The sequence below is a fragment of the Pseudophryne corroboree genome, chromosome 5, assembly GCF_028390025.1.
Source record: "Pseudophryne corroboree isolate aPseCor3 chromosome 5, aPseCor3.hap2, whole genome shotgun sequence".
Lineage (NCBI taxonomy): Eukaryota > Metazoa > Chordata > Amphibia > Anura > Myobatrachidae > Pseudophryne > Pseudophryne corroboree.
In genome coordinates, this window is record NC_086448.1 from 709,200,324 (window position 1) to 709,344,502 (window position 144,179).

Consider the following 144,179-nt stretch of genomic DNA (forward strand, 5'->3'; position numbering starts at 1 on the left):
TTTTCTTCGCTCCGGCGATCGTAATGTGATTGACAGGAAATGGGTGTTACTGGGCGGAAACACGGCGTTTCAGGGGCGTGTGGCTGAAAACGCTACCGTTTCCGGAAAAAACGCAGGAGTGGCCGGAGAAACGGTGGGAGTGCCTGGGCGAACGCTGGGTGTGTTTGTGACGTCAACCAGGAACGACAAGCACTGAACTGATCGCACAGGCAGAGTAAGTCTGAAGCTACTCTGAAACTGCTAAGTAGTTAGTAATCGCAATATTGCGAATACATCGGTCGCAATTTTAAGAAGCTAAGATTCACTCCCAGTAGGCGGCGGCTTAGCGTGTGTAACTCTGCTAAATTCGCCTTGCGACCGATCAACTCGGAATGAGGGCCTATGCAAATAACACCACATTACATATGTAGCCACTGCATTACATAAATAGGCCCATCATCATGGACAGACATTGGGAAGCTATAGGGCTGAAGGACTTTGCATTAGAGATTGTCCCTGGGCTGACTGTGAGTGCTGCCTGATCAGCTGGCATCCTGAGAACAAGGTACATTCTGCTCCTGTCCAGTCCCCAAACCATACACTGTGACTGGGGACACCCTAACCCTTACACCATCATGATAATGCAAATAATGTCATTAAAAATAACCTCTCTGCCGGGTCCCCTTCAGTGCGCGGATGCCGCTCTGGCCAGTCCAGTGAGAGTGCGGGAGCTAAGGTGGCGGTGGGTATAGAAAAGCCGGCTCCGACCATTGCTATGCTGCTGCTCCTGGGCCGGGATCATTGAAGAGACCTTTGACCGGGGCCAGAGAGAGGATGCTGCTGGGCTGGGTAACTTTCTCCAGGTCCTCCATTGGTAGAACAGCTTCACCACTTATCACGGCTGGCGGCACCTGGAAGTCCTTTCTAGCCTAACTTCCGGATTGCGTTCCCATGAACCGCAAGTACTGGAAGCAGTGTGAGCTAGCCCAGCCTGAGTGTGAAACACAGAGCCGTAACTAAGGCAGGGTAAGGGGGGCACGTGCCCTGGGCGCCTTGGCAGGCCCAGCAGAGGGAGGCGCCGCCGGCCAGGGCATCATGCCCACCCACCCCCGTCCTGCTGCAATGTTAGGGGAAGAGAGCACAGCGTCTCTCCTGCCCCTCAATGTGCTCACTGCCGCTGCTGCGCTGCCAGCGGTGCTGCGTGTCTGTCCGGTCTCCGGCGGCATTAGCCAATCAGAGCTTGCGGACCAGCTCCTGATTGGCTGCCGGTCCGCGAGCTCTGATTGGCTAATGAACCGGCGCCCCATTTAAGATAGCCGCCGCCGGAGACCTGGAGCGTTGAGGGGCAGGAGAGGCGCTGCACTGCGCTCTCCTCCCCTCACATAGCAGAGGGCAGCGGTGACTGACGGCCCGACGGGACCCTGACTGAAGTAAGCGGTGGTGGTGGGGGGTGGGGGGGAGGGGGGTAGAATCTTGTATCTGGCACTGTGGGGCATTGTAACTGGCACTGTGGGGCATTGTACCTGGCACTGTGGGGCATTGTATCTGGTACTGTGGGGCATTGTATCTGACACTGTGGGGCATGTATCTGGCACTGTGGGGCATGTAACTGGCACTGTGGGGCATTGTATCTGGCACTGTGGGACATGTATCTGGCACTGTAGGGCAATGAATCTGCCACTGTGGGGCATTGTATCTGGCACTGTGGGGCATTGTAACTGGCACTGTGGGGCAATGTAACTGGCACTGTGGGGCATTGTAACTGGCACTGTGGGGCATGTAACTGGCACTGTGGGGCATTGTATCTGGCACTGTGGGACATGTATCTGGCACTGTAGGGCAATGAATCTGCCACTGTGGGGCATTGTATCTGGCACTGTGGGGCATTGTAACTGGCACTGTGGGGCAATGTAACTGGCACTGTGGGGCATTGTAACTGGCACTGTGGGGCATTGTAACTGGCACTGTGGGGCATTGTATCTGGCACTGTGGGGCAATATGTATCTGGCACTGTGGGGCACTGTATCTGTCACTGTGGATCTGCCACTGTGGGGCACTGTGTATCTGGCACTGTGGGGCACTGTGTATCTGGCACTGTGGGGAAATTGTGTATCTGGCACTGTGTAAAAAGGGGACTCTAACGAACCGGCGCCCCATTTAAGATAGCCGCCGCCGGAGACCTGGAGCATTGAGGGGCAGGAGAGGCGCTGCACTGCGCTCTCCTCCCCTCACATAGCAGAGGGCAGCGGTGACTGACGGCCCGACGGGATCCTGACTGAAGTAAGCGGTGTGTGTGGGGGGGGGGGGGGTAGAATCTTGTACCTGGCACTGTGGGGCATGTATCTGGCACTGTGGGGCATTGTACCTGGCACTGTGGGGCATTGTATCTGGTACTGTGGGGCATTGTATCTGACACTGTGGGGCACGTATCTGGCACTGTGGGGCATGTAACCGGCACTGTGGGGCATTGTGTCTGGCACTGTGGGACATGTATCTGGCACTGTGGGGCAATGAATCTGCCACTGTGGGGCATTGTATCTGGCACTGTGGGGCATTGTAACTGGCACTGTGGGGCAATGTAACTGGCACTGTGGGGCATTGTAACTGGCACTGTGGGGCATTGTAACTGGCACTGTGGGGCATTGTATCTGGCACTGTGGGGCACTGTATCTGTCACTGTGGATCTGCCACTGTGGGGCACTGTGTATCTGGCACTGTGGGGCACTGTGTATCTGGCACTGTGGGGCAATTGTGTATCTGGCACTGTGTAAAAAGGGGACTCTGCATGCGTACTGTGCACGCCACTCCCACGCGGGCACATACTTCTTTTTGTGTGTGTGTTTTTTTGGGGAGGTGGGGGCCCTGGGCTCCGAAACCCTAGTTATGCCTCTGGTAAAACAGCCTGGCTGAGGGGGATATGGGACCGGCCCATCGGAATCTGTCATGGTGTCCTGGTGGGCCAATCCGCCCCTGGGTCCTGTGAATTATGTAGTAATGTTGACATTTTTTTGAAACTTTCTGTCAGAAACGTGTACTTCTGTCACCAATGATGGTGACAGCCAGTGCTGCAAGTATGGCGGTACGGGGCGGTACTGCATACCGGTAAGAAATTGCCAGCCAGTACGCAGTATTGCTGGGCCATCCGCCATACTGGCAGCGCTTCTCCTACCCCTCAATGCTGAAGTCCGGTCTCCGGCAGCAGCAGGGTGGCAGCTGTGGCTCCTGATTGGCTGGCAGCCCGCGAGTTCTGATTGGCTAACAAACCAGCGCCTCATTTGAGAAACCCGCCGCCCGAGACCGGACTCACTTTACTGAGCACTGAGGGGCAGGAGAAGCACGCGCTGCACTCTCCTCCCCTTACATAGCAGCAACAACAGAAGCAGCAGCGGTGAGCAACAGGGGTGGGGGCACTGTGGGGCAATGTGTATCTGGCACTGTGGGGCAATGTGTATCTGGCACTGTGGGGCAATGTTTATCTGGCACTGTGGGGCATATGTGTATCTGGCACTGTGGGGGCATATGTGTATCTGGCACTGTGGGAGCGTATCTGGCACTGTGGGGGAGCATGCACACAGTACCACTAAGACATTTTTTTCTACTTGCACCACTGGTGACACCTGGTGCGGGAGGGAACAGGGGATGTGGCCTTGTGGGTTGTATGCATGGCTTCGAAGGTTTGGGTCATGGTTTAGTCACTCTGGGGGTCGCGGGGGACCGGGCTGCACTCGGAGAACAGTGTGAGTGCAGTGTTGGCTCCTACACAGTGACAGGAGCTGGGTGCTGCACAAAATATCACAGTGAGTGACAGGAGCTGGGTGCTGCACAAATATCACAGTGCAGCACCTGGCTCCTGTCACTGAGGAGGAGCCGGCACTTTGATGTCACCCCTCGGCGCGTGATACTCGGGTGTGGGCTGCACCCTCCACACCCTTGTTGTGACGCCACTGTCTGTCAGTGACTCAGTGATGTGCTGCTGTCAGTGAGGCAGGGATGTACTGTGAGTAATGTTTCTGTGAATGATGTTAGTGTTACAGTTGTGGAGTGATACAGTTGCGGATCTGTGATGAGGTTTTGATGACAGTTGGAAGTAGTTCAGGTGTGCAATCATTGGAAAAAATGCATGGTCATGTGATCTGGTGTGTCCAATCATGTTAGTGGGATTTTTGTCATTATAACATACAGTACCTTTATACTGTATATATAGTCCCCACCCACAGCCCCCTGATGACTGATCGTGATGATACTGAAATCTGCCTGGGAAAATTATCTACACAGTGGTGAAAAACTACATGAAAATTGGTTTAGTGGTTTCCGAATTTATCTCCAGCAGCCAAGCAAACAAAACAACAAACTTTAATTTATAAGATGTATTTGTAATTGTCCTTAACATCCTAAATTTCATTAAACAACAAACATAAACACATAAACAACATGTTTAATAGTAATGTTGCCCACTTTGTATTATTTTTGCTTCATTAAGTATATAGTGCTGATGGACAGACTGGAAAATAACATTTTAAGCATAATACTAAACAACTTGTTGACAATAGACATTAAGGTGCTCAGACAAATAATTATTTATCAATAAAGATGCAAAAACGGTATTATTTAGGGAGATGCACCCTGGGGAAATTAGAATACAGAGTCAAAATACTGTACTATTATAGCCGCCTAAACTCATCCTTCCCAGCAAATACACTCCCCGTTAGTTGTCACAGAGCTTATTAAAGTTAGTGACTCAGGCCCTCATTCCGAGTTGATCGGTCGCAAGGCGAATTTAGCAGAGTTACACACGCTAAGCCGCCGCCTACTGGGAGTGTATCTTAGCATCTTAAAATTGCGACCGATGTATTCGCAATATTGCGCACACAAACTACTTAGCAGTTTTAGAGTAGCTCCAGACTTACTCTGCCTGTGCGATCAGTTCAGTGCTTGTCGTTCCTGGTTTGACGTCACAAACACACCCAGCGTTCGCCCAACCACTCCCCCGTTTCTCCGGCCACTCCTGCGTTTTTTCCGGAAACGGTAGCGTTTTCAGCCACACTCCCATAAAACGGCCTGTTTCCGCCCAGTAACACCCATTTCCTGTCAATCACATTACGATCGCCGGAGCGATGAAAAAGCCGTGAGTAAAAATACTATCTTCATAGCAAAGATACTTGGCGCAGTCGCAGTGCGAATATTGCGCATGCGCACTAAGCGGAATTTCACTGCGATGCGATGAAAAATACCGAGCGAACGACTCGGAATGAGGGCCTCAGTTTCTGAATAACCACAATTACAAGAAGCAGAGAAGTCATAGAAAGGATTAAAGAGATAGTGGGATTAGATCACTATATCCAGCATTATTGTATTTAAGATTCTGCATGATACGATGAGCCAATACTTGTTTGTATCCTTTCTGTCCACTAGCATTTTTCTCTAACGTCCTAGTGGATGCTGGGACTCCGTCAGGACCATGGGGAATAGCGGGCTCCGCAGGAGACAGGGCACATCTAAAAAAGCTTTTAGGTCACATGGTGCGTACTGGCTCCTCCCCCTATGACCCTCCTCCAAGCCTCAGTTAGGTTTTTGTGCCCGTCCGAGAGGGTGCAATCTAGGTGGCTCTCCTAAAGAGCTGTTTAGAAAAGTTTTTTTTTAGGTTTCAATCTCAGTGATTCCTGCTGGCAACAGGATCACTGCATCGAGGGACTTAGGGGAGAGATTTCCAACTCACCTGCGTGCAGGATGGATTGGAGTCTTAGGCTACTGGACACTTAGCTCCAGAGGGAGTCGGAACACAGGTCAGCCTGGGGTTCGTCCCGGAGCCGCGCCGCCGATCCCCCTTACAGACGCTGAAGAGACGGCAGAACGGAGGTCCGGAAAGCAGGCGGCAGAAGACTCCTCAGTCTTCTTGAAGGTAGCGCACAGCACGGCAGCTGTGCGCCATTGTTGTCACACGGCTCACTGACTCAGTCACGGAGGGTGCAGGGCGCTGCTGGGGGCGCCCTGGGCAGCAATATAATTACCTTTAGTGGCAAAATAAATACATCACATATAGCCATTAAGGCTATATGTATGTATTTTAACCCAGGCCAGTTTCTTAAAAACCGGGGAAAAGCCCGCCGAAAAAGGGGCGGAGCTTATTCTCCTCAGCACTCAGCGCTATTTTCCTGCTCAGCTCCGCTGGTGAGGAAGGCTCCCAGGTCTCTCCCCTGCACTGCACTACAGAAACAGGGTAACAAAGAGAAGGGGGGCATAAATTGGCGATATTTATATATTAAGAGCGCATATATAGTAAACAACACCTTCTAGGGTTGTTTATATACATTTATAGCGCTTTTGGTGTGTGCTGGCAAACTCTCCCTCTGTCTCCCCAAAGGGCTAGGGGGTCCTGTCTTCGATTAGAGCATTCCCTGTGTGGCTGCTGTGTGTCGGTATGTGTGTGTCGACATGTATGAGGACGATGTTGGTGTGGAGGCAGAGCAATTGCCGATGATGGTAATGTCACCCCCTAGGGAGTCGACACCGGAATGGATGGCTTTAGTTATGGAATTACGTGATAATGTCAGCACATTACAAAAGTCAGTTGACGAAATAAGACGCCCGGCAAACCAGTTAGTACCGGTTCAGGCGTCTCAGACACCGTCAGGGGCTGTAAAACGTCCTTTACCTCAGTCAGTCGACACGGGTACCGACACAGATGAATCTAGTGTCGACGGTGAAGAAACAAACGTATTTTCCAATAGGGCCACACGTTATATGATCACGGCAATGAAGGAGGCTTTGCAGATCTCTGATACTGCTGGTACCTCAAAAAGGGGTATTATGTGGGGGGTGAAAAAACTACCTGTATTTTTTCCAGAATCAGAGGAATTGAATGACGTGTGTGATGAAGCGTGGGTTAACCCCGATAGAAAACTGCTAATTTCCAAGATGTTATTGGCATTATACCCTTTCCCACCAGAGGTTAGGGCGCGCTGGGAAACACCCCCTAGGGTGGATAAGGCGCTCACACGTTTATCAAAGCAAGTGGCGTTGCCGTCTCCTGATACGGCCGCCCTCAAGGATCCAGCAGATAGGAGGCTGGAAACTACACTGAAGAGTATATACACACATACTGGTGTTATACTGCGACCGGCAATAGCCTCAGCCTGGATGTGCAGTGCTGGGGTAGTGTGGTTGGATTCTCTGACTGAAAATATTGATACCCTGGATAGGGACAGTATTTTATTGACTCTAGAGCAATTAAAGGATGCTTTCCTTTATATGCGAGATGCTCAGAGGGATGTTTGTACTCTAGCATCAAGAGTAAGCGCGATGTCCATATCTGCCACATATGGAAGTATTGCCATATAAAGGAGAGGAATTGTTTGGGGTCGGTCTTTCGGACCTGGTGGCCACGGCAACTGCCGGCAAATCCACTTTTTTACCTCAGACCCCCTCCCAACAGAAAAAGACACCGTCTTTTCAGCCGCAGTCCTTTCGCTCCTATAAAAAGCGACCAAAAGGACAGTCTTATCTGCCGCGAGGCAGAGGAAAGGGTAAGAAAGGGCAGCAAGCAGCCCCTGCCCAGGAACAGAAGCCCGCCCCGGCTTCTACAAAGCCATCAGCATGACGCTGGGGCTTTACAAGCGGACTCAGGAACGGTGGGGGGTCGACTCAAGATTTTCAGCAATCAATGGGTTCACTCACAAGTGGACCCGTGGGTCCTGCAGATAGTATCTCAGGGTTACATGCTGGAGTTCGAAAGGTCTCCCCCTCGCCGGTTCCTAAAGTCTGCTTTACCAACGTCTCCCTCAGAAAGGACGTCGGTTTTGGAAGCCATTCACAAGCTGTATTCTCAGCAGGTGATAGTCAAGGTACCCCTCCTACAACAGGGAAAGGGGTATTATTCCACACTATTTGTGGTACCGAAACCGGACGGTTCGGTAAGGCCTATTCTAAATCTGAAATCCTTGAACCTGTACATAAAGAAATTCAAGTTCAAGATGGAGTCACTCAGAGCAGTGATAGCGAATCTGGAAGAAGGAGACTTCATGGTGTCCTTGGACATAAAAGATGCTTATCTACATGTCCCGATTTACCCCTCACACCAAGGGTATCTCAGGTTCGTGATACAAGACTGTCATTATCAGTTTCAAACGCTGCCGTTTGGGTTGTCCACGGCCCCTCGGGTCTTTACCAAGGTAATGACCGAAATGATGGTTCTTCTACGAAGAAAAGGCGTATTAATTATCCCTTACTTGGACGATCTCCTGATAAGGGCAAAGTCCAGAGAACAGCTGGAAGTCGGTGTAGCGCTAACACAAGTAGTGCTTCAGCAACACGGGTGGATTCTAAATCTTCCAAAATCTCAATTGACCCCGACAACACATCTGCTGTTCCTGGGCATGATTCTGGACACGGTTCAGAAAAAGGTATTTCTCCCGGAAGAGAAAGCAAGGGAGTTATCCGAACTTGTCAAGAACCTCCTAAAACCAGGAACTGTGTCAGTACATCAATGCACAAGAGTCCTGGGAAAGATGGTGGCTTCGTACGAAGCGATTCCATTCGGCAGATTCCATGCACGAACATTTCAGTGGGATCTGCTGGACAAATGGTCCGGATCGCATCTGCACATGCATCAGCGGATAACACTGTCACCGAGAACAAGGTTGTCTCTCCTGTGGTGGTTGCAGACTGCCCATCTGTTAGTGGGCCGCAGATTCGGCATACAGGACTGGGTCCTGGTGACTACGGATGCCAGCCTACGAGGTTGGGGAGCAGTCACAAAGGGAAGAAACTTCCAGGGCGTGTGGTCAAACCTGGAGACGTCTCTTCACATAAATATACTGGAGCTAAGAGCGATCTACAATGCTCTAAGCCTGGCAAAATCGCTGCTTCAGGGTCAGCCGGTGTTGATCCAGTCCGACAACATCACGGCAGTCGCCCACGTAAACCGACAAGGCGGCACGAGAAGCAGGAGTGCAATGGCAGAAGCTGCAAGGATTCTGCGCTGGGCGGAGAATCATGTCGTAGCACTGTCAGCAGTGTTCATCCCGGGAGTGGACAACTGGGAATCAGATTTCCTCAGCAGACACGACCTTCACCCGGGAGAGTGGGGACTTCATCCAGAAGTTTTCCACATGATTGTGAACCGTTGGGAAAAACCAAAGGTGGACATGATGGCGTCTCGCCTCAACAAAAAATTGGACAGGTATTGCGCCAGGTCAAGAGACCCTCAGGCAATAGCTGTGGACGCTCTGGTAACACCGTGGGTGTACCAGTCAGTGTATGTGTTCCCTCCTCTGCCTCTCATACCAAAGGTACTGAGAATTATACGGAAAAGAGGAGTAAGAACAATACTGGTAGCTCCGGACTGGCCAAGAAGAACTTGGTATCCGGAACTTCAAGAGATGCTCACGGAGGATCCGTGGCCTCTACCTCTAAGAAGGGATCTGCTTCAGCAGGGACCTTGTATGTTCCAAGACTTACCGCGGCTGCGTTTGACGGCATGGCGGTTGAACGCCGGATTCTAAAAGAGAAGGGCATTCCTGAGGAAGTTATTCCTACTTTAATTAAAGCCAGGAAAGAAGTGACCGCACAACATTATCACCGCATTTGGAGAAAATATGTTGCGTGGTGTGAGGCCAAGAAGGCTCCAACGGAAGAATTTCAATTGGGTCGATTCTTACATTTCCTGCAAGCAGGATTGTCTATGGGCCTCAAATTGGGGTCCATTAAAGTTCAAATTTCGGCCTTATCAATTTTCTTCCAGAAGGAATTGGCGTCAGTGCCTGAAGTACAAACTTTTGTCAAAGGTGTACTACATATACAACCCCCAATAGTGCCTCCAGTGGCACCGTGGGATTTGAACGTGGTTCTAAATTTTCTCAAATCTCATTGGTTTGAGCCTTTAAAATCGGTAGATTTAAAATACCTTACATGGAAGGTAACCATGCTGTTGGCCCTGGCTTCAGCCAGGAGAGTTTCGGAGTTGGCAGCTTTGTCATACAAAAGCCCATATCTGATATTCCATTCGGACAGGGCAGAATTGAGGACACGTCCTCAATTTCTCCCTAAGGTGGTTTCGGCATTTCACTTGAACCAGCCTATTGTGGTGCCTGCGGCTACTAGCGACTTGGAGGACTCCAAGTTACTGGACGTTGTCAGAGCATTAAAAATATATATTTCAAGGACAGCTGGAGTCAGAAAATCTGACTCGTTGTTTACATTGTATGCACCCAACAAGTTGGGTGCTCCTGCGTCTAAACAGACGATTGCACGTTGGATATGTAGTACAATCCAACTTGCACATTCTGTGGCAGGCCTGCCACAGCCTAAATCTGTAAAGGCCCATTCCACAAGGAAAGTGGGCTCATCCTGGGCGGCTGCCCGAGGAGTCTCGGCATTACAACTTTGCCGAGCAGCTACGTGGTCAGGGGAGAACATGTTTGTAAAATTTTACAAATTTGATACTCTGGCTAAAGAGGACCTGGAGTTCTCTCATTCGGTGCTGCAGAGTCATCCGCACTCTCCCGCCCGTTTGGGAGCTTTGGTATAATCCCCATGGTCCTGACGGAGTCCCAGCATCCACTAGGACGTTAGAGAAAATAGGAATTTACTTACCGATAATTCTATTTCTCATAGTCCGTAGTGGATGCTGGGCGCCCATCCCAAGTGCGGATTGTCTGCAATGCTTGTACATAGTTATTGTTACAAAAATCGGGTTATTACTGTTGTTGTGAGCCATCTGTTCAGAGGCTACTTCGTTTGTGTTATCATACTGTTAACTGGGTTCAGATCACAAGTTGTACGGTGTGATTGGTGTGGCTGGTATGAGTCTTACCCGGGATTCAAGATCCTTCCTTATTGTGTACGCTCGTCCGGGCACAGTACCTAACTGAGGCTTGGAGGAGGGTCATAGGGGGAGGAGCCAGTACGCACCATGTGACCTAAAAGCTTTTTTAGATGTGCCCTGTCTCCTGCGGAGCCCGCTATTCCCCATGGTCCTGACGGAGTCCCAGCATCCACTACGGACTATGAGAAATAGAATTATCGGTAAGTAAATTCCTATTATTATTATTAGGTCGCTGGGGACCATGGTGATATCACACAGTGCTCCAATTTCCTCTTGCATGGAGCTCAGCCGAGAAATTAACAGAACTTTCAGTGATTCCTGTGCTAGTGCCGCTTAATTAAGAGCCATTTAGTATACAATGCACGTTTTTGTCAGAGCTGGTGAAATGTTCTTAATATACAGTTTGGAGCTTTGTAGATGGAATTGCAAGATAGAAAGGCACGCACATAATTATAGTCTGTACTCTTCTCAACAGTTTTCTGATACCCCTTTCACTACTGCAATAGCCTGGGTTATTGCCGGGTCTACCCTGGTCACAGCTTGGTGTAAAAATGTCCTTGAAAAATTATACCCCCTTTACACCGCCAGCTTCTAACACGGGTAATTGCACATGAGCGTTGTTACTGTGCGGTGTAAAAGGTGCGGGCCCTGTTGGAATAATGCGGGTCGACTGACCCGGTATTCCAACTCGGATAGCTTGCAGGGTTGAACACAGGTTCAACCCGGCAAACTGTGCTGTATAAACGGGAAGCCGGGTCAATGCGACCTGGCTCCTGTTCACAGTATATGTACAGGCGGCGCTTGGAGATCGTGTGATCTCCAAGCGCCACCCCCGCCGCATCACCGCTGATGTCACCAACCCGGCAATATGCTGGGATCGAATCAGCGTGTGAAAGGGGCTGAGGCGGGTCGCGCCCGGGAAGCTCCCATGTCAGGCTTCCGGGTGTAAAAGAGGTATAACCTAAGTCAAGTGACCTGGGAATCTGACCCTGGTAGCTACCCAGGTAACGGTGCAGTGTAAACAGCTTGACCCGGGTTATGCTTTAAATGCTGTTGATTGGCTGTGTATGCAGAGTCCCGCCTCAAGGGAGGGTCTGTGAGTGACATGCAGGAAAAAACCTGGGTTCAGTGTAAATGGGGCTGACCTGGGAATAACCTGGATTCAAGGTGCAATGTAAACAGGTGGAAAAGTTGCCCAAAGCAATCAATCAGCATTGAGGTAGAATTTATCAAGTACATTCTATAAAACAGTTGTTCTCAGTCCCTGTCCTCAGAGCCCCACACAGTTCATGCTTTCCAGGTCACCTGTGGATCTTCATAATGTGACAGTTGGTGATAGAATGTGACAGTTGGGAAATGTAATCTGTTAGGGGTCCTGAGGAACGAGTTTGAAAACCACTGCTATATAATTATAGAAGGTGATTAGTTGCTATGTGCTACGCACGTCTTCACTCCTTACACTGCTTGATAGTTACAAGTTGTCCATAGCAAAACCTTACTGCTCTGTTATAATTTTTTATTTAACTGTTGAGTCCAAGATGTAGCTCAGGCATACCTCCCAACTGTCCCAAATACAGTGGGACAGTCCCACTGATTGGACACTGTCCGGCTGTCCCTCCTGCAGGTCGCAGTGTTCACAGGCGGGAGGCAGATTGGGAGAGATAGTGATCACTGGCTGCTCTGCAAAGCAGCTGGTGATCACTGAATTGATGCCGTGCAAATTAATGAGCATGTTGTTTACTGGCTCTGTATAGTTTTGAGCTTTGTGGCTGTCCAGGAAGTTTCTGACAACCAGGACGAATGACGTCCTGCTCAGACTGAAAGTCGCCCAAAAGGCGATGTGCCGCGGCCTGGGCATTCGCAAAAAGTATAGCTGATAGAGAAAAACTGTTTTTGGATTTGGAATTAGCATGCCCAATATAACCAAAATCAATACTAACATTCCAGGCACCAAACTACATTTTTTTTTGTTGGGCAATGTAATGTATTGGCACATGCAGGCAATTGGCTTTATCAGTGTGTTTTTGTCACTGAACTTTCATTTTATTAGTATGTGTATTATGCCTCTTCCATTAAAATTAGGAAATAAGAACAAATGAGACCATGTCGCTCATCTTCAAAGCTTCACGTAATCTGCATGTACAACACCCATTTCTTGGGAAGGCACATCCCTTTCCAGTAAGCCACACCCCCTGCCTTTTCCTTCCAGTAAGCCACACCCACCTCCTCTTTCCAGCAAGCCACACACCCTGCCTCCTCTTTCCAGTAAGCCACACCCCCTTGCCTCCTCTGTAGTTGTTACTACAAAGGAAGAATCAAGATTGATGGAAGTTATGAAAATCAATGAGTCATGTTAGTTCATTTAGTTTCTTTGTTTTATTAATTAATGTGACTTTTGCAGAATGAAGTATTATTATTCAGTATTGCTCTGTAAATTTTTTTTTTAATTCTGTATCATTGTGCCCCCCTGAGCTATGGTGGTCATTCCGAGTTGATCGCTAGCTGCCGTTGTTCGCAGCACAGCGATCAGGCTAAAAATCGGCATTTCTGCGCATGCGCATGGTACGCAGTGCGCACGAGCGAAGTACTTTCACAAATGCCGATGCAGTTTTACACAAGGTATAGCGACGCTTTTCAGTCGCTGTGTTGATCGGGGAGTGATTGACGGGAAAGGGGCGTTTCTGGGAGGTAACTGAGCGTTTTCCGGGGGAGTGGCTGGCTGAATGCAGGGCGTGTTTGTGACGTCAAAGCAGGAACTAAACTGACTGAAGTGATCGCAAGAAAGGAGTAGGTCTGGAGCTACTCTGAAACGGCATGACATTTTTTCCGAGCAGTTCTGCTAATCTTTCGTTCGCACTTCTGCTAAGCTAAGATACAATCCCAGAGGGTGGTGGCTTAGCGTGTGCACTGCTGCTATGTGCCTCAAATGCCCTATGCGTCACATGCCCCTGCAGCGTGTTCAACTACATGCTCCTCTGTGTGTCCCCATACATTGCAATATGGTGGTCATTCCGAGTTGTTCGCTCGTTGCCGTTTTTCGCAACGGAGCGATTAGGTGGAAAATGTGCATGCGCATGATGCGCAGCGCGCATGCGTTCAGTAATTTAACACAAAACTTTGGAGATTTGCACAAGCTCGAGCGACGTTTTTTCTTCGCTCGAGTGATCGTAGTGTGATTGACAGGAAGTGGGTGTTTCTGGGCGGAAACTGGCCGTTTTCAGGGAGTGTGCTAAAAAATGCAGGCGTTCCAGGTAAAAACGCAGGAGTGGCTGGAGAAACGGGGGAGTGGCTGGCTGAACGCAGGGCGTGTTTGTGACGTCAAACCAGGAACTAAACGGACTGAGGTGATTGCAATCTGTGAGTAGGTCTGGAGCTACTCAGAAAGTGCAGGGAATTATTTAGTAGCAGTTCTGCTAATTTTTTGTTCGCTATTCTGCTAAGCTAAGATACACTCCCAGAGGGCGGCGGCCTAGCGTGTGCAATGCTGCTAAAAGCAGCTAGCGAGCGAACAACTCGGAATGACCACCTATATCATAATACTACATCACTGCACTACATTCCCCTATCCACTGTACTACATCACTATACTACATCCCCTACACGCTGAACTACATCATTATACTACATGCCCCTATGCACTGCACTACATCACTATAAAATATTTTAAAAAAGAAGCGCTTATCAGTTAACAAACGCTCATACCTGTAAAGAAAAATGGTTAAAATTAATGTGTACATCTCCTTTGAGAATTATTTGAGATTGGAGGTGATTGGTATATTTATAGTTTGAGGGTGGGTTCCGTTGTTTGGTCCGGGTTTGATGGTCTTAGTAGGTAGTTCAATAGCAGCCTTACTTTCCCTGCTCTCCCTACCTTTGCGAGCGCCGCTGTTCGCGGCTCGCCAACAATAGTCCGGTCCTGGTTCCCTCCTCGCGGCTGGTCACTTCCATGGCGTTTGTTGGTAACATCACTCCTCTGTCCGCTTCCTCCGTGCATGTACTCACTCCAACGCGTTTCGGGCTTACAAGCCCTTTGTCTAGGATTTCCGTCACCTGGGGCAAGGCAGTAATTCGGCGCCCCCCCACACACACAAAAACCCTGTCAGACTAAAATAATCAGATTATCAAAAATTTCGGAAAAAAAGGGGATACTATTGGACAATATTCCCCTATGTGCCTCAAATGCCCTATGCGTCACATGCCCCTGCAGCGTGTTCAACTACATGCTCCTGTGTGTCCCCATACATTGCACTATATCACTGCACTACATCACTGCACTACATTCCCCTATCCACTGCACTACATCAATATACTACATCCCCTATACACTGCACTACATCATTATACTATATCCCCTATACACTGCACTACTTACCATATATGCTACACTACATCATTACACTACATCCCCTTATATGCTACACCACATCAGTGCACTACATGCCCCTATATACTGCAATACATTACTACACTACATACCCTATATGGTACACTACATCACTACACTATATCCCCCTATAAGCTACACAAATCCACCCATCTGGGAGGTAAAGCGGAGGTTGATACTGCTAACTAAGAGCACAGTGCCGATAATAAAGTCTGTCTTTAAACTCACAACAAAGCTGCTGTAGCGATACTCAGTTACCTGTATTGTTCCGTGGATATCTTCTATAGTTTATTTGAGCTGCCTTACCACACTGCAAAAATATGATTTTTATAATATACTGTGATTACGGTTCTTTGTGGCCTGCTGTGGGCTTATTTTAGCACTGCTGTACTATGTATGTATATTTTAGCACTGTTGTATTACATACATTATGTATGTTTTATTGTTTGTGTGATCGGATCACCACTCTGTACCTAGTTGTCTTACTGTGACTTTAGTCACAGTTCTTATTCACCTGGCGGAGATTGTCAATATATGCACGAGCTGTAATTTATATTTAAATTTATCTTTATTTCACTGGGTTACCGTGACCACAGAGTGTTAATCCGTATCCTTGGCAACGTCCAGGTGTCCGATGAGATCGATCACGTCACTTCCGGTTCCGGCAGAAGCCATGACTGTAAGTGAGGCGGCCGGGTCCCGGACAGACGGCGGGAGATGCCGTGGATCAGATTGGTGAAGGTAATGTATAAATATGTTGCTTTTTGGTTTGTTTGTTATCCTGATGAAGGGGGTAAAACCCCGAAACGTTGATTAAAGCATTACTGCTGTTTGCATGCTTTATGAAGACTCTGAGTGCTGCCTCTTCTATGTGAAATAAATATATATATATATATATATATATAAAAAGAAGGAAACGGATTTCCTACTTCATGGAGTCACCCTCTCTGATTATCATCAGAGTAAACAAATCCCCTGAGGATTCAGAATAAGGAACATCCCGACAATCGGCAAATATAATCAAGAGATCTGTAGGAGATGGGTGGCGATATTAAATAAATGTAGTTTCGATTTAATACTACTGGTGATAGAAGAATCAGATAGAGAACTGAATTTAATAAAAAAAAAAAGTAGCTTTATTTGGAACTGTACATATGGAGGCATTAAAATCAGACACTCAAACGGATTGGCTGACTAAACTAACGGAACAGATTGAGACCTTCAAACAGAATCTCGTTAAATACAAAAGAGAGAAATTAACCACCGTTCAGCGGGATTACCAAGAAAGCAAAGTTTATGCCTGGGTCAATAATCCACGGGAGAGTGCATGAACCAGATTTCAGGAAAGACGAAGAAATCCTAGAATACATGAGACAGACATCTCTAGTGGAGAATATTCTATGCTAAGCGAATTGGAGGAAAATACAGCTGCACAAGCCACAAAGTCCCCTTTAGGGGTACGAACCCGTGCACAGCGCAGCCCCACAAAAGACAAGCCACCAGGCAGGGGAGCCAGTGGAAGAGGTAGCTCAAACAAAGCTGCAAAAATCGGAAATAATTATGGTGTTCAATTTATCCAATAGGATATTAATAGAGGCTGAAAAATCTGTCCTCATCAAAGGATTAACATTTGTGCCATCAAATCAATTTAATGATTTACAGTGGATGGTGGATTCACATGGATTTGCACGACAACTAAGGATCAAAGAATTCTTCGATAAGAAAGGGAGAAGAACTTTCCAATGAAAAATAAATCTAAATCACACTTTGACCCCCTTTCAAACAATGCCTCCATTAAGTGTTTTTCGTGGATCAATCCATCTTCAAATACACCAAGCAGGTAAAACAAAATTACAACAATTTGACTAAAGTTGAAAGACAGGCATTAAAAATTTTACAAGAGTACGAAAACATCATAATCCGCCCTGCCGACAGGGGGGGCGGAGTCGTAATACAAAACTTAAGTGATTACAAGGAAGAAATATAGTCACAGTTAAGAGATCTGGGACTGTATGAACCGTTGGCACAAGACCCCACACAGATGTATAAAAATGAACTCGAGGAGATACTGTTAACAGCTGTTAAAAAAAGAGTATATATCGGAAAAAATTAAGAAACATCTAACACAGGACTTTCGCACTGCACCTGTTCTGTATACAGTGCCGAAACTACATAAATATGCTATCTATCCACCTGGTCATCCAATAATTGCAGCCAGAGACTCGATCTACTATAAGGTATCACAATACTTAGTTACCTGCAACCGGTTATACAACAACAAACAATGTACTTAAAGGATACAACTACATTTCTGAAAAAGCTGACGTCCTTATCACTTGTACCAGAAGATTGTATACTATGCACTTTAGATGTAGTGTCATTGTACACAAACATACCTCATCAAAAGGGACTATTAGCTACCATGGAATTGCTAACTGAGAGTGCACATTACACAGATCCAAATATCCACTTATTCATGCACTACTTGAATTAACCTTAACAAGAAATTATTTTCTTTTTGATAACAGATGGTATCAACAAAAGCGGGGCTGTGCAATGGGGTCCTGTGTGGCCCCGGCATTCGCCAACACCTACATGTTTAAAGTGGAGCAGCTCCTTTTTCGAGAGAACTCAAGGGCAGTGGATCAAATTGTTTGGGTCACCCGCTACATAGATGACTTGTTTCTCATATGGAGGGGTCCACAGTTAGAACTTATGGACTTTATTACCAAAATGAATGAAGTAGATGACACCATGAAATTTACCTATGACGTAAGCGCCACTCGGATACATTATCTTGATGTGTCAGTGGAACTAAAGGAGGGCATACTATATACAAGCATGTATAAAAAACCTACAGATAGGCATACCTATCTACATGCCTCAAGCCATCATCCTATCTCCTGTATTAAAAGCCTCCCAGCGTCACAATTTACACGTGTATGTAGATTGTCTTCCTCCAAGCAAACTATATTGATCTCATAATCACACAATTTTTACAAAGGGGATATAGTTGTGAAGAACTGATGATTGCCAAACAAAAGGCCCTAGAGAGAAATTACTTAAACCCACCAGTAGGAGAACTGAACATAAGGATAAAGTAATTTTTGTACAACGGTATCATCCTACAAGTGCACACAACATGAGCACTGCAAAAAAACTGTGGCCAATTGTCACAGGAGATCCGGAATTAAAGTCCCTCAAGGAGAAAAAAATCATGCCCAGTTACACCAAAGGTAAAAGCTTAAAGGACTTGTTGGTCAGAAACGATATCTCAAAACTGGGGAAAACTATGGGTGTAGTATGGTATGCCGGCGGCCGGGCTCCCTTCTTGACTGAAAAAACAGGTTGTTACAGGTGCACAGGCTACACAACCTGTGTATATATGGAAACAGGTAATTCCTTTACACATCCCCACAATGGAAAACGCATCCCCATTAAGCACATCCTCACTTGTAGCAGCAGATTTGTCATATACGTCATCCGATGCCCATGTGGGTTCATGTACGTGGGAAAAACTACGGTGAGCTTTAAAGAATGGATGGCAACTCATCGAATGGCTTTCAGGCAAGCCCTGGAGGGTAGTGACCAGGAACAACCGGTCGCAAGACATTTCAAACAATACAAACATGGGCTTGCCACCCTCAGATATAAGATCATTGACTGCGTACCAGTTAACATTAGATGGGGAGACATGGGCAAAAAATTGCTCCAACTAGAAGTGAAATGGATGCATCAACTTAAACACAGTAGCACGTTTGGTTTAAATGAACAACTTAGTTGAGGTTGCTTTCTATAACCTAAATCATATGTATACTGTTTATTTAAAAGTATTTGTTCTCATACATCTAGCTTTTTCTGATCACCACATCTGAAGTACTTTTAAAAAGCATTAGACACACGATGTGCATACTGTACATGCTATTGTTTCCAGTAATTGTTACAGTGACTGTTAATTATTTTACAAGCCTTGTTACCTTGGGGGTCATTCCGACCCGATTGCACACTGCGCTTCATTGCAGCCGTGCGATCGGGTCGGAACTGCGCATGCACTGCGGCCGCATTGCGCAGGCGCCTCTTTGGCCGTCGCCGGGCTGCGACGCCGCTAGCGAGGAAAGCTGTCGCAGCGGCGACGGCAAGAAGATTGACAGGAGGAAGGCATTCCGGGGCATCCAATGACCATTTTCTGGGATTGGTGCTGCGAACGTAAGCGTGTCCAGGCATTTGGAGGGCGGATGTCTGACGTCAATTCCGGGATCATCAACGCTGGATTCATCGCACAGGGTAAGTAACTCATACCCCTGGTCTTGTTTTACACAAAACTTTTTATGCATAGCAGTGCTGCACAAGCGATCGCAGCCTTGCTATGAAAAAAACACTCCCCCATAGGCGGCGTCTAGTTGATCGCACGGCAAAAAGTTGCAGCGTGCGATCAACTCGGAATGACCCTTACTGTATCTAGTCTGCTTACACTGCACGGGATTATCTAGCAGGTGTATGTCTCATTACTTGTTTAGTGCTGCTAAGCAACAGAGGTGCGAGGAATGAACGTACTGAAGCGCGCATCGCAGTACTGTGACGTCACCACATCCCGGAGCGCGGCAGAGGCGGTCGGAGCACAGTCAATCATGGGGTGAAGGTATATAGGTAAGATGATTTTTGTATTGTACCTTGTCCTGATGAAAGATTTATCTATTAAATCTGAAACATTGACAGCTACATGGTGTACAGCACCTGACTTATATTGTTACTGGGAGTCCTGTGAGTGCCGCTTACCTCAAATTTTGCTATATATATACATATATATACCGCTTGTGGCCCGGCACTCTCAGCATAATAGGATTACTCCGTCTGTTGCCTTCCGTAATTTAGGAGAGTATAGCAACTCCCCAAATATGCAAGTCTTGAACGGCGGCACTCAGAACAAAAGAGACACGACACTGCAAGTTGTTGCCAACGTTTCAAAGCAGACAGCTTTTTCGTCAGGGCATAAACAATACAAACAGACACTCACCCATTTAAGTGCTCACCATCACCACGCCGCTTCCCGCCGCCGGCCTCCTCCGTTCTGCCGTGCGCGGGTTGATGACATCACCGTGCAACCCGTCACCATAGAAACAGCTGTAAACAATGTTTTACAATATGACAGTGCTCAGATATTACAGATAGATAGAGATGGAAACATACAAACTGCACCAAAGTACTGTGTATCCTGCTGTAAAAGCTACTACATAACAATAGTTATAAGACTGATCATATAATGCACTGAATAATAGGGCTATAGAAAACTATGTAAACCATTATTTTCATTAAGCCCTTTCTTGTATACATATATATATATATATATATATATAAATAAAATGTGAGAAGGGGCATGGGATCAATGTTGTCGTGCCCCCCACGAGGCATGCGCCTTATTGTCCCTATTGAAAAAAAAATGTGTATATGTGTGTGTGGGGGGGGGGGGGGGGGGGGGGCGCCAATTCTCTCTCTGGCACAGGGCACCAAAAAAGTCTAGTTACGGCTCTGAAAATATATATATCTTTTAAAAAATATACTTACATTCCCTGTTGATCAGTGCTCCGGTGCTCTCCTCCACCTCTGGTCAGCTGATCTCCAGCTGCACTCTGACCCCGGTCATCTGACGCTGTAAACCGCCATTTTCAGCAGTTTACAGTGTGAGATGACCGGGACACAATGCAGTAGCAGGAGATCACATGACCGGAGCCGGAAGAGCGCCCCAGAGCACCAATCACTGGGTAAGTATGCAGAGAATGGGGGGGGGAGGGGAGTAGCAGCACGCATCCTGGCAGCGGCGCATGCGCAGCACACACTCAGGCAATGTTTCACAACCCCCCCCCCGGTAATGCTGCGGAAAGGCATCGCAGGGACAGAGCTTGCCTGTTGTGCAGAAGCTAATGAAAGTTACTCTATCCAGCACTTGCTGCATATCGGCACATCGCAGTGCCATAGAATTCTATGATGAACTATATGTATTGCGGTCGGACAATCTCTTACCAAGAATGCAGATGGGCAGTGTTTGCATATAGCGTATGAGCAGAAGCGAATGTACACAGTTATGTATATGTATGTCCTATTCTCCATGTTTCTACTTGAAGTTTAACCTGATATTTGAGCTCACAGACATCCCTTTCTACTTCAATTACTAACTGTCTTTTACTTTGGCTATATTGGAGCACCTGTGCTATGACATTCCTTTTATTTATTATGTTTGTGGTATTTGTATTTCCTTGAAGTGAAAAAAGGGTAAAAGTCAAATCTGACAATTTCTGGATGCGGTACGGACCAGGTTGAACTTTGGAAAGGTAGTACAGGCCATCTTGGTAACGGGCATGTTAGTGTGCAGTGGTGGCCTCTAGGGGCTAGAGGTATAATTGCTAGAGTGAATTTTTCTATTTTTCCCCCCACTTTTTTGACTTTTTCATACTTTACGATCCACGTGTAATACAATTGGGAATGGTGACCTGGCACCTTGCCCGAAGTATGGCGAGCTAAGCGAGCCATGCGAGGGGACATGGTGCACTAATTAGGGTTCCCCGTCACTTTACAAAGAAAATGACACCAAAAAAAGTAAAAAAAAACATGTGGACCTTTTGACCTGTCGACCTAGTACATGTTGACCTAATGACCATGTCGACCTATTGACCCTGTCGACCTAATGCATGTCGACCAATAGTGGTCGACCTAATGACTGTCGACCTAAGTTGTGTCGACCCAACGACCAATACCCGGTCACAAATCCTCTTTACACCAAATTCATGAACTTACTGTAATTTGAGAGCTTGTTGTTATTCAGTTATAATACCCTTTATTAAATAACACATTTCAATACCCTGCCATACCCAGGATTCAAACCTATGACCTGTTGAATTTTTATCAAGCACCCCAATCACTGAGCTATTTGTTCCTGCATAAAAACTATGAACACTATCTGAAGCTACTTGTACTTTGTAAAAAAAAGAATCAGCATTGCAATTGAGCAGATCTATGTAGTGTGCAGCCACACATCCAATTTTTTGCAGCAACACTCTTCATAGATCTGCTCAGCCGCAATTCTGATCATTTTTTTTCACAAAGTATAAGTTAAGCTTCAAATAGTTAGAAATCTTTAGCTTAGAATTATCTAGCTTTCTATGGAAGGGCAGATAGCTCAATAAATATATTGTCTGACTGCAATGCCACAGGCAATGGGTTAGATTCCCAGGTAAGTCAGCATCTTGGAATGCAATAAAGGACAGTGTGACTGAATAACAAAGAAATCTCATGTTGAGTTCATGAATTATGTTTAAATATTAGTGACAGAAGGGGTCAGGGTAGGAGAGCGGTGGACTGGAGATGCTGGGGCTTCAAAAAGGGGGGAAGCTGCAAGTGAAAGTAATTAAAACAGATAATTGACAGGTGCTACCAACAGAGCCCTCCTACCCTGCAGCACTATGTGCGGTGCCCCCTCTGCACACACCTAGTTAAGGGCCCTGTTGTTTCATTACAGACAGCAGAATTAGTGCCGGAACCAAGTAATGATGATTTGATTTTGAAACCATTTATTTGCACATACGTTATTACCTAACAATGTGATTACTGATACCAGTTCTTAGTTGAACATGCACGTATTGAACCGTTGTTTCACCATATACATAAAAGATAATAATAATAATCATACTGTAATAATAATGATAGAATTTTTATTTGAAATCTGCTTTTATGAATGGCCTGAGAAAGACACAAAACCTGTTTTGTATATTTTTCTTTCTTAGAACAATCCCTACCATTTAAGCACCTGAGGGTCATTACTAATTTGATTAAGCAGCTTCCATTTTTTTATATTGCAGTTCTGAGAGGCACAAGTGGGACCAGCATTTGGAGAGCATGCTGGTTCTTGTAGTGCCATTTGGAGGACCTAGGGTGACTCCTGGTAAGCTGGCTCTCATTTTATACATATTTTTGTATGTGCTATTATTTTGAGGCTTTACAGTTATATGGCCTAGAGTGGAACTATTATCATGCAGTGTTAGGGACTTCCAGTATCGGAGAATACTTGACGTTGGCCTGGAGGCTTACCATATCTTTGCAAATATAGTGACTAAGGGGGTCATTCCGAGTTGATGGCTCACTAGCTACTTTTAGCAGCTATGCAAACGCATAGCCGCAACCCATGGGGGAGTGTATTTTTACTTTGCAAGTGTGCAAACGCCTTTGCAGCCGAGCGCAGCACAGACATTTTGTGCAGTTTCAGAGTAGCTCTGGACTTACTCAGCCCTTTCGATCACTTCAGTCTTTTTGGTGCCGAAATTGATGTCAGACACCCGCCCTGAAAATGGCTGGACACGCCTGCGTTTTTCCCAAACACTCCCAGAAAATGGTCAGTTGACACCCATAAACGCCCTCTTTCTGTCAATCACCTTGCGTTTGGCTGTGCGAATGGAATCTTCACTAAATCCATCACCCAGCACCGATCCTCTTTGTACCCGTACGATGCGCCTGCGCATTGTGGTGCATACGCATGCGCAGTTTTGCCATTTTTTTTACCTGATCGCTGCGCTGCAAAAATCGCCAGCGAGCGATCAACTCGGAATGAAGTGTTCAAATTTTGTTGCTAATACTCCTTGGTGTGATGGGGAAAACCTGTTTTGTGTATTTTACTTGCTTAGAATAACCCCTCCCATTTCAGCACCTGAGGGGTAATACTAATTTAATTGAGCAGCTTCCATTTCATATGAATGGCCTGTACACATGGCTTAATTTGGAGATGTAAGTAAACCCAATATTTTACATACATGTCCAATGGTGGGGCAGCTGTGCATCAATCTGCAGGTCCCCGATCTGTGCATGTGCATAACTGATCCTGCGTCATCACGAGCAGCACCCCAAGCTACAGCCTGATTCACAGACTGCCGGTGTTTGGGGACAAGTAGTACTGGCCTGTGTTCCCGACAGATGAGGGCGGGTCACCTCTGTTGTCTGGGAGTGGCTAGGAGAGTGGCTGCGTCTTCAGAATTCAGATTTCCTGGCCTCTGTAGCATGTACAGCCCAGCCATCCTGTGTGGGATGCGGTTACAATCCTGACGGTCGGGATTTTGGTGCACAAGATACCAGCGCCGGAATCCTGATACACGCCGGAATCCCGTTGCCAAAATCCCGAAAGGGGCCAGAACACCAATGCTGGAATCACGACCGCCGGGATCCCAATCGTCGAGACAGCAGGGTGGGTAAGTACTATGCCGGAGATAGGGGTGTTAGGTTCAGGTAACCCCCGGGAAACTTAAGATTATGGTGCGGGGGGAAGTGGGGTTAGGTTTAGGGTGCAGGGAGGGAGGGTTAGGGTTTGGCACCACTAGGGGAGGTTAGGGTTAGGCTGCGGGGGGGAGACGGTTTGGTTTAGGGTGCAGGCTGGGGGAATTAGGTTTAGGTGCCACCCAGGGGGGTATGAGTTAGGCGGCGGAGTGTGTTTTTTTTTTTTTTGAGGCTTAAGCACCTAAAAGGGAGCGTTAGGGTTGGGTAGGGGGAGGGTTAGACTACTTACATCCATTGTTGGCATCTCGACTATCGAGATGCCTCCTGGCCACTGGCATCCCGTCAGCCGGCATTTCATACCCAACCCTCCTGTGTAACCCGAGGGTTACTCAGGTGGCCTAAGTTCACACAAGTGATCCTATGCTACACCTTCAGATGCAGCAGAAGATCACACGCAAGAGGCGTCATTTACTCAAGAAGCCTCCTGCTGCTCTTGCATACATTCGTCCAAAGATGCAGTTGCTGTAGGAACTGCGTCCATCTCTGAATCACGCCGTAGTCTCGTGGCATAGTGTTTGTATAATTTTGCTGTGTGTGTTCCGTCAGGAAGGCATCTGATTGAACCTGACAGCTCATTATTAATTCTGTTTAGAGAAAAATAAAAAAAGATCTGAACTTCACGATGATTAAATAACGCCTAAAGAAAACCCAACTGACATTTTAGCATGAACTGAAAACCTGAAATAACAAATAGCCCAAGCATGTGTAAGTTCTCAGAACTCCAGTTGTTTATTAACCACAGCTTGCTCACAATGACATACAGGAAATAGCACTAATGAAGAGTAGAATACGCAGGAAGCAACTTCCTTAGGGTAGGAACAATTTCAAAATAGCAACTATGTTTGACACTCGGTGGCATTTAGGCAGTTCCACACTTGGCACGTGCACCCTGTCTATTGATCCCTGTAGTTGTACCAACAACCTATTCAGGTTTGTATTTTTTGATAATAAAGGTAAAACTCACATTGCTGAACAAATGGCAAAGTTCTCCCGGTTCAGTAATAATCCTAAATACTCTATCCTGTGGTGGTGTACAGGATATGCGTACAAAATAATCCTTAATGGCAAAATTCCTAATTAATGTTTAGCAGTATAGCAGAGATAGCGGACAGGGAGCTATTGCTAGAATTAGAGCCATGTTTTTTTGTTGTCAGGCCCTTGTGAAATGGCGTTGCTTAATTGTCTTGTACTATTTCTACTAGTGTTTGCGATAGATACGGTATTATACACCAGATCCTATGTGCCTCTTGCTTGTATTTTATTCACTGACCAAAGAACAGAGGCATCTATTCCTCAGATATTACAGACTATCAAACTAATGGAATAGTAGTTTAGCCTACACTGGAAATCACTGCAATTGTCTTACCATGACACCCAAGGAAAGAGTTTTTTTTAGTTTTTCTGACAATACTTAAGAACCTCTCTGGACACTGACATGTAATAACATCATTGTACTTGGGATATAAAGACTGAATGAACAAAGTTGAAAGCTTACAAAATATATGGCGCAGTGACGGTTTTCCTCTCCACCACCGACCTTGTGATTACTTGTATGTTATGTACCAAAGAAAGACAGCAGGGAATGAGATTAGACATGGGTAACTGGAAAGTTTCAGCAAATTCAATTTAGAAGAAACAGACGACACCTAAAGCCTGTTACAGGACATGTAAGATTATGAAATAACTTGCATAATGCAATACTTGTAATTTTTTAACAAAAATGTAAGTATTTACAAAATAAGAACCAATTTTTTTTTTCATTTTCTTTTTTTAAACATGAAGCAAATCATTCTGCAAAGAGACCACATTTTTTTTTAGTTTTTTTTTTAGTTTTTTTTTTGTTTGGAATGAGTTCTTGTCATTTTTTGTCTTCGATTTGTTTTCGTGATGTCATACATTTTCCATATTGTTATCGCATGATCCGTAAATATAGGCAAATAAGGGACTAATGGTGGTATATTCTCAGCCTGACAGTTCCTCCTGAAGCTCCTTGTTCCTGCGGACCTCTTCAGCGTGTCTCTCCTGAAAAACAACAGAAAGCTACTTTAGTATGTAAAGTATCTTGGATTCTCTGCTTTGGATTTAGGTCAGACATAGGTAACGCACGGCTCTCCATATGTTATAGTAGTCCGAACATAGCAGCAGGGCAGGGGGGAATGTGGGTACTGGTGTCCCGGGCCCTTACAGAGAGAGGGGCCACCCCTGACTCCTACCACCAATACCTGGAAAGCTGCACCTGTCTGTGAAAGAACAGCAGACTGATTCCTAGAGAGGACTTCTTAAAACAAGCCTTCTCTGTACATCAGCTCTCTGTGAACCATTCCTGTAGGTCCGCAAAGCTCCATCTATATGTAACGTCACAATGTATGACATCAAATAGGGGTGGAGCGGTGTGGCAGAATCTTTTTTTGGGCTGGGAGGGCCCTGTCTACTTTGTCAGTCCTGGGCCCCACAATTTCTAATGGCAGTCCAGCATAGCAGTACTCAAAGTAACACAGTAGCTGTAGAGCTGTAGGTTGCCTATCTCTGATGGAGATGCACCAGATTTGAATGCAGGCTTTGTTTTTCTCTCTTTGGCTTTAGTTCTGTGGAAATACACATAACTAACAACGAGGGGTGGTTTAAGAGAGGAGGGGACACGTTGGCAAGCTCCCTCCTCTCTCACTGTGCAGTAGACAGTGACACTGTGCTAGAGTCGACTGCACTTTCACAGGTCTCCGGGAACATGGCATCTGTGGCATATTCCCAGTAACTTCTCTACTGTGCAATTCTCTGGAAAAACGGGCGCTACACCATTTTCCTGGTGATTTTTGCAATGCCGAGGTGAGTATAATATATGGGTGCAAGGTGTGTGGTGTTGGCCCTCCTGGACACAGTGGCCCATGTGCACTGTACACCCTGCGCCTATTAAAGATACACCATGGCAAACCAGTTTGTGCCCCTCCAGCAATTTTCCTGTGGGTAAGAGTATGACCTAATGAGTTTGGACAAATGTGGGATACGTTAGCTTCATTCTTAACTAATTTGTGCGGTGGTAGGTGGTTCTCATTAGGGAGGGAAGATTTGTCTCTGAAAAAGCCTTATAGCTATGCTGATTAATTACATGGGGCAGAATGTACTATGGTGTGGCGGAGTATTCCGCCACACTTCGCCTACAGTACATACTAATCGCATATGTATTAACATATGCGATTAGTATAGCAAAGTACAGCTCTCACCGATAAGAGCTTTGCGTTGCCGGCTGCTGCTGCTGGATGAAAGGAGGTGGGTGTGACTCCAGGGGAAGGATGGACAGAGATGCCGGCTCCTCCCCCGCTGCTGTCACCACAGGCTGCACCAATCAGCACAGCCTGGGGCTGGGAAAGGAGGTGCCTGTACAACATGAAGATTGGCTGCCAGGCTGGGCCAGAGGAGGAGGACGACTGGAGCAGGACAACCTGCCGGCGGTGCCCGGAGCTGGGGGGCTGAACGGGGGCCTCCTCCGCCCGGCGTCCAGAGGTACACGAGGGGGGGGGGGGGGCGGGGTGATCCAATTGGATCCCTCAGGATGGCTGTGGAAAAAGCAAAGGCTGGTTTTACCCTCTGCACCGAAAGACCGTCAGCCAGGCAGTAGTATACCTGAAAATACGGTAAAACCCCTGAAAACGGGGGTTTTACCGCATTTTCACTTTAGTATTGTACCATGGTAAGGACCACAATACTGTAGATAAGGATATGTCTCAAATTTGGCACGTAGTATCACACCAACAGATCAAGTTACATTGATCTATTATTGAATTAAATGTTTGCTTAGATAATGATAATAAAGTTACAATTTTAAGTGGATTCTGGGTAATATATTTAGCTGTACTCTTTTACCTTTTCCTGAAGACGTTCCAAAAGGGAAGCTAAATAGGCTTCACGGTTTTCTTTAATCTGTTCCATTTTAAGTATCAGTTTTTCCTCTGCCATTTTGCTAAAATTATTGTTTTCCTCCAGAGCCTTTTGGAGAACTTCCCTCTCATGCTCTCGTTTCTCTGCCAGCTGCTTCAGGATTTGGGCTTCCTGAGACTGTGGAGCACAATAGGATATAACATTCAGGATTTATCTATTACAATAAATCTATCTCTTGGTGTTAGTAAATTGTTATAAAACACCCAAAACATTTCTTAAATCTTAAAATCAATTAAGTTATTAAATGTGAATATATATTTTATTACTACAGTGTACATACTAGAACATACCTCATCCGTGCTAAAGAATAACAAACATAAAATGCTTTCCATGTGATAATATACTGGGTTTGAACAATACTTATAGCTTCTCTGCTTTATTCCACACTTCCTTCAACAAATTTACCTCAACCAGACATTTACCTCACCCAGACATTACACTGGTCCCAACAGACACAGCACAACACCTGCACCTGACTCCCCAGGTACCTTCATGTAGAAGACTATAACAGGATCCTCCAACAATACATAGGGGTGTGACAGACATACGACAGACTGCTTCTTTTCTCTTTCATTTAATACTTACGCATAACATAAAAAAGTACATCAAAGTATAATTTAAACATTGATTAAAATAATAAAATGTTTTAATTTCTTACCATAAAACTACTAGTCATGTATTATAAGCCGTAATGTACCCACTACTGTGAAATGTAAGGATAACAGAAGTTACCATTGAGAATCTACTATAACCTATATAAATGCTCTTAGCTTGTTGCCTGGTGCATTATGGTGTACATTCAAATGTATACTATCTTTTTAAATGCAAAAAATGATCTCTGGAAAATTGGCTAAGCATTGTTTAATCCATCTGAGGTCTTTACCTCTCTTGTAAATCACTTAATAAGCCAAAACTGCTACTGATCCAGCATCTAATGTAAACATCAACTTGTAATAACTGATCATGAGACCATATACAATCTCAGCTAGACCAACATGGACATGCTACCGATATGTCCTCCGACATCTTTGCTGCAGTCACGTTAAACAGCCCTTCCAGTCACACAATGCCATGGCAGGACTCGGTAACTCCGAGCGTCTTTATATGTGACTTTTTCAGTTTAAATGCATCTTAGTCGCATCGGTATGTGAATATGACGCACAAGCAGCTTATGCTGATTAAAATGATATAATATGCCTATATTCTGTGTCTGACTGCGGCTGTAGCTGCATACGAAATGGAATGTTACAGTGTTTTCCTGGAAATCACTGTAAAGAAACATTGTGTATAATTATATTTAAAAAAAAATAGCAAGATACAGTAGAAAAGTTGCGCGGTCAGTCATCTGCCAGTGATCTCACTTTGAAAAACAAGCAATTTGGCTAACACGAAATTCGAAACAATGGGTTACACATCCATTGTTGGTATTTAGCACGTCATTTAATAAGGCGTTCAGGCACCAGAAGCCAACATGAATATTCCCTATCATCTAATACACAGGATCTGTAAAAAAAAAAAAAAAGATGTGAGCATTTAACCTTGCTATAGAAGCAGGGCCGGATTAAGCCTTGGGGGTTCCCGGGGCACATAAAATAGGGGGGCCCTAGTGGAAGATATGCATACCTCCCAACATGACCCATTCTAGGAGGGACAAATGCTTTCTACCTGGACTTCCCTTTTAATATGTGATCGGCGTCACCTGTGTTAAACTATTTAATTGATAAGAAAGGTGTTTCAACACAGGTGATTGCAATCATAACTTACGAAGGAAGTCCAGGTAGAGAGCATTTTGTCCCTCCTGGAATAGGTCATGTTGGGATGTATGGATTGTGTATATTCAATTTAAACCAATAGTGTATATTAGATTTAAACTAATAGTTTACTAATGCCTGGGTATGTTTAGAGTGCCACTTAATTGAGAGACAGCTATTTTATAAAAATTTCTTGTAGTGGAACAAAGACAACTTAAGCTTAAAATACACTTAGAAAAATGAAATCTATAATTTATCTTGTCACATGCAAGAATAGCATTATCCTCTGTACTACTTACACACTTGGAAAGGACTCGGGAGGACTGTGTGTGTGTGTTTCTCTAGATCCTCATTAGATAACAGGTTACCCGGGACCCAGACACCAAGGTGAGGAGGAAGAAAAGCTGGGATTCCTGGGTCACTTATAGCTCTCTCCTCCTCCTATCTCTGGTCAGAAAGCTCTGTCTGTAGCTCATGAAATCTGATACTCATGTGTCTCTGCCTGTACTGCTTACTGTCCTGCTTACCATTCTTGTTGCCTGTCCTGCTGCTGCATAAGAGGGAAAGCTAGTGATCTCCGTGTACTCTGGCCGGGGGGGCCCTCTGACAAAGGAAGGCCCGGGGTACAGTATGCCCTGCGTCCCCCCCCTGATCTGTCTATGTACAGTAGCTCTCTTTACTTAAATATAGCTTCTGTCAAAGATGTTCCTGTGTGACATTCTCATTTGAAAAATAAGGTTTAAGCTGGGTACACACTGGCCAATATATCAGCTGTTCAATTGAATGGCCGATATATTGAGGGCACGTTGGCAGGTGTTTAACCCCGATGTGTCTGTGAACGATGTTGTTCACAGACGTATGGCATCGGAACTGCAGCACAGCATATTTCTGCAGATATATTGCACATCGTGCTGTGTGTACAGGCGGGCTGCAGACCACCCGTGCACTTGCTGCAGAGACTCCGGTGACTGACATGTAAATGCCCATCCAGTTGTGACATCAAACACAACACATCAGGCCAACAACTAGTAAGTGTGTATGCACTTACCGATCATCAGATAGGTGAGCAGATCGGCCAGACAGCTGATCCTTCTGCCTAGTGACTGTGCACCCAGTATAAGACTGTTTTGGCCTGATAAGAAATGGATATATTTTCACAAGTTACCTTTCTTCTCTCCTCTGCAGCTTCCAATTTTGCCTGAATCTCTTCTAGGGAGAGATCCTTCTTCTTTGGAGAGGCCAAAGTCCTCGGAGCCTCAGAGACTGGAGATGGAGGCTTCAGTATCAGCTCAAAAGCCTGACCAGATGCACGCTTGTTAATTTGTACCACTTCCATATCTAAAATGCACAGATTGAAAACATAATTAGAACAGAGTGAATATTCACCTTCATATAGTTAATATTTCCTTTCTACCTGATCACTAAAACAGATGGCATTATATTTTAACACATTTTAATATAAAAAAACCAAGTAATGCACATACATACTGTATTAATAAATGTCAAATAGATTATCTGATAGAATGCATGCAAAGTAAAGGATCCTCTAACTGAGCAGGTCATGGGGATAAACGAAGTACACAACGAGTTTTGTCTCAGCACACAATGCTGATGTGACTTCATCAGGGACGGCACATAAAAATGTGTTTCACCATGTATATTCTATTATTTATCATCTATGAGTATATACCAGAGAATATTTGGTTTGAGGCCACTCACATTAGCTATTACTTCACTGGGTGTTGTACTTATTATTGTACTATAGGTGGCTTTTATCATCTTTTGTTAATATATATTTATATCCTGTATAATAATGGGATTGTTAAACTAATCTATCTACCATATACCATAATGCCATACTGTAAATTATAAGAATAATGGTTTATATCTATCTATCTATCTATCTATCTATCTATCTATCTATCTATCTATCTATCTATCTATCTATCTCTACGTGAACATACATATAGTTTTTTGGGGTATAAACTACTGTAAACTGTAATCCAGACCTCTCTAGTTACTGAATATCCTGACTCTCAGGATTATAGACCGCTGTGATACTGGAAAACAGATTCCTAATCCATTTTGGAGCATGTCTTTGTGTGCAGCTGCTTCGTTGGTTTGAGACAAAACCCTTTGGGAAAAGTGATTCAGCAGCAGGATAAGTCTAACAGCATAACATAGTTATAACTAGAGATGCTCCAAATCTTTCAACCACTTTGACATCTGAGTAAGTTAATATATAATATTAAATGAATTGCTATTAATTTTACCATTAGAAAATCATGCTATGGTTTGTGCTTGTTTGCTGTCAATTACATAAAGTAGTAAGATTTTTTAAGTTGATTATTTTTTAATTTATTTTCGATTTGTTGAGCCGATTCACAAATGACACATTTTTATGTTTAGTTATTTACATACTGTATATATTTAGTTTTAGTTATTTTTTTTATATTTTGTTTGCTGCTTTATTTTAATAGCTAGTTGGTTACATATTTTATTGACACTACTCATTTTGTTTGTATGTAGACTATTAGGTATTTATTATGCATTTACAAAAGTCAAGAACCACTTTGAAATAAATTTGAGCATCTCTAGTTGTAATGGCCCTCCTCCCTCTGTTCTCATTATCTACTTTCCTTACACACCAGCTTCACTCTACACCTCCTCCCTGGGCTCTCTGCCCCCGGACTCCACTCATTTGTTATTTTAGTTTCCTCTGTTGACATAGCCCTGTTATCTGCGCCCTCGCTAATGGGTACAGGTTTCATCTTACAAACATGTAGGACTCTTGGTCAACTCCACCATGCTACATCTGGAGTTGATATGCCAAGGAGGGATAGTCTTGCCTGGTCATCAAGCCCAGGCCTCCAGAAAGGCCTGGGCCAGGGTACTTTATACCTGCCCCAACCCCCCTCCCCCCCTCCACACGTCTGGTTGCATCACTGTTTGCAGCTGAAGAGGCATAATTGAGTTTTATATTATTATTATTATTATTATTATAGTGCTATGTTTGTATGGTGGACAGGAGTAGCTAAAAAGGAAAAGGAAGTGTTTAGTGCTTTAGAGCAGGACTTATGACGAAACCCCTACATTTATTATAGCGGATGTGCCTACAGTGGGGCAGAGTAATGCATCTGTTTTAGATCTAACAATGAACGCCAATATTTGTATTTTATAGCGTACACTATTCATATACAAATGCTTATAGTATTGTGCATAACTCATTGGAAAGACACCACAGTTAGTAAGAGTGACTAAGCACCAGGGCCGAACAGAGACTGGAACGTAGTCATGACACACAAAGCCAACAAAATTTGGTCAGTCTAAGGCGGGGTACAAACTAGGACGACCAGCAATCGGGCCGACTGTCGGGGTGATTTCCCATCACCCCACCCCATACCAGATTGCCAGTACACACTAAGTACACATCTCGTTCCATTACACTGCACCGGGTCACACGATTTGTCATTCCGATACGGCAAATTGTGCCAATATCATCTAAGTGTGTGCCCAGCCTAAAAATGTTACTATGGGCACCAACAAATACTGCGTAATTCATGCTTTGTCACCTGACCCTGTGCAGTACTGTGAACTCTGTGCAAGGCATCGAGCAGCTGACACATATGACTTTTTTTTATTATAAACAGCTGTGGGACACAAAACTAAAATGTTGCAAGTGCAACCCAAACCAGCCAGGTACTCTATGTTACAGCTCCCCTTCTGGTAAATGCTGGAATTTTCACATTGCAGGTACAGGTTTACTAGTCACATCCATGATGCTTACAATCTGCAAAACCTTTTACGATTAAGAAAGCAAAATGCAATATTAATGCACAACCGATATGCTCATCATAAATACAAATCAAATCAGTATATTAGAGAGAGTGTGTTGTAAATTCCAATACCACAATTTATATTTTCATGAAGTCGTCAATTTCAACATCACTTCTCAATTCCCATATTAAGATACAGATATGGATATCACTTCTCATGATTTTACAGTATATGTCCAAGCAACCAGATTCTATCATCTTATAGAATGTACTTGATAAATATTATTTTGAATCTGATTGGTTGGTACGGGCAACTTCTCCACTTTTCTACAATTTTCACTAATTGATACATCAACCCCTTAATCTTTTCCTCTCCTTAATTGTAACTAAAATAATATTTTGTTAAAAAATAATCTGATGTTTGATATCAAAATGTGATTATGGGCCTTGTTTAGACCTGATCGCAGCAGCAACATTTTTCTCTAATGAGCAAAAATAGGATTTTAATTACCTTCCGGTAAATCCATTTCTCGTAGTCCGTAGGGGATACTGGGAATCCATTTAGTACCATGGGTTATAGATGGGTCCACTAGGAGCCATGGGCACTATAGAAGTTTGATTGTGTGTGCTGGCTCCTCCCTCTATGCCCCTCCTACCAGACTCAATCTGGGAAACTGTGCCAGAGGAGACGGACATACTTTGAGAGAAGGATATAGAAAAGGAAAGTGGTGAGAATTCGAACAAGCACAATCAGAACAAGAGGAAAGCCATGCTAACAAAACTTGCAAACAGGGACAGCAACAGCTGAACCAAACAACATTACTGAACCAAGTAACAGAGCAGGAAGAATGAAGCACCGGGCACCCAGTATCCCCTACGGACTATGAGAAAAGGATTTACCGGTAGGTAATTAAAATCCAATTTTCTCTTACGTCCTAGGGGATACTGGGAATCCATAAAGTACCATGGGGAAGTACCAAAGCTCCCAAACCGGGTGGGAGCGTGCTGAGGTTCCTGCAGAACTGATTGACCAAACTGAAGATCCTCAGAGGCCAAAGTATCGAACTTGTAAAACTTAGCAACTTAAAACGTGTTCGAACCCGACCAAGTAGCTGCTCAGCAGAGCTGTAAAGCCGAGACACCCCAGGCAGCCGCCCAAGATGAACCCACCGACCTAGTAGGGTGGGCTTGAACAGATTATGAAATCAGCAAACCTGCCGTGGAATAAGCATGCTGGATAGTGAGCCTGATCCAGCGTGCAATGGACTGCTTCAAAGCAGGACACCCAATTTTATTGGGATCATAAAGAACAAACAGCGAGTCCGTTTTTCTGTGACGCGCTGTTCTCTTCACATAGACCTTCAAAGCCCTTACGGCATCCAAAGACTTTGAAGTAGCAGAGGCGTCCGTAACAGCCGGAACCACAATAGGTTGGTTTATGTGAAACGCGGACACCACCTTAGGAAGAAATTGCTGACGAGTCCTAAATTCAGCTCTGTCCTAATGGAAAATTAAGATGGGGCTCTTGTGAGACAACGCCCCCAGCTCCGACACATGTCTTTCTGAAGCCAAGGCCAACAGTGTGACGGTCTTCCACATTAGGTACTTTACGTCTACCTCCTGCAACGGTTCAAACCAGTCCGATTGAAGGAACTGCAGTACTAAATTGAGATCCCAAGGTGCCGTAGGAGGCACAAAGGGAGGCTGTAAGTGTAGAACACCTGTTAAGAATGTCTGGACCTCAGGGAGAGAAGTCAATTGTTTCTGAAAGAAAATAAACAAGGCTGAAATCTGAACTTTAATGGAGCTTAGGCGTAGGCTTATGTCAACTCCCGACTGCAGAAAAAGCAGGAAATATCCCAGATGAAATTCCACTGCAGAATATTGTCTGCTCTCACACCAATAGACATATTTCTTCCAAATACGATGGTAATGTTTAGACGTTACCCCCTTACAGGCTTGGATCATAGTTAGGATGACCTTGTCAGGAATTCCTATCCTGGCTAAAATCAAGCGTTCAACATCCATACCGTTAAACATAGCCATGGTAAGTCTTGATAGACAAACGGGCCCTGCTGCAGAAAATCCTCTCGAAGAGGCAGAGGCCACGGATCTTCGATCAGCATCTTGAGAAGATCCGCATACCAGGCACTTCGTGGCCAGTCCGGAGCAATGAGGATTGCTTGAACCTTTTCCCTTTTTATTCTTTTTAGAATTCTTTGGATCAGAGGAATGGGAGGAAACAAGTACACCAGCTGATAAACCCACGGAGTTGTCAGGGCGTCTACCGCTACTGCCTGTGGGTCCCTCGACTTGGAACTATACCGCTTGAGCTTCTTGTTGAGTCGAGAGGCCATCATGTTGATTTGTAGATACCCCCACTGAAGTGTTAACCACCGGAACACCTCCGGGTGGAGGCCCCATTTCCCCAGGTGCAGATCGTGTCTGCTGAGGAAGTCTGCTTCCCAGTTGTCTACTCCTGGAATGAAGATCACCAACAACGCCAGTGTGTTTTTCCGCCCAGAAGAGAATTCTTGACACCTCTGACATTGCGGCTCTGCTTTTTGTTCCGCCCTGTCGGTTTATGTACGTCACCGCCGTCACATTGTCCGACTGGACCTGAATGGCCTGATTCTGAAGAAGAGATGAGGCCTGCAGAAAGGTATTGTAGATAGCCCTGAGTTCCAGGATGTTTATTGGAAGGACGACTTCCTAACTTGACCATCTTTCCTGAAACTGCACCCCCTGGGTGAGTGCTCCCCAACCTCTGAGGCTTGCGTCTGTGGTTAGCAGAATCCAATTCTAAATCCCGAACCTCCTACCCTTGACTAGGTGAGAAGTCTGTAGCCACCCCAGGAGAGAGATCCTGGCTTTTGGCGACAGACGAATCCTCTGGTGCACATGAAGATGTTATCCGGAGCATTTGTCCAACAGATCCAGCTGGAAGGGCCTCGCATGAAAGCTTCCGTACTGAATTGCTTCGTAAGAAGCCACCAATTTCTCCAGAAGGCATACAGATGTAGCCACCTTTATCTTGACTGTTTCTCCGCCGAGACGGGCGTTTAGTCACGCTAATGCGATAGCTGAGTTTCATCACAGGCAGGCGCGTTGAGGCGATCTAGATACTCATCATGCATTACACATCTCCACCACTGTGTCGCTAATGCTCCACTAATCCAGTACTTTCGATCGTACAGTATAGCGGCGGATTGATCTACAGCTCTGGCAATACTGTAGGCGTAACGGGAGGCGGTGGAAAAAGTATGGAGTACTGTACAGTATGTGTATGGAGACGCAACTACAGTAATTGTGTAAAAGGAAGAATGTACAGTACAATGTATAAACACCGTGCTTTTAAAATATATGAGCGTCTGAGTTCGCTAATGCATAATGGGAATGGAGGACTAGCCGGAGGCGGAGGAAAACACCGTGCTTTACAAATGCGAGCGTCCGAGTCCTCTAAGGCATAAACCAACAGCAATGGGGCGGGGGCCGGCCGCTGTTTGCAGTACTTTCACACATGAAATTGGAAATCTCTCATGAGGCGTCGTGGGCTAGGGGTGAAGGCTCCCACCTCCCTCGCTGGGGGTCCAGGGTTCGAGACCTGATGTGCTTTCTTTCTTTCTTTTTTTTTTTTTTTCTGTAATAATGCACTGTATTATTTTATTTACACTGTAAGACAGTCAATGGAAGGATGCACACAGATTTCACATAAATCAAAGTACATCTGCAGGAGCGATTCTTTACGCTAAATGCACCTAAACAGCGGGAATGAAATGAGTGTATTCTGACGCTACCAACTGAGCAAAACAGTACTGTAGATCTTCAGCGTTTGTGTATTGCACAGGACCTGAATTTCCTCCCTGTGCAGGCCCCCAGGGGGGAAGGGCGATGGGGGTAGGGGGGAGACGATGGAAAATACTGTGCCTTTGAAATGCAATTACATGAGCGTCCGAGTACACTACGGCATACTGTAAACCAACACCAATGGGAAGGAAGTGCCAACCTTATTTTTAATGTGTTCCCGTGACATTCACTTTAAAAAAAAAAAATTTCTCTCCAATACAGTACATCCAATGGAAGGATGCACACAGGTTTCACATACAGTAAATCAAAGTACATCTGCAGGAGCGATTCTTTACGCTAAATGCAACCTACAGTACAGTACTGTAAGTGAGCAAAACAGTACTACAGTGGGCGTTTGTGTATTGCACATGACCAGCATTTGCATTCCCTCCCTGTCTACTGCATGATCTGTGCAGGCTCCCATGGGGGAAGGGCAACAGGCTAGCCGGAGGCGGAGGAAAACACCGTGCTTTACAAATGCGAGCGTCCGAGTCCTCTAAGGCATAAACCAACAGCAATGGGGCGGGGGCCGGCCGCTGTTTGCAGTACTTTCACACATGAAATTGGAAATCTCTCATGAGGCGTCGTGGGCTAGGGGTGAAGGCTCCCACCTCCCTCGCTGGGGGTCCAGGGTTCGAGACCTGATGTGCTTTCTTTCTTTTTTTTTTTTTTTCTGTAATAATGCACTGTATTATTTTATTTACACTGTAAGACAGTCAATGGAAGGATGCACACAGATTTCACATAAATCAAAGTACATCTGCAGGAGCGATTCTTTACGCTAAATGCACCTAAACAGCGGGAATGAAATGAGTGTATTCTGACGCTACCAACTGAGCAAAACAGTACTGTAGATCTTCAGCGTTTGTGTATTGCACAGGACCTGAATTTCCTCCCTGTGCAGGCCCCCAGGGGGGAAGGGCGATGGGGGTAGGGGGGAGACGATGGAAAATACTGTGCCTTTGAAATGCAATTACATGAGCGTCCGAGTACACTACGGCATACTGTAAACCAACACCAATGGGAAGGAAGTGCCAACCTTATTTTTAATGTGTTCCCGTGACATTCACTTAAAAAAAAAAAAAATTCTCTCCAATACAGTACATCCAATGGAAGGATGCACACAGGTTTCACATACAGTAAATCAAAGTACATCTGCAGGAGCGATTCTTTACGCTAAATGCAACCTACAGTACAGTACTGTAAGTGAGCAAAACAGTACTACAGTGGGCGTTTGTGTATTGCACATGACCAGCATTTGCATTCCCTCCCTGTCTACTGCATGATCTGTGCAGGCTCCCATGGGGGAAGGGCGACAGGCTAGCCGGAGGCGGAGGAAAACACCGTGCTTTACAAATGCGAGCGTCCGAGTCCTCTAAGGCATAAACCAACAGCAATGGGGCGGGGGCCGGCCGCTGTTTGCAGTACTTTCACACATGAAATTGGAAATCTCTCATGAGGCGTCGTGGGCTAGGGGTGAAGGCTCCCACCTCCCTCGCTGGGGGTCCAGGGTTCGAGACCTGATGTGCTTTCTTTCTTTCTTTTTTTTTTTTTTTCTGTAATAATGCACTGTATTATTTTATTTACACTGTAAGACAGTCAATGGAAGGATGCACACAGATTTCACATAAATCAAAGTACATCTGCAGGAGCGATTCTTTACGCTAAATGCACCTAAACAGCGGGAATGAAATGAGTGTATTCTGACGCTACCAACTGAGCAAAACAGTACTGTAGATCTTCAGCGTTTGTGTATTGCACAGGACCTGAATTTCCTCCCTGTGCAGGCCCCCAGGGGGGAAGGGCGATGGGGGTAGGGGGGAGACGATGGAAAATACTGTGCCTTTGAAATGCAATTACATGAGCGTCCGAGTACACTACGGCATACTGTAAACCAACACCAATGGGAAGGAAGTGCCAACCTTATTTTTAATGTGTTCCCGTGACATTCACTTTAAAAAAAAAAAATTTCTCTCCAATACAGTACATCCAATGGAAGGATGCACACAGGTTTCACATACAGTAAATCAAAGTACATCTGCAGGAGCGATTCTTTACGCTAAATGCAACCTACAGTACAGTACTGTAAGTGAGCAAAACAGTACTACAGTGGGCGTTTGTGTATTGCACATGACCAGCATTTGCATTCCCTCCCTGTCTACTGCATGATCTGTGCAGGCTCCCATGGGGGAAGGGCAACAGGCTAGCCGGAGGCGGAGGAAAACACCGTGCTTTACAAATGCGAGCGTCCGAGTCCTCTAAGGCATAAACCAACAGCAATGGGGCGGGGGCCGGCCGCTGTTTGCAGTACTTTCACACATGAAATTGGAAATCTCTCATGAGGCGTCGTGGGCTAGGGGTGAAGGCTCCCACCTCCCTCGCTGGGGGTCCAGGGTTCGAGACCTGATGTGCTTTCTTTCTTTCTTTTTTTTTTTTTTTTCTGTAATAATGCACTGTATTATTTTATTTACACTGTAAGACAGTCAATGGAAGGATGCACACAGATTTCACATAAATCAAAGTACATCTGCAGGAGCGATTCTTTACGCTAAATGCACCTAAACAGCGGGAATGAAATGAGTGTATTCTGACGCTACCAACTGAGCAAAACAGTACTGTAGATCTTCAGCGTTTGTGTATTGCACAGGACCTGAATTTCCTCCCTGTGCAGGCCCCCAGGGGGGAAGGGCGATGGGGGTAGGGGGGAGACGATGGAAAATACTGTGCCTTTGAAATGCAATTACATGAGCGTCCGAGTACACTACGGCATACTGTAAACCAACACCAATGGGAAGGAAGTGCCAACCTTATTTTTAATGTGTTCCCGTGACATTCACTTTAAAAAAAAAAAATTTCTCTCCAATACAGTACATCCAATGGAAGGATGCACACAGGTTTCACATACAGTAAATCAAAGTACATCTGCAGGAGCGATTCTTTACGCTAAATGCAACCTACAGTACAGTACTGTAAGTGAGCAAAACAGTACTACAGTGGGCGTTTGTGTATTGCACATGACCAGCATTTGCATTCCAGACATGAACCAGACATGAACCCAATCGAATTAGTGTGGGCTCAATTGAAGAGGTACGTTAGGAGTGTTGCAAAGCCAACAACAAAACAGCAACTGGTGGATGGGATAAAGAAATTTTGGCTAGAAGTACTCACACCTGAACATTGTAATAATTATATAAATCACCTGTATAAAGTATTACCTGTTGTAGTTGAAAGAAATGGTCAAGCCACAAATATGTAGTTCTGTATTTTCTGTTTAAAATTTTAAATTGGTGCATTATTAAAAAAAATGATAAAATTGCCTTTGTCTGATTATTGCATAAACTAATGTAGAATATTATACAGTAGTAATGTTATTGATGTGTACTGTATGAACAGTTATTTTCAGTTTTATAAGTCCTGAATAAGAGTACTGTACATTTTGATCAGTGCAGTACATGGAATCGGATGTTGTAATACTTTATTTTTACATTAATATTGATGTTTTTCCAATAAATATTCAATTTTACAGTATGGTACGGTACAGTACATGAGGGTACCTGTACAGTATGATACGTCATTATGGGGGAGAAATACTGTATCCACTAAATGTACAGTAAAATGTTTTTTTCTTATTACAAACACACAAATGCATCTCAGATGGAAATATGCTATACACAGCAGACAGCTTATGGTGACAGAACTTCCCTACTGTATCCCCACCCATAGTCGTGGTATATTTTAGATTGCCTAATGAGACACTCCTGCAGCATTGCCAATGATTCATGTAAAACCTGTGTGCAAACAGTATCTGTATTGAATGCAAAGTACAGTAAGAGTACAGTATACAGTATTATCAGAGCCAAACCTGACCAACATGATGCCCTAGGCTAGATTTTGGCTGATGCCCTCTTGCACAGATGCTACGTAGTTTCGCCTCTAACCCTGCACCCCTTTCCCAGCACCATCACCCATTTTGGCGCTCCTACCCCCTATAATCTAAATAAGAACAATGTGCACATTTAGTGCCAGCCCAAAACAGTGTACAGTATGTTCTTGCTGGGAAGGGGCATGGTAACACAATAATACCCGAAGATGAAATGACACAACACAGTACTGCAACTTTATTCACATTATATCATGCAGTGGTGTCTCTTATTCTCATGACATCATATCATAGTACCACATTACTCCTAACAGTAATGCCCCTTATTCACATTACACCCCACCACATTCATCTTTATTTACATTAGACCACAGGTTCTCAAACTCAGTCCTCAGGACCCCACACAGTGCAGGTTTTGCAGGTCTCACAGAATCACAAGTGAAAAAATTAGCTCCACCTACTGTATGGACCTTCTAAAATGTGTCAGTTAGTAATGAATACATCTGTGCACTTGCTGGTTTACCTGCAAAACATGCACTGTGTGGGGTCCTGAGGACCAAGTTTGAGAACCACTGCATTAGACCATGCAGTAGTGCCCTTTCCTTATGTTACACCAGAAAATATTGTAGTACACCTTATACACATACAGTACAGTAATGCCACACATTAGTAATGCATTTCATATTTAAATTTTCTGATTTAATTTCATAGAGCCGCAGTCACTCACAGAATATAGGCATGTACTGTAGCATCTCATTTTATTCTGCAGAAGCTGATTATTCCCGTTTGGCTAGTTTGCCGCCTCTGTACAGTATATCACAATAGAAAAAAGTTATAGTGTCAGTGAAAAAAGCACCTCATGACAGATACTGTACACAAGCTCATGTCTAAATACTGTATACTGTAAGCAGTGACATTAAGGGGTACAGTACTGTATATGCAATTGCAGTCGAATTCCGGCAGGAATACGGAAAAAATGGACACGGGATCCCCCATCTTTTTAGAACCAGCACCGGGCTCTGCGCCTGGTCCTGGTGCAAAAAATAAGGGGGACAAAAAAAGCGTAGGGGTTCCCCATATTTTTTGAATCAGCACTGGGCTCCACTAGCTGGACAGATAATGCACAGCCGGGGGAGACTTTTATACCGGTCCCTGCGGCCATGGAATTAAATACCCAACTAGTCACACCTGGCCGGAGTACCCTGGAGGAGTGGGGGCCCCTTAAATCAAGGGGACCCCCCTCCAGCCACTCGATTATCTCTATCACCCCTGTGTATTGTAGCTAGGGGATTGTGACGCTCCTTCAGCATTGCCCCGTAGCCTGCAAAATCTGTGCTGTTATTTGCTCCATAGCTGAGTGCCTCCTAGGAGCTAGGAGTCACAGGCGGTAGCCATTTCAATTGAGTCTGCCCTGCTATAGAATTGTACAGGTATGTGTACATTACCGTACGGTGCATAGAACCTTTACAGTAGAAACTCTCCTGCAGCTTTGGCCTGCTTTACTGTATGTACTGTAAAACTTGTGTTTTGTCAGTTTGCTATGCGACCGAGCCCGGTGTAACGTACAGTACTGTAATGTGCATAGACCTCGCTTACAGTATCTCTGTGTATTTTGGCTAGGGGATTGTGACGCTCCTTCAGCATCGCCCCGTAGCCTGCACAGCTTATGCCATTTCTCATTCCATACCCAACTGCTGCCTGCCACGAGGTGGGGGTTCAGGAGGTGGGGGTTCATGGGTAGTGGTCGTTTTGACAGTGTGCTATGCGATTGAGTCCGGTGTACCGTAATACTGTATGCAATCCTACAGTAGCTTATCCCTCCCCTGTGTATTTTGGCTAGGGGATTGTGATGCTCCTTCAGCATTGCCCCATAACCTGCACAAGGGTTCAGGGGCGGCGGCCATTTTGCCAGTGTGCTACAGTATGTCATCGAGTCCGGTGTACCATAATATGCATACTGTGTATTTTAGCTAGGGGATTGTGACGCTCCTTCAGCATTGCCCCATAGTCTGTACAATCTGGACTATTACTTGCTCCGTAGCCTAGGGCCTCTGTGGGGCAAGGAGTCATAGGTGGTAGCCATTTCTATTCAGTCTGCCCAGCTACAGAATTGTATGTGTACTGTGTACGGAGCATAGAACCTTAACCTGCATAGAACCTGCACATTATGGTACACCGGACTCGATCGCATAGAACCGCTCATGCAGCTACTGTATGCCCTGGTTTACAGTATGTGAATAAAAAAAATAATAAAGTGTCTGAAAAAAACTACAGTAACATGCATTCGTACTTAAGGAATCGAACCCTGGACTCTGAGTATAGGAAGCGAAACACTTCACCACTTCGCCGCAGACAAATGTATAAATCCGTTGGTTTTGATTATGCTGTAATGGCTACGGGATTAGGACGATAACATACTGTAGAAAATTCCTAATCTTGAGAGGCAATAGTGAACTTGTAACACACATCCATTTGCGACAGTGTACACTACTGGTTTTACAGTACTGTGTTTTGTCTGCGGGACTTGGACGCTCACATACAGTATTCATAAAGTATTGTAGATGGATCATACACTGTATGCTGTACTATTTGCGTCGGTGTCGTACTGTATATACAGTACTGTATTAAATAATGCAGCGTAATGAGTACAGTATTTACTGTATGCAGCGTAATGAGACGCCTTAGTAAAGTAGTCCTTATTATGTATGTCAGTATTGTATTTTACGGGAGACCACACGCATGCGCAGTGGTGATTGTAAAAAGCGACATCTGGTGGCTGATCGCAGGTATTACACGTAAAGGTAACGCCAAACGTCAAATGTCTGTCTCCGTGCGATTAGATAGCCTCTCTGTGGCTAGGCGCGCCTCGCTACGCCACAGTACGCTGCGTATGGTCGAACGGGACAAACGCCGCGGCCACTCAAGATAAAGGTGGCTACATCTGTATGCAGAGATGCACTGAGATTCGGGTCAGCTTCAAGACGTCCCGAATCATCGACTGGATAACCATTGCCTTTTCCAAGGGAAGGAATACTTTCTGAGACTCTGTGTCCTGTATCATTCCCAGGAACTGAAGCCTCTGCGTTGGTTCTAGGTGAGATTTTGGCAGGTTCAGAATCCACCCATGATCCAGGAGTAGTCTGGTTGAGAGGGCAATGTTCTGCAACAGCTGTTCCCTGGATGGTGCCTTTATCAGAATATCGTCCAAGTACAGAACTATATTCACTCCCTATCTGCGGAGCAACATCATCATCTCTGCCATCACTTTGGTGAACACGCTCGGAGCCGTGGAGAGACCAAATGGCAGGGCCTGAAACTAGTAGTGGCAGTCCTGCAGTGCAAACCGTAGATAAGCCTGATGAGGTGGCCAGATCGGAATGTGAAGGTACGCATCCTTGACATCCAGAGACATTAGGAATTCCCCCTCCTCCAGACCTGAGATTACCGCTCTCAACGACTCCATCTTGAATTTGGACACTCGTAAGTACGGGTTCAATGACTTGAGGTTCAGAATCGGTCTTACCGAACCGTCCAGTTTCGGTACTACAAACAAGCTGGAATAGTAACCCTTGTTGTGTAGGTGAGGTGTAACTGGGATAATGACCTAGGTCTGTAACAGTTTTTGAATGGCGTTGTGTAAGTTTACTCTTGCCTCTTGTGAAACTGGTAAGCCTGATTTGAAGAATCTGTGAGGTGAGAGCTCCTGGAACTCCAGTCTGTAGCCCTGGGATATAAAGTCTATGACCCAGGGATCCTGGCACGACTATGTCCAGATGTGACTGAAGAAATTTAGCTGGGCTCCCACCCTCTTGTCTTCCAGGCATCACGGTCCACCGTCATGCGGAAGGTTTTGAGGAAGCAGAGCCTGAGCTGTGTTCCTGTGAACCAGCAGTCACTGGTTTGCGTGGTTTACCACTAGCACCTCTGGCAGCGGTAGAAGAACCTCTGGCCTTGCCCCTAATCTTGGCAGTCTGAAAGGACTGTAGATTAGGTCCTGAGTAGGCCTTCCTAGCTGGAGGAGCTGCAGAAGGTAGGTATGTGGACTTACCTGCAGTAGCTCGGGAGATCCATTTGTCGAGTTCATCTCTGAATAAGGCCTCTCCTGTGAAAGGTAGGCCTTCCACTCCTTTCCTGGAGTCCATGTCAGCAGTCCACTGACGTAGCCATAATCCTCTGTGTGCCGACACTGCCATAGCTGTAGTGCGTGCATTAAGCAAACCTATTTCTTTTATGGCTTCCACCATAAATTTCGCAGTGTTGTGTATATTGCAGGAGCAAAATAATTTCCTCTTGAGGTAAGGTGTCTAACCCCTCAATTAAATTACCTGACCATTTAGCAATGGCTCTTGTAATCCACCCACATACTATAGTGGGTCTCTGGGCCACCCTGGCAGCAGTATACAACGATTTGAGTGTAGTCTCAATCTTGCGATCAGCTGCATCTTTTAGGGAGGCTGCACCAGGCACAGGTAGTACAATTTCACATGAGAGCCTAGAGACTGACGCATCCACTATCGATGGATTTTCCCATTTTTTCCTATCCTCAGGAGGAAACGGAAAAGATGATAATAACCGCCTAGGAATTTGAAATTTCTTATGTGGATTAACCCGCGATTCTTCAAACAGGGTATTTAGTTCCTTTGACACAGGAAAAGTGGCTGAGGATTTTTTTTTTTATATTAAAGTAAGATTGCAGTATATGGGCCAAAGTGGTAGAGGACTGAGACAGTGCGTCTCTTTCTCATTGCGAGATAATTTTGTAGAAATGGTGGAAATCATTCCCCTAATGTAGTTCAGCCATGCTGGTTCTGCCCCACTAGCATGGGAAGGGATACTACACTGAGTACACACTAGTGAATCCCCTAGAGAAGAGGAACACTGCCTTACATGAAAAAACACTCTTTGCCTGACAGAACACACACAGGAAAAGGTTAACAGCACAATTAACCCACAAAGAACCCTTCCAGAGAGACAGAGACAGAAAGAGAGAGTATGAAACCAGCACACGGCGCCCTTATCGCTAATGCCAAGCTTAGCCTGGTCGCAGACTAATTACCTAGATTAGGGACTTAGTACACTAGTAAACCGCTCCCCCCTGCTATGACCCTATCAGTTTGATAGATAGACAGTGTCTAGTTAGACAGTCAATAGATAGACACCATATATTAGACAGACATTAGGTCGACAGGGTCAAAAGGTCGACATGGAAAAGGTCGACAGGTCAAAAGGTCGACATGCTCAAAAGGTCGACATGAAAATTGTCGACATAAAAAAGATAGACAAATGTTTTTTTTTAAATGTAACATGTTTTTGGATTATTTCATACTTTCTCTATCCATGTCGGCATAGAATTGGTTATAAACCTTGTGGCGAGCGCAGCGAGCCACCATGCCCGAAGCGTGGCGAGCAAAGCGAGCCCCGCGAGGGTATGCCTTTCTACAATTGGGGGTCCCAGATGACAAAACTATCCACACAAACCACAAAAATGCAAAAAACATGGTGTCTACCTTTTGACCCTGTCGACCTTTTGACCTGTCGACCTTTTCCATGTCGACCTCTTGACCATGTCGACCTCTTGACCATGTCGACCTTTTGACCCTGTCGACCTAATGTCCATCTAACATATGGTGTCTATCTATTGACTGTCTAACTAGACACTATCTATCTTTCATACCGGAACCCTATAACCCCCTGGTACCGCTGAGGTAAACTGGAGGCTTTCCGGAGGAGTTGCGCGTCCCTGTCAGTCAGCGTCTGTGTCAGCTGCAGTAGGGAAAATGGCGCTTGTGAGCTGCTGGATCCGCTCATAGTATAGCCCCGCCCCTTCAATGGCATGCGGTCTTCCCGCTCTTCTTTATACTGGCTTATGTGTCTGTGGCATAAAATGGAGACATTTCCCTTTAGTGCCAGCCTGGGTACTGTGTACACTACAGTGTACTTAGTCAGGAGACTCAATCTGCCCCGTGTAGAAGCCGTGCGTCTCCGTACCCTCATGCCGCCATAATGGCCGGCGATCCACTAACCGGGATTGCGGCTTAGTACTCACCACTCTTCATTCTTCTGGCTCTGTTAGGGGTGGCGGCGTGCTGCGGGAATATACGCTCGCCATGGTGGGGCTTGCGAATAGTTCCCTCAGGAGCTAGCATCCTGTCAGCTTGGAACGGGATCATTAACCCTTAGTGGGTTGGGCTGTTCCCCCCCTAAGTCCCACGAAGCAGGCACGCTGGTGCCATCCAGTCCTGCCTGAAAATGACAAACTTTAAAAATAACTGTAGAAAACTCTTCAGGAGCTTCCAGAGACATGACCGGCTCCTCCGGGCACATTTTCTAAACTGAGTCTGGTAGGAGGGGCACACACAATCAAACTTCTATAGTGCTCATGGCTCCTAGTGGACCCGTCTATACCCCATGGTACTAAATGGATTCCCAGTATCCCCTAGGACATAAGAGAAACCATGTGCACTGCAGGTGAGGCAGATATAACATGTGCAGAGAGAGTTAGATTTGGGTGGGGTGTGTTCAATCTGAAATCGAAATTGCAGTGTAAAAATAAAGCAGCCAGTATTTAGTCTGCACAGAAACAAAATAATCCAACCAAATCTAAAGGTGCATACACACTGGGCGTTTTTGCCCAGCGTGTATGCACAGCGCTGATCTGAACATCGCTGGGCATAAAATCGCTCAGTGCATACACACGGAGCGATTTTCACCCCGGCTCAGCGCTGTTCACGGGGGTGAACCACTTTCCACAGTAGGAGACAGTGATAATGTGGGAGTGCACATCAACGCTCATCGGCCGCCCATATACACTGGCCGAGTTTGAGCTAAAAGTAGCTCAAAATGTTAAAAGTGGGTTACTTTGAGCTCAAAATCACCCAGTGTGTATGGGCCTTAACTCTCTCTGCACATGATACATCTGCCCCACCTGCAATTCACATGGTTTTACCCATTAGAGAAAAATGTTGCTGCTACGATCAGGTCTTAATTAGGCCCTATGTTTGTTGGAGCAGAACTGTGCAACATGTGGCTTTCAGGCTGCGATCTGGTATTGTGTATTGTGTAACTCAAGGATTTCGTCCTACCATAACCCATGTAACCAGCTTTCCCAAAAGCAAGATCTGAAGCTTGAGTACATACCATCATACGTATATGCAGTGATATTGTTTCGGGGCTCTGGATGGAAACAGGAGCAGATCAGAGACAGCATAGACAGCTCCTTCATTTTTTCCTTGTAGGCTGAAAAAAAAAGAAAAAAAGAAAAAAAGCTTTGGTAACTGAAACACTTTCTTTTACAATGCGCAAAGTTGTAAGCAAATCTATTTAAACCATTTACGGGAAACCAAATGATGATTTCTTAAAGATATTTTAAATGCTCTCACATTTTAATCCCTTCAAACTAAATTGCTGAAATTGCTAATAAATGCCACAACTATTACACTGTGTGCATGAAAAACAGAGTGCAAAAACAGTAAATTTGAACCATGCAAAAGAATTATATAGCTAAGGGAAAATAAAACATATTTCCGATTAGTTCTTATTTTTACTTTTTTAATTAGAAATCACATTTTCCATATAAAGTGTAACGATCTACAAACTCCCTGACATTCATTGTTTATCACTTTATAAAGCCAAACGGATACTTCCTGCAAAAGTCCAAATGGAAATAACAAATAAGGCAACAACCACAACTTGATATAATATAGCTGCAATACTAAGTGAATGGAGAGATCAACACGCAAACAGACAATAAGAAGTTACTAAATAGTGCTGCAAGGTGTCATTATCAACATCACCAACACCACCGATTTTATGCAAAGTAGCCATTCCGCAGATAATGCTGATTTAGAATGTCTGAATATATATAAGAATGCGAAGACGAAGGTATGCTGACACGAATAAGTGAAATAATGGGTAAATGATGCGATCTGATGGACTTTGAACATGTGGAGCGAGTATTAGCAAAGCTGCACTGATAAATTGTTCAAGGGCAGCAGTTCTTAAAATATGCACAGAGTGGACCAGCAGAAAAATAAAATTGTGCCTGAGTACAAGGCCTGTAATCATAAGCTACCACTGGATGCTAGCGTGGAATGGAGAGTGGGCTGACTTTTTGGGGTCTCGACTTTCTGAGGGATCCAGCCATGGGCTGACCAGTTTTGGGCTGGTTAATGTTACAGTTAACGTTACTGTGTGTCTCCCTGCTATAGCGTAATCCCCCCGGCTAGTTCAGCCTGCTGCTGGATATTGGAAACTAGGGGGAACCCTACAGCGTGAAACCCCCCCTCCCCCCCAATTTTTTTTGCCAATACCAGCCCAGGCTGAGAGGGTTAGGGCTGGTTATGGATTTGGTGAAGGATTTTTTTCCTAAAATGTAATTATTTTGCTGCTTCCACCCAGCGCTCACGTGCAAAAACCCTTGTTATTGCTGGCGGTGTGAAAGGGGTATAATTAAGTAACTAATGTAGTTTTCTGTAACCGCTGTTTACTATCACTGACAGATATAAGTGTCACACCACATTTCACTTTCAGTCACGGAGACTTTGTCTATTTAGATCATTAAAATGAATGTTGAATCTGTCTCCTGCTTCAATAGCTTGCATTGGCGGATGGCGGTCATTAGGTCGACATGAGTTAGGTCGACATACATTGGGTCGACCACGTTTGGCCGACATGCATTAGGTCGACATGATCACTAGGTCGACATTGTCATTAGGTCGACGTGTACTACGTCGACATGGAAAAAAGTCGACATGAGTTTTTCACAATTTTTTTTTAATTTGTTGACCTTTTTCATACTTAACTATCCACGTGGACTACAACTGGGAACGGTAACCTGTGCTGAGCGCAGCGAGGCACTGTGCCCGAAGCATGGCGAGCGAAGCGAGCCATGCGAGGGGTCACGGTGCACTAATTGGGGTTCCCCGGCACTTTTCGAAGAAAACAACACCCAAAAAAAGTAAAAAAAAACTCATGTTGACCCTTTTCCATGTCGACCTAGCACATTTCGACATAGTGATCAAGTCAACCTAATGCATGTAGACCAAACGTGGTCGACCCAATATATGTCGACCTAACTCATGTCGACCTAATGAACCACACCCTGCATTTGCAGTAGGGAGCAACTACAAGCATGGGGAAGGAAAGATACAGTAGCATGCAAAATAAATAATGTATAGAAATTCCTAAAACAAATTGCACTATATAGTTTTCAATTTGCTATTGAGTCAGAAGATGACATTCTGGCAGGAGCATATCATGAGAATGACATCCTTAAAGTATTTTTTGTTTCTAGTTAACATTGCAGCAAAAATATATCATTCCCATAATACTAAGCTAAAATTAGCCAGGCGAGAAGACGGGAAAAGACTGCATATTCATGACTATAAGGATTAGCATACTTGCTGTTATGATTTTAAGCCTTTAGCAGTAGACAGATGGAACACACATTAGTGCAGAGTTTGGCACAAAACATCATCTTTTTTTAAATATATATATAATTATCGATCCAAAAACGACATTAGCGTGGGCTGAGGGCTCCATGTGTATGACTATGCCTTACATGTTATATACTGACAGATTGTTTCATCACTAATTAATTATTTCCCAGCAGTTATCTCCTCTTCTGTATAGGTTCAGTTAAAATTATATTCAAAAACAAAATTAAAAAAGATGTGAAATTAATTTAGACGTTATGGATAAAGTTCAGGGGTGTGAAAAATGCAGAGTGACTAGCGCAACTAGGATTTTCAGGGCCCCAAGTCCCCAAAGCCCTGACTGTGGGGTAAATTTACTAATTTGTTTAGAACTGGTGATGTTGCCCATAGCAACCAATGAGATTCTACTTAACATTTATCTAGCTGCTTCTAGAAGATAATAGATAGAATCTGATTGTTTGCTATGGGCAACATCATCAGTACTAAAAAAACCCTCCCACCTTAGTAAATTTACCCCTGTGAGTCAGACGCATCTGTGGTCACTTCTTGTACTGCCACTGCAGCCGTATGCTATAATGTGATTATCTCCCTGTCTATGCGGATTACCCGTCTGCCTTCATGCAGATGGCCAGCCTGCCCACTGTTTTCCTGTCTGCTGCCGTAGCAGCTAGTATTGACACTTAAGCCCACCCTACGCTTGGCGCAAAAGATCTGTCATAAACCAATCTGCTTCTGCATACTCCGAAAGATCATGGAAGTCTGGCTACATGTCCACAACACTCCAATGACACTCACACAGTTGCTACCAAGAAATACCCATTACGCGGAAAGTATGGTCCGCCGATAGATAGCTCAATCATCCGTTCACTCTTTCAGTCTCCGTAATAATGTGATTTACAGTATTTTTTACCAGGGTCGGCTTTGCAACTTCAAACATGAATGTTCTGGTACAGAAAGCTTCCGGTTGCCACAATAATTCATGACGCTGCAGCAATACTCATTGGAGAAGAAACATCTAAATTGAGTATTACTTGTTGCCATTTTTAGGTTTATAATAACTACCCCCTTTCAGGGCATGATTTTATCTACTGAACCAGTGGCGTATCTATAATGGGTGCAGAATGTGTGGCGCACATGGGCCTCCGAGTCCACGGGGGCCCACACTGCACCCATTTTTTCAATACTAACCTCTCTGGAGTTCCCTATCGACAACAGCATCTGTCTACAAATGTCAGTGAAAATTGCACAGCGGCCATTTTCCTGCCATTTTGCACATGTGCAATAAAGAGATCTCCAGGAAAATGCCCTTTCCATCAGGGATTATAAAATATTCACGTCTACATTTAGGAAAGAAGTTGACTGTAGTCATTTCCTGGACTATCGCAGATGTCATCATCGCCCTTGGGTAAAGAACATACCTAAAAGTACATTTTTCCGCTCAAAATGGAAAAGATGGATCAATTCAATTCACAAGCAAAAGATCTTACCACATCATTTAATGCACAAGGTTATCCATATGAGATTTTAAATATAGCATTTGATACGGCTATGAATACAGATAGTCTCTCTTATCAAAAAAGAAACCACAATTAGGGCTTTCAACTGAACACAATCCCAAGTTCATAACTAAATATAATTCCTTTTCAAATGAATTCAAAGCCATTAATAAAAATAATTATTCGATACTTAAAACTGATAATATATTATCAACACTTTTGAATGATGAGCCAAAGATTATTTTAAAAAAGGCTATGAGTTTACAACGGTATTTAGCACCTAGCCATTTTAAATTGAATACTATACAAACTAATAGAACTATAACTTGGCTTGATGTGTTTCATGATAGATAAGGTAATTTTAAATCTGGAAAATTGGAATGTGAGACATGTAGACACATAAAAGTACCCATTGTACTGTAAGTCACATTCATTGGGGATCATGTTTAAAATTAAATCCAGGATTAAGTGTAGGTCCACCTATGTTGTTTATGTAATTTCCTGTATCTGTGGCATTCAATATGTTGGGAGAATGACTAGAATGCTACATACAAGATTTATTGAACATAAAAACAAAATATCTAGGGGAGTAAATACTCATAGTTTGGCTCAACATGTGAAACCCAAACATAAGGGTGATTTCAATGGCCGAAAATTCAGTGCATTGAACATATTAAGAAAACCTCCAGAGGTGGAGACCAATACAACTGTTATAGTATATCTGTCAATATCTGACTAGAAGAAGGAAGCCTGGGATTCACCTTTTTCCTGGACAGCCACATTTATTTCAAGAAATTGGTCAATAAAAATTTGGGGGAAGGGAAAGTGTTAATTGTGATCATATATGATTTGCCATCAATAAAGGTGTGCCAATAGTTCATGATGGGTTAATATATGCTGCTGAAGAATGTTAAATTCTAAAAGAGTTATGATAAATGTAAACTAATATATTAATGAATGAAAATATGACAAATCATAATGGCAGCTTGACATCTGGTTCAGTGTGGTATTTGAACCCTGGCTACCTTGATTGTTGTATCCTATGGCAAGCCCACTGAGTCACAGTGACGCAGATGAATTCTTTGTATTTATATCTGATTAGTTGCTAATTTAGGGGTGTGGTTCATCAAATCGACAGTGTCTAGGTCGACAATGTTTAGGTCGACCACTATAGGTCGACAGTCACTAGGTCGACAGGGTTTCTAGGTCGACATGTGCTAGGTCGACAGGTCTAAAGGTCGACATGATGATTTTTTTTTTGTGTCGTTTTCTTCGTAGAGTGACCGGGATCCACCGCTTCGCTCGGCACACTTTACCGTTCCAATCGTAGTCCACGTGGATCGTTAAGTATGAAAAAATTCAAAAAAGAAAAAAAATGTGAAAAACTCATGTCGACCTTTAGACCTGTCGACCTAGCACATGTCAACCTAGAAACCCTGTCGACCTTCCATCCATGTCGACCTAGTGACTGTCGACCTATAGTGGTCGACCTAAACATTGTCGACCTAGACACTGTCGATCTTCAGACCGGATCCCCTAATATAGATGGTCACTATAACATGATTATTTGTAAATATATGAGATCTGGATTTGGTATTTGTACCTGATGCCTTTTTGAAACACTAGCTATTCAGTTGCTTTGAAGTTCTAGTATTGTCCTCTATGTTTATTCTAAAAGAAAATAACCTAATTAGAGATAACTATAATAGAGGTGAAAATATCTATCTCAAGCTGCATTAGAGCCCAGGCCTTTGTCTTCAATGTGTTGTGTGATTACCCCACTAAACTATAGTAGCCTAATGTTCTCTATGCAGTTTTTTCTATTACTTGTCTCTTTGTTACTAAAAATATATAGGACGTTCTTAGTGCTGCCTTTAATATGTGTTTTCTTTACTAAACATGATTTAAGAGAATCTTTTTTTTTTTTTAAATTCTATATCCAGCTTACTCTGTCCTTGAGAGGTTTATTATAAATAAAAGATTTTCTGTGCTTTATAATTTATATATAAAAAAACTGGTTTACCATTTAATGCAGGTGTTGATTGCTCACCAACTTCGTATGTTGTGTAATTAGATTTGATTACCTGTCTATTCCGATTGGTTGTTAGACCATTTAAATATCTCTACTGCTGGACACCTACCTGTCTTACCTTCTGATGAAACTGTTCCAACTGATATAACGGAGAAACGCGTTAAGGACAGCAAGGACAGCCACCATTGCCACTGACCAACTGCTTTAAACTACTGCATTTGGATATTTAATAGTAGTGGAGAATATATACATTGCCCTGCAAAGGAGGCCATACACAATGCCACTACAAACACGAACCGCGTTCTCCCTCCCACCGTCTCCCGCTGTCAGTTAAAAGGGCTGCAACCTCTATTTGACGCCGCACTGAGGTTCCACTGGGCGGATGATACATACAACTAGTGGTGAGCTGAATAGTTTGGAGAGGTCGAGCATGACGCGTGCTATATGCTGTATGAACTGTGTAACCATCCAAAAGCGTTTTATGTGTCTCCATAACAAGCTGCTTTTATACTATTGATTCAAAGCAAGTGGACTGGTATTTGGACTGTCATACAGGTGGCCAAATATGGTGATTTTCTATTATTACTTTTAATGTATGTTTTTATCTGATGTTTTATGATTAAAATCTTTACATACATAATTGTGCTCCCTTCATAACTTCATAACTGTTCTGTTTAAATGACCAACAAGCCATTTTCCAGGAGATCTGTGCATGCGCAATATAGTCTGTGCCCATTGTGCTTAGTCTGTACTGTGCTGTCGGCTAGAGAGTAGGGGGCCTGGATGGAGGAGGCTGCACACAGGCCTCTATTTATAAGCCCCTGCCCCGAACTGTGTCTATCTTTCCCAAAATCTCAAGACCAGATTGCTTTTACTTTAAAACTAAATGCTGCTTTATATCTAGTAACTATCTCATCAGTATTGTGGTGGCAGCCTCAAATCATATGATATTACATTTGTGCCAAAGTCTTTCCAGAAAAAAAAACACACTTAAAGGATTTTAAACATGTTCTCGCATTATACTGATGCTGAGAACATGAGCTATTAAAACTAGAGCTGTGAGGGTTAGGAGTTCTTTTCGCAAAACTTGGTGCAAGTTCGGATTTATCCAGATTTATTTTATTGGCTATCCAAAACACGAGAGCAGATAGCCAATAAGATGCCGTTTTTGAGATCCAAGTGAAACCGAGTAAATCCGAACCTGCACATCTCTAAGTACAACAACAGCTTGCAAGACGCTTGCCTTTGAAAAAATTCTGGAGCACTGGAGATCCCCAATAGTCCAAGATCACAGAATCATCTAAAGGGAATAATTATGGGTCTTGTACTTTAGGAAGGACCTCTTCCAATGAGGCACTATTTCCTTTATTAATGCTTAATGATTCATCTTCTTACGATCTACACATATATGATTTTTTCCATTTACCTTGCTCACAGTTACTATTGCTGCACTGAACACTGAGGATATGGCTCTTTATTGTTCTGAATTACTTCAGTTATCTTTCACCTTCTTCCTTTCCATCTCTAGTTTCACCGTCTTCCTCTCCATCTCTGGTTTCACCTTCTTCTTCTCCATCTCTGGTTTCACCTTCTTCCTCTCCATCTCTGGTTTAAGGTAACAGGGATCATGGCTGTACATGTAAAGGTAGTTTGATCCTCCAAGTTATTGCTAGCTCAATAACTTGCTATTCAGTAGAATCCAGGATGAGCGTCTTAGGTTCCTCTGTGGTCAACCCTTGTTACAGTCTGTTATAGTGTCCCTTACTAGCACATTTGCTGCATTGAGCTTCTGAAGGGGGAAATGTATCAAACCTTCTATAGAGTGGAATATTGGAGAAGTTGCCCATAGCAACCAACCAGCTTCTAGCTAGCATTTATCCAGTACATTCTATAAAATGAGACGTAGAGGCTGATTTGTTGCTATGGGCACTCTACCCACTCTTTAGAAGGTTTACTACATCTCTACCATATTCTCCTATATTGTATTCTGCAGTCTCTCTTGGTGGGATGCATTTAGCCGATACCACTCGGGAGACCGGCGCCGGATCACAGACATATAACATTCCGAAGGAGAGTATCAGGGTACACGGTTAGTGTGCGGGTAAAGGGGCACGGGGAGGGTTAGGGTTAAGCACTTGGGGGGGTTTGGGTTAGGTGCAAGGGGGTTGGTCAGCCCTAGCTGCCACTCCCCGGGGGTTAACCATAGCTGACCCTCCTAGGTAGTTAGGCATAGCCAATAACCCCCCCGAGGGTTAAGGCATGTGCGTGTGTGTGTGTGTGGAGGGGTGTTGTAGAAATACTTACCCCCTCCTACGAAGTCGGTACCTTCACTGTTTCGCAATGCCGCTCTCAGTCATGTGACCGCCGGCATCCCGCCTGCCGGGATTTCATATGAATTCTCTCTTGACTGCTGAGAACATTGATAGAAACAGGGTCTGTATGTGATACCCCAGCACAAAGAGAAGACTAGGGTGCACTAAGACCTGTGGAAACCGGCTGGAATGGGGAGAGTTTACTATATCTCTGCTGTCACGTGGGGATCCCACTAGGGGTGTTACACTTATAACTTCTCTTGGGTATAAGGAGTGCATTGAATGAAGAGAGAATTGCTTCCTAATCATTGTGTGGATTTCTCTGGGTTTGGACTTCTTACTTACACTCAGTCCTTCTGATGTATTTAGTACAAATGTCTCCTTTCATTATTGCTATGCCACAGGATTATGGAAGGTAAAATGTACAGTACAGTCAAGTTTGTTAGGTACAGTGTCTATGGGGTGTCCAAACTTTTTGCAAAGAGTGCCAGATTTGGTAAGGTAAAAAGGTGTGTGGGCCGACCATTCAGCCTGACATTCTTCGAACCATTAATCACCTCAGAAGACTAAACAAATAACTTGTCTTGCCTGCTCTAATGTAAAGGGTGATACTGAGATATCGAATGCAGTAAATAGGCCAGGTCTGGCTCAAAGACAGTGGGTTTGATGCGCAAGATGTCACGCAGGTGAGAGTCACTTAGACTTGTCCTCACGCGGTTTTTGTTATGGATCATAACCGAGAATGTCTTCTCGCGCAAGTATGTCGAGCCAAACAAGCTCAGCATTTTCTTAGCAAATATTCAAGTCTCTTGGAACCTGCCTTTATCCAGCTGGTGGTAAAAGTTAACGAGGGAGCTGTTGGTACCGACTGCGATACTCAGCGTCACACTGCAGCTCAATAAGCTCCAGCTGCAGGTGGTCTGGAGTGTTATCAGGAGCCACGGAGAAAGGAGAGGAAAAAAGTGTGATCTCCTTTTCAATAGCTGCAAAATCCTGAAAGCACTGTTGAAACCCCTCAGCCAGAGATGAGATGTCTGATGCATACCTCCTCATTTGTGCACTGATATTGTTCTCTGGAAACTGGTCATTATTATTATTATTATTATTATTATTATTATGGTCAGAGTGCCAGGACGACACAGCATATATTTATAACATGTAAATAAGGGCCAGCACTGTTCAGTTATAAAGGATCCAGATATAGCACACACCTATCCAGATACAGAAGAGGGTGTCCCAGTAATAGTGCACCTTGATATATATATTGTTTAGTTGGGGGAGATCATAAAATTAGGGGCCTAATTCAGACCTGATCGCTAGCAAGCGATTTTTGGACTGCTGCGATCAGATAGTCGCCGCCCACAGGGGAGTTTATTTTAGCTGTGCAAGTGTGCGGACAAATGTGTAGCAGAGCTGTACAAACAGATTATGTGCAGTCTCTGCGCGGCCCAGGACATAATCGGACGCTGCCATCAAATCAGCCTGTCCGGGACCGGAATTGACGTCAGGAACCCTACCTGCAAACGCATGGACACGCCTGCGTTTTTCCAACCCCTCCCTGAAAACGGCCAGTTGCCACCACAAACGACTTCTTCCTGTCAATCTCCTTGTGATCGCCCGTGCGAATGGATCCGTCACACAAACCCATCGCTGAGCAGCGATCTGCTTTGTACCCGTGCGACGCGTCTGTGCATTGCGGTGCATATGCATGCGTGGTTTGGACCTAGTCGCCCGCTGTGCGAAAACGCACAACAGCGATCAGGTCGGAATTACCACCAAGGATCACAAACCTATTCAAGATGGACACCGCCGCATGTGTCACACTGCAGAGTCCCAGGGGAGCACAGTAAACTAGCTCGCCATTTGCCACCAATACACGGCAGAAACAGGGGTCCAGCAGAGCGGGGACGTCTAGCGGAGGACACCACTAGCTGCTTCATGTCACGCTGGGTCCTCTGTGTGGTCCGGGATGCCTGTGGATGGGGCGTGATGTGCTGCAGATCCCGGCCTAAGGTGGAAGGGAAGGCCACAGCCCGCAGGAGCGAGTTTATACACTCCTCGGCTCCGCTGCTCAGTCCCCTCCGGTCTCCTCAATATCGGGTGAGCAGTAGAGTGGGCTCCGCAGGGAGAAGATGTCTGCTTTAGCTGTTGATGGGTAGCCTTTGTAGGAGCTCAGCAGAGACACGACTCTCTAGCCTTCAGACACCAGGCCACGCGCCTAAAATAGCTTTCACAGAGCCTGCGGGCCACTGGAAATTTGAGCACGGGCCACAATTGGCCCCCGGGCCGGACTTTGGACATGCCTTGTCTATAACAAGTGTAACACATGTGATATGGTGAACATTTTTAATTTAGGCAGATAGGGTTAATTCACATGCATGTGTAACTTCTGAACATGTGTATTATTGCCACCTAGTGCCTGACATCCATTTACAAATTGTTGTATTATCATCATCACAGTGACTGTCATAAATTCCCTTCTCACATCACAAATCTGCCCACATCATACGATGCTAAGTCCTGGCACAGGTGTCTCTAGCAAGATCAGCAGATTTATTTATCCATATATTCTGTGCTGTTGGCAGGGTTGCTATAATATTCCTTTAATCGGAGATACACATTAATTACACAGGTTCTGTGGCTGAATAAAACAGGTAAAACATAGACCTTAAATGGGCCATTCACAAACCCTGTGTAATTCAGATGTGTACCTTATTAAAGTGATAGTATAACAATCCTAACTGTTGGGAACATTCCAATAATCTAGCTACATCTTGTCCTTACGCCACTCCACTTCAAAACAAGTGACGTGTGGGTGGACAGGATATAAGGAATAACACCAAAAAGGGACACAGGTCTTAGATAAACTCACCTTAAATGGAACAACTTGTAAAGAAAATAAAAATTTAATTGATAAATAAAATGTTTAGCGACCCCTTAATAATGTAAGCAGGTTAAGCAAAGTCTTCACTTCCCAGCTAAGACACGCAATGGGAGCTCTGAATGACAGAAGGTACATACTAATCTGTCAAAGTACTTATCACAGTGGGACTGAACACCTAGAGACAGCCATATGCCACATCCCAATTACAATGTACATCATATCCCGGGAAAACTAATTATACCATGCATATTGCACTGCAGTTCAACTAGGGACTATAAATGAAGGAGTGAAACATGTTCACCCACCACCATCCTTGCTGCACACAGAAGCAAAGGATAACTTACAATCAGGAAAGATTTCCATGGCTGCATTTTAGAGGACTCTTACAGCTGGATACTTATACTGTATATATATATATATATATATATATATATTCCTCAAAACTAATATTTTACTGTTTGTCTAATTCAGAATGGTCCTCATCCTTGCAGCTAGTGGCGAGATCTGTTGGTCAACTTTGGAAATCACCTCTGAGCAGCAGAGGTTCCGGGTCAGTGCTAGAATGAATAGCTTGTGGGATTCTTCCGCTCTGGATACGTCTGGCAGTTCAAACTTTGCACAGGGTACAAATGGATATCCCCAGCGCAAGCTAGGACGAATAAAAGATAAATAACACTATGGGGTAAATTTACTAAGAATCGTATTTTCCCGTTTGAGGTCAAAGTTCAATCACGAATGACATCGAAAGTGTAAATATGCAACTTTTTGAATTGATTACGACTAATTTACTAAGCTGCCGTATTCTGCATTTTCGGGTTTTCCGATGTCGATGTCATTCGTTTTTTTAGGCAGTGTTTTACGTGAGTGACTTGTAAAACACTGCCGACTTTAATACAATGAATCTCGGCCGGATCTGAGAGATCCATGCTGGGCTTCATTGTGCACCTTGTAAAAAAAAAAAAAATAAATGTTTAAACTTAAAAAAAAAATTGCGTGGGGTCCCCCTTCCTAAGCCAAACCAGCCTTGGGCTCCTTGAGCCGGTCCTGGTTGCAAAAATATGGGAAAAAAATTGACAGGGGTTCCCCCATATTTAAGCAACCAGCACCGGGCTCTGCGCCTGGTCCTGGTTCCAAAAATACGGGGGACAAAAAGCGTAGGGGTCCCCCGTATTTTTGAAACCAGCACCGGGCTCCACTAGCTGGACAGATAATGCCACAGCCGGGGGTCACTTTTATACAGTGCCCTGCGGCCGTGGCATTAAATACCCAACTAGTCACCCCTGGCCGGGGTACCCTGGAGGAGTGGGAACCCCTTCAATCAAGGGGTCCCCCCCCTCCAGCCACCCAAGGGCCAGGGGTGAAGTCCGAGGCTGTCCCCCCCATCCAATGTGCTGCGGATGGGGGGCTGATAGCCATTGTGAAAAAAAATGAATATTGTTTTTAGTAACAGTACTACAAGTCCCAGCAAGCCTCCCCCGCAAGCTTGTACTTGGAGAACCACAAGTACCAGCATGCGGCGGAAAACCGGGCCCGCTGGTACCTGTAGTACTACTACTAAAAAAATACCCCAATAAAGACATAACACACACACCTTGAAAGTATAACTTTAATGCATACATACACACCACCATATACACATACTTACCTTATGTTCACACGAGGGTCGGTCCTCTTCTCCATGTAGAATCCATGGGGTACCTGTTGAAAAAATTCTACTCACCAAATCCAGTGTAGAGGGCTCCTCGGGTAATCCATTTGTAATCCACGTACTTGTAAAAATAACAAAACGGACACCCGACCACGAACTGAAAGGGGCCCCATGTTTTCACATGGGACCCCTTTCTCCGAATGCCAGAAACCCCCTCTGACTTATGTCTAAGAGGGTTTCTTCAGCCAATCAGGGAGCGCCACGTTGTGGCACTCTCCTGATCGGCTGTGTGCTCCTGTACTGTCTGACAGGCGGCACACGGCAGTGTTACAATGTAGCGCCTATGCGCTCCATTGTAACCAATGGTGGGAACTTTGTGGTCAGCGGGTGACCGAAAGTAACCTCACCGCTGACCACAAAGTTCCCACCATTGGTTATAATGGAGCGCATAGGCGCTACATTGTAACACTGCCGTGTGCCGCCTGTCAGACAGTACAGGAGCACACAGCCGATCAGGAGGGTGCCACAACGTGGCGCTCCCTGATTGGCTGAAGGAACCCTCTTAGACATAAGTCAGAGGGGGTTTCTGGCATTCGGGGAAAGGGGTCCCATGTGAAAACATGGGGCCCCTTTCAGTTCGTGGTCGGGTGTCCGTTTTGTTATTTTTACAAGTACGTGGATTACAAATGGATTACCCGAGGAGCCCTCTACACTGGATTTGGTGAGTAGAATTTTTTCAACAGGTACACCATTGATTCTACATGGAGAAGAGGACCGACCCTCGTGTGAACATAAGGTAAGTATGTGTATATGGTGGTGTGTATGTATGCATTAAAGTTATACTTTCAAGGTGTGTGTGTTATGTCTTTATTGGGGTATTTTTTTAGTAGTAGTACTACAGGTACCAGCGGACCCGGTTTTCTGCCGCATGCTGGTACTTGTGGTTCTCCAAGTACCAGCTTGCGGGGGAGGCTTGCTGGGACTTGTAGTACTGTTACTAAAAACAATATTCATTTTTTTTCACAATGGCTATCAGCCCCCCATCCGCAGCACATTGGATGGGGGGGACAGCCTCGGGCTTCACCCCTGGCCCTTGGGTGGCTGGAGGGGGGGACCCCTTGATTGAAGGGGTTCCCACTCCTCCAGGGTACCCCGGCCAGGGGTGACTAGTTGGGTATTTAATGCCACGGCCGCAGGGCACTGTATAAAAGTGACCCCCGGCTGTGGCATTATCTGTCCAGCTAGTGGAGCCCGGTGCTGGTTTCAAAAATACGGGGGACCCCTACGCTTTTTGTCCCCCTTATTTTTGGAACCAGGACCAGGCGCAGAGCCCGGTGCTGGTTGCTTAAATATGGGGAAACCCTGTCAATTTTTTCCCCATATTTTTGCAACCAGGGCCGGCTCAAAGAGCCCGAGGCTGGTTTGGTTTAGGAGGGGGGACCCCACGCATTTTTTTTTGGAAAAATTAAAAAATTTCCCACCCCTTCCCACTGAAAAACATGCACGGATCTCATGGATCCGTAAATGCCTATACAAACACGGGATAAAAAAGCAGGTCTGTTTTTTTTTTAGCACTTTTTCACGATTTGTATTTCATCACGGCAGTGTTTGGCTATTGTCGGCAGTGTTTGTGTTTTGCACTTTTTAGTAAATTCACGATTTCTACCAAATTGCAGGCGTATTTGACCGATGGTGTATTGATCCGTGATTTTTTCCTAGGACTTCCAAAATATTACGAATGCCCTCATCACTGCCGTGATTTTTGCTTAGTAAATTACCGAGATGACACTTTGAAGAAAAAACGGCATCTCGGTCAAAATCGGGACCTTAGTAAATATACCCCTATATGTATAATATAAATATTCTTTATTGAAAATGATAAGTGTTGCATATCTGATATATATTAAAAGGATCTTTTTATATCTCTGAAGTGATCTGCTTGAAATAAATTCTCATAAAAAAGTATATGGGAAAGTTATCTTGCCTATTACCGGTAAACATACAAACAAACTAACATACAACATAAAACATGAAGGCATACAAATTGGTAATGGCCCTCATTCCGAGTTGTTCGCTCGGTAATTTTCTTCGCATCGCAGCGATTTTCCGCTATTTGCGCATGCGCAATGTTCGCACTGCGACTGCGCCAAGTAAATTTGCTAAGAAGTTTGGTATTTTACTCATGGCAGTACGAGGTTTTTTCTTTGTTCTGGTGATCGTAATGTGATTGACAGGAAGTGGGTGTTTCTGGGCGGAAACTGACCGTTTTATGGGAGTGTGTGAAAAAACACTGCCGTTTCTGGCAAAAACGCGGGAGTGGCTGGAGAAACAGGGGAGTGTCTGGGCGAACGCTGGGTGTGTTTGTGACGTCAAACCAGGAACGAAACTGACTGAATGATCGCAGTGGCAGAGTAAGTGTCGAGCTACTCAGAAACTGCAAAGAAATTTCTATTCGCAATTTTGAGAATATTTCGTTCGCAATTTTGCTAAGCTAAGGTTCACACCCATTAGGCTGCGGCTTAGCGTGTGCAATTCTGCTAAAAGCAGCTTGCGAGCGAACAACTCGGAATGAGGGCCAATGTCCGGAATGGGTATTAAAAAGCAGATAAAAGCTCAAAGGAAACGTTCCTGAAATTCTGTGTCCAAATAGGAGATATTGCACCTATACTGGTGGATAAAGTGCTTGTATACACATGGGGTGCACAAATCTGCGGCTTACTCCCTCTGGTTTAAAGTGCACTCCTAGTTAAATAAATATGCAGCTACTATACTTGGTTCAACTCATGAGATCAAAGTAAGTCAATCACTGTTTAGTCTGAGTCCATCTATACAGCAAGTGGGCTCCCAAGATAATAATGTCCCATGCAGGTTAAAGATATAGTCGGTGTTTTGAGGGATAAATACCTCAAGGAATGCTCCGTGCTGCAGGTCTTTCAAACTGGTCCACTGATATCCTGTGTTCCCACTGACGGGTGAGTCCAGAGTCCGCCGGCGGATATCCCGTCATGCCGTTCTCAGCGCTGAACGGCAGTGTACAGGATCGATTCGATCTGGGATCTACGCGTTTCACCTTACCAACAAGGCTTCTTCAGGATCTGCCGTTCAGCGCTCTCATATGAGTTGAACCAAGTATAGCAGCTGCATATTTATTTAACTAGGAGTGCACTTTAAACCAGAGGGAGTAAGCCGCAGATTTGTGCACCCCCTGTGTATACAAGCACCTTATCCACCAGTATAGGTGCAATATCTCCTATTTGGACACATAATTTCAGGAACGTTTCCTTTGAGCTTTTATCTCCTTTTTAATACCCATTCCGGACATTATCAATTTGTATGCCTTCATGTTTTATGTTGTATGTTAGTTTGTTTGTATGTATGTTTACCGGTAATAGGCAAGATAACTTTCCCATATACTTTTTTATGAGAATTTATTTCAAGCAGATCACTTCAGAGATATAAAAAGATCCTTTTAATATATATCAGATTTGCAACATTTATCATTTTCAATAAAGAATATTTATATTATACATACAGTATAGTGTTATTTATCTTTTATTCGTCCTAGCTTGCGCTGGGGATATCCATTCGTACCCTGTGTTTATAGAGTGGGATTAGGTAGTGATTCCACATTTCCCTACATTAGCAATTTAGGTATAGCGAATTATAGATCTCTCCATTAGCGCAGTGCCACAACCCCCCCTCTTGTTTGTTTGGAGTTCAAATTTTGCATTTGATCTCTCTTCTAATGCTGAGAGATTATTATTGAAGCTGGTCAAGAAAGGTCTCCTGTTCTACTCAGTCACCAGTATAGAGACACTGAACTGAATAAACAGTAGGGCCCCATTGGCATATCTATAATGGGTGAAAGCTGTGTGGGGCACACAGACCCATTGGGTCCAGGGGTCCACTCCGCACACATATAAATATATTTACCCCTCTGAAGTCCGGCGGAAGCCGGTGCTACAGACAGAAATCACAGTCAAAATGGTACGGTGGCCATTTTCCTTGTGATTTGTGCATGTGCAGTACAGATTTCCCTATGAAAAAGGGGGTGGTCTTCAGTATGCCGGCGGTCGGGCTCCCGGCGACCAGCATACCGGTGCCGGGAGCCCGACAGCCGGCATACCGACACTTATTCTCCCTCGTGGGGGTCCACAACCCCCCTGGAGGGAGAATAAAATAGTGTGGCGCGCGTAGCGCGCCACCGTGCCCGTAGCATGGTGAGCGCAGTGAGCCCGCAAGGGGCTCATTTGCACTCGCCACACTATCGGTAAGCCAGCGGCCGGCCTCCCGGCGCCGGTATGCTGGTCGCCGGGAGGCCGGCCGCCGGCAGATCGTAGTGAACCCGAAAAAGGTGCAGGCGCCATGTTTCCGAAGACCTGAAGATGCGCAGTAGACTCTAGTATAAAGTCAGAGTCTCTTGTGCTGCCAGAGAGGAGGGGGACCGATCGGATTCTTCACACGGGCCCTCTCCTCTCTCAATGTGCCCCTGTGGGGGCCACAGGAACCCTGACAAAAGTACTAGCTTGAATGAATGCAAATGATTTAAACAGATGTAACAATATCTTTCAGAGACAAACAACGCTCATTAAAGTGTAAATTCTCAGTACTGGTGATAACTTTAAAGACTTGTTTCTTTGTCATTTTATATGTGTTCAGAAAAAAAAATCTAAAACCTAGAAGTAAGCATAGAAACACAAATATTTTTTTCATGCTAGAGCAATGCTGTCTTATTGATTATAAATATATATGGACATTCAGAGGCAGCCCCGATGGAATATGTACAATATTTACACAGATAAACATTTTACTGCTGGATGGCCTGCTATTATAAGTCTCCGTACTACAGTAAGTTAACCTTTTGAACAAACCAAAAATACTAAATAAATGTAATACATACATGTGCTGTTACTAGAGCTAAGATAAAGGTACTCTGAATTATAACACATTTGCCCTTCACTTGTATGCCCCTTTAATACAGTTCTCAACTCAGAATTACCCAGGGAATCTATTTCAGGGCACAGACACTGAGCAGAAGCCTTTGCAAGCAATCCCTCAGGTTAACCTAGATATGTCACTTACAAAGCTTCATGTTTTTTAAAATCTTAAGAAAGAAGTGTAGATGCAATTGCAGAATCTCATTATTTTCTCAAAGTGCTCTTGGTAATACAACATAAATCTGATTATTAAACCATTACCAGCCTGAAAGAGACAGACATAATTTACCAGTGAGATCTCTGCTCCATGTTTTACTAAAATAATGAACTTGCTGCCATAGAAATAGATTAAGTTAAAAACAGCCGATCAGTAAATTGAATTAAACCTGAAACGGAATTATGAATTGTATGTATTTTATTCATAATTGTGTTCAGTAACATATACAGTATAATAATATGGACATTCAGAGAACTTTAATAGGATTAAAGCTCATAATGTTTAAGGAGGGTGGAATGTCAAAATAATATTTAATAATGTGCAACTTTACTGTTTCCAGTTACGTTGATGACATACAATTTAGTAGATGAACAAAACATACAAAATCAATATTTTGTTAGCGAGAACAATCAAAGTACTTTACATATATATATATATATATATATATATATATATATATAATACCCAGGTGAGGCTTAATAATACATATGACAACAGTAAGTATAAATTAATAATATTTAATATTTGATTCCTGCCCTGCCTTTTGAAAAAGTTGCCCTGCTGTGCAGTAATACACATGAAGGTTACAGGTGTACTACACTATTCCCAGTGGACGCTGAATTTACACTTCATTGCTGCATGATATAACGGACCCACGGAAAATAACAACTATAGCCAGACACCACTGCCCTACAGAGCTCGGTTCATTTCAGCCTCCGGTGGTCGTTAGCTTGAGACGGAAGTGCTTGGACCTGCTAGCACTCTCACCACTTGTCCTGTCTCCCATTGCCCGGCAACTGCTTCCAGCTGCAGCGCTGATTACAGCACACCAAGGATTAATTTGGAGGCAACCAAGCCATTTATGTGCTCAGCGGTGAGATAACACATTTATATCTGGCTAAATTCATTCACTCAGGTGACATACCAGTGGATGTGGCAGACTGTATAAAAACTGAGTGCTGCTGCTGTTTCCCTATGGACGGCTGACCAAGCGGTAATATATCCAATACCACTGGACACCTAGTGCACATTAAGTTCTATTCATTCAGCGAATAGGCTGTTTCATTTTATTTAAATCTGTATTTCTTGAATTTATTCTGTGAGATATACCATGGTATTTTTATATGTCTGTTAAGTGCATTTTTATATATATATACCCTGGGAGGTTTACACATTTTTATTAAATATTATTCATCTATACTTACTGTTGTCATATGTATTATTAAGCGCTACCTGGGTATTATATACATTGTGCTTTTTGCTTTAAGAGGTTGGCAATCCTCTTTCCCAGGTGGCTGCTGAGGTACATTATTGTTTCAGCACTATTCAGTACAGCGCCTAAGACTACTTTTTGTTTTGTAGTTTACATATATGTTTACCAAAACAGGTGGGTACTCAGGATTAAATCAGTTTGTCAGTGATTGGTTTTAATGACAAATCCAAAAGATTACAGTGTTCACATAGGAAGGGTAAAAGTACAAAAAGTCCTATTACTAAAACTTTGTTCTGGATTTAAAAATCTATTAAGGCTTCCGCCTGTCATTACTTCCCCTATCCATCACTAGTCCATCATCGATATAAAACACAAAGCTTCAGGAAAAGCCTTCTCATAACTGAAGATATTCACATACATACAACTAGTTGGTAGCAACCAGCACAAAGCAAAAAAAATAAAAAATTACAGGTTAGTCTTCACAAGAGGAATTGTAGTTAGAGACACAGAAATTGCTTCTTACGTGGCCTAGTTGACCATGAATGGTTCATGAGCTCTGGTTTACTAGCATGAATCCTACTTGTAACTCTAAGAACATTAAAGGACTATTAAAGACCTCCGTATTATGGTTTCCAAAGACAGTCCCCTTTTTCTACCCCAGATATTTTAAGTAGTATACTTATTTTCCCATATGTGAGACTCCTGATGAACTAACAAGATAAGTGAGAATATTGTGTATTAATATATCTTAACTAGGCGATTCATTGCGCCCTGCGGGCGCTCTTCACACCGTCGAAAGGGGCTACGCCCCCGTAACCCCTATATAAAGGTTAAGGAGTATAGAATAGTAGTTGTCAAATGTATTGTGGTGGACTGTTGGTATTGATGTTGGTTAAATGTTGTTTGGCAAAAGGGAAATGTGATGGTGAATGGTGTGTAGGGGGTTGTGAGTGTGTGTAGGGTACGATGTAGAGAATTAGGATGGGAATGAAATGTAAATGAAAACGCTTTGAGTCGGTAAAGTATGTGAAGGCATGTTTTACATTTGAAACACTTGATTGAAAACAAAATTTTTGGTAAAGTGACGGTCATCACCCAGGAGCTGTCCTTGTTGGTCTGTTGGTGTAATGTGTAGTTTGACGTGATGTTCGTTGCGAGAGCGTGATAATGCAACATACAGTTGTCCATGTGAGAAAACTGTTGTTTGAAGAAGAATGCCAACGTGATCAAAAGTTTGTCCTTGAGATTTGTTTATGGTGATTGCGTATGCGGGAATGACGGGAAACTGCCTACGGTGTAGGATAAATGGTAATGTCGTATCATTGGCAGCTAAATCAATTCGTGGAATAAATACAACGTCGCCTCTGTTGCACTCTGATAGAATTCTGCACGTTATGAAGTGATGTTCTAGTTTTTCGACAATTAGGCGTGTTCCGTTACATAATCCCTTCAGTGGGTTAAGGTTGCGTAAAAGCATTATAATAACGCCTTTTTTTAAGAGCAGAACATGTGGAGGCATTCCTGAAGGTGTTTGGCTGTGGAGAAATTCAATGGGTAAGTTTAAAGTATCGTTTGGATCTTCAGTGACAACAGAATCTGCACTGTAATAAATGGTGCCATGTTCTCCTAGTAAATCAATAATCTTGCGGTTAATGTCGAGAGTGTGAGCGTTTGTGGGTGCAATAATGACTCGTTTTGCTAGGTCCTCCTCCGACATCTGGCTTGCATTTTTAAAAATGGTTTCTATTAGATCGTCTGTTGTGACCATATGTTGTGGTATTAGAATGGTGGTATTGTCGGTGAAATTGGATATTGGTGGCAGAGTTCCCATACCAACTTGTAGAAGCCATTTATTGTGTTCAACTTGTCCTTCGGTGCGCATGTTGGTAGTAAGAGTGAGATGAGTGAAATGTTTCCACAGGTGACTTGCTTTAATGCAGCATTCTAGAATATCGGTTTGGGTTCCTCGGGCAACAACAGGAAGTGTTTGTCGAAAATCTCCGCCCAAAACGATGATTTTGTTTCCAAATGGTGTGTTGATGTTCATGATGTCACGCAGGAGTGTGTCAATACAGCGTAGTCCATGTTTTGGAAGCATAGTAATTTCGTCAATTATGATGAGGGTTGATTTACGGAATACATCAGCTTCTGGTGAAGTTAGACGTAGTGAAGAAACAGAGGTATCAAGAAGTGGGACAGGAAGTTTAAAGCCACTGTGAACAGTGCGTCCTCCTTTGAGTAAGGTAGCTGCAATGCCAGTGGTTGCAAATGGCAATACAATTTGTCCCTTTCCTCGTATGTATGCTATGAGTGTGGTGTACAGGAATGTTTTACCTGAGCCCCCGGGCCCATCCAGATAAAAACAATGGTTGGTAACATGGCTGTTATCCGCTGCTATGATAATTGTGTTGAATGCATGTAACTGCTGGTTGTTGAGCATTGCTATGAGTTTCTTTGCTTCGTGTGCTTCCTCAATGAGATTATATTTTTGTTGTGCTGGTGCATTTCCCGTAGGAGTTGGCAAGCCAAGCACAGAACAGGATAATCCATGTTGTTGAAGGATTGTGTTGATGTCATGTAGTGCGTTGTTTTGGGCAATGTTTTCAGAATTGTGTTGCATTAAGTCAAAAGTCAGATCAATTATGTGATGATCCCACAATTTGAGTGGTTGAGCAGGCTGACAAAAGCAGCAGATGTATGCGAACATTCCCCTTAACTGTTTAGCCATAAGGTAAGTGGCTCCATCGGTTAAACAGTGATGCCATTCGTCATCGGATGCAAGTAGTCCTTGTGCAAAAGCTGCTGCTTTAAAGGTTTCACAGACAACATTATTGACTGTGCGCAATGCCTGGAAACTGATTGCACCGGGAACATGCGTAGGTAGAAGCGTTCTTCATTTTTCACATTGACGGTGTACATTCTGGCAACAATGTTATCACCTCCTCGTTGTCTTTTTTCCCAATTACCACGCTGTATAAACGTAGTAATGTGGAATTTCTGTGTACAGCCATTGGTGTGCATGTGGATCATGTTCATTTAGTGCAAACCAAGATTCTAGTTTTGTTCTGCCTGTTCGGGCTGCAAGGAGGGCTTCTTCCTCATGACCGTGTTCAAAGATGATTGTTTGCTGGTGAGGTAGATGTACTGGAAGTCTTATTACAGCGTGTGAGCGATCGTGCATTACATATTCTCTTAATCTCCAAATAGCTTCTGGAGGGCTTACATAGCGGCAGTCAATGAAATTTTGTATTTCATTGTATTGTTGCTCTGGTTGACCATTTGGTGTTATGACCACATTTGCACAATCAAAGCCATTAAAAATGTACTTGTAGATGTACTTGATAGCGTACAGTGAAGTGCACACTTCCACGTTTATGTGTGCGTTGTACTTTAGGGCTAAGTATGGATTGTATGGTACCACATTTTGATTGGACATAAGTACGCCTCGAACCTCTACTGTTTCTGTAGGGCGACGTCGGTATACAGGATATGTATTACGGTGTATGAGGGTGTTGTCATTAAATTCTTTTGGGAATTGCTTGGTACATTTGCCATTTTGCATACAGGGTGCGCGTGGATAGTTTGTGCCGCATGGACCATGTAGCATGCAGCGGGTTATGATTTGCCGCAAAAGTAGATGTCCCACATGGGGTATTTCTGCAGAAACAATTTTATCAATTTTTTCAGCAGTGGTAAATGTGTCCTCTGCTCTCAGTGCAAGCAGTATGTGAGCGTGTGGAAGGCCTCTTTTCTGAAACTCAATGGTATAGACAAAGGCTTGTGCCTGTCCAAAAAGGCTATGTTTGGTTAGGTCATCAATGAGTGCATAGAGTTTAATTTTGAACACACGTGCAACTAAGTCAGGTCTATCTGAAGTGTGTTCGCCTGGCCTTAAGTTGTCAATTATTTCGGGCCAAGTTGGATTAGCGGTGAAAGTAACAAAAACATCTGGAGCTCCCCATTTTGCAAAAATGGACATGGCGTCACAGCAACGTTCGCGCATATGTCTTGGTGAACCTTCAAAGGTAGATGGTAGAATGATGGGAACCCCAGCGGCAATGTGATTATGGTCTGCCATGTTTGCAACGTGGTCAGCTAGTCCCTGATACTGTTCTGCTCTTAAGCGTTTTTGATTGTGTCGAATGTAGTTTAATCGATTAGCCTCTACCTGCAGATAGGAATCGACTAACCACTGTTGTGTTAATTTTCCTGCATACATTATGGGGCTGAATTCATCTCTAATGGCTGTTAAGGCGGCTTTGTACTGCAACATGGTAACATAGGTGCGTTTTGGATTGAGTTGTGCTCCATTATAAGAAGCACAGTGCCAATTAGGTTGCCAGCCAGGTTCGCCATAAGGGAAAAGAAGAGCATATGTCATAGGATCCATGTTTGGGCTTAGAATGTTAAGGTTAATAAATGGTTGGTTTGGATCGTCAGGATTTATTGGATATATTCTGATGTCGCGATGGAATGGTGGTTCTCCATCTTCGTTGACAAAGATCATTGCAACTTCGTTGGATGTGGGTTTGTTGTATCGTCTGTAATCCGAGTGGCGATCCCGTCTGAGGGCCATGCTAACGACTGGAACCTGTTGTCCTGTTTCAGCAGCAAGTTGGACTTGTTGTTTATGAATGTTCCGAATAAGCTGATAGCTATGAGCAAGGCGATTGTGTGTGCGAAAAAAACGGTCAATGGTGTCCATGATGTTGGGCCGACAATCATCATTGGCGACATGTTCCTCCCGAAAGTTGGCTGCTTGTGTGCTGTCCATAACGTATAGTTGTGCGAATTGGGGTGTATGATTATTAACAGGCTGTAGGTGGGAAGTGCGATGATATGTCTGGCCGTGTACTTTGAACACGTAAGGGCCTTTTCCTTGTAAACTAACAATTTTTGCTCCCATTGATGCAAAGGAAACAGCACTGTTATAAGATCGGATATTGCCACGGAAATGATTGTGGTTGGGGTCAGTTGTGTCCGATAGTAAGTTGCATAGAAACTGTGGATAGTGTAAATGCACTCCATTTATGTCTTGTGGTTTTGGCAACTGAAGTTTGCCTTTGCGGCAGCAGCTTGTGAATTTAAAATCGGATGGACGCTCTGCTAGAAAATTCCGAGATCCACAGAACTGGCACATGATGTTGAATGGTCCGCAAGTGTGTGTGGTGACTTGCTGGTCTTGTAAAGGTATGTCCACATTATGTAGAATGTGTGTGTTTTGCTTTCGAATTGTGAGCTGGTGTTGTGCATCTGCTAAACGTCTTGCTTTAGTTTTGCTTTCAGATTGGGTAGCAAGGCTCCGCCGCTGAGAATTAGCATGTGCATTGCGGCGTACTGTGGATTGTTCCAGTGTTTCTTCTTGGAGTCTACGTTTGTGATTGAGTGCATCTTTAGTTCTCCGTGACTGACCCTGTGTATATGTTTGGTTGTGACGGCGAATGCGTTGAGAGTCTGCATGTTTATTTTTTTTTAGTTTGGTTGTCTCCAATGTCTGTTTTAGGAGTCTGGCTTGAGATGCAGCTTTGGCTTTTGTGTGCGTTGTTGCTTGTTGGATGTTTTGGATATTATGTGTTTGGGGAGGTAGTGGCGTTGTTGCTGAAAATGTGGCTTGCGAGGCTTGGCTTTGTTTGGCTCGCCATCTTGCTTGGCGCTCTTTGTTTTTGCGTTTTTTTCGTAAGACGGGATCCTCATCCAAATTCATAGCAATCTAGTGTAGTGTACATAATATGTTAGTTCCATGCAGTGTAGCAAGGGTGGACAGTAGACTGTTGTTAGGGAAGAGGGTATATTGTAGAGGATAGTGTTTGAAAATTGTGTTACCTGTAGTTTGCAAAGGCAAGGATTTGGTAGGATGTGTGTGTTAAAAAGTGGTTAAAGTGTGTTGGTCATAGACAGCGTGGGTGTGGTGGTTTGAGGTGCGGGTGGCTCCCGTACTGGGGCTGTTGAGAGGCAGTAGGAGGTAGCTGGGGAGGGTGCTTATTGTAGGCTGGATGTGGTAAATTGGTGTAGGGTGTGTGTGAGAGTGGGCAGGTGGGGAGGGGGGTTATTGTAGGCTCCATATTCTGGCTAGGTGTGGGGGGTGCAGGCTGTTTGCATGCTGCAGCAGATGAGAGGGTGGATGAGGTGGTTTGGGGTTGTGGGGTGCGGTGGGGCCTCTTGGGCTGGGTTATGAGAGGATAGAGGTGGGAGCTGGGGAGGGTGGGTAGCAGAGGATGGATGTGGTGAGTGGGTGGATTTGGGGCGTGCATGTTGCCCCCGTGCTGTGGGTTATGACAGGCTGGAGGTGGAAGCTGGGGAGGGGGGTTAGTGGAGGAGGGATGTGGTGGGTGGTGTGTGTGAGAGGTGGGAGGTGTGGAGGGGGGTTAGAGGAGGCTGGATGTTGGGTGTGTGGGCTGCTCCCGTACAGGGGCTGGAGGTTTGAGCTGGGGAGGGGGTTTAGGGGAGGGTAGGTGTGTTGGTAGTGGGGTGGGGGTTGCGGGCTGGTCCTGTGCTGCGGGTGATGAGAAGCTGCAGGTGGGAGGTGTGTAGGGTGATGAGGGTAGTGTGGGTGTGGTGTGTTGGTGTTGGGGTTGCCTGGGGTTTGCGTGTGGCGGCTGCAGAGAGAGTGGAGGAGGTTGCTGTAGAGGAAGGGTGTTGGAGTCCGGCAGCGCAGGTATTTGCGGGTGGCGTTTCCTGCTTCATGGGTGGGGAGGGGAGTAAGTGGAGGCTGCGTGTGTTGGGTCTGGGTGGGTGGTGCGGGTGTGTCCCGTGCTGCGGGTTTGGGTGCTTGGGTTTTGCGTGTGGCGGCAGCAGAGATAGTGGAGGAGGTTGCTGCTGAGCAGTGGGGTGAGGTGAGGCGAGTGGCTCGGGAGGCACAAGCAGGTAACCTCCCCCCCCCCCAAAGAGGAGAAGGGAATTTTTAAAAAGCGTGGGCCCCCGTTGACTCCTGAAACCAGCACCAGGCAGAGCCAGCCAGGGAGGGGTAATACCATAGCAGGGGACACTCGGTATGGGGTCCCCCTGCCATAGCATTAATCAACCCCCCCCAAGCTAGTCAGCCCAGGGTTGGAATTCCTCGGAAGTGGGGACTCCATAAAATAAACATGGGGTCCCCCTCCCGAGCAATAACCAGCACTGGGCTGATAGGCCGGAGCTATGCCCCGCACCCCTGGTGGCGGTGGGTGCGGGGTTCATTGGTAAATTGTTCTTTACTGGTGGGCTACAGATCCCAGCAAGCCTGTCCCAGCATGCTGGCACTTGGAGAACCACAAGTGCCAGCATGCCCGGACCTAATGGGCCCGCTGGCACCTGTGGTCCGCCTGTAAAGAAGCGTAATATTGTTCTTTACAGGTGGGTGACAGGTGTCAGCAAGCCTGTTCCAGCATGCTGGCACTTGGAGAACCACAAGTGCCAGCATGGCCGGACCTAATGGTCCCGCTGGCACCTGTAGTCCGCCTGTAAAGAAGCGTAATATTGTTCTTTACAGGTGGCCGACAGGTGCCAGCAAGGCTGTCCCAGCATGCTGGCACTTGGAGAACCACAAGTGCCAGCATGGCCGGACCGAATGGGCCCGCTGGCACCTGTAGTCCGCCTGTAAAGAAGCGTAATATTGTTCTTTACAGGTGGCCGACAGGTGCCAGCAAGGCTGTCCCAGCATGCTGGCACTTGGAGAACCACAAGTGCCAGCATGGCCGGACCGAATGGGCCCGCTGGCACCTGTAGTCCGCCTGTAAAGAAGCGTAATATTGTTCTTTACAGGTGGCCGACAGGTGCCAGCAAGGCTGTCCCAGCATGCTGGCACTTGGAGAACCACAAGTGCCATCATGCCAGGACCTAATGGGCCCGCTGGCACCTGTAGTCCGCCTGTAAAGAAGCGTAATATTGTTCTTTACAGGTGGCCGACAGGTGCCAGCAAGCCTGTCCCAGCATGCTAGCACTTGGAGAACCACAAGTGCCAGCATGCCCGGACCTAAATGGGCCGCTGGCACCTGGTGGCCACCTGTAAAGAAAATATTAAAATAAAAACACCAGAGTCTTGACAAATAAGTTTTATTTCACAGGGTCTTCACCTGGGGGCAGCGGCCTTTAAGCTCTTTTGCCTGGCCGCCGCTTCCCCAGGGCTTCAGGCGTCTTCACCTGGGGGGGGCGCCACCTCCCCAGGGCTTCCAGCGTCTTCACCTGGTGGGCGGCGGCTGCTAAGCTCTTTTGCATAGCCGCCGCCCATCCAGGACTTCCGCCGTCTTCTTCCTTCAGGAGCTCTTCTCCGCTCCTCCTCCGCCGTCAGACTGACGGCCGCTCCCTCGCGCTGACTTATATAAGTCAGCCAGAGGGGGTGGAGCGATGACGCAGCTGCTCCAACTCTGCTCCTGCGGCCGCACTGACGGCGGCCGCACAACAGAAACCACGGCGGGCGCAGCTCCGTCGGTCGTACCCCCGGTGGCCGTACCCCCGCTGTCCGCACCCAGGCCGGCCGCACCCACGCCGCCAGCGCCCACGCCGACCGTCGCACCCACAACAGTGATTGACAGCGGATCCAGTGACGGATCCGCTGGACAATCACTGTGGGCTCCCTGTGTGTTTTTTAAATGGGGTTTTAACGTTGCCCTATCTGACAGGCCTCCCAAACCCCTTAAGTAAGTGGAGGCTGCGTGTGTTGGGTCGGGGAGGGGTGTGCGAGGTGTCCCATGCTGCGGCCGTTGAGAAGCTGCAGGTGGGAGCTAGGGAGGGGGGTTAGCGGAGTGTGGGTGTAGTGGGTTAGTGCCTGTTTGTGGGGGTGAAAGCAAGGGAAGGGTGTGTGCTACCTTGCTCAGTGGGGTGTCCGTCCAATGCTGGTTCCCTGTGCTCTAGCCACTGGTCAGTAGCAGGTGGCTCCGCCCCAGACAGGCCTGTGACTCCACCCAGCGTTACGGCCAGGCAGAGGCACAGAGTCACAGATGTAGGCAAATATATAGGAGATATTATCATATTTAGGACCATAAATGAAGTATGCAATGATTTGTTTTTATTTCAAATTATCTTCCTCCTTTCAAGAGTATTTCTGTTACCTCAGAGATTCGTAGGCAATCACCAAAGCACTGGCTTTAGCTTCTCAGCGTGATGCAAGGCAGAGAAATATCACCTTCCTAAGCAAAGCCAGCAATTGCTAAATGGCAAAGCAGACAACAGTCTGGGCAGATTTATCAAGGTATAAACACAAATTATTTTAAGGAATTATTTAGTTCATTGAATAGAAACTATTAACATTCAGTATATTAATGCCAAAAAGTATCTTTCCTTCTGTCCTATTATTGTAAAATTATGTAGAATAGCATTTAGTTAATATAAGCCTATCCTCATATATGCAAGTTTTGTGCCTTCATTGAATGTACTCTTCCTCTCACTGTGGATTACTGCACAGGCTTGATCAACTAAAAACCACTTTAGCACTGCAGACCAATATCTATATGATTTATACACTAGCGGTGCTAGTGAGCCACCATTAGTTTTGAAGGTATTTTATGACCCAGAGAATTTTGTTTATAAGAAATTAGTGAATTTTGTTATCTATGTGGTGTTATTTAAACCTTTGTATTGTCTTTCTGGTTGAGTAGGAACTACATTCAGCCATCCCGTTTTCATCCTTTGTCGACAGCTGCTCCCTCAGTCCATTATCAGTCGTCAGATCGCCAACTCAAGCCAAGCATGATAGTAAGCACTGGCCCGATGGATCCGACGAGTGATCAGGCTTCTGGGGGTGATGCCGCCTCAGACATCTTGTCACGTTTAAATAAGCAGGAAGCCACGCAAACTCAAATTGTGCAGTTTATGCAAAATATGACGGCTTGTCTTGACTTTCTCCATGCAGTCCTATCCGTACTTCAAGTGCCAGCTTCGTTCCTGCCGCCCCCGTGCCAGTTCCACTTCCACGGTTGCAATTACCTTCACCCAGTACGTTTGACGGTACTCCAAAGCAATGCCGCGGATTCCTCAACCAATGCGAGATTCAGTTTGAGTTACAGTACAGCCGGTAAATTTCCTAACCGCCCGGACCAGGATGACATATATTATTTCTCTGCAGACTGGTCAGGCGTTGGAATGGTCATCTCCTCTGTGGGAGAGAGCTAATCCCATTCTTTCAAATTACTCCAAATTTGTATCAACTTTCTGAAAGATTTTCAATGAACCGGGCAGGACTTCTTCAGCTTCTTTGGCGATTCTGCGTTTGCGACAGGGAACTCGAACCATCAGTCAATACGTTTTCCAGTTTTATACCCTCTCTTCCGAACTCGGTTGGAACAAAGAGGCTCTCATAGCAGCTTTCTGGAATGGTCTTTCAGACAGAATTAAGAACGATCTAGTGACCCTAGACATTCCAGACAAGTTGGACAAACTAGCGTATTTTTCGGACCATAAGACGGGCCTAGTTTTTAGAGTAGGAAAACTGGAAAAAAAAGAGCCAGCATACACAGACAGACACACACACACACACACACACACACACACACACACACACACACATCAGAGCCAGCATACACATCGACACATACACACACACACATATATTGTAGACAGTACCAGTGGTTCCCCGCGTCCAGGCTCTCAGCTAACGCTGCCCGCGGTGCACTCCTGAGGAGGGAGGAGGTGTGGGGGAGCGGGGGGAGCCACATTATGCCGGCTCTGCTGCTGGGCTCTGAGATGCGGCGCGCTCTGCTGATGACGGCGCAGCAGCAGCATCCAAGACCCGCCGGTTCCCCGCGTCCAGGCTCTCAGCTAACGCTGCCTGCAGGGAAACTCCTGAGGAGGGAGGAGGTGTGGGGGAGCGGGGGGAGTCACATGATGCCGGCTCTGCTGTTGGTCTCTGAGATGCGGCGCGCTCTGCTGATGACGGCGCAGCAGCATCCAGGACCCGCCGCTACCCGCAAACTCCATCTGCATTGGCTCTTATTCGCTCCATAAGACGCACATACTTTTCCCCCCACATTTTTGGGGAGAAAAAGTGCGTCTTATGGTCCGAAAAATACGGTAATCTCTCTCTGCAACAAGTTGGATCTGAGGTACAGTATAGAGAGCGTTGATTGGAGAGATCAGTCAGACTGTTTGAGACCTCGGGTTGCTCCTCTTCCTAGACCATCTTCTCCATCCGCAGAGGAACCCATGCAGGTTAACCGGTCCCGTCTCACTGATGAAGAACGACAGAGGCAGAGACGAGGGAATCTCTGTATGTGTTGCGGAGCAGCTGATCACTTTAAGTCCTGCAGTCATCGGCCGGTAAACTTACGCTCCTAACTTACGCAGGAGAGGTTAAGTTAGGAGTATCCTCTGAATTATCTTTCAGGAAAGAATCTGTGCTTACCACTTGTCTAGAGCTCTCCTCCTCTTCTCTTTTTGTTTCTGCACTACTCGACTCTGGAGCAGCTGAGAGTTTTATCAGCTGGGCACTAGTCAAACGAACCGGAATTCAGACCATGCAGTTGGGTCATCCTATTTCAATCACTGCAGTTGACGGAAGTTACATACCCGAAGGGATCATTACTTGCCGCACTGTTACTCTCAAATTAAAGACTGGAGCTCTTCACTCTGAAAACATCTCTTTCCTAGTAATTCCAAAAGCCTCTCAAGAATTAATTCCCGGATTCCCTTGGCTACAAAGACATATACCCCGCATCGATTGGCAGACTATGGATGTGCTCGCTTGCGGTGAGTCTTGTTTCCATGAGTGCTTGGCGCCTGTGAAACCTCTTTGCAATTCGAATCCTTCTGAACTCCTTGTGGTCTGTCAAGACTTTCAAGACGTCTTTAGCAAACAGGGAGCTGACACTTTGCCTCCCCATCGTAGTTGGGACTGTCATTGATTTGATACCAGGCAAGACTCCTCCAAGAGGTTGAATATGCCCTCTATCCCTTCCAGAGACCCAGGCCATATCAGACTACATTTTGGAAAATCTCAGTAAGGGTTTCATTCGCCCCTCTTCCTCCCCGGCTGGGGCAGGTTTTTTTTTTTTGTGAAGAAGGATGGGGATTTGCGGCCGTGCATAGATTACCGGGCTTTGAATGAGATCACAGTGAAGAATAGATATCCACTGCCCTTGATTCCTGAGTTTTTCGATTGAGTAAAAGGGTCCACCATTTTCACTAAGTTGGACTTTCGAGGGGCTTATTACCTGATACGTATTTGTTCTGGAAACGAATGGAAGACCGCTTTTAACACCCGGGATGGGCATTATGAGTATGTAGTGATGCCCTTCGGTTTTTGCAACGCCCCAGCGATCTTCCAGAACTTAGTGAATTAGATATTCAGAGATCTTTACAGTTGTCTAGTGGTATACTTGGATGATATTCTTATTTTTTCTAAAGATTTGAGGGTCCATCGGGAGCAAGTTAAAGAGGTCTTAAACCATATTAGGAAGAATCATCTTTCTTGCAAGTTTGAAAAGTGCACCTTTGAGGTACCCTCCATCTCCTTTCTCGGTTATGTCATCTCCAAACAGGACCTACAGATGGATTCAGCCAAGGTCCAAGCAATTCGTGATTGGACTCTTCCTACCACTCTAAAAGGGATCCAATGATTTCTTGGCTTTGCCAACTTTTACAGGAAATTTATCAAGGACTACTGCACCATCATTGCTCCAATTACCATGTTAGCCAGAAAAGGAGCCAATCCTTTGATTTGGCCACCTGAGGCTCTGAAAGCCTTCACGTTCCTAAAAGAAGCCTTCATGTCCGCTCCAATCCTTCGCCAACCTGATCTCAGTCGCCCCTTTCAGTTGGAAGTAGATGCTTCTTCAGTGGGAGTCGGTGCAGTTCTTTCCCAGGTCTTTGAAGATCAGAAAAGTCATCCATGTGCATATTTTTCTTGAAGATTCTCCCAAGAAGAGCAAAATTATCCTATTGGTGAACAAGAACTGTTGGCCGTAAAATTAGCTTTTGAAGAGTGGCGATATTTATTAGAGGGAGCTCAACACCCTATCTCTGTTATCACAAGAATCTTCTGTACCTCCAGACAGCTCGTTGTTTAAACCCACAGCAAGCCAGGTGTGCTCTCTTCTTCTCTCAATTCTCCTTCAAACTCTCTTACCGCCCAGGAACCTTTAATCGAAGAGCAGATGCACTTTCTCGTTCTTTTCAAATGGATGATTCACTCGATTCTTCTGAGAAACAATTTATTCTGAATCCGGCTTCATTTGCTTCAGCTTCAGCTCATACTGTTCCTCTTCCTCCTCCGGGGAGAACTTTTGTGGCACCAAAACTTTGCCGGAAATTGCTTACCTGGGCTTATTCTTTGTCTTTCATGGGTCATGCTTAAGACTCTCAAGTTCATCCAGCGATTCTACTGGTGGCCTCATCTTAAAATGATGTCTTTGAATTTGTAGCAGCCTGTTCCAAGTGTGCTCAACATAAAAGTCCACAAACATCTCCCTTGGGTCTTCTTCATCCACTTCCAACACCTCAATAGCCTTGGACTAACATCTCTATGAATTTCATAATCGATTTGCCAGTCTCCAGAGGGCACAACACCATTTGGGTCATTGTGGACCGATTTTCAAAGATGGCTCACTTCATACCCCTCACCGGTCTGCCCTCTGCTCCTCAGCTATCCAAATTGTTTTTCTCAGAGATTTTCCGTTTGCGTAGTCTCCCACAGAAAATAGTTTCTGATCGGGGTCCTCAATTTGTGGTAAAGTTCTGGAAAGCTCTCAGCTCTGTCCTAGGAATCAAGTTGAACTTCTCTTCAGCCTATCATCCCCAGGCTTTCCCTAAACCTCCCAAGGTTCAAGCCGCTCAAAATTAGGAATTTGATGTTCATAAGATTCTGGATTCCTGCAAGAGGTATGTTCGTCTCCAGTATCTCATAGATTGTAAAGGATACGGTCCGGAGGAAACATCTTGGGTGGCTGCAGAGGATGTTCATGCTCCAAGACTGTTTCGTGCCTTTCATGCCAAGAATCCCACTAAGCAGCGTGGTTGTTCGGAGACCACCCTAAAAAGGGGGGGGGGGTACTGTCAGCAGTACGGTCTTACCTCTGGTTCTGGTCTTTGCGGCCTTCCTGTTAGGTGGCTGGTGTGACTGCGGCAGATAATAGCTGTGGTAGTGAGGCCCTCCATTGCAGTTGCCGGGCGTCTGTTGGCTAGGGTCCGGGCCCTGGAGAGCAGAGCATGGCAGCCAGGAGGTACCTGTTTCCAAGTGTCCTGTTGCTGGAGTGCGGCGTCTGGGAGGCTGAGGCCTGAGGTAGTGGCTGTGTGCTGGTTCCACATGTGTCCTCTGTGCAGGGAGCTGCCATGTTGGAGACCAAGCCAAGCCAATAGGTATCCCAGTTTGCATCCAGCCAATCCGGTGCAGTCTTCTCTAATAAAAAGGTGTTGATGCTTAGTCATGGCGCCAGTTCGTCATTCAGTGTTCTTCAGCATCGTTCACAAATCACAAGTCATCTCTTCATTCAGTGTTCTTTAGCATCGTTTACAAATCATAAGCCTTCTTCATTTAGAACTCTTCAGCATCGTTTACAAGCATTTTGTCTTTCAGAGTTCACTCAGACTAATCTCCTAGTCGTTGTACATGATTGAAGTCTCAGTAAAGCGGAATTAACCTTTCTCAATGTATCGTTCTCGTTCATTGTCCTCTTTGCCTACCCTCCTGCATCTTCGGACCTAAATCCATGAGTAGGAACTACATTCAGCCATCCTGTTTTCTTCCTTTGCTGACAGCTGCTCCCACAGTCCATTATCAGTCGTCAGATCCCTAACTCAAGCCAAGTGTGACATATATGAGAGAGGCACACATCATGGAGGGGGGGGGGGGGGGGGGAGAGAATAGAAACATACTGTAGAATGTGACAGCAGATAAGAGCCGCTTGGTCCATCTAGTCTGCCCCTTTTTTTTACCATATTTTTACCTCAAACCTTATTTGATCCTTATTTCTTTGTAAGGATATCCTTATGTCTATCCCATGCATGATTAAATTGCTCTACTGTCTTAGCCTCTACCACCTCTGATGGTGGGCTATTCCACTTGTCCACTACTCTTTCTGTGAAGTAATGTTTCCTCAAATTTCCCCTGATCCTACCTCTCTCCAGTTTCAGGGCATGTCCTTGTGTTCTAATATTTCTCTTCATTTGAAGAATGTTTCCCTCCTGGACTTTGTTAAAACCCTTGATATATTTGAAAGCTTCTATCATGTCTCCCCTTTCCCTTCTTTGCTCCAAACTATACATATTGAGATTTCTTAATCTTTCTGGGTATGTTTTGTGATGTAGGCCATGCACCATTTTAGTTGGCCTTTTTTGTACAGTCTCTAATGTATTAATATCCTTCTGAAGATATGGCCTCCAGAATTGAACACAGTATTCTAGATGAGGCCGTACCAATGACCTATTAAATGGCATTATTACTTCTTTCGTGCTGCTGATTCCTCTCCCTATGCAACCAAGCATCTGACAAGCCTTCCTCATTCCTTTGTTACATTGCTTACCTGCCTTTAATACATCTTTCAAATAGTGATGTGCACTGGAAATTTTTCGGGTCTTGGTTTTGGATTCGGTTCCGCGGCTGTGTTTTGGATTCGGACGCGTTTTGGCAAAACCTCCCTGAAATTTTTTTGTCTGATTCGGGTGTGTTTTGGATTTGGGTGTTTTTTTTACAAAAAACCCTCAAAAACAGCTTAAATCATTTTGATCCCATAGTATTATTAACCTCAATAACCATAATTTCCACTCATTTCCAGTCTCTTCTGAACACCTCACACCTCACAATATTATTTTTAGTCCTAAAATTTGCACCGAGGTCGCTGGATGGCTAAGTAAGCTAATCGACCCAATTGGCCGACACAAACACCTGGCCCATCTAGAAGTGGCACTGCAGTGTCAGACAGGATGGCAGATTTAAAAAATAGTCCCTAAACAGCACATGATGCAAAGAAAAAAAAGAGGTGCAATGAGGTAGCTGTGTGGCTAAGCTAAGCGACACAAGTGGCCGACACAAACACCTGGCCCATCTAGGAGTGGCACTGCAGTGTCAGACAGGATGCAGATTTAAAAAATAGTCCCCAAACAGCACATGATGCAAAGAAAAAAAGAGGTGCGCCAAGGTCACTGGATGGCAAAGCTAAGCGACACAAGTGGCCGACACAAACACCTGGCCCATCTAGGAGTGGCACTGCAGTGTCAGACAGGATGGCAGATTTAAAAAATAGTCCCCAAACAGCACATGATGCAAAGAAAAAAAGAGGTGCACCAAGGTCGCTGGATGGCTAAGCTAAGCGACACAAGTGGCCGACACAAACACCTGGCCCATCTAGGAGTGGCACTGCAGTGTCAGACAGGATGGCAGATTTAAAAAATAGTCCCCAAACAGCACATGATGCAAAGAAAAAAAGAGGTGCAATGACGTAGCTGTGTGACTAAGCTAAGCGACACAAGTGGCTGACACAAACACCTGGCCCATCTAGGAGTGGCACTGCAGTGTCAGACAGGATGGCAGATTTAAAAAATAGTCCCCAAACAGCACATGATGCAAAGAAAAAAAGAGGTGCAATGAGGTAGCTGTGTGACTAAGCTAAGCGACACAAGTGGCTGACACAAACACCTGGCCCATCTAGGAGTGGCACTGCGCACAACTAAAATGCACCACAGGTATGGATTGATAGTACACTTGATGACACAGAGGTAGGTAGAGCAGTGGACTACTGTACCGTACTGCTATATATTATATACTGGTGGTCAGCAAAATTCTGCACTGTCCTCCTACTATATATACTGCGCACAACTAAAATGCACCACAGGTATGGATGGATAGTATACTTGACGACACAGAGGTAGGTAGAGCAGTGGACTACTGTACCGTACTGCTATATATTATATAAGGTGGTCAGCAAAATTCTGCACTGTCCTCCTACTATATATACTGCGCACAACTAAAATGCAACACAGGTATGGATGGATAGTATACTTGATGACACAGAGGTAGGTAGAGCAGTGGACTACTGTACCGTACTGCTATATATTATATACTGGTGGTCAGCAAAATTCTGCACTGTCCTTCTACTATATATACTGCGCACAACTAAAATGCACCACAGGTATGGATGGATAGTATACTTGACGACACAGAGGTAGGTAGAGCAGTGGACTACTGTACCGTACTGCTATATATTATATACTGGTGGTCAGCAAAATTCTGCACTGTCCTACTACTATATATACTGCGCACAACTAAAATGCACCACAGGTATGGATGGATAGTATACTTGACGACACAGAGGTAGGTAGAGCAGTGGACTACTGTACCGTACTGCTATATATTATATACTGGTGGTCAGCAAAATTCTGCACTGTCCTCCTACTATATATACTGTGCACAATTAAAATGCACCACAGGTATGGATGGATAGTATACTTGATGACACAGAGGTAGGTAGAGCAGTGGACTACTGTACCGTACTGCTATATATTATATACTGGTGGTCAGCAAAATTCTGCACTGTCCTCCTACTATATATACTGCGCACAACTAAAATGCACCACAGGTATGGATGGATAGTATACTTGACGACACAGAGGTAGGTAGAGCAGTGGACTACTGTACCGTACTGCTATATATTATATACTGGTGGTCAGCAAAATTCTGCACTGTCCTACTACTATATATACTGCGCACAACTAAAATGCACCACAGGTATGGATGGATAGTATACTTGACGACACAGAGGTAGGTAGAGCAGTGGACTAGTGTACCGTACTGATATAATACTGGTGGTCACTAGTCAGCAAAATTCTGCACTGTCCTCCTACTATATACTACAATGCAGCACAGATATGGAGCGTTTTTCAGGCAGAGAATGTAGATATTTTCAGCACACTGAGCACAGATATTTGCAAGCACACTGAGCACAGATATTTGCAGCACACTGAGCACAGATATTTGCAGCACACTGAACACAACTGAGAGAACACTGCACGTCCTCTCCCTATCATCTCCAATGCACGAGTGAAAATGGCGGTGACGCGCGGCTCCTTATATAGAATACGAATCTCGTGAGAATCCGACAGCGGGATGACGTTCGGGCGCGCTCGGTTTAACCGAGCAAGGCGGGAGGATCCGAGTCTGCCTCGGAACCGTGTAAAATGGGTGAAGTTCGTGGGGGTTCGGATCTCGACGAACCAAACCCGCTCATCTCTACTTTCAAATCTCCAATGCCGAATCCCACCCGGGAATTGGAAACGTGTCCTTACCAGGTGGGATCTGGTATTGGAGACTCTGCTATCCCTTTCCCTGGCTTCCAGACCCGGCAGTATGCCGGGTCGGTTGCCATAGCGGCGGGGGTCAGAGCCGGCAGCGGGGACGGAGGCGGCGCTGGGAGATGAGCTCATTTCCACACTGACTCTCCCTATCTAGTAACCGGGTGCGACCCGGGAATCCGTTTACGCAGCCACTGACCCGGTATTCAACCTGGGAATAACCCTTCTTATAACCCGGGTTGAATTACCAGGTCAGGCGACCCGGGAATTCCAACATGGCGCTTTCAGATCGCACACTGACCAGTGTAAACCGGCAATATGCCGGATCGATACCGGGTTATTTGTGCGATGTGAACGGGGTATATGTCACCTGAAATAGTGACTCCTTGATCCCTTTCCTTCTTAGTAGTTTCCTGTATAGTGAATTTTTGAAACCCAAGGGCATGATTTTGCATTTTTTGGCATTAAACTGTAATTGTCATGGTCTTCACCATTCCTCTAGTCTACCTAGATCCTCAATCATTTGTTTTACCCCTCCTGGTGTGTCTACCCTGTTGCATACCTTTGTGTCATCTGCAAAAAGGCCTACAGTACTTTCCCTTTAATGCCATTTGCAATGGCACCAATAAAGATATTAAAAAGCACTGGTCCAAGTACAGATCCCTGGGGTACTAGTAACATTCCCCTCCTGTGAATGCACTCCAATTACTACAGCTCTCTGTTTTCTATCCTGCAACCAAGATGTTATCCATTCAACCATGTTAATATCAAATCCCAAGATTTTGAGTTTATTTAGCAGTCTGTGGTGTGGGACAGTGTCAAAAGACCTACTAAAGTCTAGATAAGCTACAGATGAAGCCACGCTAGTCATGGCTCCGTCTGTGACTAGGTGCGGCCGCCCGGGCGCGCCTATCGCCGAGAGCATCTCAATCTGGCCGGGCGCGCATGCCCGCAACTGAGATGAGCCCCATTCACTTGAATGGAGAGCATCTCCGTCTGCGCGCCCGGACAGAGACGCTCTGAATGAGAGCGTCTCTGTGCACTCCCAGCGTGACTAGGCAAACATATCGCCTAGTCACGCCGGGAGTGCACGTTTGCAATGGAGCCACCTCAAATGAGCGCGGCTCCATCTGTATATCTACGGCTCTTTATTTATTACTGTAGTCACACAGTCAAAAAAAGTCAATAATGTTTGTTTGACATGATCTCTCCCCAGTGAATCCATGCTGTTTGGAATCATGTAAATTGCTGGATTTGAGATAATCTACAATTCTTTCTTTTAAGAGAGTGTTTCCATCACTTTCCCTACTACTGATGTAAGGCTCACTGGTTGGTAGTTGCTTGCCTCTTCCTTGCTTCCACTTTTGTGCAGTGGGACTATATTCACTTTTTGCCAGTCCTCTGGAATTACTCCTGTAGTTAGTGACTGGTTGAATAATTCTGTTAATGGTGCTACGTTCTGTTAATGGTGCTACTTAGACTTGGAGAGAGATAAAATGGTCGGAGATAAAGTATGAGCCAATCTGCTCCTAACTGCCATGTTATAGGCTGAGTTTGAAAAATGACAGGTGCTGATTGGTTGGTAGTTTATCTCTCTCCACTTTATTTTTCTCCAAGGCTTAGTACATCTGCACCTGTGTTTGAAAAATGACAGTTAGGGGCTGGTTGGTTGGTACTTAGGGACATATTTATTAAGCCTGGTGAAGTGATAAAGTGGAAGGTGATAAAGTACCAGCCAATCATCTCCTAACTTTCATTTTTCAAACTCGGCCTGTAACATGGAAGTTTATCACTTTATCACTTCACCAGGCTTAATAAATCTGCCCCTTAATCTCTGTCCACTTTATCTATCTCCAAGGCTTAGTACATAGACCCTTGTGTTTGAAAAACAAGTTAGGAGCTGACTAATTGGTAATTATCTCTCTCCACTTTATCACTATCCAAGACCTAGGGCCTAATTCAGATCTGATCGCTGCTGTGTATTTTTGCAAAGTGGGCGATCAGATCCAAACTGTGCATGCGTATGCACCGCAATGCACAGGTGCGTCGGACAGCTACAGCGGGCATCGACGGTCAGCGATGGGATGGTGTGAAGGATCCATTTGCACGGGTGTTCACAAGGTGATTGACAGGAAGAGGCCACTTGTGGGTGGCAACTGACCATTTTCAGGGAATGTTCATAAAAACACAGGCGGGTTCCAGCGTTTTCAGGGAGGGTGTCCGACGTCAGCTCCGGCCCCGATCAGCAGGATTCAATCGCACTGGATAAGTAAGTCCTGGGCTGCGCAGAGACTGCACAAACTGATATTTGTGCAGCTCTGCAACGCATAGGAACGCACACCTGCACAGCAATTTTACCCTCCCCCTGTAGGCGGCGACTATCTGATCGCAGGGCAGCAAAAAACGCAGCCCAGCGATCAGATCTGAATTAGGCCCTTAGTGCATATGCCCCAATGTCACTATACTACTGTGAACCAGCATATACAGTTTGAACCTACATCTTCTATTATGTATTTTTTTATATACTGTACTATTAGTAAAATGTGATACTTTGGATTTAATTTCCAATGAACACAGGAAGCTCTCTGCATATCACTGACTTTGCACCAGAACACCTAGTGTACTTCAATATGCACTCCTCCTTTATGGTCTTTGTAGATGCCTTTGTAGGTGTACACACTGGCTGATATATCGGCTGTTCTATTAAATGGCCGATATATTTCGGGTCTGTCGGCCAGTGCGTACGAGCGATATGTCTGTGAATGCCATCATTCACAGACATATCACATCGGCCCTGCAACACAACCAACGGCCAATATATCTATCATTATATTTGTGCATCGTGCTGTGTGTACAGGTGGTCGGGGTTCCCTCCAGCCACCTCCAATCAGAACCCACATCTCTCGGTGCCCCTGTGTGTTTATATGGGAGTGGGGGGATTTGAAATATAAACTCAGCTGGTGAAAGGACTCGTAATGACAATCATTATCTGCAGAGGGCTTCCTAATATGTTGGCACCATAGTTATAAAGGATCATAATCATAATAACAGCAAATATTTCTGCATAAATATGTACTGTACATTTTTTCAATAATATTGATTTTCCTCTAACCTTGAATCCTTTTTCATCATCTACAGTGTATCCGGAAAGTATTCACAGCGCTTCACTTTTTCCACATTTTGTTATGTTACAGCCTTATTCCAAAATGGATTAAATTAATTTTTTCCCAAAAAAATTCTACACACAATACCCCATATTGACAATGTGAAAAAAGTTTTTTGTGATTTTTGCAAATTTGTTAAAAATAAAAAAACGAAGAAATCACATGTACATAAGTATTCACAGCCTTTGCTCAATACTTTGTTGATGTACCTTTGGCAGCAATTATAGCCTCGAGTCTTTTTAAATATGATGCCACAAGCTTGGCACACCTATCTTTGATCAGTTTCGCTTATTCCTGTTTGCAGCACCTTTCAAGCTCCATCAGGTTGGATGAGAAGCGTCGGTGCACAGCCATTTTTAGATCTCTCCCGAGATGTTCAATCGGATTCAAGTCTGGGCTCTGGCTGGGCCACTCAAGGACATTCACAGAGTTGTCCTGATGCCACTCCTTTGATATATTTGCTGTGTGTGCTTAGGGTCATTACCCTGCTGAAAGATGGACCGTGGCCCCAGTCTGAGGTCAAGAGCGCTCTGGAGCAAGTTTTCACCCAGGATGTCTCTGTACATTGCTGCATTCATCTTTCCCTCTATCTTGACTAGTCTCCCAGTTCCTGCTGCTGAAACACATACCCACAGCATGATGCTGCCACCACCATGCTTCACTGTAGGGATGGTATTGGCCTGGTGATGAGCGGTGCCTGGTTTCCTCCAAATATGATGCCTGGCATTCACACCAAATAGCTCAATCTTTGTATAATGAGTCCAGAGTGTTTCTCATGGTCTGAGAGTCCTTCAGGTGTATTTTGGCAAACTCCAGGCAGGCTGCCATATGCTTTTTACTAAGGAGTGGCTTCCATATGGCCACTCTACCATACAGGCCTGATTGGTGGATTGCAGAGATGGTTGTCCTTCTGAAAGGTTCTCCTCTCTCTACACAGAGGAATGCTGTAGCTCTGACAGAGTGACCATCGGGTTCTTGGTCACCTCCCTGACTAGTGCCCTTCTCCCCCTATCACTCAGTTTAGACAGCCAACCAGCTCTAGTCCTGGAGGGTCCGAACTTCTTCCATTTACGGATGATGGAGGCCACTGTGCTCATTAGGACCTTCAAAGCAGCAGATATTTTTCTGTACCCTTCCCCAGATTTGTGCCCCAAGACAATTCTGTCTCGGAGGTCTACAGACAATTCCTTCATGCTAAGTTTGTGTTCAGACATGCACTGTCAAGTGTGGGACCTTATATAGACAGGTGTGTGCCTTTCCAAATCATGTCCAATCAACTGAATTTACCACCGGTGGACTTCACTTAAGCTTTAGGAACATCTCAAGGATGATCAGTGGAAACAGGATGTACCTAAACTAAATTTTGAGCTTCATGGCACGGGCTGTGAACACTTATGTATATGTGATTTCTTAGTTGTTTTTTTTAATTAAATTTGCAAGAATCCCAAAATAACTTTTTTTCACGTTGTCATTATGGGGTATTGTGTGTAGAATTTGGAGGGCAAAATGAATTTATTCCATTTTGGAATAAGGATGTAACATAACAAAACGTTGAAAAAATGAAGCGCTGTGAATACTTTCCGGATGCACTGTAGATATATATATATATATATATATATATATATTTTTTTTACACTTTTAAAATGTTTATTTATTTTTTGCAGAACAAAGGTAACCGATATATATATCGATCTACCACTGATCAGGACATTGCTACATCGCAGCTTTGCATTTACCCGGTGGCTGTTCCTCTTTCCAGCTGCCGAGTACACTGGGAGGCTGGTGGATGCTTCATCTAAAATTCCCCAGCAGCTGCTCCTCTCTGCAGCCACCAGATGGGCGTGCTGCCGGGCTGCCCGATTAGCAGTGAGTGGCTACACTGTGGAGAATGGGGGAGGGTCCAAGGATGCAGAGGTGGTCGGGAGGTCCCTCTGAGATAGGAGATTCTTTTCCAGAAGCCGCCAACCAGCCGCCCTGTGTGCGTTTCTGGCATGTCACATCAGATGTGACTATGTCAGAGAAAGATCAGCCTGGTATGGTCGCATCTGATACGACCATGCCAGGTATGTCATTAAAGCAGCAATCACATAAAGAAATGAGGTGTGTTTTCATAACATAAATCACTGTGGCAGGCTAAAAGGAGAAACTTGATATTTACCAGTTTTCTTGGTTTGTTTCTTCAGGCTCCAATTTAGGATTTATAGTTCTGATATGGCAACAACAATCACATGACACCTGATGCAGTTAGCTGAGGCTTTGGGTGGGCGGCTGCAGCGCAGCCAGCTGTAATATATGCAGCGGTGCGCCCGGCATAGAAGGATCTGGGCACACTGCTACATACATTACAGCGGGCAGCACTGCAGCTGGTGGCGGCACATAGACCATTGCGGGTTTATACGGATGGTTCACAGGGCATATGTGCTGTGTGCCGAGCACTGTCTACACCAGACTGGTTACTGCCATGCTTCTGCTGCTTCTACTACTACAGTTCGAGATGCCTCCACTCTATCCTTCAAAAACAGACTGAAGACTTTCCTGTTTATTCAAGCATTTTCTTAATTGCGTTTAGTATCTCCATGCTCTTTGTATTTTATGAAAAACTTTTCTGTACTTCATTGTTTATGTACTGTATTATATTCATTCTGTTAAACGCCATAAGCCCTATTGGAGAAAGAGCGCTATATAAATAAAATTATTATTATTATTTACTACTACTACTACTACTACTACTACTACTACTACTACTACTACTAATAATAATAATAATAAAGTTATAATTTCATTTATGTATGTTTTACAATTGTTATAAAAACTTGTTTATATTTATTTAATTACCTTAAATATACCATTCAACATAATAATATTTTGACATTTTCCCATATTTATTTAGTATCGATTATTTCTGTAATTTATATGCCCTGCCCTTTAAAATACAAATACTTGTATAAAAAAGAATTTGGAATGAGAGTTGTACCTAATCTGCAGGGTGAGCATGTAATACGGCAAAGTGATGAGTCTGTCTTGAGTATTTTTCAGGCAGCAGGTTTTAGGAGTCACCAAAATTTAGAAAATGTATTTTTAAAAGGCAAAAGTCTACATTAGTGCTCTCTAACTTCATTGCAACTGTTAGAATTGTATAAATGACAATATTTATTTTTATTGTATATATGACACTTCTGAAAATGTTTATATATATATATATATATATATATATATATATATATAAATTCTTTCAGGGACTTCTAGATGTGTATGGGAAAAATAAAAAACCTGCTCTTTGAAGACAAACTTTAAAATATACTTGAACATGAGACTACCATAGCAATACTGTATATTGGTGCGAGCGGGGGCAAATTGCATTGTTACAGCATAGAAATGCAGGCGATGGCACATCAGCTTGCCCCCAACTCACCCTGGACTTGCGGATAGAACTAAGGCAAATGCGACATATGATCGCGCTTACTTGTGGGGAGAACTGACTTGAGAGACAATAGAGATCTGGAGAGACATTACAGAGCTGGAGAGACAAAAGGGGGCTGATTGGAGCTGGAGAGACGGGGGGGGGGGGGGGGACTGAAGAGACAGAAGGGGACTGGCTAGAGCTGGAGAGACACTGGGGGCTGGCTGGAGGGACAGTAGGGGGGCTGGTTAGAGAGACACTGGAGGGGGTGGGGGCTGGAGCTGCAGAAACACAGGAATGAAGCTGGAGAGAAAAGGGGGGGGGTACTGAATAGACAGAAGGGGACTGGCTAGAGCTGGAGAGACACTGGGGGCTGGCTGGAGGGACACTGGGGGGGCTGGTTAGAGAGACACTGGAGGTGGGGGGGCTGGAGCTGCAGAAACACAGGAATGAAGCTGGAGAGACAAGGGGAGATGAGGCTGAGGAGAACTGGGGGAAAGTGGCTGTAGATTACCCTCTGGTAGGATTACTGGCACATTACTTTCTCCTTAGCCCTTAGTCCCCTCAGCTGTGCTACTGCGCCAACAGACGTTTTCACATGAGCAAGCTGGAGCTACCAGGGACGGGAGGCACCACCGTCTATATCACCTCCACAGCACCAGGTATTAACTTACGCCCCTGTCTCTGTGTATTACAGCATGCCTGTCTCTACATATTATGGATATGCCTGGCTCTGCATATTACAGCGCTGCCTTTATCACTATATTATAGCTGTGCATGTCTCTGCATATTACATATCTGTCTAACGTATCCAATTACAGAATAGTCTGCAGACTGCATTTGCATATTACAGCACTGCTTGTCTCTGCATATTACAGCACTGTTTGTTTCTGTATATTACAGCACTGCTTTTATAATTATAGCAGTGACAGCCTCACCATATTACACACTGCCTCTCAGAATGTTATCAAAGCCAGTTTCTGCGTATTACAGCACTGCCCTTCTCAAGATATTACAGCACTCAGCACTGCTCTGCAAATTGCAGCATGGAATGCCTCATCACACTACCTCTCACAGCATATTACAGCACTGCTTCTATCACTATACTGCATTACAAGCAGCACAGCCCTTCTAAGCATATTACAGCACAGCTCTTCTCAGAGTACTGTATTACAGCACTGCCTGCCTCAGGGTATCCGTTTGGCAGGTTGACCCTACTTAGGTCGACAGTCACTGGGTCGACCACTATTGGTCAACATTGAGATGGTCGACATGGACAAATAGTCGACGCATGAAAAGGTCGACATGGCTTTTAAAAAAAAAAGATTCTTTACTTTTTTCATACTTTACCAGCTGCCGAGCGCAGCAGTAGTGGAGCGAGGCACCTTACCCACAGCATGGCGAACGAAGCGAGCCATGCAAGGGGACGCGGTACACTAATTGGGGTTCCTGGTCATAATATGAAATAAGTTACACAAAAAACAGTTCAAAAATCCATGTCGACCTTTTTCATGGGTCGACCTGTCCCGTGGCGAACATTTTCATGTGTCGACTATTTGTCCATGTCAACCATGTCAATGTCGACCAATAGTGGTCGACCTAATGACCTAATGACTGTCGACCTTAACATGGTCGACCATTCATACCAGAACCCTGCCTCAGACTATTACAGAACATCCCTTCTCAGCATATTACAGCACTACCTGCTCAGCATTTTACAGCAATTTCATATTATGGCACTGCGTGCCTCTGCATATTACAGCACTGCCTGCCTCACTAGATTACAACACTGTCTCAGCAATACAGTATTACAGAACTGCCCATCACAGCACTGCCTCAGCAATACAGTACTACAGCACTGCCCATCACAGCATATCACAGCACTGTCTCAGTATATTACAGCACTGTCTGCCTCACTAGATTACAGCACTGCCTCAGCAATACAGTATTACAGCACTTCCCATCACAGCATATCACAGCACTGTCTCCGCATATTACAGCACTGTCTGCCTCACTAGATTACAGCACTGCCTCAGCAATACAGTATGACAGCACTGCCCATCACAGAATATCACAGCACTGTCTCAGCATATTACAACACTGTCTGCCTCACTAGATTACAGCACTGCCTCAGCAATACAGTATTACAGCACTGCCCATCACAGCATATCACAGCACTGTCTCAGTATATTACAGCACTGTCTGCCTCACTAGATTACAGCACTGCCTCAGCAATACAGTATTACAGCACTGCCCATCACAGCATATTACAACACTGTCTCAGCATATTACAGCACTGTCTGCCTCACTAGATTACAGCACTGCCTCAGCAATACAATATTACAGCACTGCCCATCACAGCATATTACAGCACTGTCTCTGCATATTACTTCACTGTCTGCCTCACTAGATTACAGCACTGCCTGTCTCAGCATATTACAGGCCACATCCAGAGGCGTAACAAGGGTAGGGCGAGTGGGGCACGTGCCCTGGGCGCCTTGGCAGGCCCAGGAGATGGGGGCGCCGGCGCCGGCCAGGGCATCATGCCCCACTCGTCCCCATCACGCCGAAATGTGAGGGGAGGAGAGCACAGCGTCTCTCCCTCCCCTCACCGCCGCCAGAGCACTAACATCGCTGCCAGCAGCGCTGCGTGTGTCCGGTCTCCGGCGTTAGCCAATCAGAGCTTGCAGACCGGCTCCTGATTGGCTGCCAGTCCGCGAGCTCTGATTGGCTGGCGAACCAGCGCCACACAGCCGCCGGAGACCGGGAGCAGTGAGGGGAAGGAGAGGCGCTGCGCTCTCCTCCCCTCACAGACACAACAGCAGGTGAGTGATCGGGGGGGGCGCACAGTGGGGCATTTATCTGGCACAGTGGGGCATGTATCTGGCACAGTGGGGCACAGTGGGGCATGTATCTGGCACAGTGGGGCATGTATCTGGCACAGTGGGGCAATGTATCTGGCACAGTGGGGCATGTATCTGGCACAGTGGGGCATGTATCTGGCACAGTGGGGCATGTATCTGGCACAGTGGGGCACAGTGGGGCATGTATCTGGCACAGTGGGGCAATGTATCTGGCACAGTGGGGCAATGTATCTGGCACAGTGGGGCATGTATCTGGCACAGTGGGGCATGTATCTGGCACAGTGGGGCATGTATCTGGCACAGTGGGGCACAGTGGGGCATGTATCTGGCACAGTGGGGCACAGTGGAGCATGTATCTGGCACAGTGGGGCAATGTATCTGGCACAGTGGGGCAATGTAACTGGCACTGAGGGGCATGTATCTGGCACAGTGGGGCATGTATCTGGCACAGTGGGGCAATGTATCTAGCACTGTGGGGCATGTATCTGGCACTGTGGGGCAATGTATCTGGCACAGTGGGGCAATGTATCTGACACTGTGGGGCAATGTATCTGGCACAGTGGGGCAATGTATCTGGCACAGTGGGGCAATGTATCTGGCACAGTGGGGCAATGTATCTGGCACAGTGGGGCATGTATCTGGCACTGTGGGGCAATGTATCTGGCACTGTGGGGCAATGTATCTGGCACTGTGGGGCAATGTATCTGGCACAGTGGGGCATGTATCTGGCACAGTGGGGCAATGTATCTGGCACTGTGGGGCAATGTAACTGGCACTGTGGGGCAATGTATCTGGCACAGCGGGGCAATGTATCTGGCACAGCGGGGCAATGTATCTGGCACAGCGGGGCAATGTATCTGGCACAGTGGGGCATGTATCTGGCACAGTGGGGCATGTATCTGGCACTGTGGGGCAATGTAACTGGCACTGTGGGCATGTATCTGGCACTGTGGGGCAATGTATCTGGCACAGCGGGGCAATGTATCTGGCACAGCGGGGGCATGTATCTGGCACAGTGGGGCATGTATCTGGCACAGTGGGGCATGTATCTGGCACTGTGGGGGCAATGTAACTGGCACTGTGGGGCAATGTAACTGGCACTGTGGGGCATGTATCTGGCACTGTGGGGCATGTATCTGGCACTGTGGGGCAATGTATCTGGCACTGTGGGGCAATGTAGCTGGCAATGTAACTGGCACTGTGGGGCAATGTATCTGGCACTGTGGGGCAATGTATCTGGCACTGTGGGGCATTGTATCTGGCACTGTGGGGCAATGTAACTGGCACTGTGGGCCATTTTCAGTGGCCACACCCCTTCTGGTGTGTGGCCACGGCCATTTTTTTTCGGCGCGCGCGCACATGCTTCTTTTGCTGTTTTTTTTTTTTTAGGGGGGGCGCCATTTTCCATCTTGCCCTGGGCTCCAAAAACCCTAGTTACGCCTCTGGCCACATCTCTGCCTCACTCTGCATATTACAGTAGTGGCTGAATATATGTCACTCTCTCTGCATATTACTACATTTCCTTTATTACCTACTGCTTTTCACACCTGAAGTTATTCATTCTATTCTATTAATGTCCTATTACTTTCATTTCTATGATTTACTTTTTTTTATAATACTATTTCCTAGCAACAACAAAGTCATCTTTGCTACTGTAGTAACATTGCTCAGCCAAGCCATAGTTTGTATAGTGGAGGATAATGGTGGAGATCTAACTATGGAAAGGAAGACAGGGAGAAAGATCAGGATTACTATGGATGTAGGGCAGGGACGTGCAGTCAGGGGAGGCAGTGCCTCCCCTGTCATTAATGATTAAAATAATAAAAAGAAGATACTTATGACACATATTCTGTGTCATAAGTATCTTCATTATATTATTCTAGTCATTTAATAGATTTAAATGGTTTAGAAGGCACTGATAACAGTGCCTCCCATTTACAACGGGAATGGGGATAATGCGGGGGGCGGGGCCAAGCACTGGGCTGTAAAAGGCCATTGAAAAAAGCGGAGAAAGCGGCACTGGTATAAGTGCCTCGCTGACGGGGACAGATGTGATTGGACAGTGGATCCAGTGCTGGATCCGTTGGTTCAATCACCTATACGCGGCAGCATCAGTGATCTCTGCACTGCTGGTGGTGGGAGCCTGATCCCAGCAGCAGTGTGGTGACCTCCTATCTTACCCCACCGGGCAGAGCAGCCATGCGGAGATCTCCGCGGATGGTGCAGCAGTTGAGTTTCGCGGTGATCATCTTCTTTACCCCGCCGGGGGACAGAGCCAAGTGTGTCGGGCAGCACACTCTCCCGTCCTCCTCTGCCCTCTCCCAGGCAGCAGCCTCCGCAGCAGCACCGGCGCCTCTGCACGGGGCACATGGACCCAGGTGAGGGAAAGGAGGGGGGAGGTTGTAGAGTGAATGTAATTAATATGGGTAAGGGGACAACTCACACCCACATCAGAAACCCTCATGGGTGACAGGGTTGCAGGGAGCTGCAGTGGTGGATTCAAGTGGGTGGGGTTGAGGGGACATCAAAGCACGTGCCCCAGGGAGCCCACTTTATCCATATTGTAATTATTTTTTATTTTATAGGCAAACACAGATTATATCATCAAACATGGAAGCTGAAGAGTGCTCATGTGACAGGGACATAGTTGTGATTTCCCATCTGAACATTTTCGCCCTGAATTTTGCACAACTTGGAATCAAGCCCTGTTTCCTATGTATCACATGATCTCATAGTGACCAATCAGGTGCTTACTTTTAGTAGTCTAGCTTGTACTAAATTGATCCAAGTTTATATTTGATTGGTTAGTATTAATTACAATGCACTTGTACTATATATACCATATCAGAAAATAAGCATGATTGCTTGCAATACGTTTACATCTAGTTTTCTATTTTATTTTACTTTTCTTGACACTTCTACAGTATCAGATTTTTTTGCGGCTTGCTTAGGAAGGCTAATAACGTTGCTATGGAAGCTGATGTCAAATGTGTCACAAAGGGAGGAAAGTATTAATCCATTTGTTGATGGTTTACAAGAAGAGGTGCAAACTCATAGCAACTCATGACACTTTGGCTTTCATTATCCTAATTGCACTAGACTGGTCAAAGTAAAGTAACCCAATGCGGCAATACAAACATTATCTATTCACACCACGCTGTCATAATACTGAACTACTGCAAGATAGAAAAAGTATCAAACATTATTTCACATCAATAGAATATAACAGATTATGTATTTTTGTCACTGTTCTTTTTAAGTCTGGCGAATTACATCTCCTGTTATTTTCCAGTAATTCTTCTTCTTCTTCTTCTTCTTATTAACTGTGAAAATTGAAATGCAATATAATTTTTATTATGATGATTCTGTCCAGTGTTCAGGTCATGAGGATGAATCTTTCCAGCGGCAAAGCGTCCCTGGAAAGTCTAATGATATTTTGACATGTGTAGTACTTAACTATATTTACATACTGGCTATTTGCTACTATTCCATTCTACTCCACATGGTCATATCCCCATAGGTTGCACATGCAGATCCAGCTTTTGCTGAGGCTTGTGCATAGCTGGTGGTGGGCTCAGTGTGGTAATGTACTCTAGGCTGCATGGGCAGTACTGACTTTTACGGAGACTTTGTGAATAGTGTAGGTGAGGGCTCATGAGTATGAGCCACAAAGGGGCCTGGGTATCCTACCTGTATTTTTACAAATCAGGCATTCACAAACACACACAATCACTGAATATAGTCTGGCCAATCTATGCAATCTGTGAAATCATTGTGATTTGGAAGGTGGAGCTGTGCAACTCATGTCCAAATATGGCACCGCTAAGCATGGCCTGCTAACATATTTGGTCCATAATTGAAAGTTGAAGTTTTCCAATTTGAAGTAACAGACTTAAAACAATTGATTTGCACCACCTCTAAGGTGCTGTAAGATTCTGGACATTTTCTGCAGGCCCAGATTAACAATGGGGCAGATGGAGCAATAGCCCTTCATTATAAGTATTAAAATTGTATCTCTAGTTTCATCACATTCATTAGTTATGTTTTTATATAGATACTTTGTGGCTGGGGGTGTATACACCTACGTGGCGCCGGCCACACCCATACAACACTGCTTATAGCTCCACCCCTTTTCTATATAAGCCCTTTAACACTTTCAACCCCAAGCCCATGTGGTCATGCTTTATGTAGCCTATGTCCTGTACTAACACACAAACCTACAATTGAAATATACCTAATCTTTAACCCTACCACACATCTTGTATGTAATAGGACAGTCACTGCAACGGTCTTGCAGCAGTGAGGTACCCCAAAATGTCACCCTGTGGCCACATGTAATTGTTCCCCATTTTTCTAGTCTGCAAATAGACTTTCATGACATTGCAATGGTAACACGGTTAAAGTTGCCCTGTTCTGTGACTGGTTTGTAAATTACTTGTTATGTGCTAAGGTGCTTTTGGCTAAATTACTATTATAGAATTAATTTACAAGGCACCATGGGGGGAATATAATAGGGCGTGAGAATCAGAGATTGAGAGATTTTATGAGAGTTCTCTTGTTTTTAGGTTGATTTTCCATCGTAAATGATTGCCACTTTAAAAAAGCCCAGGAGAACTCTCACAAAATCTCTCACTTTCTGATTCTCACGCCCTATTACATTGCCCCCCCCCCCCCTCCCCATCTGTGTAGAAAGACTTTTGCATGAAATACCCCACATTTGCCTACAAAAAGCTTAAGGTTGTAGATATATGACCATTCATTGGAGAGTCACATGTTGCGTACTTGGCTTATGCCAATGTTTCTTGCACTTGTCTTTTGTAGTGTATCAGACTGTATCTGCAGTATACTGAACTAATCAGCATCACCAGACATGAAGTGATCTGACAATTTGCTTGTGACAGTATGCACTATGTATATAGAAAAGAGCAGATAGAAACCTGCTGGGCTAATCAATGCGTGCCTGCGTGTCTCAGATTGTTCTGTATATGTTTTATTTGTAGATTGTTCATTTAATATAATAAGCTGCCTAAGGAGATATTTAATATAAGAAGCATCTAAACCTGATTGCCCACACAACCATTGCAACGTCATGATGTACACACTCAACATGAGCCATGTGCTACATAGGGATCAGGCATATTTATTGGCTGGACCTGAAAGGCAGGTGCAAGAGATGTTTATTATATTTCCCAAAACAATGTTAGAGACTGGTTCTGTGCATCAGCCCGTATATTAATGCCAATTGCCTTTCCCCAACATACCAACTCTTTATGTTAGTTTATCGGTGTAATGTTTGGTGCATATATCTGGGGACTTTTTCCAAATAATAATGCATTGTAATTGTTAGGCACATTCAGGAAAATTCCTGAAAATGAATCATGTTTAGGGGGAGATTTATCAAGCCTTCTAATAGGAAAATTGGCAGTGTTGTCTATAGTAACCAATCAGATTCTAGCTTTTTGTAGAAAGTACTAGATAAAAGATAGCTAGGATTTGATTGGTGGTTGCTATATCTCCCCCTTAATATTTATTCATGACTAATGTGGCCACTTAGTTATTCTTTTAATCCTTTCAACATCAGCCCCAACAGATAGTTAATAACTAACCCCAGATAGAAGCATATCATGTGCTGGACATTGAAGTTATCATGTGGTACATATTCAAGACTGACTGAGCACTTCAGTGCCTGAGACATGGCAAACATGGCAAATGTGCATATATGTATTGTTTAAAGCCCACATATTAGACTCGCACACCCTTTTTTGTATAGTTTTTTGTATAGTTTACAATAAATATGATACTACTGTACTTGTAAAATATCAATTTCAATCCAGCAGTGAGACCCTATAGTTGAAGATTCCAGACCGACCCTTCATGCTCCAATTCCACACTGACAAGGTTCAATTTTACGGATTAAATAAATATGATCACTAAGCATGGGATGCTAAATGTAGTTCAGCATTAGCAGCTGTGCAAAACTTTGCTTGTCGCTGGTCTGTAGAGATGGATGTAAGCAGGTGGAGATACTTGGAAATGACTACAGGTTTAAGAAATTAACATACCTACTGGTTCCCCAAAAACGTAATAATAGTAATAATCAATGTAGTATATTTGGAAAGAGTAGACCTACCTACTCATGTAGTTACATTATTTATGGTACATAATCCTACAGTAAGCATTATTACTAGTTGGTATTGTTAATTAATATCTGTAAAAATAAAATAGCAGTGACTTAGGACACAAATGCTACACAGTTCTTGTTGCGTTCTTGTTCAGCAATTAAGTAGAGCCTGGGCCCAAGCTGTACAGTCCGCTGATGACCAAACACATGTGCATGCTGCAATCATCATCAAGTGAAAGTTGCTGGGTCATTGCGGAAACAGTTCCTTGAATCACTTATCTGCTTTATTATTATTATTAGAGAAGTATTTTAAGGAAATGCTCTTATGGTGTCTATGAGTGGCCCTTGAAGACTGGGCGTGGCTACCCTTCATGCTACAGATTTCCAGCTCCTGGTCTTAAAATATCATTGACGAGGCAAATTTTCATGGCAATAAATACACTGCTCTGCTGATGAATAGCATGGCAAACCTGCTAACACAAAGCATAAAACACTGACCTGTCGAAGCCCTCGGGCGAGAGAACTCAATATAACTCGCTTCATAAATCATGATGTGGAAAAACACCCAAAATCTCATTTAATGTATCTCTCTATCTGTGAGCCTTAGAGAAACCAATAATCAGTATCTCTGCAACTTTGATAATAGTTAGGGTTAAGCCAGTGGTTCCCACACTGTGTGCCTAGTCACCCTGGGGAGCCACAAGGCTCTTGCAGGCGGTGCCTCTGGTTGGTGTATAGGACCAAGTCAGATGATTTTTGGTGAAAGTGATAGACAAAACCAGTTCTGGTGGTTGACAATCATAAAACATAGGGACAATCAGAAGCACAACTGTACACCACCACAAACCTGACCCTAAGGATGGCAGGTAGGCACAATTGACTTAATTTTATATTTTCTTTCCAAATTTATCAATAAATAACTTTTATCCTAGGGGTGCAGTGAAACAAATGCTGATACTCTAGGGCACCGTGATTCAAGAAAGTTTGGGAACTATTGGGTCAAGGATTAAATTACTGCATCAAGGATTTGCTTTATAACAAGCATAGGATCTATTGTTTTATTTGAGTCAAATGGCAATACAACCTCTTAGTGATGTTACCTGTTCCACACTACAAAGCAATGTCATGTAATTCTCCACACCATGCCTGGACAAACTGTGGCTTTCCAGCTGTTGTGAAACTATGAGCCCCAGTATGCTTTGCCATTTGCCAGTAACTGATAGCCGATAGTTGGCAAGGTATGTTGGGAGATGTAGTTTCACAAGACCTGGAAAACCACAGGTTGTACAGGTCTGCACCAAAGGGGTAATATTCCATTGCAAAATACTGTATATTCCCTAACATATAGAAGTACAGTATTTATTTTCTTACAGACAGCCATGAAAATGCAGCATATCACTATGAACCAGCAACTCAGGGATGTTGGTAATGAGGTCAGTCCATGATGTCATTTGCTCCTAGTTAATTTACATGCTGCATTCTAATAACATTCAGTACACAATATTGCTGTCGGCACCAGGTGCTCTGTAACCTACAAGCATAAGAAACAAAGTCAGCTAAAGTCATTTTGGCATGTAATTCTACTCACATGGCTAATGGATTTAGAGGAAATATCCTTCCCTGTTATCTATTACTTGGAAAAAAAAGCAGCAATAGTATAGTGTAGTAGCGGGATGCGGTTAGCATCCCAGCACTCGGGATGCTGGCAGTCATGTGACCGACACCGGAATTCTGACACCACTTGAAAACCTAGTGCCGGAACACCAAACACCAACATCTCGAGGGTAAGTGTCGGAATGTTAGGGTTAGGTACCACAGGGGAGGGTTAGCCATAGCCACTACCCCCCCCAGAGTCTTAGCCGGGCCGTGGCCCAGGTACTTTTCAGGGGGAGTGGCCTAATCATGGGGGATGTGGCCCTACAAACTTACAAAAATAAAAACAGAACAAAAATAGTACTTTAAGTGCCTCCCTGGACACACTGCAGCACAGCACAAAGCAGCGTGTGCTGGACTGAGGAGAAGAACTGCAAGTGCTGCTGCCAGGTAAGGGGGACTTGGGCCCCATCTAGGCCCCTCCGTCAAGCCTGGGCCAGGGTACATAGTACCTGCCCCCCCCCCCCTTCCCTTGGCACCGCTGCCCGTATCACTCCGATTGTAGCTTCTCTTACCAATGAAAGCTCTGCATGTACAATACAAATGTAGCTGATGTATATTGCTTTACATTCTTTCTTTATTCATGTAAGGAACAAATTGGCATGTACGGCTTGGGGTTCCGTAGAGATGGTCTAGAGTGACTTCACCTAAAAATTGTACTTATGATATCTGAGGGAGGGAAACAATGGCGCAAAAAATAAAATTAGAGTAAAAAAATATTTTCTTCCATTTCAGTTAATTAAATAGAAAAATCATAGTTCTTTCTCTTTTAATGTTTTCTTCAGGCTTGTAATGGCCTTCCAGAGGTTTTCCTATAAATTGCAAACCAGCGAGTTTTATTTTTTCAAATAACTTGCTGTTTTCTTGTCACTCACCAGGTGGCAGTGGTTTCAGATCTTCCCCTGTCACGCTGATCAGTATCACACAGAAACACTCCCAGGAGCAGGAATGAAAAAGCCATTGTTTTATCCTTTTTGTAATATCCGTGGACATAGATAAAAAGCACCAAGTGCACATGACACAAGCCACTGATTATCACCCCATAATCCCCTGTGTTGTCTCATTTGGAAACACAATTTGTAGTATGTTCTATACAGATTTACACAATTGTTACAGCATACACACACACACACACACACACACACACACACACACACACTTAATTTTGCATATGTCTGCTCATATAATACAGACACATCAGTAATTACATAAAATATAATTGATAGAAATACAATTTCCAGAATGCATATACTGTATACATTTTGTTATTGTGATTTTTGTTGTTGCTATATGTGGATTCTAAGTTACTATATTATACAACATAAAAGTACTGCTTGTCAGGCATGAGCCAATTAGCAGCCACACTTAATTAATCAAATCATTAAGTCTGGTGAGCAATTTTGATGATCTGAAACACCTCCTTCATACCCAGAGACACATTTATGACTGATGAGACGTGAATCCATACATCAAACAATGACAGCTATACACAGCCACAGAATTCATAAAGTGGTCTTCTGCAGTGATCAGTCTTCCACTGACTACAAATTATCAATACTGATTACTATATTGCTGCAATAGGGAGTGGTGCATGTTTAGCACTGCAGGGCTGGCCAGACTCCCATAGCTCAGGTTCATTCCCTTTATATGTAAAGCTGTCACAGAGGCCCTCACCCCTCCTCTGGAAACCTCTATAGGGGAACTGGAGAGTCAAAATTGCTTGTTCATTGGCAAGTGGGGTCCCTGACAAACATCCGCAAAATAATATTTTTGATCCTGCTAATGACCATTAATATATATGTGGCATGCTCTATAAATGAAATAGCTCAAATGAATTTCAATATTATGCTATATACAGTATTTAAAGTAGAATCACGACCTGCCCTTTACGTGTCAGTTTCCTTTACAGACATTAAATGTTGCTTTTCTTCAATGTATAAAATAATATCTCTATTAATGGGAATTAATAATGAACCTGTGCTATGATAGAATGTATGGAGTTAAACAACAAAATGACAAAAAAATCTGGTTCTCAGTTGTCAGCAAACTGACTTATTCATATATTTTCCACTTTCACTGAGTATTAATTACATGAACAAAGGTGGATGGACGTAATGATGTCAGTTTGCTAAATGTTACAAGGATTCAACATGTATTAAAATCAAATGCATAATCATTGCCTATTAAATGACAATTGTCTTGGGAATATGCACTGAAATGGCTTGTGTAGAACTGCTATGTGTTGATTTCACTCCAGAAAGACATATTAATTGCTTGGTAGATGCTCCCATGTCTTATACAATAATAAGAGTGCAGCTGAAACATGTTAAGAGACTGGAAAGTGCTGCCTGTGAACAAGAAAGAAGGCAGATGGGTGGGGTCTGTCTGCATTGTGCCATAATGCCAGCAATATAGAAGTGCAGGTACTGTATATATCCTTTGTATATCATTGCCTCACCCCACAGTATGGGATAATCTCTGACATAGCAAAATGCATATTTATCATTACCAGCATTATCTAAAACTCAGTGAGATAATATTAAGTTTCATTACATTTCAGGAATATATGCATCAGTGCATTGGGCGTGTCCTGTTCACAGGTCTGACACCTTATTCTGTACTTAATGAACATAAAACAGAATAGCCACACAAATAAGTAACATGGTAATATGAACAAGACATCATATGACAGTTCTGGGATGGCTAAATAAATAATAAATGAAATAATAAAAAATTCTATATACTATCGAAATAAATCTGTATACATTCAGCCATAAAATCCAGGATAGTGCAATACCAAGCTTAAAGCCTTAAATAATGAATCATGTATTTGCAAGGATACTAATACTGCAAAATGTAATATAATACAGTACATCCATATCTATGCACACAGTGCTGGAGGTGAATATATATAATATACTGAAGTCCTTACCTATTGCTGTTTTAGCCATGGTGTTGTATATAGATGCTCAGAGGATGTGAATGCAAGAGATCCAGCAGCCACAGCAGTGGAAGGAGAAGGAGAAAAGATTGTATAAGGCACTGAGTCAGCACTGTGGGGCTGTGCAAGAGAAAGAGCACAGAGGCAGGAGCCCATGAATAATTAGCAGGTCTAGGCTGAAGCAGATTGGTTGCAATAATCCCCTGATATGATTCATTTGAAGTTTCAATCTCTAAGCATTAAATATTGATCGCCAATAGGGCTGAGACGTAGATGAAATAATGCAGCTTGTCTTCGAAATCTTGGCAGAACCCCCCCATTTATTTCAATAGTACATTCCAGATAAATGCATTACATAAAAATTGGAATGGAATTTGGTTGCTACTGGCAAGTCGACATCATGTACAATTTACCATAATGCCAGTGCTGAAAGGGTAATAATGCATTACAATAGCACACTAAAAAGGAATATATTCCTGCTACACCCACACACTATATATTATTTGTACATATGTATAAACACAATATATATATAGATATATATAGATATATATATATATATATATATATATATATATATAGACAGTATATGGACAAAGGTGACAAGTGTGATATAGTAAGTGGCTGTGTGTGTGTGTGTGTGTGTGTGTGTGTGTGTGTGTGTGTGTGTGTGTGTGTGTGTGTGTGTGTGTGTGTGTGCATGTGTGTATATGTACAGTACACACACACACACACACACACACACACACACACACACACACACACACACACACACACTCTTTATCCGTGGTCATCTGATCATACACGGTCTCATTTCTATTAATACAAAGTACATATATTTCAGAGGGGCAGTGTACAATGAATTGCACCTGTTGTGTCCTACGGTAAAATGATGATAACACATCCTGCAATATATTCCGTTTTGTTGCAATGTACTGTAATCAGTTTCAGTGCACAATTGAGCAGAATGTCTCAGCAGAGCTGTCCTTGGTGCTGAGAGGCTGCACTCAGGAACTGCTGCCTCATACAGTAATGTAGCTGATGTCAAGACCTACACCAGAAAACTATCTACAAGGTGTCAGTGGAACTTTAGACATTTCTTCATGTTCTCAGTGACCTCTTATTTCTGCATCATTGGAAATGTAGCTTAAAAGTGTAAAAAAACAACATTGATTAGACCTGGTGGAAAGTCACATACGACACTGATGCTACAGGACAGAACACCACCTCTTTGGTTTGCAGCAGTGGCATAACCCACTCCCAGCAGGGCACCACTTACAGTGCATTTGGCAATGCCCACACGCTGGTGTGGAAAATGAGAGGTTATCCCTAGCTCAGCTTCCACAAACGTCCCCAGAAAAAAAAGAAAAAAAAATACACCATAGGAGCTTTTATAATACGGATAAGCTTTAGGGAGGGGACAAAGGCAACGAGCAGCTGTACCACCATGTAGCATTGTGTGACTGTCAGCTCTCTGGCAGCCCCAGGTCCTGACCACACCCGGGCGCATGCGCAGTGCTCCATCACTAAGCCCTGTGGTTTGAACACTGAGAAGAAATACAAACCAGAGGATGTTTTGTAGCTGTTAAATTATCTTTTCTCCTGAAGAACCATGAGGACTCGTCTGACTGGCAATGAGAAAAGCAGTTTGCACAGGAAGCAAAGCATAATACCCCTAAACAGGTTTAATTACAGTGATTCACTATGGGAATGATGCTGATTTCCTCTTGTTTAGCCTGATTTGTTTAGTGAATTAGCATCGACATGTGTAAAAGGCGAGAAAGAAGGGACAGGCAGCCCTCCCTCCTCCCTTGGGATGATATTTGTGACAGATCTGGATGCTGTGAATCTGCATTGACCCTATGTGCTCAAATTCTAACAGTCAAAGGAAAGTTGCTGATATTAACAGAATATGTAGAATAAAGGTATAGCATATATGGGTGAGAATATTCTACATTACAGTGGTTACATCTATCAGTAACACAATCAGGTACCTTATCTGACTCCGGTCATTCAGTTCAGGGGCATATGGTTAATTTAATAGCATGTCACTGCTAATTGCCTTGTCTATTTCTCCATCTGTAGAGGAATATGAGCAGGAAACAGTTTATCACTAGCCCCTACTGGGCTGGCTGCTGTTCTCTAGCCCCTCTCTCCCTTACCACTAGCACATTTACTTATGTATATTGATTTATAGAAATGATAGGGGATGTAGATGTACATGTTTTCCTGTTTGAATGCTCTCTGCTGACACAAATGTAGGGAGGAAATACAGACAGATAAGGCATTTTCTTTGCAGTTTATTTATTTATTTTAGGTGTTTGTATTGGAAACTAAAATAATAAGGGTCTGATTCAGTGATGTACATTGGGGGTAATTCAGAGTTAATCGCAGCAGCAAATTTGTTAGCAGTTGGGCAAAACCATGTGCACTGCAGGGGAGGAGGGCAGATATAACGTGCAGAGAGAGTTAGATGTGGGTGGGTTATTTTGTTTCTGTGCAGGGTAAATACTGGCTGCTTTATTTTTACACTGCAATTTAGATTTCAGTTTGAACACACCCCACCCAAATCTAACTCTCTCTGCACATGTTATGTCTGTCCCTCACCTGCACTGCACATGGTTTTGCCCAACTGCTAACAAATTTGCTGCTGCGATCAACTCTGAATTGGGCCCATTGTACACTAATGCATTCGCACATGAGTCTTTGCATGCAGGTAGTAAGGCACCAGAGCCATTGCAGCTGTATATGGGCTTGTAGTCGGGGGCTAAGACACCAACAAGCATCAAAAATAGTCATGCGTTTTTGCCACCAGTCCCTTATTACCTCCCCCAAATGCCCCCTGCCTGTCAATTGCTTTGCAAATAAATACTCTCTGCGAGCGATGTCACAAGACCTCCATGGCACACGCACAGTGTCACACAGATTCAAGCACAGTCCGCCGATATTTTGGTTTGCATGTAACTATGAATCAGGCCCCCATGTCACATATTATTGCGATGAAACTGTTACAAGCTTGTTTAGTCTAATTAAAGTGTATTGCAAACAACAACGTAACACCTCGGAAAACATCCTTAAAGATGATATGTAAATATAGCACATAAAGAGCAAATTTTATTTCAAAATGTTGCACATTTCATTATTTCATAATAGAAATCATATTGTGAACATGAAGAAAAGTCATTTTAAATCTTAAAATATAGATTATCTCCAGGCATAATTCAGACTCTGCGGAAAGGACATGATATAATTGCATCCCTGCCTACAATTATAACAAGACATATATATGATATTCTGCATATTTCTGCAATTCTCGCATTAATCTACTGTTTGAACCAATTCCTCATGTGTCGTTGTCTACTCAGAAATTGTACATGAATTTCTTTTTACTGTATCTCAGATCTAACTAGTGCTTTGTACTATATTGGTGGAAACAGTTCTTTCTATACTGTACATGCATGCTTTAGAACAGGGCTGGCCAAACCAGTCCTCGAGATCTACCAACAGTTCACATTTTCCAGGCCACCTAGCTGGTGCACAGGTGTAGTCGTTACTAATTAAGATTTGCTGCATTCATTCCTAACTGACAGTTCTAGAGATCTCCAGGAGGCCTGGAAAACATGAACTGTTGGTAGATCTCGAGGACCGGTTTGGCCAGCTCTGTTTTAGAACATATATCTATAAGACTTATTGCAATAATATGAAAGGCTACACATGCACTGACATATGCATTGCATTTCTATTGTCATGTTAAATTACAAGCAAAACACATATGAACAGATGTTTTTATACATTTATTATGCATTTATGTGTTTATAAATATTATTGAGTCTATGTACTAAGCCTTGGTGTGAGGTAAAGTAGACGGAGATAAAGTACCAACGAATCAGCTTCTATCGTTTTTCATACACAGCCTGTAACATGGCAGTTAGGAGCTGATTGGCTGGTACTTTATCTCCATCCATTTTATCTGTCTCCAAGGCTTAATACTTAGACCCCTATATGTTCAATCTGCATTTTTTGTAAACATCTGTGCAACAAGACATTAAGTTGTCATCTTGTTCAAGAACCCATGTAGAATAGAGATGGCCATTGACCATCAATGGGCAACAATTATTGATCATTGATGGTTAACATACATTGATGGTTTGTAAATGATGGTCAATGGTGTTGTCATTGATGGCGAAGATCCAATGCTAATTGGCCATAAATGGCTGTGAGGCAGTGACTTTATTTTCTCAGCACAGGAGGCACAGAGCTTAGCCCTGCTCCCTGGTGGTGCACTAAGTACTACCTTCCTTCTCTGATTGGACCACCACCTACCAATCCCCATAGCAGGGATATCCATTGATGATGCTCCGTCAGTGGTTTCATGTCATCAGTGTTAACCACCTATGGCACCATCAATGGTTATCCCACCACCATTCCTAATGTAAAAACACATAAATAACTAAATGTTTTTTGCATCATTTACCATTTTCTATGTGCATAGGTGTGAATTACAACTCATTTCTATCAGTGAGGTTTTTTTAAAAAACACCTCTGCTAACCTTTCTGGTAATCACTGTTGCTGAGTTTGCTAAATCTGACACCTGCATATAAAACAAGTAGAGTACTAATTCCTTGTATTTATACTTTAATACAAAAAAATGTAATTAACTTACTTTGTTAATACATTTGTTGGGTGGTCCAGACCTTCAGCACTGAAGAGAAAAGAGATTTACTAAACCTTCTATAGAGGACAAGTGAAGGTGTTACCTATAGGGGATCCGTATGTGAACTCGGCGGATGGGATGTTGGCGTTTGCAGTATGGATGCCGGCATCCCGATGGTCATGATCCCGACAGGGGAGAGGTAAGTATTCAAACTCCCCCTTACCCCGCTAACCCTGCCTTACCACAGCCTAACCCCCTTAATGCATAAACCTAATCCCTCACTTTCCGCAGCCTAACCCTAATCCTCCCTCCTTAGTACTTAACCCTAACCCCCCCTCCCCGCAATTTAACCCTAACATCCCACTCCCTACAGCGTAACCCTAACCCCCCCAGTGGCACCTAAACTCTTACAGCCAAACCCTAACCCTGCCAGCTATACTTACCTTCGGGATTCCGGCTGTCAGGATTCCAACGTCGGGATCTTGACTTTTTCTTGATCCGGCATTGGTGTTCTGATGGGTGTCAGGATTCCGGTGTCGGGATTTAGACTGCTGGGATCCTGAAAGTCGGTATCTAGAACGTATACCACCTATTGCAACCACTCAGATTCGACTATCATTTTTTTGTATTTACTGTTCTGTATAAATTTAGCTAGAATCTGGTTGCTATGGGAAACATCACTTGTCATCTTTAGAAAGTATGATAAATCTCTCCCCTGACTGTTATACTGAAAGCTCAGAAAGCATCATGGCTCCCCGGCTATTAGGTGTATGTCACAGAGTTTCTGGGTTCTGTATATCATTTGGATTGGGTTTATTGGTTATGGGGGAGATGTATAAAGCCTTGGAGAGAGGTAAAGTTTAGAAAGAGAAAATACCAACCCATCAGCTTGTTGTTTTTTTATCTCTCTCCACTGTATCGCCCTCTGAGGCTTGATTCATCTCCCCCTATGTGAGAACCTGGAATACAATGCACTGTTATGTGCTGTCACACTTTACTGTGTATCAGTATTCCTGTCAGCATGAACCTGTGGTCTGCAGTGTTTGCACCATCACAACCATCTCTGATTGGCTGAGAATGTGTTTCCTTTTTTCTTCCTCCTGTAGACAAAGATTGGGCGATAACCTTTGCTCAACGTGTGATTGTGTAGTGCTGCCTCAGACCATGTAGTATTTTATAAGATATGTGTGATAGGTGAATCACAGTTCCCAGTGTGCAGAAAGGGGCATTTCTCACTATAGCATTCTGAAAGGTATATATGAAATTGCCCTTAAAAATGTACATAGCATGACGGCACTTGATGTCCGTAGAGCTCTGGGGGTAAGAATAAAACTGCATTACTGCTTAATGATATATAGCTGTGGGTGGTCCCAGCTACAGAGAGTGACCATAGGATGCTTTGCCAGATGTCTGTCCAGGTAACATTTTTATTCCCAGCAATTGATTTCCTGCATTGTGTAAGCATGGCTCTGCTGAGTAAGCCTGTAAAAGTCAGAATCTTCTAATAGTCCCAGTAGGAGAAATTTGACAAGGCCAATGAATCCCTTAGTCAGAGAATCAAGCCTGTTTGTAACAGGAACAACTATGAAATCACTTACAGTAATTGGCACAGTAATTTATACTTACATATAAGCCCTATATGGAGGAGACCAGCACTCATACAAGCATATTTTGGAAGGCTGTCTACCCGTCTGCATTTTACGTCACCATGTTGATATCGTATCCTAATTGTACTTGCAAATACTTTAATGCTTTGTCCATTTAATAATCCATGCTTTTTAAATTACTGTTTTTGTATGATTATGAATGAAATACTTTTATATGCTTTTCCTGCATATTTTGGAGCTGCACTTTACTGTTTTTTTTGTTTTTGTTTTTCTAAATTAAAGAGAGGGTAAATAATGATGCCTGTAGTCAGTGACAGAACTACCATGGGTGCAGCAGGTTATGAGGGAAGTGTGGGGAACCTGGCACGCGGGATTGTCATCTTCTGAAGTCCCCACACTCCTCAGCACCATGCCATATTCTGAAAAGCACAGAGCAGATCTTCTTGTGTGGGCTGCATGTGCTGGACTGAACGTGCTCAGAAGAGACCCATTTTTGCTGTTTTTGGAGCAGAACATGGGGCCTGGTAGGTTATAGTGGCATCACAGGACCCATATCCAGATATTAATAAGGGGCTCATGCAGTGTCAGACTGGGGCATGAAGGGCCCACCGGGGGGAATGCAGTTGTAGGGGCTCATGTTTAGGGGTGTGGCCAGCCACCACAAAGGCTTGGCCAATCATTAGAGAATGCATGGTCTGGGTCCCTTGTACTTAGGTCGACAGTCCAAAAGTCGACCACTATTGGTCGACATGCATTAGGTTGACATGGACAGAAGGTTGGCATTGTTAAAAGGTCGACATGACATTGGTCAACATGGGAAAAGGTTAACATGAGTTTTTTTTGGAAAAATAAATAAATCTGTTTTTCAACTTTTTCACACTTTACCATACACGTGTACTACAATTGTGAATAGTAACCATTGAGCGAAGGAAGCCATGCAATGGGACGCGGTGCACTAATTGGGGTTCCTCATCATGTTATGGAGAAAACAACTCCATTACATTAAAAAAACATTAAAAAAACTCATGTCAACCTTTTTATGTGTTGACCCTTTTTCACATGTCGACCTTGTCCATGCCAACCAATAGTGGTCGACCTATTGACTGTCGACCTTATCCAGACTGACCCATTGACCCATAACGCCTTACAATGCGCTGTGCAGAGCACCTGCAGTAGGTAGGCAATACTACATTTCTCTAAATGTGATCCAACAATTTTAAAAACATTTGTTTTTCCCCCCTAAATAACAGAAGCACATGAAACATTTTGACATGTCCAAACTTAAAAAAAAATGCAACAAGATATTGTATTAAAATTCAGAGACCTATTTTTTATACATCATCCTTGTAAACAACTGAACGGAAAGCAACAATTGTATACCATGCTATTTATGTTTTTCAGGTTCTGAGGAATACTTCTAGAAGAGCTAGTAAAAAGAAAATATTGTCACGTAGACAAAGTGAAACTTTTTTTTAATGAAATACTGTAGTAGCACAAAGTTGCAGTTAAATATGACAAGTGACAATAAGCATGTAGCAATGTCATTAGCATCGATAGGACCAGAGAAAGGATTGTGCTAATAGCATCCCAGGGTTCCTGCTACACATTTTGGGACCTCCCCCATCAACAGGCAGTCTGGAAAACCATCTGTTCCAGATTACCTACTGAAGGGGAGGCCCCAAAATGCTCCCATTTTGAATATGCTATACTACTAAAGACTGACATACTGTAGTATACTAATAACCAAAGTAAAGACACTAATTTGTTTACATTGCAAATTTGTGCCACAAACTGGGTTACCTAAATTGTATTGTGTTGAGCAAGAGAACAGAGACAATGTCAATAGTTATAATAATAATAATAATAATAATAATAATAATACTTTTTTTTTTTTTATAAAGCGTTCTTTCTCCAATAGGACTCAAGGCGCTTTACAGACATGAAAAACAATGCACATAGGGCCTGATTCAGAGAGGGCGCAGCCGTGTGTCCACATACAGCGACCGCTTCCATCTGGTCTGACAGCAGTGCGAGTGCGTGACGTTTCTCCTTGCAGCCGCATCCAGAAGCTGAGTAAGCCTCAGCTTACGCAGGCTGGCCATCACAGGGGGCCTTGCGAGGCCAAGAAATCTGCATTTTTTTATGCAGACCTAGGCCTCGCCACTCCCGGAAAAAGGGGGCGACACACCCCTGTTTCCGGCAATGCTGGCCATCCCGGCTTAACCCCCAGAATACTTCTGCCTGTCAATCAGGTAGAGGCTTACGGAGGGTTGCCTGCTGATGTTGCCCACAGCACAGTTTGCCTGTTTCGGCAAACTGCGTATGCACTGCTGGTGCATCACGCCTGCGCAAGCTTACACTTTGCTGCAGAATCCCGGAAGGATGCGGCTGCAAAATGATTGACAGTGACCGACATTCGCGGGGCGGTGTTGAGGGAGGGGGGCGTGACTGGCCGAGCGGGGCGGTCCGGGAGTATTTTCGGGGGCTGCTGCATGATGTCAGGCTGCACTACCAGACAGCAGTGCGCGTGCGTGACGCATCTCCTTGAAGCCGCATCCAGAAGCTGAGTAAGCCTCAGATTACGCAGACTGGCCATCACAGGGGGCCTTGCGAGGCCAAGAAATCTGCATTTTTTTATGCAGACCTAGGCCTCGCCACTCCCGGAAAATGGGGGCGACACACCCCTGTTTCCGGCAATGCTGGCCATCCCGGCTTAACCCCCAGAATACTTCTGCCTGTCAATCAGGTAGAGGCTTACGGAGGGTTGCCTGCTGATGTGGCCCGCAGCACAGTTTGCCTGTTTCGGCAAACTGCGCATGCACTGCTGGCGCATCACGCCTGCGCAAGCTTACACTTTGCTGCAGCATCCCGGAAGGATGCGGCTGCAAAATGATTGACAGTGACCGGCATTCGCGGGGCGGTGTTGAGGAGGGGGGCGTGACTGGCCGAACGGGGCGGTCCGGGAGTGTTTTCGGGGGCTGCTGCATGATGTCAGGCTGCACTACCAGAGGTTAACCTTAATTCGATGCATCCGCAATTTCATTGCGCATACATCAGGAGGCGGCCAGTCACACAGGCTGGTCGGCCTTGTCCTGTGCTGGGCAGCCCAAAGCATGTGAGGTGATGGATGCAGATCTGGCAGAGTATGCAGCGATCTGCATTCATCTGTGAATAAATTCCATAATCAGGAAACAGCACAGGCGATCACACAAACAATCACTACTGAATGAGGCCCTAAGAGCTTTCATTTGGTGTATGATGTGCCCTGCTCAGACAACGACTTGATAGAAATAAGTCACTCTTAAAAATCATCCTTAGGCTATTCATATATAGATCATACATACATACATACATACATACATACATGCATACATACATACATGCATACATACATACATACATACTTAATGATATGAAAGCATAATTCTGGAATTTCCACCTATTGGATAAAAAGGCATTTCTGCAGTGCAGCAGGATTAAAGCATATTTGCACCTTGTACGTATGATGTGCCACAGTAAATCAAGTGTGGGCAACCTGTTGCACTTCAGCTACTGTAGAACTACACACCCCAGCATGCCCTGACACAGGGGGTAATTCCAAGTTGATCGCAGCAGGATTTTTGATAGCAACTGGGCAAAACCATGTGCACTGCGGGGGAGGCAGATATAACATGTGCAGAGAGAGTTAGATTTGGGTGGGGTGTGTTCAATCTGCAATCTAATTTGCAGTGTAAAAATAAAGCAGCCAGTATTTACCCTGCGCAGAAACAATATAACCCACCCAAATCTAACTCTCTCTGCACATGTTATATCTGCCTCCCCTGCAGTGCACATGGTTTTGCCCAATTGCTAAAAAAAATCCTGCTGCGATCAACTTGGAATTACCCCCACAGTTTTAGCATTCCATAACAGCAAAACTGTGGCAGGGTGTTCTGGGTGTTTTAGTTCCACAGCAGCTCGTGTGTCACAGGTTGCCTAGTCTTGAAGAAAACCATTGATTTATTTCATTTTCATTTTATATATAATGTTCCCAATTAAACTGTAGCACCTTTCTAAGCACCAGCACTAATGTAATCAGTTGCCTTTATATAATGAGCAGCGCTCATCTGTGTAACTGGGGAACTTCTGTTATTTTACACGAGTCTGCTAATGAATATTCATAATGTGGATTTCTAGAGGGGTAATGTTAGAAAGCATTTCCCTAACCAGCATAGGCTGGTGTTTTGATTAAAAGGCTGTAAGATTTAGCCCCTGGCAACGTCTCCATTTGCAGTTTCTGCCTTTCTGCACAGCAGAATAATTACTATATTCTAAGTTTATAGTTTGCCATTGATACTATTGCAAACGCACACAAAATGCTGCTTATTATGTTTTTGCCAGTTGCAGTTTCTGAATTTGTCTTATAATGTTTATGTAATGTATTTAAATAGCAGCATAGTTACACAGTGGTAGCATTGACAAGGGTTGTATTAGGGTGAAATTCCACTCGATGCAATCACATGGTGGTGGAGCAGCTAGGACCTGTAAGGAACAAAGCACATGAAGCAGCTAAGGTCACACTGTGCGGCTCTGCTGTGGCAACTGGAGCATCCTAAACACTAGGTGGTTCTCTAGGTGGCAGGATACTGTTCCAGACATACTGGGGGAGATTCAAATGTTTGAAAAGTCAGTTGGGAGTCTGTTTTTTCCTATCTAATAGACAGGAAAAAACAGACACCCAACCGACTTTTTAAACATTTGAATCTCCCCCAATGACAGCAAAATGCTGGTGCAACAGGGAAGCAACAGTGCTGTCCTCTAGATCCTGCACCCTGGGCAGTGGCACAGCTCCCCTGTCCCTATTTATGGCCCCAAACTCTGATGTCTCACACAATGTTTCATTTCTACAAGGACACTATCTGGGTGAAGTGTGTATTCCAACATTCACATTTAATGTATCCACTAGCTACATTTTATCCCATAATACTACAACAGAGTACTATAACATACAACATACTTGTAGTTTAATGTTTGCATGTCCTTGGTGCATGGAATGGTGGATTTGTTTAAAAGAAAATTAATATGGGCTTACATATGTTAACGATAATAGGTAAGATGCAATCAGTATCTCATAAGATATAGAATAATTTCAGTGCTTCATTTACAACATGATTTTTTTTTTTTTTGAAAAGCTTAAGAAATAAACCACAAAGCATCATAACTTCATTGGACCATGTTCATACATTATGCTAGATGCTACTTGTACTGGGCTCTTACAGTATATGTAAACATTGTTAATATACAAAATTAATTATCATTAAACATATGTCTTTAAAAAAATACTATTATATTCAAGCGGGGATGACCCAAAAATATTGTGATTAATGTGGGAAATACCTGACTAACCCTTATTTTGGAAACAGGGTATTTCTGGATGGATTATATAGTATTCCTCACTACTCTAAAAGTATAGAAAATGGACAGTGGTGGCTTCTTGTAGTGTTAGCAGCTGGTACTTCATTTTTGTAAGATCATCATAATTAAAGTTAAGTAAACTTTTTGTTCTTCTTTGAACTAAGCAATTTTGTTAGCAGTTGGGCAAAACCATGGGGGTAATTCTGAGTTGATCGCAGCAGGAACTTTGTCAGCAGTTGGGCAAAATCATGTGCACTGCAGGGGCGCAGATATAACATGTGCAGAGAGAGTTAGATTTGGGTGCGGTGTGTTCAATCTGCAATCTAAATTGCAGTGTAAAAATAAAGCAGCCAGTATTTACCCTGCACAGAAACAAAATAACCCACCCAAATCTAACTCTCCCTGCACATGTTATATTTGCCTCCCCTGCAGTGCACATGGTTTTGCCCAACTGCTAACAAACTTGCTGCTGCGATCAACTCAGAATTACCCCCTAAAACCGGGATGTAATGGGAGCTGATAACTGCAAAATGACCATTGTTTGCGACAATTGCCACAAACATCGGGTATTTTGCAAATTCGGCTAATGTAATAGCGGCCACAAAACAGCTTTTTTGGACTCTTTCGGCTCTAAAGTAGAGAGCCCGATAAAAAAATCGGATACAGATGTTTTTCCTGTGTTAAGTATACAACTCGAGTTTGTTATGAAAATGTTAGAAATCAGATATATGAGTACTTTTCAAGCACAGTTGCAATAAACAAACACTTTTCCATACATTTTGACACTTAAAACCCCCCCAAAACCTTTGATCTGTAAAAATGCTCCACGTAATGTACAGATGGGTCCACACTTATCTTGACCTTTAATAGGATTAACTGAGACTGGCCAATCGGACTTAATCCCCTGCTGTAATGACTTAATCCCCTGATGTATTATTCTCTGTATTGTATTGCAGCTGAGAACAATAGATGAAGGGTTTATGCTAATAAATTATGTTGTGACTAGGCACAGAAAACTAGTCAAGATAACGGTGGACCCATCTGTACATGTCATTTTTTTTTTCCCTCAGGAAATGTGTATTAGAGTCATATAAATGTACTAAGGCGCTCAAGCAGTTCCAGCTGAAACCAATTATATGGGACATGCCTATACTGCAAGGCTATTCTACTGTATTAAATATAAAATACTTTTACTTACATACAAAACTAATAACGAAAGTTCACCAACATACATCTCTTCACTCATCTTAAAATATCTCCCTCCCTGAACTCTCCGCTCTGCACAAGATCTGCGTCTCTTATCCACACGTATTACTTGTTCCAACTCAAAATTAGAGGACTTTATCCGGGTTTCACCCACTCGGTGGAATGCCCTCCCATGGACAATGAGACTCACCTCTAGTCTCCAAACCTTTAAACGTTCCCTGAAAACTCATCTCTTCAGACAAGCCTACCAAATTCCAGACCCACCCACATAACCTTCAATGCTTCCCTATCTAATTACATCCTCTCTGTACAGTACACATAACCTCACAAATTTTGTCTTATTTACTCTCACACCCTCCTGACCCTTGGCCAACATTGCTGGGTGATCATATCGTACAACCCATTCAGAACCTTTGCAATCTGGTGGACCATTATGCAATAGGTAGCATCTATCCTTGTGTATCATTGCCTATTTCCCTATAGATTGTAAGCTTGCAAGCAGGGTCTTCCTATCTCTATGTCTGTCTGTTTTTACCCAGATTTGTTCTATTACTGTTCTAATTGTGAAGCGCAATGGAATATGCTGCGCTATATAAGAAACTGTTAATAATCAATAATAATATTCTATGTATTATTTCCAAATACTCCACATACTGTACTTGTTTTTATTTTTATTTTTTTTAACACACAAATACTCATAGACGCAAATTAATATAATAAGTCACACAAGCAGCTTATGCCGATTTAAATCGTATGCAGCATGGCTATATTCAGTGTGTAATTGCGACTGTTTCTAATTATGTTACAGTTATGGCTGGAATACATTGTAGCATAACATTTTATATGCTATTACACACAGAATATAGGCATGCTGCATATCATTTTAAACAGCAGGATCTGCTTATTTGTCCTATTCACATCCTTTTGCTTCTAAAACAAAGTGCTGCGAATAGGACGCACAAACAGCTCCTGCTGTTTAAAATCATAGTCAGCATGCCTATATTCTGTGTGTAATAGCAACTGTGCTTGCTTAGAGATGTGCAGCGGGCATTTTTCGTGTTTTGTGTTTTGGTTTTGGATTCGGGTCCGTGGTCGTGTTTTGGATTCGGACGCGTTTTGGCAAAACAACCCTTTCGGGTTTTGGATTCGGATGTGTTTTGAAATCGGGTGATTTAAAAAAAACCTCAAAAATAGCTAAAATCATAGAATTTGGGGGTAGTTTTGATCCTATAGTATTATTAACCTCAATAACAATAATTTCCACTCATTTCCAGTCTATTCTGAACACCTCACACCTCGCAATATTATTTTTAGTCCTAAATTTGCACGAGGTCGCTGGATGACTAAGCTAAGTGACCCAAGTGGGCGGCACAAACACCTGGCCCATCTAGGAGTGGCACTGCAGTGTCAGACAGGATGGCACTTAAAAAAATAGTCCCCGAACAGCACATGATGCAAATAATAAATAAAAAAAGAGGTGCAAGATGGAATTGTCCATGGAAGGGTCTACCACATGACTGTGGCTGAAATGATTGGTTTGTTTGGGCCCCCACAAAAAAAGAAAAAAATAATCACCCCACCAAAAAAGAAGCAATTCATCTCTCCTTGCACAAACTGGCTCTACAGAGGCAGGATGTAGTCCTCATCCTCACCCTCACCCTCAGATTCCTCACCCCTTTCAGGGTGTAGATCTTCCTCCTCCTCCTCATCACAGATTATTAATTCGTCCCCACTGGAATCCACCATCACAGGTCCCTGTGTACTTTCTGGAGGCAATTGCTGGTAAATGTCTCCAGGGAGGAATTGATTATAATTCATTTTGATGAACATCATCTTCTCCACATTTAGTGGAAGTAACCTCCTACGCCGATTGCTGACAAGGTGACCGGCTGCACTAAATACTCTTTCAGAGTACACACTGGAGGGGGGGGGGGAGGCGACTTAGGTAAAATAAAGCCAGTTTGTGCAAGGGCCTCCAAATTGCCTCTTTTTCCTGCCAGTGTACACACGGACTGTCTGACATGCCTACAGTGATGCTGTCACCCATATAATCCTCCACCAATCGTTCAATGGCGACAGAATCATATGCAGTGACAGTAGACGACATGTCAGTAATCATTGGCAGGTCCTTCAGTCCGGACCAGATGTCAGCACTTGCTCCTGACTGCCCTGCATCACTGCCAGCGGGTGGCTTTGGAAATGTTATCCTTTTCCTGGCAGCTCCAGTTGCGGTAGAAAATGAAGGAGGAGCTGTTGACGGGTCACATTCCGCTTGACTTGACAATTGTCTCACCAGCAGGTCTTTGAACATCTGCAGACTTGTGTCTGCCGGAAAGAGAGATACAACGTAGGCTTTAAACCTAGGATCGAGCACGGTGGCCAAAATCTAGTGCTCTGATTTCAACAGATTGACCACCCGTGAATCCTGGTTAAGCAAATGAAGGACTCCATCCACAAGTCCCACATGCCTAGCGGAATCGCTCCATCTTAGCTCCTCCTTCAATCACTCCAGCTGCTTCTGCAAAAGCCTGATGAGGGGAATGACCTTACTTAGGCTGTCAGTGTCTGAACTGACTTCACGTGTGGCAAGTTCAAAGGGTTGGAGAACCTTGCACAACACGGAAATCATTCTCCACTGCGCTTGAGTCAGGTGCATTCCCCCTCCTTTGCCTATATCGTAGGTGGATGTATAGGCTTGAATGGCCTTTTGCTGCTCCTCCATCCTCTGAAGCATATAGAGTGTTGAATTCCACCTCGTTACCTCCTCTTGCTTCAGGTGATGGCAGGGCAGGTTCAGGAGTGTTTGCTGGCACTCCAGTCTTCGGCATGCGGTGGCAGAATGCCGAAAGTGGCCCGCAATTCGGGCCACCGATAGCATCTCCTGCACGCCCCTGTTGTTTTAAAAACACCACCAAATTAATTGTATGTGCAAAACATGGGACGTGCTGGAATTTGCCCACATGCATTTGCCCACTTGCAGAGGGCGTGCAAATGGTGGATGGAGCCACCTCTTCCCATCCAGTGTTGGGAAGGTCAGGCATTGCACCTGCCGACACATTTGGACTCTCCTTTGGGATTTGGGATTTAGAACGCACAGTTCTTTGCTGTGCTTTTGCCAGCTTAACTCTTTTCATTCTTCTAGCGGGAGGATGAGTGCTTCCATCGTCATGTGAAGCTGAACCACTAGTCATGAGTAACATAGGAGAGGGCCTCAGCCGTTCCTTGCCACTCTGTGTCGTAAATGGCATATTGGCAAGTTTATGCTTCTCCTCAGACGATTTTAATTTATATTTTTGGGTAATTTTACCGAACTTTTGCTTTTTGGATTTTACATGCTCTCTACTATGACATTGGGCATCGGCCTTGGCAGACGACGTTGATGGCATTTCATCGTCTCTGCCATGACTAGTGGCAGCAGCTACAGCACTAGGTGGAAGTGGATCTTGATCTTTCCCTATTTTACCCTCCAAATTTTTGTTCTCCATTTTTTAATGTGTGGAATTATATGCCAGTAATATATCTGGAATTAGACGGCAGTAATGTCTGGAATTAGATACCACTAGATAGATACCAGTTACCACTGTGACTGGAATGATGATGACCTATGCACAGTGACAGGACACTACCACAGCACCCTACAGCAGCAAGATGCAGCACAAGACACTGAGAACTGACCAGTGATACTGAGCACTGATGATACTACTGAGCAGTGATACTGAGCACTGATGATACTACTGAGCAGTGATACTGAGCACTGATACTACTGAGAACTGACACTGAGCAGCACGATGCAGCACAAGACACTGAGCACTGACCAGTGATACTGAGCACTGGTGATACTACTGAGCAGTGATACTGAGCACTGATGATACTACTGAGCAGTGATACTGAGAAATGACACTGAGCAGCACGATGCAGCACAAGACACTGAGCATTGACCAGTGATACTGAGCACTGATGATACTACTGAGCAGTGATACTGAGCACTGATGATACTACTGAGCAGTGATACTGAGCACTGATGATACTACTGAGCAGTGATACTGAGAATGGACACTGAGCAGCACGATGCAGCACAAGACACTGAGCACTGACCAGTGATTCTGAGCACTGATGATACTACTGAGCAGTGATACTGAGCACTGATGATACTACTGAGCAGTGATACTGAGCACTGATGATACTACTGAGCAGTGATACTGAGAACTGACACTGAGCAGCACGATGCAGCACAAGACACTGAGCACTTACCAGTGATACTGAGCACTGATGATACTTCTGAGAACTGACACTGAGCAGCACGATGCAGCACAAGACACTGTACTAGTATTAGTATTAGTGAGCAGCACAAAAGCACTCTGGAATTGTCACCCCCCAGATACCACTGTGACTGGAATAATGATGACTGATGCACAGTCACAGGACACTACTACCACAGAACCCTACAGCAGCAAGATGCATCACAAGACACTGTACTAGTATTAGTAATGTATTACTGAGCAGCACGATGCAGCACAAGACAATATGCAGTGATACTGAGCACTGATGATACTGAGAACTGACACCGAACAGCACAATGCAGCACAAGACACTGTACTAGTATTAGTATTACTGAGCAGCATGATGCAGCACAAGACAATGAACACTGCTACTGAGCACTGATACTGAGAACTGACACTGAGAGAACGTAGCCACATCCTCTCTGTACTCTCTACAATGCCCGAGTGAAAATGGCGGCGACGCGCGGCTCTTTATATGGTATCCGAGTCCCGCGAGAATCTGACAGCGGGATGATGACGTTTTGCCTCGTTCGGGTTTTCCGAGTCAGGCGGGAATAAACGAGCCGGGCTCGGAACCGTGTTTGACACGTGGAGTTCGGTCGGGTTTGGTTCTCGGCGAACCGAACCTGCTCATCTCTAGTTTGCATACAAAAATGTTATGTTACAATGTATTTCAGCCATACACTGTAACATAATTAGATACAGTTGCAATTACACACTTAATATAGCCATGCCGCATATCATTTAAATCAGCATAAGCTGCCTGTGTGACTTTGCGTCTATGAGCATTTGTGTGTTAAAAATAAGTAAATGAAAAACAAGTACAGTACATGGAGTAAGTTATACACAGAACATAGGCATGTCACATATCATTGGATTTAGCTGGAACTGCTTGTGCAACTTTGAACATTTATATGACTCTAATACACATTACCCAGGGAAAATAATGTAAAAATGAAATGTACAATATTTTTACAGATCAAAGATTGTTTTTTTTTTTTTCTAAATGTTAAAATGTATTGAAAAGTGTTTATTTATTGCAACTGTGCTTGAAAAGTGCAAAGGTACCTTCTGAAAAGAAGAACAGGCGCTGCTGCACCAAGCTGCTGCCAATAGACAGGAGAGTCACTCCTGAGGGTAACAAAAAGAAAAATAGGTAGGTTGGGCAGTGCTATGATTGAAGTGATTGAAATAAACAATTTTTAACAATATATATTAAAATTCTTTGTCAATTTATTAAAAAACAAATAAAATATAAATATTATTCACTCCTCAGAATTAACTGGTGAAGATACAAATGTGCACCTAGATAAGTTCATCTCCATCTATATATTAGACCATATGTGTCTGTTCCTGAATAGATGCCCAGGTAAGTCCACAAGTCCCTCAGAGGTTAGTTCACAAATTGACACAGTTCGGTTGTTTAATAGTTACCGATCACCGTATTAGAGGTGGAAAGGCTTCCATGAAGGTGCTTCCATGTTGGAAGTGGATGTCCTCATTTAGATGGTGATTGCTGTGGTTGTCCTCATTAGGGTGGGCGAAAGTTTGATGGTGGATTCTGGGCTGGTTCAGACACAGGATGGCGGTCTTGAAGAACTGAAGTGGTGCAGATAGGGGGTCGTGTCGACATGTGTGAAATAAAGTTTTACTCTCACGGTGTGCGTGTCCTGTTTTTATTTGGGTATTTTTTTCCAGTAGAACTACAGATACCAGCGGGCCCGTTTTTCTCCTGCATGCTGGTACTTGTGGTTCTCCAAGTACCAGCTTGCGGGGGAGGCTTGCTGGGACTTGTAGTACTACTGGAAAAAACAATATTCTTTAAATTTTCAAAAGGCTATCAGCCCCCCATCCGCAGCCCTTGGATGGGGGGGGAAAGCCTCGGGCTTCACCCCTGGCCCTTGGGTGGCTGGGGGGGGACCCCTTGATTGAAGGGGTCCCCACTCCTCCAGGGTACCCCGGCCAGGGGTGACTAGTTGCGTATTTAATGCCACGGCCGCAGGGCGCTGTATAAAAGTGACCCCCGGCTGTGGCATTATCTACCCAGCTAGTGGAGCCCGATGCTGGTGTAAAAAATATTGGGGACCCCTACTCTTTTTGTCCCCCGTATTTTTTGCACCAGCACCAGGCGCAGAGCCCGGTGCTGGTTTTAAAAATACGGGGGATCCCCTGTCAGTTTGTTCCCCGGATTTTTAGAACCAGGACCAGCTCGAAGAGCCCGAGGCTGGTTATGCTTTGGAGGGGGGACCACACACAATTTTTTTTCGTTTTTTTCCCCGTTTTTTAAAAAATCTAATCAAAATCCGTCAAATCGCCCGTTTTTCGACAGCGGGACTGTCGAATCCGTTTTTTATTGAATATGTTGAATTCCGACACCCACTTGCCGGAATTCGACGGGCGAATTATGTCGAATTAAAAACCGGGCGAAAAATTGCAGCGATTCGCCGGCAATTGCATATACCCCTTAGAGCTGTTTTGTGTCCGACTTGCAATATCAGACTTCATTACATTGGTCGAGTTGTATACTTAACAAGAGCAAACATCTGGATACGATTTTTTATTGGGCTCTCTACTTTAGAACCGAAAGCGTCCGAAAGAGCCACTTTGCGATCGCTGTTACATTAGCCGATTTTGCAAAATGCCCACTGGAATTAGCCGCAAACAACTGGCATTTTGCTGTTATCGGCTCCCATTACATCCTGGCCCATGTCTCTTATGTTTTTCTGACTTGTTACAGTCTCTCTGCCTATGTTTGTGTGTGTATGTACAGTGCACCCCTCTGTGATGCTAGTTTCCTTATCCAATATAGTAGCTACATAAGTGTTGTAGGGGGTTGAGTATGATTGACCACCAGATGGTATGCCGGCGGTCACAATACCAATGCCAGAATCCCGATCTGTGAAATCTTGACAGGAGGGATAAGTATGTTCCCCAATCTCCCTTACCCCCTAACTCTAACCTCCCTTCCCGCACCTTAACCTCCTCCCTCAGTGCCTCACCCTAACAACCCTTTGTTGGTGCCTAAACCTAACCCCCCTTCCCTGCATCCTAACCCTAACCCTCCCCCCTTAGTGCCTAAACTCTACCCCTTCTCCCCCGGTGGTGCCTAAACCTAACCCCCCGACTCTATCCCTAACCCGCCTGCTATACTTGCTGGCTGTTGGGATTCTGGCATCGGTCTCCTCACCCTGTCGGGATTACGCATCTGCATTTTGACTGGTGTCGGGATCCCGACAGCCGGCATCTTAACCGCATAAGTATGATACTGTATGTTACTATCCTATAGGAGATTCATTTGAATTGCCTCTTGAATTGCAAGTGCATAATTCTTTTAGAATGTCTTTAGATATGTAGTGATAAAGTTATCTCCCCCCCCTCCCCCCCACTGCCACAAACTTGGCAGCCAATCAGCTCCTAACTGTCATTTTTCAAACCCAGCCTGTGACACGGCAGTTAAGAGCTGATTGGCTGGTACTTTATCTCCGTCCACTTTATCTCCATCCAAGCCTTAGTAAATAGACACCTTAATCACTGGTCACATATAATAATTCAGTATCCATTCTCTGTTTAGATTGTCTAGATGCATGGCATACAATGACCTCATGGGATTCTCTTTCAGATTGCAGGAATGGCCTTTCTATGCACAGCAGAATTTCCTGTGTCATCTTCTGAATTACTGAAATCTATTGCTTATGTTCATTGCTGCGCTGTTATCTGCTGCCGGTGTGTGAGTCAGAGACTAGCTATGGGAATCGTGCATCACTTAGAGCACAGATATAAGATGTATCACACATAACAGGTGGCTGCAAGACAGCATGTCATATAGCAATGCTCAGGAGAATATTTCCCGGAAGATGGAGCGCTCCCAAATAGCTGCTCCTAACATTAAAGATGCTGGCACTTTATAGTATCAGCGTGCGTCTTGTACACATTTGCCTGCTAAAGGCAGGAGTGATCTATTATAAGAGAACTGTACTGGAAATTGATACATCAATAATGTTTGTTTTGTTAGTTCATAAAACTTCATTTATCAAAATAAATGAAGAAATAATAAAAATGACAAACAATTTGGGATAATCCGTTCCTTGGTTACTTAGACAATCAAAGTAAAAAATAGCATATTAAAAAAAAGAAACAGTATATAATAGACATTGTTTTAGTGCTACTGTATATGATCTGTTATGTAACATATAAATACTCGGGTTCCAGTCTAGTTAGACAGTCAATAGGCCGTTACCATATGGTCAACATGCAATATGTCGGCAGGTACAAGATTGACATGGTCAAATGGTCAACAGGTAAAAGGTCAAATGTGTTTCTGGTCAACAGGTACAAATGGTCGTCGGGTTCAAAAGGTTGACACGACAAATCGTTGACACAAGTTTTTTTGATATTTGTTTTCAACTTTTGCTTGATTTACCATCCACGTGGACTATGATAGTAACCTGTGGCGAGTGCAACAGTAGCGGAGCAAGCCAACTTGCCCAAAGTGTGGTGAGAAAATCGAGCCTATGAGGGTCTATGTTTCCACTAACCATAGTAATACACTGTGAAAGGGACACATTTTGGTTAAAATAAAAAAAAAGTAGTGTCAACCTTTTTTTGTGTCGACCATTTGCATGTTGACCTTTTGACCCTGTTGACTTTTTGCATGTTGACCATATGGGTTTGACCTATTGTCTATCAATTTTCTGTAGATCTAGTATACCGCACCCTAAATAATCACATAACACTCATATTAGAATCACTGCTGCAGTGCCGGACAAAGAGTCCTTTGGACGTTCCAGATGTGCACACCGCAGTTACCATTCTCAGGATCATCTGGGCATAGCTTTAATTTCCGGAAACTAGTGGCCACGCCCCCTCTGCATGATGTCATGGCATCATTTGCTCAGGGGCAGTGACGTGCGGTAAGATGAGGCAGAGCTTTTCCTGTCATACTAACGTATACACCAGAGTTTTGACTACATAAAGTATATGAAAAATACAAAGAATTTTAGAAATATTAGAAATATCTTCTTTGTATTATTCTAATCATTTTTATAGTCAAAACTCTGGAGTAAAAAGTCTATGGCAGGCGATGCAGTGCCTCCCCTGCCTGCCTTATCCGCACATCTGTGATCAAAACTCACAAAATTTCCAGCAGTATATACTGCTGCACCCAGATGCGGTTTAAGGGGGGGTCACAGGGGGTATGTTACCCCGGGCCCTCCTGTCTCAGGGGCCCCCCCCGTGCCTGCTGTCCTGCACTCCGTCTCCAGCACTTTTGCTGGTATACACTGGAGTCCCAGCGGTGAACCGTGTGCAGGTTCCAGCCACACACAGGATAGGAGGTACAGTACTCTAACACTCCGGGGAGCCGCGCCTCCCAGCCACCCTCTTTTCACTGTCAGCTGCAGAGGGTTGGCTGTTGGCTGGCTTAGATATTAGCTCGGCTCCCTTGGGTCCGTCTCCATGTCTCTGGTGCTGCGGCGTACTCGTATACATAGCCATCTGACACCACAGCACATCACTGTGCAGCTCCCCTCTCTGCCGGCTTATCTCAGTCCACTACTAATGGTCAGTCCTGCGGGTCCTTTAGGGATATCTGTCCATCCATCTGTACTTTTTTAGTCTGTGGTGGCCCCTTTGTCCTAAGTGCCCCGGGCCCCCTGGAGCCTTAATAGGCTCTGGCTGCACATGTGTATAATGCCCACATGAACCATTGGGCTCATACACAGTGATGCCAAGGGGGGGTGCTGGGGGGCAAGGTTGCTGGAGGGGCCCAGATCCGATACCCCCCAGTATACCTGTGCTGTTGCCGGTGTCAGCGGCACCATCTTCCCGGTGATCTCTTCGGAAATATGGTACCATACATAGAAAGCAAATACTCTGGCACTGTGCCAGCATCTTTGCTCTCTAGTGCCCAGCGTCATTTTCCCAAATGTCACTGGGAAGATAGGGCTGGCCGGAGAGGAGGGACCCGCTTCCTGATAAAGTAAGGTAGGAAGCAGGTGCCTTCCCTCGCGTTAAAATTGTGCTCCCCTGTGGAGCGCGTTCGCCCTGCAATTATATTAGTATATAAATATTCTACTAGTAAAGGCCATCGTCACGCCCCCTTTTTAAGCCACACCCCTTTTACCGGGGTCCCGAGTGTCTCTCTATGGCCCTACTCATATATTGTGTGTACATCTGGCTCTGGTACTAGCCAGTGCCGCCTGAGCCATTTACCTCACCACACATCCCTGCTCAGGGGGTATGGCATGCACAGGCCACAGTAAAACCTCAAGGCTCAAATGAATAACCTGCTACATAGGGAACTGGCAAGATTTGAGCATTGTAGATGCTAGATTGTTTTTTCCTTAAAACAAATGGTCGCTGTAAATCTAGCAGCTGTATCACTGAAGTCTTGCACTGTCATTATATTACAGGCTATTACACTTCGTTCCAAATCTTTATTTTACTTTAAAAGCCTACCAGGTACAATACATATCTTGCTATTGCTGTCAGTAATAATGAGGGGATAAAACAACAGTGGTGTTGAGTCAGCAAAGATGACAGATATGACAAAATAACATCCTGCGCCTCATAGTAGAGGTACAGTAAACCCATGAATAAATATCTATTATGTAAGTGTGTTAACAATGTACTCATCAAGGCGACATAGAAAACAGTAAAACAATCAAGGGAAAAAGAAAATCGAAATAAATTATATTAAATTTAGTAACATTAAGTTAAAATGAAATAAAAAAAAATGTTCCAATGGGATAACGATTGAAATATTGCATTACAGACTTGCTGATTGTCTCTCACAAATCATATATGATGGGTACTGAGCAAAGAGAGGGGAATTTTGATCTTACAATGCACAAACCTATTTCACAATTGGAAACTGCCAGATCAAACATGTAAAGAGCATGTGAGGTATTCTGATTTACATTCTATTCACTGTTAAGCACAACTAAACTGGCCTACCTTATTTGGTCTACATACTGTAGTAATTAAACCCTGTCTGTTAAATTAATTGAAATAATTTTAATATGCAGAAGAGACCCTCTCCATAATAATAGAGAAAACGGGTTGGGGCTGAAATGACGGCATTCGGAATACTGGCGGCAGGGCTGTCTTAACAGCAGTGTACCTTGGTAAAGCAATACACTGGGGCCCCTACTCATCTTCCAGTGGTAGGGGTGTGGGGTGCTATCAGTGCAGCTTTGATGTCCTTCAGGCGGTATGGGGTGTTCTATCTTCTGCTCAGCATGTAGGACCTGGAGCAGTAATTTCTGCTAATAACTCCTTTAGTGCACAGATGGTGGAAGATGGGGCGGGAGGTAGAACACTAAACTGTAGAAGGGGGCATTGGGCTGAACAAATGGGCCCCGGTACATGACTTTCAGCGTGGTAAGGGGGGGAAGGGGGTTAATATGCAGGGGAGGGGTGGATAGTGGAATGGGCTTAAGATTCATCATTTTCTGGTGTGAGGGCAGCTTGCTTGACTGTTCTAGAAATACTGTAGATCTCTTGACTTTCAATGGGATAAAAAACTAGAGTCCCACCTTTCAGGAAGTACTGGGAACTTGAGGATCAGAGTTCCGGAGCCAGAGCAATCCACCAATGAAAATATAAAACTGCATACAAGGTGTGTGGAGCTGGATCAGGGACCAGCCTCTGGAAGGCTGATACTGTATCTCTGGTTCGGATATCTGGCTGGGAAGAGCAATTAACAGGTTTGGATGGCGACCAATGGTTTGAAGTCAGATATCTCCGGTTCCCCGGGACCGATTTTAAAAAACTAGTAACCCTGAAAAAAGGGGACCCTCAGCTATCAACCTAGGGCCCTTTTGCTCCAGGGGCTCTCGGACAACTGCTCATTGAGCCCATAAAAAAAGACATCACTGGCCGGTGGTCAGAATACCGACCATGGCATCCAGATGGTTAGAATAATGATAGGGGTCGGTTAAGTATATTAATCCTCCCCCCCTAATCCCCTAACCCTAACCAGTCTATATAAAAACAACACAGTTCTGTTCCTCATTTAAATATAGAGGATGTTTGAGATTCTCAGTCCTTTGGGACATATAGGTACATTCAAGCAAGATGCAAAGATAGTAGAGTTTAAAATCCGGAATAATACCCAGTAAATAGAGAGATATTTTACCCAGTCAGAGGTATGCAGTCCGTACAGTCTATTTACAGGATAGTCTCACTTTGTACAGGTAACCCACTATGACGTGGGATTAAGATGGTTCTCTCAGTAGTTTGAAGCTGGTGCAGATAAGGTGCCAAAACAGGTTATATCCAAAGGTATTTTCAAGTCTTTAATGTCGGCTCAACGCATTTCTGTGTGGAACACCCACACCTTCATCAGGAGCAGATGGTAAGTGTTGCCCAGAGCTGCCATTTATACCTCCTAAATAATTAGGTCATTCATTGCAGGTGAGCAGCCAACAATATAACAACTCGCAGTACAAATGAAATATTTCTATTAGCCAGAAGAAAATCATATAATTATTATTAACTAAAATATGGAGATGCATAATAAAACGTTGAAAATAATGATTTCTAAACATTAAAAACGGGTGTATGGTAATGAGAGATGATCATGTGAGGATGTAGTAGTCTGGTGGTTTAAAGAGTGTAATCATTAGTAATCATAGCATGAATATAAATATATGAGCTACTGTATTATTTAATGAGCCGAGCTTTGCAAGACAAGTAATGTGCATGATTAATCATCAATTGACTAAACCTGTTGTATTTGATGTCTTGTCAGATCAAGTTATATTACCAAGTCATGTCAATTAAATCATTGTTTTGAAATGGACAATATCATCCAATATAAGCAGAAGTGATGAATGACATTTGTAGTGTCAATTTATAATAACAGACCTACAATAAATATATTTAGAGTGTTCAGTTTTGAAAAGAAATCTGTATTAGCAAGTTTTCCCTTTCCTGACTCCTCTGTGCCTTAGATTCATCATGCTTCCAGTTTGTTTTAATTAAGATAATAAAGTAAATAAGATTATGAGACATAGAGGATAAAAAAGGATTCAAGGTTAGAGGAAAATCAATATTATCGAAAAAATTCACAGTACATATTTATGCAGAAATATTTGCTGTATCATTATGACCCTTTATAACTATGGTGCCAACATATTAGGAAGCCCTCTGCAGAGAATGATTGTCATTACATGAGTCCTTTCACCAGCTGAGTTTTTATTTCATATCCCCCCCCCCCCCACTCCCATATAAACACACAGGGGCACTGAGAGATTGGGGTGGTTGGGATCTGACTGGAGGTGACTGGAGAGAACCCAGGCTGTCTGCTGAGGTGGACAAAAGCACCTTTAGTTGTTTTTGGTTTTGCAGGGGGGGGGGGGGGGGGGGGGGTGAGGGAGCGAGGCCATCAGTCTATTGAGAACACCACCCTACAGGGTTATATTCACAGTCTGCACCAAATTTTCACAACCAGTTACATTTTAACTCTATGATTACCATATTGCTCAAATCTAATTTTTAATATTTCGGTACAATATTTTCCTCTTGTCTGTGAACCTAGAACAACCCCGTAAGTCCTATTCATTGGTTGACCAGCAGAGGGGTTTAGATGCCTAGCTCAGTGGTCTCCAAATTGAAGTCCCCATTTTTCCAAAAGATTTGGTTGGTCCTCATTTTGGGTAGGGTAGAAATGCTAGCAGTCAGGATCTCGATGGTCATAATCCCGACAGCGGAATCCCAACGGTCACATTGCCAACGGATCCTGTTGAGCATTCCAAACCTAGCCCTAACCCACCCCTCCTGCAGACTAGCCGTTCCCTTTGACAGCCTAACCCTAACCATCCTTTCTCGCTTCCTAACTCACCATCGGAATCCATCGGAATTCGGACTGCAGGGATCTTGACTACATCCCCTTATTTTTGTACATGTCACGGTGAATTAGCGACTTTAAATAAATAATTCATATTAGCAGCTAGAACCATTGAGACTATGTCTTTCCTTTCTCTCCTTGATGGTACATGTGCACACAGGATCCTGGGATAATATGCCTACCCTTTATTTCATATAAAATTTGCAGGTGTGAAGTATCATGTTTTTATTTCTAACTATTAAATTTTTTTCTTTCTAAAAATAACTGCGTAAGATTTTGCTGCATTTTACTACAGGTCAGCAACTTTAAATTATTATTTTGCATCTCCTGTTTTTCTTGTCTACTTTATTGAAGCAATTTGTAGCCAATCAGATCATTGCTATTTTCACAGAAGTGATGAAACGAGACAAAATTGCCTGTTTGTTATGTGAGAGCCATCATACAGTAGTGCCCATGGGCTTAAATTCTCATAGGCTAGGATACATAGCATAATATAACATATATATATATATATATATATATGTGTCCAATACAACAGGCGGCACTCAGAGACTTATACTCAGCTGTGAAAATGCATAAATACCCCGTAGGGTGTGCTTTAATGTGATACCCCTACCTGGTGTTTATGCCGCCTGTTGTATTGGACATTTATGCTGTTGGGGGTTGCACCCCAGAGGAGGGCACCGGAGCCGGCTATTGATTAACTTGAGTGGCGGAAGAAATTGCTTCTCTCTCTCTCTCTCTCTCTCTCTCTCTCTCTCCCTCTATATATATATATATATATATATATATATATATATATATCTCATATATACTGTATATATATATATATATATATATATATAAAAATGTACAATTATTTTCCTAATCAGTTTATTTCTTCCTTTCATTATAATAACCCAATTCCAGGTCCGTCTTAACAGCAGTGCAGGCCCCTGGGCAAATATATATCTACTGTATATACACCTATTAACCAATCCTCCAGTAGGGACCCCTATTAACCAATACTCCAGCAACCTCAGATCCCTGTCTCCCCAATTCTCAGCCCCTGCCTCCTGTCTGCATATCTCACAATCTTCAACCCACTTATCCTTCCTGCATCTTTCACAATCTAAATTCTTCATCTGACCATCCTAATCTTTTCCTCTGTCTCCGTCCTGTGTCTTCCCCCATCTCCCCTGTATCCCCCCGATCCCAGCCCACCATCTCCTTCCTATGCTTATACCCCAATCTCAAACTCTTCCTCCATTTTCTCCCTATGTCTCCTCAGCCCAGCGCCTCCTCCCTGTCCGCCCAACCTCAACCCAGGGACTACTCCCTGTGCCTTCCCAAACTCAGCCCAGCGACTCCTCCCTCTGTCTCCCCAACCTCAGCCCAGCGACTCCTCCCTTTGTCTTCCCAACCTCCGCCCAGCGACTCCTCCCTTAGGGGGACTTGTACTAAGCAGTGATAAAAGTAGAGAAGTGAGCCAGTGGAGAAGTTGCCCATGGCAACCAATCAGCATTGATTTAACAATTGCATTTTATACAATTGTATGGAGCAGCTGATTGGTTGCCATGGGAAATTTCTCCACTGGCTCACTTCTCCACTTTTATCACTGCTTAGTACATATACCCCTTAGTCTCCCCAACCTCATATCAGTGACGGGCCTTTGGAATCCTGGGGCAACTGCCCATTAAGCCTATAGGTAGCTATGGCCCTGCTCAGTTCCAATATAATATATTAAACAACAGTGTGGAATCTATGTAGCTTGCATAAGGTGTTTGTTATGCAATTTGTACAATCCATGGCAATGTTAATATTTAACTAATGTGTTTCTTTTCTTATTCTCATTACTGCTATACAGCCCGTGCCCAGGAAATCATACATGTGCTTGTCCCCGGCAGCAGTGCATTGCAGGCTTTCTGCTCTGAAATCTCACTCAGAATAATAAAACGACATCCTGCTCTTATTTGCTGAGCATAAGTGAGGTCAGCCCAGCAGCTGATCTATTGACTCCTCTCAGAGAGGTTGATTACACATAAGAGAGAACAGCGTTTTACATTGCAATCACTAAGCTACTTAGAAAAGACTGATTAGCATGTTATGTCTCATTATGTGCTATGTGTTCTAATACTAATCCTAGCAAAAGAATATACAATAAAAGTAAAGGGCCCTACACACTTGGCGATTTGGCCGATTTTGACAACCAACAATATTATCGTTGGACGATTTTTTTCACAGCGGATTTTAGCATACACACTGGACAATTTGTAAGGCCGATTTGAACGATATGATATTACATTACATTGATATCGTCCAAATTGGCTTGCAGGTATAAACGATGTTAGACAAACGATGGGGACGTGCATCGTTCATGGTTGATGCATCCACACTGAACGATTTGAACGAATTAGCGCTAATTTTTTACCTATATCGTTCATATCGTCCTTCAATATCGCCGAGTGTGTGGGGCCCTTAAGATACCTGCATGCATTAGATGCAATGCCACTGCACTACATTGTCCATAGAGTATCAGGTTACACTGAAAGTCTGCATTCATCTAATTAATTTACTGCTTTTTTATTGCTGGTTCAGTGCACTAGACCACAGGTTCTCAAACTCGGTCCTCAGGACCCCACACTGTGCATGTGTTGTAGGTCTCCTCACAGAATCACAAGTGACATAATTAGCTCCACCTGTGGACCTTTTAAAATGTGTCTGAGTAATTAATACACCTGTGCACCTGCTGTGTTACCTGCAAAACATGCACTGTGTGGGGTCCTGAGGACCGAGTTTGAGAACCACTGCACTAGACATAGAAATAAGCTGTGCAGTTCTTCTAGAGCAGACATTCCCAACCGCGGTCCTCAAGGCACACAGTGCAGGTTTTAGTGATATCCAGGCTTCAGCATAGATGGTTAAATCAAAATAACTGAGGTACTAATTAAGTCACCTGTGTTCAAGCCTGGATATCACTAAAACCAGGACAGGGTGCCTTGAGGACCGAGGTTGGGAAACACTGTTCTAGAGCAGTGGTTCTCAAATTCGGTACTCAGGACCCCACACGATCCACGTTTTTGCAGGTCACCTAGCAGGAACACATGTGTATTCATTACTCACTGACACATTTTAAAAGATCCACAGGTGGAGCGAATTATATCACTTGCGATTCTGCAAGGAGACCTGGAAACATGAACTGTTCTCTGTTTAAGAACCTGTGTTCTAGAGAAAGAGGTTCAGCAATGCCCCCACACACACATTTATATTGCCCCATACCATGCTGTCTCCTGTATTGATACTGCCCTGTGTTATCTCTGTACTATCAGTTGTGTAATCCCCCTGGGACTGCCAGTCAGGAGGGCCACTAGCAGAAAGCATTCCCAATGTAAGGCTGCTTCTGCTGACAGTACACCAGCGTTACCTGGCTTGTAGGGACTGCAGCATTTATCTCTTTCTTCCCTGACTAGATGTTCTGCACATGCGCAATAGATCCTTATTGAGTCCGGACTGGTGCGCTCCTGAGCTACAACCCAGGGGAGCCCCAGGACTTAAAATGGTAGGAGCTGCCACTGTTTATAATAGATTTAGCTTTTTCTAGCTCAGATCTGCTCCTTGTAGTTTATCAGGTATTAGCCTAGAACCATCTTGAGCCATTGTATTGTTTTATTGAGTAGCGCTTCTCCCTTGTCTCCCATATTGCTGATATTGAGGTCATTATAACTTTAGGATGTATTCATTGGGATGGCATCTGCTAACACAATCTGAAAACATTGGGAATTTAATGCCAACTCTAATCACCTTAAATCTGCTACGATGCATTTAAAGTGGTGGTGCAAGAATCACTTAATAATAATTAAAACAGGGATAGTTACATTTTTCTGCTCTTGCTAAAAATCTTTAACGCAACCATTATTTGGAAGTCAATGAATACATATACTTATACTACAAAGATATCTTCTAAAGCCAAAAGGTAATTATGTTTTCACAGTGGGTATTTTAATTTGGGGATAAAATTGGTACAAATTTTTTTACAGCATTTATTCTTATTCTGGCTTAGAATGAGATGTCCCCTAGTAGTATACCCTGGATTGTACTCTTCCCTACAGGACAACATAATCTCTCATTTGTATTCATTTTATTTCCTAATACCTTTACCCTTAAGTTATAGCACACTCGATTTAGGGTCTAGCTTCCTTTGTAGAAATACCATCATCACATTTTCCATCTGCTATTGTATTGTGAGTTAAACCTAGCAGGGTTGTGACCGTGTGGAATGAAGTTACAGGTTCATAAAGTCGCTTGTTCCACCATACAATCTAGCTCAGATGATGCAATAAATGGGCAGGTGAAATTGGAAACCTATTATCCACCAACACTGTTGGTGGCTCGGACATGAGCATGCTAATTGGATATAAAAAAGCAGCCCTAGGTACATGCCCTGGGTGGCACTAGTCACACATCCTCTGGTTGCCCCAAAGCAAGTCCTGACACATTGTTCCAGGTGGACAGCACAAGGCATGCCTCTAGATGGCACTAGGCACAGCCTCTGGCAGCTTGCCCAAGATGTTCCTCTCTACAAAATGTAAGTGTCCTACAAAGTGTTGCTAAAGGGCCCATAAAGTTCCAGTAAGTTGCCTAATTCCTACCTTTATGTTCACCCTTCCAGCTACATCCAAACTGTTTTGCCATGGGCATGGCCGGTGCTAGTACCCCCAATTCAAATGCCACCACACATTAACATAATCTTATTCACATTAGACCGCATATAGGCCCTCATTCCGAGTTGTTCGCTCGCTAGCCGCTTTTCGCAGCAATGCACGCGCTAAGCCGCCGCCCTCTGGGAGTGAATCTTAGCTTAGCTGAATTGCGAACGAAGTATTCGCAATATTGCGAAAAGATTTTTCCTTGCAGTTTCTGAGTAGCTCAAGACTTACTCTTCCAGTGCGATCAGTTCAGTGCTTGTCGTTCCTGGTTTGACGTCACAAACACACCCAGCGTTCGCCCAGACACTCCCCCGTTTCTCCAGCCACTCCCACGTTTATCCCAGAAACGGCAGCGTTTTTTCACACACACCCATAAAACGGCCAGTTTCCGCCCAGAAACAGCCACTTCCTGTCAATCACACTACGATCCCCAGAACTAAGAAAAAACCTCGTAATGCCGTGAGTAAAATACCTAACTTCTTAGCAAATTTACTTGGCGCAGCCGCAGTGCGAACATTGCGCATGCGCAGTTAGTGGAAAATCGCACCGATGCGAAGGAAAATAACGAGCGAACAACTCGGAATGAGGGCCATAGTGCCCCTGATTCATATTACACCACATAGTAATGTCCCTTATTAACGTTACGAAACACAGTAGTGCCCCTTATTCATGTTACATCACAGTAGTGCCCCCTAGTCACATTACTCTACAAAGTAGTATGCCTTATACACATCACGCTACACAGTAGTATCCATTGTAAAAGTTGACAATATTTAAAAAGCAGTGCAATCATTAATGTAACTGGACACAACTCTGATGAGGAGAAGTGCAGCACTTTACCTTAAATGAACACGTTACAAGTGTACTGCGCTCCAACCCGCAAACATTTCATAATGTGAAAAGGGAAAAACAGATACAGATCGCAGTAATAATTGATCAAACAATAAACACAATTATATAGAGAAATGCAAGTACAGTATAATAAACCAATAAGGGTTTACAGGTAACAGACCAAATACATACGCCGGTGCCACTGGATCCAGGCCTCAGTCGTCTAGCAAGATGACCTCTGAGAAAGGTGACTGCCAACTGGGCCAGGTGCATGTCCTTTTATACAATGTTCCAAAAACAGTACAAAGGGGGATTTTAAGATCCTCTTCCTTTGGTCCAGGGGCGGGACATATTCAGTACACCGTGGGTCGTTGGTCAGTTCGAACACTGAGCGATGCCTAATCTTGGGATGTGATTACAGTTGTTTACCTCTGAGCTCCCACCTAAAGACCAGTTCTAACCGACCACAGTATCATACAGGAATATACATGAATCCGGTATCGCTTATAACTTGTTGCCGAAATATGTGACAATATCCTCACAACCACCGGATTACTACTTATGTGACCCTGAACAATTTGATCCCACACACAGTGTCCTTATGCAGTCCCATATCTGTACTACACATCTGGCTGGATATCTAATGAAACAATACCTCTCTCTCTATATATATATATATATATACATATATACACACACACACACACACACACACACACACACACACACACACACACACACACGGTTGACCAGCTGTGTAAAGACTATGTGTAACTCATTGTGTAGGGGACAGGTCAGTACTGTGTAAGCCATAAAGCCAGAATACATAATACATTTGACATATCACTATTAATTCAAATATCAGTGTCTGGTCTGTATTATATTGAATATCACTTAGGATGCACACAGAATTCTGGTATGTGCAGGGGTGTGTTTAAGAATGCAGAATTAGGGCACACATTCAGGAATCTGCATATCCTTAGTAATTGTATGGTATCTGGCTTCTTGTTTGTTATACTGCCGTTCAGAGACAATGACAGCACAGGATCAATGAGATCACCACCAAGTCCCAATTGTTCATGATAACAATTGAGGCAAACAATGGTATTTACACATCCAATCAGTCAAAGGTCTATCTTCCACGAATAAAGGAATATCACATTTTATGACACAGTGCCTGTTTGGACAGAACAATCTGATATGTTTAGGACACTATTAGATTTGTATTTCTGGTTGTAACACATTTGAGTGTATATTTTCTGTAGGTAAGAAATATTTGCTATTGTGTTACAGTATGATATTTATTAACAAATGCATCTTCTACCATAATGTGCACAGTAACTCGGCATTACGGTCATTCGCGCCCTACCGTATTACCTATAGCATGCGTATTTGATGCATGCATCGTAGACACATCCATTAGTAAATGCCATAGTGTATTCTAAATATTGAAATATGCAATTTGACTTTTACATCATTATACACAATGCCCACAGTAGTGTCCATATACACATAATGCCCACAGTAGTAGTGCCCCTTATACATAATTCCCACAGTAGTAGTGCCATGCATTATGCCCACAGCAGTAGTGTCTTTACACAACACCCACAGTAGTAATGCCACACATAATGCCCACAGTAGTAGTGCCACACATAATGCCCTCAGCAGTAGTGCCCCTTACACATATGCTCATAGGAGCAGAGGAAAGAGAGGGGGAAGTGCGGTAGTTAAGCTGGGTTACACGGGCAGATAAAATGGCTGTCAGACAGACAGGCATTTTATCTCACCCTGCCAATATCTGGAACATACACTGTGAGATCTCTCACAGTGTATATTTCATGATATAGGTGCTCTGTCCCCAGGGAGGAGACATTTCCCTGATCCTTCCCATGTGAAGGAACAAGGGAAATGTCTGTCGGTTGGCTGTGGTAGAATATACATGCGGCTGACCAGACACTTAGAAAATATTGCATTGGAGAGACATGATGGATGATCCAGCATGCCCTACCGATCTTTGTTTTCCACCTTCAGGAGAGGAGGATAGAGATAGGTTAACTGTGGGAAGGGGCGGGGCCTTGGGAAAAGACAGAGTGGGGCCTCAGTAAGGGCAGACAGTGTGACTGACATCAGGGGTGGGGGGCCTACTGTTACACTCTGACTTAGCACACCGAGCACAGGATCAGCCAGTGTGTAACCTATGCTCACCCTGCAGTGGTTCTAGAGTTACTAGTCCCTGCTATTGTCTGCTGGAAACATCAGTGGGTGGGCCCCCCGGTCTATGGCGATGAGCTGTTCCGGCGCCTCTGCCTCTAATAAATATGACAGGCGCAGTGGCAGCCGGCAACAACAGTGTACAGCAGCAAGGTAGCAGAGCAGGGAAAGCACCTCTCCAAGCCAGCGCCTCCCTGCTTTGCAAAACTTTGCTGAACGGGTAGTGCTGGCCCTGGCCATGGGCAATGAATGAGTCTCTTTAGCCAAACTATACAGCCAATCAAATCTAAATCTCCCTTACTCAAATAGAATGTATAGCTTTCCCAATGTATATTAGTACATTTAATTTTGAGTATACACTGTACTAGGCCTCATTCTGAGTTGGAAAGTGGCGATGTCTGATGCATTGGGGCAATGTTTTTTGTCTGTGCATGTGCCCCGATATTGTTCATACAGTGGCAGTACATAGTTAAACGCATGGTAGCAGAAATACATGGAGCGTTCCTGGATGGTGGCACCGAGGGGGGAGGGGCTATTTACTTATGTTTGGGCTTGTTGGAGGGGCCGGGTCCAGGCTTGGGTCAACTGCTAAGGGGAATATTGTCCCCCTGTGTGGTTGCCGGCACACCCTGTACAGTGGCGGGGAGTAGGGGAAGTGAGGGGGCGTGTGCACTCAGGAGGAAGCCTCTCCCCATAGCTGCTGACTGGTTATGTGGCAAGGCAGATCCTGCAGATCACATAGCCATGCCCACAGCAGCATCCACCTATGGGGAGAAACTTTCTCCTGAGTGCACATGCCCCCCGCCCTGATATTGCCTTCTCCCTGCCATGCTGTGGAGTGGCTGCTAAGGGGGACAAATGTCCTCTTGTGCTGCCGCTGATGTCTCCTACATAGACACCATGAAGCGGCAATGGGAAACTATTTAAATTTTTGTGGGGGTGTGGCCACATTCCTGACAAAGTTTGGCACCCCTCTTCTCCTTCAGTACACACATAGACACAGAATCGTTCACACAGGCGGCCATATTCAGAAGCATAATATTCATTTGCCCTAAGGCTGGTGCCAGTTTTGATGGTGCGACCAATGGTGTGACCGATGGTGTGACCGATGATGCGCTTAAAGGTGCACCAAGTGGTATTTCAGTGTCTGCGAATGCTCAAAGTGGGCGTCCTTGCAGATTTAGACATCCGGATGTACCCCAGGGAAGGGTTTTGTATCGGCAATTGCATAAAGTTGCAGATGTGACTGCGGCAAAAGACTCAACGTGGACACGGATGTGACCGAATTAGAATCATTTTATTTTTTCAGTGTACTATAAAGGATGCTTTTTCTGTATTATTGTTTATTAATATTTCATTACTGTGTCATTTGATGCTATTACCACTACAATCTACTAACATACATTTTCGTTTTTATTATTACTTTAATGCAGAATATTAAAAGCTATCAACAATCTTTCCACACATGAATACTTTATTTATAAGTAAATTACACAGTGCAGCACCTTTACTGTAACTGGGATCTTACACATTCTTGGCAACTGTGTAGGACTCATTTCATGAACTTTCTCTCCTCACATTTACTTGATGAATTTAATTAATTAAAACTAAGGTGCTCTTGTGTTAGACTTTGCCACTTTAACATAAAGTGTAACAAAGAATAAAATAGCAGTGTACATTTTAACGGCTTCCATAAAATATCAGCAATATCTGCATAAACATCATTTGTTTTACTGGGAGAGAACACCAAAATATCACATCTAAGGACCTAGGGCCTAATTCAGATTTGTTAGCTAATGGACAAAACCATGGTGGTCATTCCGAGTTGTTCACTCGTTGCCGTTTTTCGCAACGGAGCGATTAGGTAGAAAATGCGCATGCACATGGTATGCAGCGCGCATGCGCTTAGTAATTTAACACAAAACTTAGTAGATTTACACAAGCTCGAGAGACATTTTTTCAACGCTCGAGTGATCGTAGTGTGATTGACAGGAAGTGGGTGTGCTAAAAAATGCAGGTGTGCCAGGTAAAAACGCAGGAGTGGCTGGAGAAACGGGAGAGTGGCTGGCTGAACGCAGGGCGTGTTTGTGATGTCAAACCAGGAACTAAACGGACTGAGGTGATCGCAGTCTAGGAGTAGGTCTGGAGCTACTCAGAAACTCCAAGGAATGACTTAGTAGCAGTTCTGCTAATCTTTCGTTCGCTATTCTGCTAAGCTAAGATACACTCCCAGAGGGCGGTGGCCTAGCGTTTGCAATGCTGCTAAAAGCAGCTAGCGAGCGAACAACTCGGAATGAGGGCCCATGTGCACTGCATGGCGGACAGATATAACGTGCAGAGAGAATTAGATTTGGGTGGGGTGTGTTCAAACTGAAATCAATTGCAGTGTAAAAATAAAGCCGCCAGTATTTACCCTGCACAGAAACAATATAACCCACCCAAATCTAAGTCTCTCTGCACATGTGATATCTGTCCCCCCTGCAGTGCACATGGTTTTGCCCATTAGCTAACAAATTTGCTGCTGCGATCAGATCTGAATTAGGCCCTAAATTACCTGCAGAAGGTTTATAAGTATAAAATGCAATGAATGAGAATAGTAGGCAGCAATCAGACTGTTGGACATTACAGGAATATATGACCATGCCATCCCAGTTATTATATAATATACTGTATACAGTCAGCTATAGTAGAGGCTGTATAGTAGAAGCAACATTTATACAGTATACAGTATGAATAACAAGGAACACAGTACATATATTGTATATATATATATTAGTCAGCTGTATTATGGATATGCCTCTGAATGCTTGTGCGTACCTTGCTCACAATAAATAGGCATACAAAAATACCTGTATTCACGCAGGTGCAAAGCTGTACACCCAGGGGCGTTTTAACAGAGGAGGGGGCCCCTGTGCAGACTCTGGTTGGGCCGCCTCTTCTGCACCACGCAGTAGTCTCCAGCATCGAGTTGGAGTCTACTGCGCATGCGCAGGTCTCCGGAAACATGGCGCCCGCCATGTTCCAAAGACCAAACCCACTACTGCACATGCGCGTTGCCCATTTCAGCTGCGATTTTCACCGTGGCTGCAGGGCCTGACACTGGATTCCTGAGAGGTAAGTATTAAACTATAGGTGCAATGGGTGCGGTGTGGGCCCCCCTGGACGCAGGGCCTCATGTGCACCGCACATATTGCACCTGATTATATTCAATGGGCCTAATTCAAGGTTGATTGCGAAATAACATTAGGTCGACACCTATTGGTTGACAG

At 44.2% G+C, this 144,179-nt stretch overlaps 1 protein-coding gene and 1 long non-coding RNA gene across 2 annotated transcripts; one reads left to right on the plus strand and one right to left on the minus strand.

The window, feature by feature from the left end:
• Window positions 1–25,203: 25,203 nt before the first annotated feature.
• On the minus strand, window positions 25,204–106,397 carry STMN2 (stathmin 2). The gene is made up of 5 exons (XM_063923941.1): window positions 106,183–106,397; window positions 48,821–48,919; window positions 31,347–31,519; window positions 28,356–28,547; window positions 25,204–26,519 (listed from the first exon to the last, which is right to left on the minus strand). Exons 1-5 carry the CDS (start codon window positions 106,199–106,201, stop codon window positions 26,460–26,462), a joined length of 543 nt encoding a protein of 180 aa, XP_063780011.1. The 5' UTR covers window positions 106,202–106,397; the 3' UTR covers window positions 25,204–26,459.
• On the plus strand, window positions 97,570–101,387 carry LOC134929356 (uncharacterized). Its single transcript, XR_010178503.1, has 3 exons — window positions 97,570–97,854; window positions 98,062–98,222; window positions 101,311–101,387. It is a non-coding gene; the product is annotated as an uncharacterized LOC134929356 (long non-coding RNA).
• Window positions 106,398–144,179: the final 37,782 nt, after the last annotated feature.

What these genes read in the sequence shown, in the direction of transcription:
- STMN2 (XM_063923941.1), bottom strand. An exon ending in CACTGCATATACGTATGATG is followed by an intron (nt 31,520 to 48,820) that starts GTATGTACTCAA and finishes TGTGCATTTTAG; the next exon opens with ATATGGAAGTGGTACAAATT. An exon ending in TGGAACGTCTTCAGGAAAAG is followed by an intron (nt 26,520 to 28,355) that starts GTAAAAGAGTAC and finishes GTTGTTTTTCAG; the next exon opens with GAGAGACACGCTGAAGAGGT.